General features: G+C 37.9%; 3 protein-coding genes across 4 annotated transcripts in view; 1 reads left to right on the top strand and 2 right to left on the bottom strand.

Moving 5' to 3' along the window:
• Positions 1-82,057: 82,057 nt before the first annotated feature.
• LOC120413110 (sialin-like) lies at positions 82,058-85,375 on the bottom strand. The gene is made up of 5 exons (XM_039573816.2): positions 85,274-85,375; positions 84,388-85,214; positions 83,919-84,333; positions 83,820-83,860; positions 82,058-82,243 (listed from the first exon to the last, which is right to left on the bottom strand). Exons 1-5 carry the CDS (start codon positions 85,305-85,307, stop codon positions 82,112-82,114), a joined length of 1,449 nt encoding a protein of 482 aa, XP_039429750.1. The 5' UTR covers positions 85,308-85,375; the 3' UTR covers positions 82,058-82,111.
• A 3,355-nt stretch (positions 85,376-88,730) lies between these two features.
• Positions 88,731-126,523, bottom strand: LOC120413113 (putative inorganic phosphate cotransporter). Of its 2 annotated transcripts, none has more exons than XM_039573819.2 (5): positions 126,079-126,523; positions 90,594-91,222; positions 90,147-90,531; positions 89,851-90,089; positions 88,731-89,787 (listed from the first exon to the last, which is right to left on the bottom strand). In XM_039573819.2, exons 1-5 carry the CDS (start codon positions 126,230-126,232, stop codon positions 89,578-89,580), a joined length of 1,617 nt encoding a protein of 538 aa, XP_039429753.1. In that variant the 5' UTR covers positions 126,233-126,523; the 3' UTR covers positions 88,731-89,577. The 2 variants fall into 2 exon arrangements, with proteins under 2 accessions (XP_039429753.1, XP_039429754.1); XM_039573820.2 differs by lacking the exon at positions 126,079-126,523 and adding an exon at positions 111,498-111,816.
• An 8,037-nt stretch (positions 126,524-134,560) lies between these two features.
• The window catches only part of LOC120413088 (WD repeat-containing protein 81), an 8,158-nt gene continuing 4,373 nt past the window's right edge, over positions 134,561-138,345 (top strand). The window contains exons 1-2 of the mRNA XM_039573794.2: positions 134,561-134,811; positions 136,179-138,345. The exon at positions 136,179-138,345 is cut by the window's right edge and continues 3,280 nt beyond it. Of these exons, the coding sequence (XP_039429728.1) occupies positions 134,593-134,811; positions 136,179-138,345 (2,386 nt within the window). The 5' untranslated portion in view covers positions 134,561-134,592. The remainder of the gene's footprint in view (positions 134,812-136,178) is intronic.

Raw genomic sequence — 138,345 nt, 5'->3', positions numbered from 1 at the left:
TTTATTTATAAAACTATAAACAAACGCTAAAATGCATTTTTATTGTTTTACAATCGATTTAAATCTAGAAGGTTTTTTTTTTAATTTTTCCTTCTCTTGCCAAATCCATTGTTAGAATAGAGCAATTCCAGCCCAAAACAGGAATTTTTTAGGTACTTTTTTCTCGACCTTCTCCGATTCCAATGAAACTTTGTAGACATGTCACCTACGCTTATATAAGCCATTTTTGTGAATATGGAGCCAGTTACACTCGATAATGATATTTGAGAAGGGCGTAAGTGTTTTAAATATTTTTGTATTTCGTAATTTAAATATTGCTTATATCTGTAAGCCCATACATCAAATTGAAATGTGGTCAAAGACAAGCTTATAGGAAATTGGACGAGCTTTCCGATAAAAATATTTTCGAGACTAAAAAATGAAGTCTGTCATATAGAAATTGCGAAAAACCATCAAAAACCCTATTTTTTCAACATTTTTATTTTTAAAACCGCTGTAACTTCACAAGGATTGGACTCAGGACAATGGTCAATATGGAGACTTTTATGTAAAATTGTCTGGAGAATCGACTCTCGTGTTCGGATTTTGAAAATTTTGATGTTTAGAGCACTTTTGAAAAAAACAGTTTCAGTAAATGATTTTTGTATTTTTTTAGGTGCGTTGCTCCATCCTGCATTTTCGTGAGTCTTTTTGTAACATCTTAGGCTATTTTCACAAAAATTTTGAGCGAAAAAAAATCGTGGGCTCACCCTAAAATTTGACTTTTAAACTTAAAAATCCAAAAATCTCATAAAAGTGGAGTGTTTTTTTCTTTCAGTGTATTTTTTCGGAAAGCCCGTCAAATTTCCTACAAGTTTGTCTTTGATCACTTTTTGATACGATGCAACGGCTTCGAGATACAGCAATATTTAAATTACGAAATACAAAAATATTTAAAACACTTACGCCCTTATCAAATATCATTATCGAGTGTAACTGGCTCCATATTCACAAAAATGGCTTATATAAGCGTAGGATAACATGTCTACAAAGTTTCATTGGAATCGGAGAGGGTCGGGTACAACCGATTACCTATTTGACATGGAATTGCTCAATATCCAATAACATCAAAATGAACTATAGTACAAATCATTGTTGAAAGGTACTCCAAAACTCTATGAGGTTATAAGAATTACGAAATTGTGAATTGATTATTTACTAATAAAAACTAATTGAATTGAATTGAACAATCGATTTAATAGTTTTTGGCCAGGAAAATTTAAATTTTTGGAAATTTTGGCTGCAGCCTTTGTTTGAAATTTAGATAATGCACAAATCTAATGTTTTGTTAACGAATTGAATTCAGCAGATTAACTGTTCTTGTTCGAATAAGAAATTCGAATCAATGTTTTTTTTTTTGATAAACGAAAGTTTGTTTAACGTCTATTATTCTTACAGATGTTTATTTTCCTGCGATAATCCTTCAGTTTTGATCCTTTATTATGAGGTATAACATTTAACCACCAGCTTAACAATGTTTCGTTACACAAACACAAATAACACATTAACTCCAACAACTTTTCACCAACCCTACACTAATCACTTGAACTGATATCCAAATCCAGCAACTATCCAAAATCCGCAACCGTATCCATCGTGGTTCACTCAAAACTAATTCACCGAGTAACGTCCCGAAAGCCTTCAAGTCCTGTTGACGAGCTTCGTTCCTGCTGGCATGGTATCCGTGCCAAAGTGGTGCAAAAGTTTGATTCACGATATCGGAATTTCACCCAACACAAACAACACAGCTTGGAAGAACATTGCTTCACATGCACCACCACCAGCAAAATCAGGATACAAAAACAAGTACACAGCTGAAATTATAAGTAATCAGGGGCGCCGACTAGTCCAAAATGTTGGGGGGTTTTCCGAAATCGATAGGTAAGAGTGGCGATTAGATGTTAAAGTTTCTTGTATATCACGAATTTTAATAATTTTATTACGATGTGATACGATTTTTTTTTCATCCGGAATCCATTTTTCTAAGAAAAAGATTGATAAATTATCGTGATTGAGAATGTTAATTGGGGGGAATTTTTTATATGTTTGGAAGGCAAATTCCTTTTCGTTGGCATATTTTCACTTATTTTCTAGCAGTAACATTAAATAATAAAAATAATCAGATATTTAAAAATTCAACAATACAAATATTCTAAAAATAAAAACAAAAGTAAAAAGCAAAAATTTAAAACATCATAAATTTAAAAATACAAATACATGTATTTAAGAATTTAAGAATTTAAGAATGTAAGAATTTAAGAATGTAAGAATGTAAGAATTTAAGAATTTAAGAATTTAAGAATTTAAGAATTTAAGAATTTAAGAATTTAAGAATTTAAGAATTTAAGAATTTAAGAATTTAAGAATTTAAGAATTTAAGAATTTAAGAATTTAAGAATTTAAGAATTTAAGAATTTAAGAATTTAAGAATTTAAGAAAACCAAAAACGTTTTAAAATGGATTCCCAATACTCAATAATGCTGATTTCCTGAAAATTTTCTGTTTTTAGTATTATTCTCTACTCCCTGATTTTTGGCATATTTTGAGCCTTTTTTGAAGGTGCAGTTAAAATTTCTTTAGCCTTTTTTTTAAATCGATCATAGCTTGTGTTTTTTAAAGATTATAATGTGGAATTGTCTCAGATTAGGTTTTAATTTGTCGGTTTCTCAGTAAAGCGGCGCGCTAGTTTTCAAAAATTTACCTTTTTTGAAACAATTGTATTTTTCGGCTAAAATTGGTTTATAACGGTTAACAAATGTATTCGAAATCTTTTCAAATCTTTTCTAAAATTACCCAAAAAATTATCGAATTTATCAGCATTTTTGTAAATGTCAAGCAGTCAACAAATGACCATTTTGAAATGTTTCAGTTTATATTCGCTAAATCCTGATCTACAATGGCAAATCGCAGAATGTTGCGTTTGAAAACTTGATGATTGTTTTCGCAAGAGTTTGCGTAAGTTTGATTGTAGATGAAGTGCTATGGAAAAAGTACATTGGTTTTGTTTTTGGAACAACATGTACAGATAGAAATCTTATGAGCAAATCCGTAAAATCTATGTTGACGACATCTCTCAAATCATTTACCGATGCCTCTGTGCTCTTGTACTAAGCTTACTGATTTTCCTATAGAGCACAGCGGTATAGATAAAACGTTGTCGATTTAGAAAAAAAATGCATCTAAATCCAGAAAATTGTAAACGATTTTGTTCAAAAAAATTCAGCGATTTCGGAAACAACAAATGTTTTTGAACTATTTTACGGATTCGCTTACAAGAATTCTATGCGTGTGTACAAGCAATGTTCCATTTACGTTTTAGATATTTTTTTTCAATTATTTTTGTGATTTTTTTATATTTGATATAAGAATATTTTTCTTCCAAAATTTCTGGGGGGGGCACAATGTATGGGCTGCCCCCCCAGCCAAATTTTAGGGGGGGCAAAAAGTACCGTGCCCCCCCAGAGTCGGCGCCCCTGTAAGTAATGCATTTTTTTTCTTTCTTTCTTTCAGAGCCACAGAAATAACCCAAAACACGCAGCACTCAATTGTGGCGGGAAAATTTCACTTCCTGTTTTGCGCACCCGAAAAATTCGAATAAATATTTGGATCATCGCAAATTAATCAATAATGTTGGGAACATAACGAATAGGTTCATAAAATTATTTGACTTGATCACATTCTAATTTATTTTTGTTTTGTTTAAATCCAAATCACAACAACTGGAAAATCGTTTACAATTGTAATTGAAAATATTAAAAATATAAGTCCTTTCTAAAAACCAAGTAAGAATTCATTCAGCAAGTTATGCTAGGGAACGGGAAGTTTCACAAAGAGAAATAAAACAGGATAAACAAAAATGTAATCGTTATGGTAACGTTTAGGCTGGAAAAGAAAACACTATGTTGGAGGACACACCATGCTATGCTGCAGGATCATTACAAATTATGTTGTTTCGCAAGGATTATTGATTTATGTTTCATGTTGTATCAGGCAGCTATTTGAAACACATCGAAATTGTTATCAGTTTTCAAATATCTTTTTGAACCGATTTCTTGAAATTTTATTTTTAAACATTTTTTTGGGGTTCCTGATTCCTGACGACCAACAAAGGCAATTTGCAAACTAACCACGTTAATACAAGTTTTATAGAATGAAAGATACATTTTTAGTTTTCATTTTATTTTATCTATGTACTTGTCTATGTATAAAAAAAAGGTTCTTACGCCAAAAAGTTACAACTTTGGCCACTCTGGAACCGATTCCGGAAAATCTGCAGATTGTATGGAAAAAGATACGTAAAATCGAATTTTGATCACAGGAGGCTGAATAAGCAAAAAAGTTAAAAACGTCAACAAACGAAAAAAGCAGAACGAAGTTTGTCGGATAAGGCTTGTTTTATATATGTTTAAGGTGAATGTGAATGTTTGTTTTAAATGAATTTTCAAACTCGCAAGATTGTTTGCTTTTGGCTTATTTACCGTCTGCCAAACAGAGATTTTTTTAAGATACGATGCTTAAAACTGCTTCAAAAAAACTAGAGTTGAGGAATACGTATATTCGCGATTACAGATTCTTGATCAACTTTAAGTGGATTAAAAAAAGCACCAGATTTGCAGCTGAATAACACAAACAACACATATTTGCAGCCATTTGAGGGTTAACTTTAGGTTAATAATAAGTATATTGAGAAATTTCTGCGTTATCGCGAATAGACCATTATTTCTTTTTTGGCTTACTCTCCAAGTTTTTTTTTTTCTAATTTAGATGCAATGTAAATGTAAATGTTCAAAAAGATAAAAATGAAATTGTGAAATTTTTAATTCAAATCAATAAGGCCGTTGCAAATATTTAACTAAGTTTATGTCGCCCCCCCCCTCTCCCCCCTTCAAAGTCGGCCTGAATAATCAGGGGGCAAATAAAATATTTTTACGAAAAACTGAAAAAAATCATGAAATTTAAAGTTTAATCTACCGAAAAGCAGTTAAACTACATTTTCCTGCATTTATAATTATATTTTCCATCGGGACTGGCAACACCAGCCAGCAACAGTCAAGTGTTCGGAGCTCTTCAAACTTTTCGTTTTTTTCGCCGTATTTTACCGTGATTACCCGCGAGTTTGCTGCTCCAGCATGCCAAGGGCCGGCCGTGGCCGTGGCAGTTCGAGTGCGGCCTCGAAAAACCCGAAGCTCATCTACCGGCAGAGTGCAGAAAGGTAAACACACCAACGCCGCATCGACCGCCATCGCGCACGGGAGCGTGCCCAGTGACGTCATCGATGAATCGCTATTACACGTGTCATACCGTCCACGTGAGTCCCCTGTACGGACGAGACAATCCACCCGGGCATCCGGGAGCACTTCCGGCCAGCAGCAGCAGCAGCAGTCCACAAGCACCACGACGACAACCACTTCCAACGGTCCCACCAGCAACGAATTTGAGATGCTGAGTGGAGAAGAAAACAACACCGCCAGTGACAGCAGCAGTACCAGGGGGGCGACATCTATATCTCACTACAGGCAGCTCGCCCGTAGCCAACACAAGATGTCAACTTCGGCACCAGAACAAAAGGGAAATGTCAACTTCGGCTCCAGCACAAAAGAACAGCTGTTCGTTACGGAACCAAAACAAAGCAACTGCGCACTGTAAAAAAAAAAGTACAAAAACTGCAGGCATAAAATGGAAATAAAGTAATTATTGTTTCTATGTAAAATTTTACCGCAATGTACGTTTAAAAGTTAGTGTATGTTTGTGAGGTGATTTTTATCAATTTTTTTGCAAAATAAACTACTAAAGTTGGGATTATTAAGCACACATCGGGCCGATGACCTCATTTAAAGTTGTACTTTTATCACATGAAACGTTTAACGTAACTACTATGTAATTTGACTTTTACTAAAGTAATTCTTATAACAGAAATTGAATTATTAAAAAAGAAATAATTTTGTTTTTACAGTGCGCAGTTTGCGAGCGTTATCAATCTTAATCACCCAAGATGGCTGCCGTTAGCATCCCCCTGAGCAGTACTGGCGACGACGATGATGATGATGAACTTGCGCGCAAGCAAGGAAAGCAGAAAAAGTGTAACTCTCCGAAGGAACGACGTCCACCTCCAATTTTTGTTTTGGATACGTTGGCTGACGATGTTGACGAGTTGCTTGAGGGACTCCAATATTGTCTCAAAATCAGCAAAACTTCTGTGCAAGTGATTACCCACAAGAAGCTGCATTTCGACTTGGTGGTGAAGAAGTTGAAGTTGCGAAACTTCAAATTCTTCACATTTGATCCTGCAGAGAAGGTCCCAGTGAAGATCGTCCTTCAGGGATATCCGGACCGCCCGATCTCCGACCTGGAAGAACACCTGTCGGGCATCAAGGTTAAGCCTCGAGAGGTTAAGGTGCTCTCGAAATCGACAACGGTGACAGGTACGTACACATTGTACCTCCTGTACTTCGATCGTGGGTCCGTCAAAATCCAGGACCTACGGCGGATCAAAGCACTGGACGGCTTCTTCGTGACGTGGCGATTCTACACGAAGAATCCGACCGACGCAGCGCAATGCCACCGCTGTCAAAAATTCGGACACGGTTCAAGAAACTGTAATCTTCCGCCCCGGTGCGTAAAGTGCGGTGAGACCCACTTCACCGAAAGGTGCAATCTTCCGCGGAAAGACCAGCTGGGGGAAAACGCCCAGCAGCACAAAGCGCGCGTCAAGTGCGCGAACTGTGGTGGAAACCACACGGCGAATTTCCGTGGCTGTGCCGCGCGGAAAAAGTACCTCGAGGAGCAGGACAAGAAGAAGAAAGCGCCAGCGTCCCGTCAACCTCCAAAGACCTCGAGCACGAACGCTGCAGCAGCTGGCGGCGGAGCGGTTCCATCGACCAACCCAGCGTTCCCTCCCGGTTGGGGAGGTTCGTACGCTAGAGTAGCCGCTTCTGGCGTCGGTACTCCCCCGGGACAAGCTGATGTTACCGGTGATGATCTCTTCACGCTTCCTGAGTTTTTCGCCCTTGCTGGAGAGATGCTCACGCGCTTTCGTGCCTGCCGAAACAAGGCAGAACAATTCCAAGCTCTCAGTGAGCTGATGATGAAGTATATCTACAACGGATAAGCTGTCTTGTGCAGCGAAGTTTTTCGACGTCAACAGACAAAACAAACTGTGATTTAGTTTTAAGCTTTTTCTATTTCTATCCTTTTCCTTAGCAAATCTCGAAGGTTTTTTTTTTATTTTTCCTTCTCTTGCCTAATCCATTGTTAAAATATCCAATTACATCTAAATGAATTATAGTGAAAACCATAGTTGAAAGGAACTCCAAAACTCTATTAGGTTATAAGAAACACGAAATTGTAAATTGATTATTTACTAATAAACACTAATTGAATTGAATTGAATAATTATATTTTGCATGTTTGAACTCCTTTAAAGACTTTTTAAATTTTCATGAAATATCAATGTACAGTCCCACGAAAAGTTATTTTTCGTGAAAAAAAAAATTCAGTCGATACATCGATATTTTGAAAACTAATGATTGGAAAGCATTTTAAAACACTTTTTTCATCCAAATGTTGAAACCTAGGCTTGTAATAAATTTTTTTATATTTTTTTATTTTTTTGCCCCCAACCCCCTCGACTTTGGTCAGAGCCGAGGGACATAAACTTCAAAAAATATTTGCAACGGCCTAATAATATTTTGGTTCATAATTTTTTTCTGGATTTTTTGTAGGGGGGAGTGGGGGCAAAAACTTGAATTAAAATTATCAATGGCCTCGTTTGAAACTGTGGAAGACACCAAATCAATCAGAAAATCCCTTCTCAAAATAAAGATTTCCGAACATCACAATTCCATTTTTATGACCAAGTGTCCAATGATTCAAAATGGTTTCATCTCAAATTAATAAAAACAAAATTAATAATTTCGAAATAATTGCAAAATGGTAATTGGAATTGAGAAAAAATAAAAACATTTTTTCGAATGATGAATCTCAGAAATTGATGGTTTAATAATCAATGCTAATTTTTTTTGATTTTTTTTAATCAAAAAAGCCTTACATTTTAAAACGGAAACAATTTAAGTCACAGAAAATCATTAAATTTAAAGTCCCGTTAATAAAATAAACAACAACAACATTAAATTTACATTATAATTGTCTTTCCCCTTTCTTAAAAAGCATTTAATGTAATATTTCGATTGGTGTATCGACCAGCTGCAAAATTGGCCTTTAACTTCGAATGTTTTATTGGAAAATTTGAAAAAAAATATTGTGCTCGGAAATTCACCGATTCAAATGTTATTTTTTTGAGATTTCACAAAATTTGGAAATTCAGACAAAAAACATATTTTTTACGAAATGGTAAATTTTAGGAAAGAGCAGGATGGACAGTTTGTTAATACTTTATCTTTGGTCCATGTGCATAGTTTTCTTTTATTGCTAAAACAAATTTTGTTAAGCAGTAATAGAAGTATAATTCCGGATTTGAGAAATTCTACGAACATTTCACAATTATGGATCAGGCATATCGCAAAAAAACTTATGGTGCGTTTAAGAAAAGTTCATAAAACACACTATTTTGTAGAAATTGATGAAATTTCAATGGTGAAATAGGGTACGGACAAATCAAGTCCTTAAAAAAATTAAATTATTCGCTCTACAGCATTGGTCCTTGATTGCGAGATTCCTACTCGAAACTAGGTGTCCGAAGGCTTGATTGTTGAGGCAATTGCACACCTCTTTTTACACCTTAGCTTCCATCCACCCCGGGATTCAAACTGACGACTTTTGGATTGTGTTTCCAACTGCCGATCAGCGACTCCACCGAGACAGGACCCAGGGAGACGACTCCTACACCTGGACTGAGCTAACGACCTAACCTTTTTTTTAGGTTAGTCCGGGGCCAACATTTACTTCCCGTCCGACGGAAGGCGTGATCAGACAAATCTCGTCTCGAAAAATGCCACCGGGACCTCCCAGGCCGACTGGGTAAGAGGCAACTACACTTGCCCCTACATCACGGGTCTCGGTAAAGCCCTTAATAATAGTTAAATAAAAAGAAAAAAGAACCAATACTTGATATTGTCAAACTAACACAAAAGTGTCCAACGTTTTGATGCCTCCGTGTTCTCTTATCGACGCTGTCGTGCAATCTTGTCGCACCCACCATTTCGACGTTCCGAGAAAAACGCGTTTTAATGTTTGACCTTGAATAAACAAAAACAAGAGCACGCAATGTAAACAATAACAAAAGCGTTTGTTTGGCTGACCATCCTGACCTGCAATCCCTTTGGCCAGTTGTCGCACTTACATCAATTTTCAGGGAGTGACAAGATAGCACGACATGATTGAAACTTCTTTTATATGTAACGTGACAACATTGCACCGAGTTTTTCCGGTTTTTATTGAATATCTCAGGATTGAAATCGAATTTTGGGGATCTGTGAGGCATTCTTAGCTGCACAACATGGCGTTCTTAACTCAATTTGGCCCAAAATGCACATGCGACAAGTTAGCACGATGGCGACATTTTGCTAACAAGATAGGAAATCCAGCAAGCTTAGTACAAGAGAGCACAGAGTAATTGTTTTGTGTCCCGAATTAGTAAGATGACAGTAAAAAAAACGCACATTGAAATTAAAATACCTGTATCTATTATTTTCAATTGTCAAAAAATCATGAGAACAAAATTTTACCTCATCCGCTCCACACAAAATATCAAAAATCTCCCAATCCTGTTGAGTATTGCCAGTTTTCTCTTCCGATCTTTTCTTCGACATCTTCTCTTTTGAAGAAATAACCTAACTCTTTCTATTAGCACCAATATATTTCAGTTCTAACTTCGGCTTCTTCTATCTACAACGACCACATCCAAATGACTGTCACATTTTCTAATCTCATAGCTTAAATCCAACTTCTTCACGGCCAAAAATAATACTGATTTATTCACTGATTGCAAACTTTTTTTTTGTTCACTCCGCCAAGGAATCGACCGCGCGCGCGTTTTCCACGCCAAGGACGCCGGACTGCGACTGAAATTTTACAACCTCCAAAAGACTGCATAAAGCATGGAGTTCAAACAACCCCTTTCTGAAAATCGTCTTCTTTTTTTCAAACAAACTTCCAGACCTTCCGTAGAGGGAGTTAATTCATTAACGTTGAACTTTGTCCAAGTCACCACCACGCGTGAATGCCACGAGTGTGGGAGTGTATGTTATTTGTGGTGGGGAAGTTCTGCACAACTTCAATACTTACCACTGCTGGGGAGTTTCGGTGGAGTTTTTCCCCGTTTGTGCTTCGAAGGACTTTTCCAAACAAACCAACCAAACGGAGGCCATCGCGCGGTGATGGGTTTGTTTACTTGTTCGAAGGGTGTTTCCACGGGGACTCGGTTTGGGCCCGCCGTAGATCGATCGTCCGAAGGTATTTTGGGAAAGTTGATTTTTGAAGACTGAATGGAAGATACCCTGGTTTAGTCCTAATCCTTATTTAATTAAAATTATGTTTCAATAAGGCCGTTGCAAAAAATTATCAAAGTTTATGTCGTCCCCGTCAAAATTGGTCCGAAAAATCGGGGGGCAAAAAAATGTTTTTTTTTCAAAAAATATTAAAATTTAAATGAAAATAGAAGTCAAATCAACTTAGAGCAATCTAAAAGGCCTTTTTCTGCATTGATATTCATAATTAGTATGATTGGGCTTGTTTAAAAATGTTTTGAACTTTTTTGAAATTACAATGTGGGACCATCCATAAACCACGTGGTTTGGCGATTGTCCACGCTCCATACAAAAAAGATTTTATTTGTATGGAAATTGTCCACGATGGGGGGGGGGGGGGTTTGAGATTTCCAAAAAAGTGTCCACGTGGTTTGTGGATGGTCCCTGTACAGCACCGCAAAAATTTTCGTCAATACTTAGAAATCTTGGATATTAATGATTGCAAAACAACTAGACAGGTGAATAATGCATTTTATAACACTTTTTCAATGAGCAATTCTCTATCAAAACCGGAAATGGATTTTTTTGTATTTTTTTATTTGGCTCAGACTTTGTGGGAGCATTTCCTATGACCAAAGAACCCTTTTTGTGTCATTGGTTCATCCATACAAGTCTCCATACAATTTTGGCTGCTCTCCATACAAAAATGGTACGTAAATATTCAAACAGCTGTAACTTTTGAGTGAATTTTCTGATCAATTCAATGTCTTCGGCAAAGTTGTAGGTACTGTTGAGGAAAAAATTGGTACACGGAATTTTTTTTGCAGATTTTTTAATAAACTTTGTTCCATAAAAACTCAATTTTCCAAAATACTATTTTTTTGATTTTCGAGGTTTTTTGATATGTTTTAGGGGACAATATTGATTTTTGGAAAAAATCGAAATTCCATGCAAAAACAAATTTGACGTATTTTTTATTTAAAATTGAATTTCTAATTGAAAAGAACTTTACAGATTTTTTGATAAAGCGTTCTGTTTTCAAGATATAGCCACTGAAAGTTTGATTTTAGCTAAATATTGGCAGTTTTTCGATTTTTAAACAAAGTGACCATGAGTGACCATTTCTTAAAATATTTTTTTTTGAAAAGTTCAGAAAATTTGCTATAAGATTGTCTAAGAGACATAGCAGATTGGACCTCTGGTTGCTGAGATACAGCCGTATTAAGAAAAAGAAACACTAAAAATGGAAGTTTTTTAAGTCTCACCAAAACAAACCACCATTTTCTCATGTCGATATCTCAGCAACTAATGGTCCGATTTTTAATGTTAAAACATGAAACATTCGTGAAATTTTCCGATCTCTTCGAAAAAAATATTTTGAAACAAATTAAATCAAGACTAGCATTTTAAATGGGCGTAATATTCAATGTTTGACCCTTTTAAAATGTTAGTCTTGATTTAAAGTATTTTTATCGAAATGATCGGAAAATTTCACGAATGTTTCATGTTTTAACATTGAAAATCGGACCATTAGTTGCTGAGATATCGACGTTAGATTGAAATCAATAAAATCATATAAGTTTTCTCATTTTTTTTTCGTAAATTTTCAAAAAGTTGGTGCCAAAAAGCTAAGAAATATATTTCTCCGCTTGAATTTGAGAATTTCCGGGAAATTCACAATTTTTTTTCGGGAAATCCTGGGAATTCCCGGGAACGTTCCTTTGCACGAAGTATTTTTATGAGTTTTGAGAAATTGTACAGAATTTTTATCAGACTGAGATTTTTTAAATTAAAATATCACAATAATTTCCTGAAAAATCCCCAAAACGAAGAACATCCTAAACGACACATTCATCAAACGTAGAATCAATGAAAAACGAAAAATAAAATTTGGTTTGTTTTAATGGGTTTCAGTGCTTTAAGAGTTTTACAGATTTTGTTTTCGACTACTGATCGGCAAAAGTCGTAACACATCAGAAAAAAAAATGTCCAGCAAAAGAGAAATTTAAGAATTTTAAAATCTTTTAGGCAAAATACAATTTAAAAGCTATTTAAAAATGTGGTATTGATAAATCTGGTAATGACAAAACATTGCAACATGATCAACAAATTAATTTCAACATGTCGATGCCTCTATGCTCTCTTGTACTAAGCTTGCTCGGTTTCTTATGTTGTTAGCATAAGAGAGCACAGAGGCATCAATGTATTGCTTATCTTTTTTAAAATTTTCATCACATTGTGCAACTTGTTCATCGTTATTATACTTTTCATTCATGAAGTTTTGAATAAGATTATTTTACATATTTTTTTTTGTCTGTTAAAAATCGTGTTATGAGTTTGCATGAGTTAATTGATTATTTCAAATTCCGCGGCATTTTAAGATTTTTACCAAATTCCACGATCAATGGCAAGATTTTATGGTTTGGTAGTTGAAAACCTTTTGTTTTAATGCAATTTAATGAAGATGAATAATTTATTTAATTTTCATGTATTCAAACCCTTGGAGCAGATAAGTAACCTTTCACTATAACAAATGAATTCTTAGTATTCTAATTATCCTATTTTTTTTTCCAAAAAAAATCATAATTTATTTTAAACAAATCAGGAACAGCGGTTTATAAGTTGAAGCTTTGTTAGCATTCATTAGTAAGCTGTTGATTTTTTTTTGTGTATTTTGTTTGCTGATTACTAAAAAGTCAGTATAGTGTTTCTAAACTTAAAATAAACAAATTATGAATTTAAGTTTAGGAATGATATACATTTGAGTTGTTTAAAAACTGTTTCTCAGGAAATCTTGAAATATGAATTGTTTGTAAATGTTTTTCCGTAAAAAATCAAATCATCGTTTTGGATTTTTAAAATAAAATGTATTTGTTAGAAGAATAATACTTCTGCAATTTGTAAACTAAACAAAACCCAAAATAAACGAGACGCGATTTGATTCAGATTCGACTTAAATAAAACAGCTTCAAAACTTATTTTGTGAGAATCAGAAAAAATACTGTACAAATAGGTTTACGATCAAATCTTGAGCAAAATGCACAACAACTACAATTTTTATCGCCTTTGGCAATTCATGCTACCTCCATGCAACATCGGTACCAGACATTCATGGAAATCTGCGTTGAAAAGGGAATAGTTAGGGGAAAAAACGTTCCCTTTATTTCTTCACAGTATGTAGAAACGGGGATAAAAAGCATGAAAAAGAAACCTTCCTTACAACTTGAAAAGAACAAAGCAGAAACAGTCTTCAAGCATGCATACAGAGTGGTGTTGCATCCACCAGGCAACATCAGCAGCAGCAGCATAAGTCCGTTTTATGTCCGTTTCGCCTTGATTTATCATCGTTTCCTCCACACTCCACACTGCCACTGACTGGTAGAAGCAACTCTCTCAAGGAAGGAGGATGCATTTGACCCGAGCCCTTGCATCGGCTCCAGTGCATTCTGCAGCCCTGTTCGAATGATACACTTTCGAAACACGCCCTATTTCAGACACTCGACCAACGCCCTGGGGCCCTTTTGGCCGCCCTTTCGATCAACAGTTGTTGAGCCCTTTGCATAATGGCTTGAAGTCGTTTTTCGTGCGCGCGCTTGGACTCCAAGAAGTCGGTCGAAGTTGCACTTTTGGCCGAACATGCGATGCTGTTCAAATGCGGGTGAATTCGGTTGTAGTGGTCATCCTGAGCGAAGGGACCTGCATCGAATGTGGTAAATGACCATTACTCGCGTTGCCTTCTTGGGACCCTTTGAAGGATTGAAGAAGAGAGTAACAGTGATGATTGTGCACCGGGCCTTGGATGCTATTGTGGGCAGGGCTTTTTAAGGTGTTGACCAGTGCCTTCGATTTTCACTGCTGAAAACGTTTAGTTTTTACATAAATTAGCATAAATTGACATTAAAAAAATCGGAAAATTGTTCAAAACCAGATTTAAAAAAAAATGGTAAATTTATATATTGGAGGGCTGTAAGTATGTAAGTTATGGTTTTAAAGTGGAATATCTTTCGACAATCAAAACGGATTTACAAACCTTAAAAAACGTTTTAAAGAAGAACTCATAGTTTTTGCTTATACACGTCGAATAAAGTCAAGATGATCGAAATCCATAATAAAATTGAGAGATTTTATGAATGATTTTAGAAAAAGAAAAAGAACGATTTTTTTGAGCATGAGCATGAGCATGAGAGACCACCCATGGTTGCCCCTCCGTTGCTGAACAGAACCGTAATATCCTTTCAGCACTACTGATCATAGGCTTCGACGATCTAGTGGTGTTTCCCTTATCAACAGCATGTATGAATGCGCCGAAAAGATAAAACACCATGATTGCTAAAACTAGATCAGTTGCGAATAGGTAACAGTCATTGGCCACCAACGGCGCCCGCCATGTCAGTTTGTAGATCTCGATTTTAAGGGACGGGAATGTTAGTTAGCGCAGGTTGCTACTAGGGCAGCTGATTTACTCTGTGCTTACACCCCACGAGCGCCAGGAACCTGAAAACTTGTTAGTAGGATAGGGTGTTTGGTCAGGATTCATCATAGAAGACGATGATGCGACCCAAAATCATAGTGTTTGTTGAAAGGTATTATATTTTATTCTCAAGGCAAACAATCGGATGCTGCGGATGAGACAGTTCCCGTTAAACTGTTGTTAAATTTTAAATGAAATGGTTTAATCTTAGACAGCCGGCTGTGGAAAGATAAAGCCAAATAATGTTTATTTATAGAATGAGATGTTAAACGCAATGTGCAATGATAGCGTAGTCTGATTTTTAATTATATAATAATTTAATTCATAAATTTGTTACGGAATAGACGCTACGAACTCAACCATCAAATGCCTTCCGATCTTCTTTCTGTTAGCTAGATGACGTATTGATTTTCGTTGCCTCTCGAGCTACGATGCTATGGAGAGGGCTTAACACACAAACAACCGACGTCGAGCCCTCCGAGCTACGGAGCTATGGGAAGGTCTTTTCAACACAAAAAAAAAGACTCGCGCACCACACAACGTTCTTGATGAATCAAAATATTTTTACGCGATAAAAAAAACGAACTCAACCGTCAAATTGCCTTCCAACCAGCGATGAAGAAAGGGCTTTAAGCACACAAGAACTCACCGATTAATATAAATAAATTCCAAGATCGATCTTGTTTTATAGCAACAGCGCAACTCACTCCTGATTTTCACGATCGCGAATACAGCACAAAAAGAACACCACAAAAATCCATCTCACAATCCTGATTTGTTTTTTTTTTCATTTTGCACACACACACTACCATCCGCTTGCACTGACGGAACATAATTGAATAATTTCCCCCATCCAGCGCGTCCCTTCACTCATCATTCTTGCAGGTACAATCCTGATTTTTTTCTTCACTTTGCACACAAACACAACCATCCGCTTGCGCTGACGGAACATTATTCCCACACAAAAGAGACGAAAATTATCACGAAAAAACAGGACTGCGCGTCCCCAGAAACAATGCACTTATGACGGCATTATTCAATTATACTGACCAATCACCCCATGCACACAAACAGCCACACAAAAGAGACAAAAATTATCACGAAAAAACAGGACTGCGCGTCCCCAGAAACACTGCACTTATGACGGCATTATTCAACTATACTGACCAATCACCCCATGCACACAAACAGCCACACAAAAGAGACGAAAATTATCAAGAAAAAACAGGACTGCGCGTCCCCAGAAACAATGCACTTATGACGGCATTATTCAATTATACTGACCAATCACCCCATGCACACAAACAGCCACACAAAAGAGACGAAAATTATCACGAAAAAACAGGACTGCGCGTCCCCAGAAACACTGCACTTATTAAAAAATCAAATGTTTCTTGTCTCTGAGACGAAAATATGTGTTCCTAGTAGAATTTTGCCTGCTGAATCCGAATCCGGGTCCACAATTGCTCCAAATGGTCCCAATTTTGAGCTACACCCATTTGAAATGTTAGTTTAGGTCAAAATTAGCTACTTTGTCGACTATTTTACAAAAGAACTATTGAATAAACAACAAAACCAATACATGTATCTTAAAGTTCACGTTTTCCCCTTTCTGAAACACCCCTGGTTTTTAAAATTTGATTGTTTCTTCGCATATTTATAGCCATTTTAAAATTATATTTTCAGTTGGTTCTCATTCAAGTTTTTCCAACTTGCATGCAAGCCAAATTCTATTTTTAAAATGGCTAAAAATATGCGTAGAAACAATCAAATTTTAAAAACCAGGGGTGTTTCAGAAAGGGGAAAACGTGAACTTTAAGATACATGTATTGGTTTAGTTGTTTATTCAATAGTTCTTTTGTAAAATAGTCAACAAAGTAGCTAATTTTGGCCTAAACTAACATTTTAAACGGGTGTATCCCAAAATTGGGACCATTTGGAGCAATTCTGGACCCGGATTCGGATTCAGCAGGCAAAATTCTACTAGGAACACATATACTCTTCTCAGAGACAAAATCTTGTTGGACTGTGTAATTGAAGCTTCGACATGTGTGTGTGTAGTGTGTGTGTACTACCAACCAAACGGGACCACGCGGCCGCTTCTTACAAATTGAGTTGTTTCCATGTATTTTTAGATCTACATTGTATACATGCAAATAACTCGCATAGGCATAGGTGTTAGCTCTGCCGAGCTTCGGTGACCCATTTCTACGCTGGCTAGCCGAGCGCGAGGTACTTCAGCTTTATCGACAAGCCCCGCCCTGAAGAACGTTTGCATCAATCGGATTCAAACGTTATTTAGAACTTCCGAACCTTTGTCAAATGGACAAGGACCCAGCGCGTATATAGTTGATAGTAACAGTATTCCTGATTCCAGCTATAGCTCACCAAGTCGCGCTGGCCTACCCAAGTAACATTTTTAAACCAACTAGCCACCACCAAGTTTTATTAAGGTTTTATTGTAGCATCTTGATTGCTTAATAGTTTTATTTGGGCATTCACCGCAACCAACAAGCAAGAGCTAATTAATAGGTTCTAACAAGGTTTTATGCCTCGGACATAAAACCGGGAGAAAATAAAAGCCGACTGGCTTTCAATAAGGTTTTATGAAAGTTTTAATAGAGGCTTGAAAACCAGATGGCAATGCCATGCCAAACGGTTTTATCGCATGCTTTGTTAAAACCAAGGGTGTTGTAGCTGTCAAGTGCCATTAGGCATGCAAAAAGCTCACTTAAAACCGAAACGAAACTAACGAAACTATTGGCACTACGCCCCCCGGGGCATGGCCTTCCTCTAACGTGGGATTTCTGCTCCAGCGCCTCTGACGAGACAGGAGAAACCGGGACCGACGTTTTACTTCACCATCCGATAGAAGCTCAGTGGATAAGGCGGGAATCGAACCCGCGTCTCATAGCATCATCGGGATCGGCAGCCGAAGCCGCTACCCCTGCGCCACGAGACCCACTCCAAACCATAAGCTCCTAATAGAGCATTTATCGCGGCCAAAAAGCAGTGCATAAATATGGCGCTAAACGCGTGCTCTGATTGAATATGATTGACCGCCATCTTGGCAGAAAAAAATTAAAAATCATAAATTTGATGAAAACACACAATTATGATGAATTTGTGACATCGTTAGCATAGCCACAGAAGTTCAAACATAATTTGAACATTTTTTGCAAAGATTTGCAACACAATATTTTTTAACATTAAAAACTATGATTACAAAATAATGATTTTTGATGAAGCGAGTTGATTTTTTTGGCTCTATCTCCCATACAATCATCAATAAAATTTTAACCGCAGCTGAATTTGAGCCACCAATTTCGAGAAATAAGGTTTGAAATTATTTCAATTACCTCCAATATCTATCATATCATCATCACCATTTTTGACAACCATCTCCATAATTTCATTTGGCAAGACGAAGACTCATTTTTTGCCAGAATAAAATCTTTTTGTCATAAGACGCATGAAGACGTATGAAATGTCATTTTCCCTAACTCCTAACAAGGTTTTAACAAAGGCTTTATCAAGGCTTTAAGGAGGTTGTTAGGATTTCGTTGTAAAGCCTTGAACTCCTATGTGGGTTTTATAAATAGGCCGTAACAACCTTTTGCGGAGGTCCTTTTGGGTTTTAAGTGAGGTTTATCGGGGTTCTGGGGAGGCTGTTACGACTTGGTGGTTTTAATGTTGGTTTTGGCTGATAGGTTTTATAGCGGTTGTGACAGCTTTGATAAAGCTTAAAATGTTACTTGGGTAGTGGTAAGCATTTTTGCTTACCGATCCAAAGGACGGGGGATTGAACCCCGACTCGAGCGACTTTGATTTTTCGTTCATGTTCAGAGTTTCAAGATTTATATTCCTATACTTTCTCGTTGGGAGGAGATGGGTATCGAACTCAGGACCATTCGCTTACAAAGCGAACACCGTAATCAGTCACCCACGGCCGCTCCTATTATTTTGATTGTCGACCTGACCCCTAAACTGTTCCAAAGCGATCTAGATTATTTAAATCCAAGATGGCGGCCAAAATGGCGGTGATCAAATGTTGGTGATAAAATAAGGCCGTTGCAAATATTTTTCAAAGTTTATGTTGCTCCCCCTCCTTAAAAAAATGGTCCGAAAAATAAGTGCGGAAAGTTTTTTTTTAAACGTCAAAATTTCAATGGGGATAGAGTAGTCAGTATTTGCAACGGCCTAATTGGCAATCAATTATTCAGAAGGACTTCAGAAATCGAGTCTGGACTGTATAGAAAATATGTATACGTAAAGATGAGTCTACGAGCCTTTACTGGAAAGTTCTTTTTTCGATTTGAGAAAATCAAAAAGTTCGATCTTAAACATTGATGAGACTTAAGGTGAAGCCGTTGATCATTTTCAAAGAAAATTGATCATCACTATAAAATATTCTGCATTAAATTCAATTTAACGAATTTCAGCACCAAAAGGAATCAGCGTGTGCCGGTTGTTGCCTTCTTGAAGCCACTGAAAGAATTTTTGATCTAAATCAATTGTGCTTCAAAATTTATATAATTTTGTGGCACAGTCATTGACGTCCTAGTTGGCAATCATTGATTAATGACGATTTCCATGACTTTGCAAGGAATGGGATAATCGTTACCAAAAGGAATCAGCATGTGTAGGGCACTATTCTTAACAACTTGTTGAAAGAATTTTGTCAAAATATTGAAAGCGACGCAAAATTTATATCTTTGAACGAAAAATCATGACAATGATGGAAGTCTTCACGTTAAGTTACTAGTATTAATATATTTCTGCAGGGATTCCGATTCTGTTATAGCACTTGATTTGAGGAGCTTTTTTTGCATTAGATTAAAGCATTGTCTAGCTTATCAACAAATCGTCGCCGTCGTGCTAACTTGTCGTACGTGCATTTTGGGCCAAATTGAGTTAAGAACGCCATTTTGTGCAGCTCACAATGCCTCACCTTTTGACCTTCACAGATCCCCAAAATTCGATTTCAATCCTGAGTTATTCAATAAAAACCAAAAAAGCTCCGCGGATTTTTGTCACTTTTCATATGAAAGAACCCAAGTAACCAAACAGCACTAAATCGTGTCACTGTTCAGCACTACGAGCGCTTTAAGAGCTGCGAGCAAAAGCTAATCAGTTTTCGTATCTGCACTAACAGCGCTTTTCCAGCAGATTTGCAGCTGAGTTTGGACTTTATATTTCTGATTTCCAGCTAGGCCCCTACTGTTGTTGTTCCAACCCTGCAAAATGTCAAAAAAAAATGGAGAGGCAAAAATGTTGTTGTCTCTTTTTCTCTCTTCTCTGCTTCTCTCAATTCTATTTTCGGGTTGTTTACTACTTTGCCGACTCAGCTGACCGAGTGGGGAAGTTGAATTATTTGCTTAAACTTGCGGTGTTGACGATTTGATGCTGGAAATTGATGTGGTCCTGGTGATTCCTGTGACTGTGTCCTCACGGCTAAATGGGGAATGAATTTCCCAGTATGATTTCAGACCTATAAAACTGTTTCGTTGTTGAGTTAGATGCTCCACCTCAATGCAGATTTCTCATGCTCTAAAATATAAACATTTATATTCCACTTAGCCACTACGAAGTTTCGGTTATATTGAGGAAAAACACTTTTTTGGCAGATTTAGGATAAATAATTTATTAAAGCTTTAAAGATACTAATTGCACAGCCCCCAGAACACACATGCCAGAGAGTTGGGGGACGTTCCTTGAGATGTTCCTTTTTGTCGTCGTTTTTTGTTACTATCTACAAGCTTACCGGGCAATGTCCATGCTATGTCCACTGGGTTTACGAAGCCGGATGATCCAGCTTTGACGAAATGAAATCTCTGCTTTCTTCCATTTCCGTAAATATTCGTCTGGTCGCGAAGGCCTCCGGAACAGTAGAAGCTGATACCTGAAGTTTTGTTCATCCTGAAACATGTTTCTTTCTTTAATTAGAATATACTTTAAAATGATGAAATGATGAAAAAGCTTACCAACAGATGAAAACAGCGAACAATTTCTTCACCCAAAGATATCTCTTCCAAGGTGTCTGCATTTTGCTCCTGGCTCGATTTATTTTGGTTGAATGGATGAAAGAGTGCTGTCTCTTTCGCTATTACACGAAACAATATCGTGTTGCCAGTTTGATGAAATATTGTGTTGCAGTGTTGCTAGTGGCAGCATCAAATGAGCTCTATTTCAGCTTCATTTAGAGCTTTGTTTTAGAGCTGATTTGTGTTGAGCTTAGCTGTTTTATGACTAATTTGCTTTTCTATGCTGTTAAGCAGCCAATTTATGATTTCTTTTAGTGCTGGGTGGTTACTTGGGAAGTTTCAATCTTGTCGTGCTATCTTGTCACTCCCTGAAAATTGATGTAAGTGCGACAATTGGCCAAAGGGATTTCAGGTCAGGATGCGTTTGACGCACGTACAAGTGAGACTACCGTAAACATTTGTAATTATAACTCGGGACTCCGGCAACTAACTTCAACCAAACTTCGGGACAATGCACAGAATAGTCAACCGCGACAATATAGCACGACAGCGTCGAAATGATACAAACCACGCGTGGATGATTGTAGCGGGGTGGCGCTTTCTATCTTGTCCTCACGTTTCACCGCGCTTCAAAAGAGTGCTCAAATCAACCAACCCCGTCAACCCGATGATGAGTACCGCCCAGGTCTTATGAATTCCTGATCGCAGGGGCATCGCATTGACGTCATTTTTGGTATCAACCGCCGTAATTCGCTTCAAAATTATAACACCCTGCCCCTGCCGGTAATTGACGGTGACGGTCTTTCGAAGTTCGCCTTAATGTTTGCTACATAAGGACGGGGAACATCGCCGCGGCAAAAGGCCCCACGCGCGCCGGACAGACCGAGTTCGAGGCCAGCAGTCTGCGCTCCTTGTAAAATAAAGTAAAAGTTCGAGTGAAATCCGACAGCGGAGACCCGCACACGATCGAAAGCAAAACCGCTCGAGAAGTGCTGCCCCCTCGGAGTGAACCCTGGGGTGAGTTGTCAATGATCTCATAATAGTAGTTTATGCAACAAGTTGCAAAAAGAGGATATTTTCAGCACGAGTCGTACATTTATCCAACGAGGTTCACCGAGTTGGATAAATACGACGAGTGCTAAAAAAAACAAGTTTTGCAACGAGTTCCATACAACATTTTTTGCAATTCCTAAAAACACCCATTGAGTGAAATTTTAAGTCAAATTTTCATGTACTTTGTCAATAAATTGTTTAAATCAAAAAAATGTTGAAAAGTGTTACTTTTCGAAACAAGTGCTGAAAAGTTCAACTTTTCAGCACCCATTTCAGTGCTGAAAAGTAGAACTTTTCAGCATTTATTTTGAAAAGTGTTGCTATTCGATTCTGTTATTTTTGGTACAGAAAAGTAGGCTATTTCGTCGTTCAAGAATGACAGGAAAAGTAAGTAGTTTCACGACAGAATTGCAAAAAAATAATTTGAAGTTTTAACAGCTTTCAATTTAAAAGTTTACAGATAGGGTAAGCTTAAATTTTGATAAGAAATTTTACAAAAATTTTGGTCATATTTCAAATTTCTGTTACAGTCCATCTTTTTCAATTTACCCCAACCTCTCACTGTACCACACTGATGAGCTGTTCGATGCGCGATGATAAGGCCACCCAACAAAAACTTCCTCCTCTTTTTGTATTAGTTGATCCACGTGATGCCAAGCCCCTCGTGATGATGGCGCGGTTTTAAAGTCGTGTATCGAGCGTTGTATGACTGCCTGGTTTGGCGTTTGTTCGGTTCGTGAAGAAAGAAACAAAAATCGTGTGGCGAACGAGAACTTAATTATCGCCGATTGCGGTGGATCGAAAAGTTTCAAAATGAGCGATTTTTTTGACATAGGACTATGTCTCTACTTACTATATTGGGGGGCCAGTTCAGAAATTCGATCCAAAGCGTCACATTTGAGCGTTCAAAAAAAGGGGACATTTCGAACGTTTATATCTTTTTTCCGTGTGAATTAATCCAGACGGTTGTACCACCAATCGAAAGGGGAAGACTTCAGCTATCGTTTAACTACATAGAAAGTTTGACTAAACATAGTTAAAGCACTTAAAACATGCAATCAAAATGAGTCATTTTTCAGTACAAATCGGACAGATGACCAATCAGAGCGAGCGTATGCATTCGAGGCCGCGCCCCTTTTGTGCCGTTCTCCGGCTGTGCCGCTATATAACCAGAAAATTTCGCAAAAGCAAGTCACTTTGGAACGAGCACTCGAACTGTGCACATCGGGCCGGCGCGGAGCAGCAGCAGCAGCAGCCAATAGAAGAAGAGGACCAGCAACCAGAAGGAAAAACCACCAGCAGCAGAAGGATGAAATTCTTACAAAGGCGCACCAAGCGGACCGGTGGAAGTTACCATGATGTGGCGGTTCTCATGAAACATGGCCATTTCGACAGTAGTGGCCACAACCTGGAGTGGCCGGTGATCTCAAAGCAGGTTCCCACGGGGCCTGGGGGGACATTTACAGAACCATACGAGTTGTGGCAATATGGGTATCAAAATTCATGGTTTTTGATACTGAACATAATAATGGCCATTTCGACAGTAGTGGCCACAACCTGGAGTTGCCGGTGATCTCAAAGCAGGTTCCCCCGGGGCCCAGAGGGCCTTTTATAGAACCATACGAGTTGTTGCAATATGGGTATCAAAATTCATGGTTTTTGATACTGAACATAATAATGGCCATTTCGACAGTAGTGGCCACAACCTGGAGTGGCCGGTGATCTCAAAGCAGGTTCCCACGGGGCCTTGGGGGACATTTACAGAACCATACGAGTTGTGGCAATATGGGTATCAAAATTCATGGTTTTTGATACTGAACATGAAAATTGACAGTTCGACAGCAGTGGCCACAACCTGGAGTGGCCGGTGCCCTCAAAGCAGGTTCCCCCAAGGCCCGGAGGGCCTTTTACAGAACCATACGAGTTGTGGCAATATGGGTATCAAAATTCATGGTTTTTGATACTGAACATAATAATGGCCATTTCGACAGTAGTGGCCACAACCTGGAGTTGCCGGTGATCTCAAAGCAGGTTCCCCCGGGGCCCAGAGGGACTTTTATAGAACCATACGAGTTGTTGCAATATGGGTATCAAAATTCATGGTTTTTGATACTGCACATAATAATGGCCATTTCGACAGTAGTGGCCACAACCTGGAGTTGCCGGTGATCTCAAAGCAGGTTCCCCCGGGGCCCAGAGGGCCTTTTATAGAACCATACGAGTTGTTGCAATATGGGTATCAAAATTCATGGTTTTTGATACTGAACATAATAATGGCCATTTCGACAGTAGTGGCCACAACCTGGAGTGGCCGGTGCCCTCAAAGCAGGTTTCCCCTAGCCCCGGAGGGCCTTTACAGAACCATACGAGTTGTGGCAATATGGGTATCAAAATTCATGATTTTTGATACTGAACATGATAATGGCCATTTCGATAGTGGTGGCCAAAACCTGGAGTGGCCGCTGCCCTCAAAGAAGGTTCCCCCGGGGCCTGGGGGGACATTTACAGAACCATACGAGTTGTTGCAATATGGGTATCAAAATTCATGGTTTTTGATACTGAACATAATAATGGCCATTTCGACAGTAGTGGCCACAACCTGGAGTGGCCGGTGCCCTCAAAGCAGGTTCCCCATAGGCCCGGAGGGCCTTTTACAGAACCATACGAGTTGTGGCAATATGGGTATCAAAATTCATGGTTTTTGATACTGAACATGAAAATTGACAGTTCGACAGCAGTGGCCACAACCTGGAGTGGCCGGTGATCTCAAAGCAGGTTCCCCCGGGGCCCAGAGGGCCTTTTACAGAACCATACGAGTTGTTGCAATATGGGTATCAAAATTCATGGTTTTTGATACTGCACATAATAATGGCCATTTCGACAGTAGTGGCCACAACCTGGAGTTGCCGGTGATCTCAAAGCAGGTTCCCCCGGGGCCCAGAGGGCCTTTTATAGAACCATACGAGTTGTTGCAATATGGGTATCAAAATTCATGGTTTTTGATACTGAACATAATAATGGCCATTTCGACAGTAGTGGCCACAACCTGGAGTGGCCGGTGATCTCAAAGCAGGTTCCCACGGGGCCTTGGGGGACATTTACAGAACCATACGAGTTGTGGCAATATGGGTATCAAAATTCATGGTTTTTGATACTGAACATGAAAATTGACAGTTCGACAGCAGTGGCCACAACCTGGAGTGGCCGGTGCCCTCAAAGCAGGTTCCCCCAAGGCCCGGAGGGCCTTTTACAGAACCATACGAGTTGTGGCAATATGGGTATCAAAATTCATGGTTTTTGATACTGAACATAATAATGGCCATTTCGACAGTAGTGGCCACAACCTGGAGTTGCCGGTGATCTCAAAGCAGGTTCCCCCGGGGCCCAGAGGACAAAATTCATGGTTTTTGATACTGAACATGAAAATTGACAGTTCGACAGCAGTGGCCACAACCTGGAGTGGCCGGTGCCCTCAAAGCAGGTTCCCCCAAGGCCCGGAGGGCCTTTTACAGAACCATACGAGTTGTGGCAATATGGGTATCAAAATTCATGGTTTTTGAACATGATAATGGCCATTTCGATAGTGGTGGCCAAAACCTGGAGTGGCCGCTGCTCTCAAAGCAGGTTCCCCCGGGGCCTGGGGGGACATTTACAGAACCATACGAGTTGTGGCAATATGGGTATCAAAATTCATGGTTTTTGATACTGAACATAATAATGGCCATTTCGACAGTAGTGGCCACAACCTGGAGTGGCCGGTGATCTCAAAGCAGGTTCCCACGGGGCCCAGAGGGCCTTTTATAGAACCATACGAGTTGTTGCAATATGGGTATCAAAATTCATGGTTTTTGATACTGAACATAATAATGGCCATTTCGACAGTAGTGGCCACAACCTGGAGTGGCCGGTGCCCTCAAAGCAGGTTCCCCCTAGGCCCGGAGGGCCTTTTACAGAACCATACGAGTTGTGGCAATATGGGTATCAAAATTCATGGTTTTTGATACTGAACATGATAATGGCCATTTCGATAGTGGTGGCCAAAACCTGGAGTGGCCGCTGCTCTCAAAGCAGGTTCCCCCGGGGCCTGGGGGGACATTTACAGAACCATACGAGTTGTGGCAATATGGGTATCAAAATTCATGGTTTTTGATACTGAACATGAAAATTGACAGTTTGACAGCAGTGGCCACAACCTGGAGTGGCCGGTGCCCTCAAAGCAGGTTCCCCCAAGGCCCGGAGGGCCTTTTACAGAACCATACGAGTTGTGGCAATATGGGTATCAAAATTCATGGTTTTTGATACTGAACATAATAATGGCCATTTCGACAGTAGTGGCCACAACCTGGAGTTGCCGGTGATCTCAAAGCAGGTTCCCCCGGGGCCCAGAGGGCCTTTTATAGAACCATACGAGTTGTTGCAATATGGGTATCAAAATTCATGGTTTTTGATACTGAACATAATAATGGCCATTTCGACAGTAGTGGCCACAACCTGGAGTGGCCGGTGATCTCAAAGCAGGTTCCCACGGGGCCTGGGGGGACATTTACAGAACCATACGAGTTGTGGCAATATGGGTATCAAAATTCATGGTTTTTGATACTGAACATGAAAATTGACAGTTTGACAGCAGTGGCCACAACCTGGAGTGGCCGGTGCCCTCAAAGCAGGTTCCCCCAAGGCCCGGAGGGCCTTTTACAGAACCATACGAGTTGTGGCAATATGGGTATCAAAATTCATGGTTTTTGATACTGAACATAATAATGGCCATTTCGACAGTAGTGGCCACAACCTGGAGTTGCCGGTGATCTCAAAGCAGGTTCCCCCGGGGCCCAGAGGGCCTTTTATAGAACCATACGAGTTGTTGCAATATGGGTATCAAAATTCATGGTTTTTGATACTGAACATAATAATGGCCATTTCGACAGTAGTGGCCACAACCTGGAGTGGCCGGTGATCTCAAAGCAGGTTCCCACGGGGCCTTGGGGGACATTTACAGAACCATACGAGTTGTGGCAATATGGGTATCAAAATTCATGGTTTTTGATACTGAACATGAAAATTGACAGTTCGACAGCAGTGGCCACAACCTGGAGTGGCCGGTGCCCTCAAAGCAGGTTCCCCCAAGGCCCGGAGGGCCTTTTACAGAACCATACGAGTTGTGGCAATATGGGTATCAAAATTCATGGTTTTTGATACTGAACATAATAATGGCCATTTCGACAGTAGTGGCCACAACCTGGAGTTGCCGGTGATCTCAAAGCAGGTTCCCCCGGGGCCCAGAGGGACTTTTATAGAACCATACGAGTTGTTGCAATATGGGTATCAAAATTCATGGTTTTTGATACTGCACATAATAATGGCCATTTCGACAGTAGTGGCCACAACCTGGAGTGGCCGGTGCCCTCAAAGCAGGTTTCCCCTAGCCCCGGAGGGCCTTTACAGAACCATACGAGTTGTGGCAATATGGGTATCAAAATTCATGGTTTTTGATACTGAACATGATAATGGCCATTTCGATAGTGGTGGCCAAAACCTGGAGTGGCCGCTGCTCTCAAAGCAGGTTCCCCCGGGGCCCGGAGGGCCTTTTACAGAACCATACGAGTTGTGGCAATATGGGTATCAAAATTCATGGTTTTTGATACTGAACATGATAATGGCCATTTCGACAGTGGTGGCCACAACCTGGAGTGGCCGCTGCCCTCAAAGAAGGTTCCCCCGGGGCCTGGGGGGACATTTACAGAACCATACGAGTTGTGGCAATATGGGTATCAAAATTCATGGTTTTTGATACTGAACATAATAATGGCCATTTCGACAGTAGTGGCCACAACCTGGAGTGGCCGGTGATCTCAAAGCAGGTTCCCACGGGGCCTTGGGGGACATTTACAGAACCATACGAGTTGTGGCAATATGGGTATCAAAATTCATGGTTTTTGATACTGAACATGAAAATTGACAGTTCGACAGCAGTGGCCACAACCTGGAGTGGCCGGTGCCCTCAAAGCAGGTTCCCCCAAGGCCCGGAGGGCCTTTTACAGAACCATACGAGTTGTGGCAATATGGGTATCAAAATTCATGGTTTTTGATACTGAACATAATAATGGCCATTTCGACAGTAGTGGCCACAACCTGGAGTTGCCGGTGATCTCAAAGCAGGTTCCCCCGGGGCCCAGAGGGCCTTTTATAGAACCATACGAGTTGTTGCAATATGGGTATCAAAATTCATGGTTTTTGATACTGAACATAATAATGGCCATTTCGACAGTAGTGGCCACAACCTGGAGTGGCCGGTGCCCTCAAAGCAGGTTTCCCCTAGCCCCGGAGGGCCTTTACAGAACCATACGAGTTGTGGCAATATGGGTATCAAAATTCATGGTTTTTGATACTGAACATGATAATGGCCATTTCGATAGTGGTGGCCAAAACCTGGAGTGGCCGCTGCTCTCAAAGCAGGTTCCCCCGGGGCCCGGAGGGCCTTTTACAGAACCATACGAGTTGTGGCAATATGGGTATCAAAATTCATGGTTTTTGATACTGAACATGATAATGGCCATTTCGACAGTGGTGGCCACAACCTGGAGTGGCCGCTGCCCTCAAAGAAGGTTCCCCCGGGGCCTGGGGGGACATTTACAGAACCATACGAGTTGTGGCAATATGGGTATCAAAATTCATGGTTTTTGATACTGAACATAATAATGGCCATTTCGACAGTAGTGGCCACAACCTGGAGTGGCCGGTGATCTCAAAGCAGGTTCCCACGGGGCCTTGGGGGACATTTACAGAACCATACGAGTTGTGGCAATATGGGTATCAAAATTCATGGTTTTTGATACTGAACATGAAAATTGACAGTTCGACAGCAGTGGCCACAACCTGGAGTGGCCGGTGCCCTCAAAGCAGGTTCCCCCAAGGCCCGGAGGGCCTTTTACAGAACCATACGAGTTGTGGCAATATGGGTATCAAAATTCATGGTTTTTGATACTGAACATAATAATGGCCATTTCGACAGTAGTGGCCACAACCTGGAGTTGCCGGTGATCTCAAAGCAGGTTCCCCCGGGGCCCAGAGGGCCTTTTATAGAACCATACGAGTTGTTGCAATATGGGTATCAAAATTCATGGTTTTTGATACTGAACATAATAATGGCCATTTCGACAGTAGTGGCCACAACCTGGAGTGGCCGGTGCCCTCAAAGCAGGTTTCCCCTAGCCCCGGAGGGCCTTTACAGAACCATACGAGTTGTGGCAATATGGGTATCAAAATTCATGGTTTTTGATACTGAACATGATAATGGCCATTTCGATAGTGGTGGCCAAAACCTGGAGTGGCCGCTGCTCTCAAAGCAGGTTCCCCCGGGGCCCGGAGGGCCTTTTACAGAACCATACGAGTTGTGGCAATATGGGTATCAAAATTCATGGTTTTTGATACTGAACATGATAATGGCCATTTCGACAGTGGTGGCCACAACCTGGAGTGGCCGCTGCCCTCAAAGAAGGTTCCCCCGGGGCCTGGGGGGACATTTACAGAACCATACGAGTTGTGGCAATATGGGTATCAAAATTCATGGTTTTTGATACTGAACATAATAATGGCCATTTCGACAGTAGTGGCCACAACCTGGAGTGGCCGGTGATCTCAAAGCAGGTTCCCACGGGGCCTTGGGGGACATTTACAGAACCATACGAGTTGTGGCAATATGGGTATCAAAATTCATGGTTTTTGATACTGAACATGATAATGGCCATTTCGATAGTGGTGGCCAAAACCTGGAGTGGCCGCTGCTCTCAAAGCAGGTTCCCCCGGGGCCCGGAGGGCCTTTTACAGAACCATACGAGTTGTGGCAATATGGGTATCAAAATTCATGGTTTTTGATACTGAACATGATAATGGCCATTTCGACAGTGGTGGCCACAACCTGGAGTGGCCGCTGCCCTCAAAGAAGGTTCCCCCGGGGCCTGGGGGGACATTTACAGAACCATACGAGTTGTGGCAATATGGGTATCAAAATTCATGGTTTTTGATACTGAACATAATAATGGCCATTTCGACAGTAGTGGCCACAACCTGGAGTGGCCGGTGCCCTCAAAGCAGGTTCCCCATAGGCCCGGAGGGCCTTTTACAGAACCATACGAGTTGTGGCAATATGGGTATCAAAATTCATGGTTTTTGATACTGAACATGAAAATTGACAGTTCGACAGCAGTGGCCACAACCTGGAGTTGCCGGTGATCTCAAAGCAGGTTCCCCCGGGGCCCAGAGGGCCTTTTATAGAACCATAGGAGTTGTTGCAATATGGGTATCAAAATTCATGGTTTTTGATACTGCACATAATAATGGCCATTTCGACAGTAGTGGCCACAACCTGGAGTTGCCGGTGATCTCAAAGCAGGTTCCCCCGGGGCCCAGAGGGCCTTTTATAGAACCATACGAGTTGTTGCAATATGGGTATCAAAATTCATGGTTTTTGATACTGAACATAATAATGGCCATTTCGACAGTAGTGGCCACAACCTGGAGTGGCCGGTGCCCTCAAAGCAGGTTTCCCCTAGCCCCGGAGGGCCTTTACAGAACCATACGAGTTGTGGCAATATGGGTATCAAAATTCATGGTTTTTGATACTGAACATGATAATGGCCATTTCGATAGTGGTGGCCAAAACCTGGAGTGGCCGCTGCTCTCAAAGCAGGTTCCCCCGGGGCCCGGAGGGCCTTTTACAGAACCATACGAGTTGTGGCAATATGGGTATCAAAATTCATGGTTTTTGATACTGAACATGATAATGGCCATTTCGACAGTGGTGGCCACAACCTGGAGTGGCCGCTGCCCTCAAAGAAGGTTCCCCCGGGGCCTGGGGGGACATTTACAGAACCATACGAGTTGTTGCAATATGGGTATCAAAATTCATGGTTTTTGATACTGAACATAATAATGGCCATTTCGACAGTAGTGGCCACAACCTGGAGTGGCCGGTGATCTCAAAGCAGGTTCCCACGGGGCCTTGGGGGACATTTACAGAACCATACGAGTTGTGGCAATATGGGTATCAAAATTCATGGTTTTTGATACTGAACATGAAAATTGACAGTTCGACAGCAGTGGCCACAACCTGGAGTGGCCGGTGCCCTCAAAGCAGGTTCCCCCAAGGCCCGGAGGGCCTTTTACAGAACCATACGAGTTGTGGCAATATGGGTATCAAAATTCATGGTTTTTGATACTGAACATAATAATGGCCATTTCGACAGTAGTGGCCACAACCTGGAGTTGCCGGTGATCTCAAAGCAGGTTCCCCCGGGGCCCAGAGGGCCTTTTATAGAACCATACGAGTTGTTGCAATATGGGTATCAAAATTCATGGTTTTTGATACTGAACATAATAATGGCCATTTCGACAGTAGTGGCCACAACCTGGAGTGGCCGGTGCCCTCAAAGCAGGTTTCCCCTAGCCCCGGAGGGCCTTTACAGAACCATACGAGTTGTGGCAATATGGGTATCAAAATTCATGGTTTTTGATACTGAACATGATAATGGCCATTTCGATAGTGGTGGCCAAAACCTGGAGTGGCCGCTGCTCTCAAAGCAGGTTCCCCCGGGGCCCGGAGGGCCTTTTACAGAACCATACGAGTTGTGGCAATATGGGTATCAAAATTCATGGTTTTTGATACTGAACATGATAATGGCCATTTCGACAGTGGTGGCCACAACCTGGAGTGGCCGCTGCCCTCAAAGAAGGTTCCCCCGGGGCCTGGGGGGACATTTACAGAACCATACGAGTTGTGGCAATATGGGTATCAAAATTCATGGTTTTTGATACTGAACATAATAATGGCCATTTCGACAGTAGTGGCCACAACCTGGAGTGGCCGGTGCCCTCAAAGCAGGTTCCCCATAGGCCCGGAGGGCCTTTTACAGAACCATACGAGTTGTGGCAATATGGGTATCAAAATTCATGGTTTTTGATACTGAACATGAAAATTGACAGTTCGACAGCAGTGGCCACAACCTGGAGTTGCCGGTGATCTCAAAGCAGGTTCCCCCGGGGCCCAGAGGGCCTTTTATAGAACCATAGGAGTTGTTGCAATATGGGTATCAAAATTCATGGTTTTTGATACTGCACATAATAATGGCCATTTCGACAGTAGTGGCCACAACCTGGAGTTGCCGGTGATCTCAAAGCAGGTTCCCCCGGGGCCCAGAGGGCCTTTTATAGAACCATACGAGTTGTTGCAATATGGGTATCAAAATTCATGGTTTTTGATACTGAACATAATAATGGCCATTTCGACAGTAGTGGCCACAACCTGGAGTGGCCGGTGCCCTCAAAGCAGGTTCCCCCTAGGCCCGGAGGGCCTTTTACAGAACCATACGAGTTGTGGCAATATGGGTATCAAAATTCATGGTTTTTGATACTGAACATGATAATGGCCATTTCGATAGTGGTGGCCAAAACCTGGAGTGGCCGCTGCTCTCAAAGAAGGTTCCCCCGGGGCCTGGGGGGACATTTACAGAACCATACGAGTTGTTGCAATATGGGTATCAAAATTCATGGTTTTTGATACTGAACATGAAAATTGACATTTCGACCGTAGTGGCCACAACCTGGAGTGGCCGATGCCCTCAAAGCCGGTTCCCGGGGCCCGGGGTAACATTAACCGAATTATACGAGTTGTGGCAATATGGGTATCAAAATTCATAGTTTTGATATTGATCCTGCAAATGGCCATTTCGACAGTAGTGACCACAACCTGGAGTTGCCGGTGCCCTCATGGAAGGTTCACCTTGGGGGAACATTTATGACAATTTTGCCGACAAATCCATGAAACAAAATAAAATAATCTTATTCCAGATTTCACTAGCAATCCAGCAAAGCAATCCAGCAAAAACTCATTCAAATTGTTTGGTCCTATGTCTTTCGGTTATGTCTCTGACATACCATCTTGAACTTTTTTTTTTTTTATTTTGGGTAATTTCGTTTAGATTTCTTACAAAAAAACTGTTTAGGATTTTGTTTCCAAATTTTGCAATTTTAATACTGCTTTGCTCTTAAAATAAATCTAATAAGTTTATTATATTATATTTTATCTAATAACGCCTAAATGCAGTTCATGATCGCCAATGACTTTAAAGCCTTTTCCTCCACATGGGGTGATATTACCAACCCACTGTTGAAGCGGTTAGACTTGGACGTAACGCGATGATGAGCCGCGCTAAACAAGGTTGAGGGGCGCCCCTCACAGTCAGTGGTGAAAGTGCGATTACTGCCGTTTTTGGTCTTCCGTGTATGCAGCTTTTTCTGCGGGAAACATACGCGAGGGAAGGTGAAACTTCTACGAGAAATGATGGGCCTTAACACCTACTGACGAACACTTGAATTGAAGCGTTGTTATCAGTGCTCTGTGTGTGGTTGTAAAGCTTGCCACTAGTTAATTTGTAAATATTCTTTTGCTTAGCAGTACATTCTGATTTCAGCGAATTGCAGACTGGATTTCGTCTAAGCCTAAGTTGTCTAGTGGTTTAGAAGTTGGGAATAGAACCATTGCCGGCCGCTCCAATCTCCACCGTGCACCAGGGACAAGGAAAAAAAAATGGAAGACGGGAATCGCAGATGCTCCACTTTTTTAAGGGGATATGGGAAAATTTCCACAATATCCTTAAAAAGTTTCGTTTCAGGTTGTACGGTTTTTGAGAAGGTATAAAGTGTAGCATTCGCCTCTAAGCAAGCTTTGCGACTAAGGTATATTATTTTATATGTTTGCGACAATATACATAATATTGTAAGCTTTTCATCTCAAAGCAAGCAATCGGATGCTGCTGTAGAGACTGTTTTAATTTAGCTGAAATTCTTTGAAAACAATCAACAATTATCTCTCAAAAATGAATAGAAATGAATATGCGACAATGTATGAGGAAAAGCAAAAAAATCAAAATTCTACCAAAATATGGATGTAAATTTATAAGACAAACAACTTTGTCGAAGACCGCAAAACGATCCGAGTAAACCCTGAAGAGTTATTAGCGATTTAAAAAAGACATTTATGTATGAAAAGATTTTTTCGCCAACATTAACTATCTATAGCGACCCGTAAACCTTAACCGATTTCTCTCAAAATATTCACAGTAACTTATTTTTGCCTAAGGAACCGAACCAGGGGGTATCCCTAAGGTCGATTTTTTTATTATCACCCTAATATGCATCCTACTTTCTGCAAAAACCTGATGAAATATTTGTTAGAATATGCTTGGAAAATTTAAATTCACCAATAAAATAAAAATTCACAATAATGTACAGAAACCAGATTTAACAACTTGTTAATGATGTTGATTTTAGAAAATTTTAGGAAAAACCCCACATTATTGAGCATCATGCAAGCATCACTAATACTGTAAAGAATATTTTATTATTTTCTTTAAATATCAGATAATTTATTATAATTGATAAAATCCGTTATTAATAGATAAAAATGTTTAATGTTCAAGTAAATATATAATATTTTAGCCACAATAAAACAAATAATTCACGTTGAAACTATCAAGTGTAAAAACGACGAAAATTTTACTGAACTTTTCACTTTTGATCTGAATTTTGGTAAATGAAGTTTAGATAATATTCTTTGATATCACTTAAAACTAGTTATACTGTCCAGAAAAAAATATTACAGTTTATTTCGGTTCAAGTAGGAAGCTAGCAAGTATACATAATAAAATTAATTAAAAATATAAAACTTGACTGATTGTGTTTGGAATAGCGAGGTAATTGCACATCGGTCAAAAAGGGGACAAACAAAATAAAAAAAGAATCAAATCTCATGCTTTAATTTTGAATCGGGTTTATATTTTTGTTTTACCTATTATTTCAAAATTATTTTTTTAAGTTAACCTTAGTGTGTCCCATTCTATTTCAAATTAAAAATAACAAAACAAACTTTCATTAGTTAACAGATGATCAGATCAAAAAAAAATTATGTAAAGCTTTAAACCCGCGGTATGCCGCGTTAAAAAAATTGGGCAATATTTTTTTTAGAGGAAAATTTTATGAAAAAAAAACAGACTACCTACAGACTTTTTGTCAAGCTTATACAGACACCGCCTTCGAGGAAAATGGCATCCTTCTACACGGCTTTTTCGTGGCGATCAGACCCGACCTTTTAAGGTTATGTAAATTCAGACCATTTTTAAAACTGCTTGTAATTTTAGATAGGAAAGCCAGATCTTGAAAATTCTTAATACACAAGAAAGGTCATTTCAAACCCTTTCTAAAAATATATAATATGGCCGGTTTTCATGCAAAAACCAAACTTTTTTGCAAATTTCGAAATTTATATGCAGCAGTTTTTTAAGCATTTCAATAGGGACTTATGGGACCCCAAGAGGAATCGAATGAGGCCAATACGGTCAAAATCGGTTCAGCCAGTGACGAGATATTCCTGTGACATTGGTTTGGTACACATGTCTACATACAACCAAACACACAGACATTTGCTCAGCTGGTGATTCTGGGTCGATATGTACAAATGAAGGTAGGTCTAGGAGGTCTAATCAAAAAGTTCATTTTCTGAGTGATTTTATAGCCTTTCCTCAGTAAGGTGAGGAAGGCAAAAATGAATCGAGAAAGCTTATACCGTCTAAAGTAATTTTTCAAAATGTCCTATGTGCTATGGGTTTCCTATGTTGATAGGATTTTTTGTAAAAGTAAGCGAGCCGGGTTAGGCTAAGCAGGCCTTGAAGGACAAACCTTTCACATAAAAGCTCCTTCTGGCACAAATTTTCTAACATCTCATTTGGAGCCAAGACTAACAGTTCAAGTGGACCAAACATTCAATATGACGCCCATTACAAAAGTTAGTCTTGATTCCAAAATTTTCAAAAAAAATCTAAAAAATCCTTGGAAAAATCATTTTTGCCTTTCTTACTAAAGAAAGGTATAGGTTTTACTTTAAGGCTGGACGTCATTTCCAGCTTCGTAAATATGTCGATTCAGCATGAATTTTAATCCGAAAAATCGTTAAAAAATCACACTGCATCGATTTTCGACGCTCTATCGATTCACCTTGACAGAACTCGTCTATCTCGAACCCTCGAATTTTGAGAAAATAAATTCCGTGGAGGTCGAGTGATGTTCGTATGTGGTAAAATTTTGCAAAATTTTGTGTCGCGCCGTTCTCAGCTCCCATATATTCGATTTCGATTCTTCTGAATGCAGATGAAAGCTAGTGTGCTGAACCTGGGCGAGTTGCCGCGCAAATTTCGAAATATCCATCTGTTCGCATGCGGCCAGACTTTTCAACAAAATACACAGTTTTCAAATGAAAATATGGTCAATTTTTTTCATTTTCATATCTTTTATTTATCTCAAAAATTGCATTTTTTGAGCTCTACAACCTCCCAAATTTTCATCCAGATTCATAATATGGTTCTGGAGTTAGAGCCGTTTGATTAACCTACCATAAGAAAAAAAATCCCTAAAAAAAGGTAAAAGCCCACCTGGTGACCTTCGCCAACATTTTTCATTTCTGATTTTATTCGAAATTTCTTCCTACATTCATAGTACAGACCATGAGTGAGCATCTGAAACAAATTCGACATCGATCGGCAATCCCGATCAATTTTTAGAACGATTTACTTTTTGCCTTTCTTACTAAAGAAAGGTATAGGTTTTACTTTAAGGCTGGACGTCATTTCCAGCTTCGTAAATATGTCGATTCAGCATGAATTTTAATCCGAAAAATCGCTAAAAAATCACACTGCATCGATTTTCGACGCTTCGTCGCCAATTCGACAAGTTGTCAAGTTGAGCTTCAAACACTGGCGCGAGAATGCTGGCGCATATATTTTGTGGCTCGAGATATACTCGTTTGTAGTAGCTTGTCTACCAATGTTTCCTACAACATGTAAGATATCGTAGCTTTTCGGTTTCTTTTGCCCTGTCCGTTTTTGCATAACTGTCCAATGTTTATGCAAAAACTTTTGTGACATAGGACATTCATCCGGCTACAATCAATTTGTTTCCCGTGCGCTCCTAAAATCGCCTGAATGTAGACATCAGTTTTTCGTGATTTTGTAAGTTTATTTCAATAGGAGCTTTCTAAGCTTTTTATCGTTTTCAAAGTTTTCAATGCTGGCGACGCCAATGGCTTTCTACCTAAGGTACTCGCGATTGTGTGTGTAGTGGTGCGGTTGTTAAACATAGCTATCTCTGACTCTGTCACTTACGTAGAAGCTGAAAGGCTAGCTTCCCTGCACAGTCCGGCACACGCGGTTCACTTGTACCTCGGTTTTGCTTGGCTTGGTGCGCTGGAACGATGAACCAAAATATTGCGCGTATTCCCGTAAAAGACACGCGACATACCAGCCTCGAAACGACGCGCCGCACTTTCGGCAAATGCGCGCTGTCAAATCCCATACTGCGCGTTTTGTTTTTGTTGTTCTTCTTCTTCGAATTGCATGGTATTGTTGCCGGGTATGTTTTTTATTGCACCAAAAGTGCAAAAAATCGCTGGCAACAGTGTCTGCGGCACATTCTGAAATGCGGCGCGGCATGTACCTTTGAATGAAACGGACAATACCAACACACAAAAGGGCTCGTACCGAAGCTAAAAAACCAAAACCGCGGTGTGCGTTATCACTGGCACATGGGAAGCTTGCTATGATCGCGTTTGTCATAAACGCTTGTTTGATTACAAACTTACAAACATATTGTACGATTGAAAATATTCTTTTGGTGAAAATTGCATTTTTTATTTCTTTTGAAAATCATATCATTTATAAGCCATTGCTTTCTTCATAAGACTTTCTTTTGTGCTGACGTTATAAATAAACAAAGTCGATGTTATGAATTGAAAAAAGTTCTACCATTGTTATATTCTTTAGTAAGAAAGGCTCTATCTCACCCCAGGTGGGATTAAATCGGGTTTTTTTACAAATGTTTAATTTTTTACAATTGAAAATTGGACCATTAGTTGCAGAGATAATGGCAATAGAAAATGTGGGAATGTTTGGATGAGACTTGAATTTCAATTTAGTTTCTTTTTCTTCTATTCGTTGTATTTTAGCAACAATGTCTCTTAGACAATACTATTGGAAATTTTCTGAACCTTTCGAAAAAAATATTTTCGGGAGTTCAGGACAATCCCAGATAATATTTGAAAAAATATAAAATAGAAAAACCGGAACTTTTCAGTAAGCATTCAACTTTGTGGCTACATTCTGAAAACGCTGGATTTTATGACTAAAATTTCAATTTTTCCAATTTTGTTTTTTTATCATAGTTTGGCGGCAAAATTTTGTCCATACTTATCGATGGCTCAAAAGTTGCGGTTTTGTCCCCTAAAACACATCAGAAAATTTCAATAATTTAAAAATAATAATTTTGGCAAATTGAATTTCTGTTGAAAATAAGCTAATTTAAAAATCGGTATTTTTTGCCGTGTACCTATTTTTTCTCATTAACACATACAATTTTGCCGAAAACACCAAATTGATCAAAAAAATTATTCAAAATTTACAGATTTTAGAGTATGTATGTACAATTTTTGTATGGACATTGAACCAAATCAAAAAATATAAATAAAATCCATTTCCGATTTTGGTGGAGAATTGCTCATTCCTTTGCACCCAAATCTATACCGTTTCCGGCTGCAAAGTATTGAAAACGTGTATTTTTTAATGTTGAAAAAATAATGGGGCCGTACAGCCTATCACGAAATATCAAAAAACGGTACTTGGAATCGTGTTAATAAACCAACATTACTACAAAATGCAGGAACGCGAGACCAAAATTAGTCACGTGTTCCAGGAAAACTCTAGGAAAAAAATTTAATTTTCCAGTCATGTTCCACCAACGCTCGGTAACTCTCCCTCCTCCCACTACACCAACACCTACATAAATAAATGAAATAAACTCAGAAAAAATCAACCCACCACCTCGCCCCTCGAAGATGCTGCCACTCTGGTACCGTTTCCTTGTGAATCAACCTGTTTTTCTACGAAACCAAACGCCCACGCATTTCCCCTTTAGAACAAGCACAGTTCAATTTCTCCCTCGGTTGTCGTTGAGTGATTTATGTTGCGCTGGGAGTTCCCGGCCGGTTGGGGGTGTGTCCTCTGAGCATGTATTTATGTTGGCGCTGTAAGCCGGAGCTGTCCCAATTTGCCCCTGCCAAGGCTGGGCTCCGGATAAATTAGGGTACGTATTTCGACACACACAAAAATGATTTCTTTCTTCGTTTGCTTTGCCGGTTGCATTGATTTTATTCACTTTTGGGTTGGTTTGCTTTGTTTGTTTCGTTGGATTTGTGCGATTCGTGGCGTGGCGGTCTTGTTTTCCTGCTGCGAATCTCTCTTCCCTGTTCGCGGCACACGTGTGTGTTATTTTCTTCGCTGGGGTTTAGGCGTGTAACTTTCCAGTTACTAAGTACCGTAGAGTTGGGTTTATTGAAAGATGTTTTTGTGCAACTCCATTGTGAAACTTCTTACAAAAGAACAAAAGAACAAAAGAACAAAAGAACAAAAGAACAAAAGAACAAAAGAACAAAAGAACAAAAGAACAAAAGAACAAAAGAACAAAAGAACAAAAGAACAAAAGAACAAAAGAACAAAAGAACAAAAGAACAAAAGAACAAAAGAACAAAAGAACAAAAGAACAAAAGAACAAAAGAACAAAAGAACAAAAGAACAAAAGAACAAAAGAACAAAAGAACAAAAGAACAAAAGAACAAAAGAACAAAAGAACAAAAGAACAAAAGAACAAAAGAACAAAAGAACAAAAGAACAAAAGAACAAAAGAACAAAAGAACAAAAGAACAAAAGAACAAAAGAACAAAAGAACAAAAGAACAAAAGAACAAAAGAACAAAAGAACAAAAGAACAAAAGAACAAAAGAACAAAAGAACAAAAGAACAAAAGAACAAAAGAACAAAAGAACAAAAGAACAAAAGAACAAAAGAACAAAAGAACAAAAGAACAAAAGAACAAAAGAACAAAAGAACAAAAGAACAAAAGAACAAAAGAACAAAAGAACAAAAGAACAAAAGAACAAAAGAACAAAAGAACAAAAGAACAAAAGAACAAAAGAACAAAAGAACAAAAGAACAAAAGAACAAAAGAACAAAAGAACAAAAGAACAAAAGAACAAAAGAACAAAAGAACAAAAGAACAAAAGAACAAAAGAACAAAAGAACAAAAGAACAAAAGAACAAAAGAACAAAAGAACAAAAGAACAAAAGAACAAAAGAACAAAAGAACAAAAGAACAAAAGAACAAAAGAACAAAAGAACAAAAGAACAAAAGAACAAAAGAACAAAAGAACAAAAGAACAAAAGAACAAAAGAACAAAAGAACAAAAGAACAAAAGAACAAAAGAACAAAAGAACAAAAGAACAAAAGAACAAAAGAACAAAAGAACAAAAGAACAAAAGAACAAAAGAACAAAAGAACAAAAGAACAAAAGAACAAAAGAACAAAAGAACAAAAGAACAAAAGAACAAAAGAACAAAAGAACAAAAGAACAAAAGAACAAAAGAACAAAAGAACAAAAGAACAAAAGAACAAAAGAACAAAAGAACAAAAGAACAAAAGAACAAAAGAACAAAAGAACAAAAGAACAAAAGAACAAAAGAACAAAAGACCAAAAGAACAAAAGAACAAAAGATCTTTGCTCCATTTTTTCCACATTCCGTTTTATTTTTTTTAATTTTTTTTATGTTTTAGGGGACAAAAAACCGCAACTTTTGAGCCAAATAAAAGCATGAACAAAAAATTTGACACCGAGTTATGATTTTAGAAAAAATGTGTTTTTGGGAAAAAATAGAAAGTTTACTCAAAAAAACTATTTGACTTCAATTTAAAATGTAAAATTAATTGTGCAATGCTAAAAAACGCCAAATTGATTGATAAATTGCACCGTTTTCATGATATAGCCACTTAAAAATTAATTTTAATGATAAATTCTCGCTTTTTATTTTTTTAAATAGTGTCCATGATCTTCAATGTTTCTTAGGCAATTTTACTGGAAATTTTTTGAACTATTCGAACTTTTCAGGAATGGATGAAAAGTTCGAATAGTTCAAGATTTTCCAATATCCAATGAAAATTGGACCTCTGGTTGATGAAATATGGCAAATAAAAGAAAAAGAAACAAGAAAATTGAAGTTTTGTAATACTCATCAAAACAATCCTACATTTTCTAATGGCAATATATTAGCAACTAATGGTCCATTTTTCAGTGTTAAAATATTAAATTAAAAATTAATTGAGAATTTTACAATTATTTCGACAATAAATATTTTGAAAATTTTGAAATCAAGACTAACATTTCAAATGGGCGTACTATTGAAAGCTTGACCTTTTTGAAATGATTTCAAAATTTAATCATGAAAATGGTAAAATTTGCTGAAATCTCCATATTAAATCCAGATTTCTTGCTAACTATTTTTTGACAGCTAAAAACCCGGCCTTGGTCACAATAAACATTTTTATTCGAGTTATTATTATTCCGGAATTTTCTCTAATCAATAAGTAAACGCTTTGCTCTGTGGATTTTTTAAACCTTGTTACGAAAATCAGAATATCTGTCTCCTTCTCACACCAAAATACGGTTTCTTCCCTAGCCAGTAGGTACACTCAGAAAAAAGTACTGGCAAAATCCATAAGAACGTCTTATGACCTTTCGACATCAGGATTTTATTCGGATGTCATAAGATTTTCTTATGGCTGGGAGGGGAAATTTGACAAAGCCGTCAATTAAGATTTCCATTGAGTTATCTTATGACATTCATAGATGGAATTGTGTACAGAATATATGGCAATGCTCATGGAGATTTTATTATTAAACATTGTTTTTTTAATACCCATTTTTTCTTATTTTTAATTGAATAAAAACAAAAATTTATTTAAATTTTAAACGTATATATTTTTAAATTATCGTAATATAACCAAAACTTCATTTCCTTCCGCTGCTCGTCGTCCCGTTGGTTTACGCAGCCTCCGGTTTAATCGTCTTTTGCTGGTGATTCGGCATGTTCTGCCGGATGGCCACCACCTTCGGCATGACCGCGTCAATCAAACTTAAACCTTCGACCGCTGCTGGGATCTGTCCTCACCGATGCTATTCTCCGGATCCTTCTGGAGGATGCTGGGGAGGGCCGCCGGCGGAACCAACGGCCATTGATATTACCTAAAATACCAAAACAAAATATTCAACTTTGAACCAAAACCCACGAAACACCCGCCACAGAACTTACCTGTGTTTTGGAGGTCGCGGTAAAACTCATAGCGGCGGCGGCAGCTTTGTGAAGTAGTTACCGGAACGAACTACGGGGCGATTTGGAGTAGCGAGCGTTTAAAATTGTCTGCTCGATCCGTCCTTTCGCCATCTTGAAATTTCAAAAAATTTCACACTAGCATCATACGCGAAAACCATTGAAATATTACAGATGAATTCCATAAGAATTACTTATGAAGTCCATCGTCTATCAACAGTGGACCAAATACATAAGTAAAGTTTAGTTATAACCATATGAATTTATAGTGACGGTCATAAGATTGTCTATGAAAATCGCGAGAGTCTAGTGGATACTCAAATCAGGCAGCACATAAGATGTAGTCTTATGAAAATCTTACATTATTTTTCCTCAGTGTAGATATGGCATCCACAACATTCCCACAACTTTAACTTGTTCGTTTCGTTCGTATTCTGACCTATTCTTTGCTCGTGCCGTCGCGTCGTCGTCACCGTCATCGTCGTCGTGGTTTGTGTGGCGGTCTCAAGTCCCTTGTCCGTTTTACGGTTCTTCCACGCACACGTCTTCTCCTCCGCCCCGATTCTGTCGCCCTGGCCAAAATGTTCGAAAAGACCGAACGGGTTAGAGTTTTAGGGCACATTCGCCCCCCTGCCATGACTTTTGGACGAATCTGTTCCGTTGAAAGTCCTTGCGCTAGTTTCAAGCCTTCAAGTGGTCATTTGCGGTGGGGGCTCAGAAATCCTTCTGAAATGGTCTCCCCAGAAAGCCCCCCTCTTAACTTTCCAAGGGGTCCATTAGGTCGGGTCTCGTCTCGGCTCTAACCCTTTTGTTTAGAGCTTACAATGCGTCCAAGAGCCAAGGAACTGCCAGAGGAGCATCTTCTTCGCGGCAGGCTTGGATGCTTTTTGGGCTGCCTTGGATTACCTTTATAACACCTGTGCTCCATGGCCTGCTGAGACACCGGTTAAAAGCCTCGAAAAGCCACCAATCTCAGCGAAAAAAAAACATGAAGTTGCCTCCTTGGATCAGTCCAACGCGAAAGCTTCAGGTAACAACGTACAATAATCGTTCAGGCGAAAATGGAGGTAACTTTTTGTTCAGCCTCTTAGCTCGGTAGGCTCACAAGAAGGCTTTTGAGGTCTCAACAGGACCCCTAAACGAGAGCCTACCTGCGCGCGCCTCCGACCCTGGCACCGATCGGAGGGCCAAAGAGCCTCACCTGAGATGTGTGTGGGGCGTCGTGGGCTTTGAGCCATGTTGAAAAAGGCTCCGCGGAGGTGCACTGTCAGCCAGTCAGGTGTGCAAGGTATGTGTTACCTGAGTGGGCTCGCTGGAGAGTTTGTTGGCGGTCGGTATGGAGTCCTGGTGGAATTAGGTAAATTTATCGTTCCAACAGCGCGATTGCAAAGTTTTTTCACATCTACAGACGTGTAACTTTACGCTACGCAGATTTGCGGTTTCGCGTGTGCTTTTGTAGTTTATATGGACATGATTTTTATTCTCGATGTTTCAAAACATGTACTAAGGATGATCTCAAATACAGCGCGAATTTGTTATTTCGTATTTCGCTACTTTGAAGGTTTGGACGTGTTGGTCAAAATTGAGTTGCCAAAGCAATGTTTACATTTTGACCCCTTTGCGCATCGATTTCGGAGCACGTGGTTTCATGTTTTTGACAGTTGTCAGTCGTTCCGATTAGCTAATTCGGATTCGAATTAGCAACAGTCAATCGCAATAGCAATAGAAAGTTATACTTTTTTCTCGTCTAAAACATATACAAAAACAAGATTTTTTATATGGAAATACATTTTTGGTGTGAAAAGCCTAATTAAAAAAAAGTTTTTTTGTGAATTCTTTTTTCCGGAAGTCCTAAGCAATATCTACAACTTTGCTCAGAAAATCCGTTCTCAAAATACACATTTTTGAATATTTTAATAGCTTCTTTGGATGGACAGCTAAAAAGTTCTCTAGATTTCAACAAATAACTAATAACAAATAACTAATAACAACTAATTCCACGATTTTTTAAATTTCAATTTTATTCTATAGGATGAAACGTTATCCATTCATTCAATATGTCATAGTCAGTAATTTTTCATCATTAGTTTTTCCATGCAAGTCTCCATACAATTCAATTTTGGAGGCACTTTTTTGGAAATCTCAACTCAACGGTACATTTTATTAAAAAAATGGAATGTAAAAATGATTTTTGAAAAAAAATGAGCTCAAATTAAAAACTATTTTTATGGAATTCGGGGTTGAGAAGGTGCATTAGAACATTCTCTACCAACTGGAGCTAAAATCTTGAGTTTGACAAAAGTGGATAATAGCCGTTTTTCCGTTGCCTTATTTTTGCTTTTCAAGCTTGATTATGACCCTTAACTAATCTACAGTGATTTAGAATTTTTAAATTCAAGATGGCGGACAAAATGGCGGTGATTAAAAACGGTATTTGGTCATAGTCTCGGCCCGAAACTTCAAAAAATTAACAAAAGCAGCGAACCGAAGATTGACAATTGCCAGGGCCCTGCATTTGGTAATTTAACATACAATAAACTATATAAATTTAACTTAATAGGGTCCTAAATTTTTATGTAAAGTACAACGGTAAAAAAACACGATTATAAACCATTTCTCATTACTTTTTTTCATTTTTTAATGCAAAAAATAAATTGACAATACAACATTTTTTAAATGGATTAGGCCGTTGACATATTTTTCAAAGTTTATGTCAGTGGATAATCAAAGCTTCGGACAATCGAGTCAGGACTGAATTGTATGACTCTGCCATTTGGTGTCATCTTTTTTCATAAAAATATTTTTTATTATTTCGTGATTAAAGTTGTATTATGGCTCAGAGGATCTTGTGTTTTTTTAAAGGACCTATAAACTATTGTCTTTCTTCATAGAGTTTTTTTTTTAAATGGTCCTATAAACAAAATTTTTACTTTTTGCTTTTTGGGTGTTTTTGAATACCCCTGACTCAAGGCGGTTCTAAAAACACCCAAAAAGCAAAAAAAAATAAAATTTTGTTTATAGGACCTTTCTAAAAAAAAACTCTAGATATGTTTATAGGACCATATGAAATGTTAGTGGGAGGGGAGTATCAGCGGCTTGGTGCCATCTTTCCTTATCCTGCCTTATTTAATATCAAGTGTGGATGCCCATCACGAACCGCATACAGCACCCTCATTATCAGTGACGCGCCAAAAAACATAAACACAAAACCAAAGTCAAAACACTCGCACCGAATTATGACAGCCTCGGCGAAGTGACTTCCACACGCAGATGCACTGAGAGACCCGACCACAAACAAAGAGCAGGCGGCGGAGCACGGTCTGTCAGTGCACTGACACTGTTGAAATTTGTTCGGCACTTTGGCAACATGGCACACTAAGACGGCGCCGCACACGGCAGGCACATGACGCGTGGTTGTGAAAGATTTAAAAAGACCTCGACAAGTGGAATTTAAGAGGTCTCGCTCACAGGCGGCCAGGAACGGGTGCAGGTGTGCGTGTGGGTGCGAGTATGAGTGAGAGGAGTGTTGGGGTGGAAGAGTGAGTAAAAGACATCGAAGAGGGGTTCGAAAAGAGCATAATAAACATATATTGTTGAAGAGTAAAATAATGTAAAATAATGATATTTGAAACAACAAATTGAAAATGTATGTATGCGAAAATAAATAATTAAAAAGTATAAAAATTTGAATTACGAGCCATGGTTTCAATATTTTAATGAAAAAAGTGTTTTAAAATGCATTATACACCTGTCCAGTTGTTTTGCCATCATTAGTTTCCAAAATATCTAAGTATTGATGATTTTTTTTTTGCGAAAAATAAAAATTTTGCGGTGCTGTACATTGGAATTTCATAAAAATTTAAAACATTTTTAAACATGCTAGATATGATTATCAATGCAGAAATAGTAGTTTATGCAACAAGTTGCAAAAAGAGGATTTTTTCAGCACGAGTCGTACATTTATCCAACGAGGTTCACCGAGTTGGATAAATACGACGAGTGCTGAAAAAATCAAGTTTTGCAACGAGTTCCATACAACATTTTTTGCAATTCCGAAAAACACCCATTGAGTGAAATTTTAAGTCAATTTTTCATGTATTTTGTCAATAAATCGTTTAAATAACAAAAATGTTAAAAAGTGTTACTTTTCAAAACAAGTGCTGAAAAGTTCAACTTTTCAGCACCCATTTCAGTGCTGAAAAGTAGAACTTTTCAGCATTTATTTTGAAAAGTGTTGCTATTCGATTCTGTTATTTTTGGTACAGAAAAGTAGGCTATTTCGTCGTTCAAGAATGACAGGAAAAGTAAGTAGTTTCACGACGGAATTGCAAAAAATGCATTTTAGATTGTTTTCAGTTGATTAGACTTCTATTTTCATGGAAATTTTGAAGTTTTTCGGAAAAAAATTTTTTTGCCCCCTTGATTTTTCAGACCAATTTTGAAGGGGGGCCGACATAAACTTTGAAAAATATTTGCAACGGCCTAAATTAAAACTATACATTCAAAAACCGTAATTTAAAGCTACCACCACGTATGATGTCTTCCTGTTAAGAGTCGATGACAAGTGAGGAGAAGGAACTATACGGTCATCATCTTTCATATTAGTGTGTTCCCTCTTAGCTGCAGAGAGACAACAGGCAGAGGGACTCACCATGAGACATCCCTCTGTCTCACGAGGCACTGCGAGAAAAGAACGTTAAATTTCATCGTTCCCCCTCTTCCTTCAGGCACAGCTGTGTGGTGGTCCCTTTCGAACTTGCTGCGGTGGTTCTTCACAGCCCTCGTTCTCTGGGATTCTTCGATTGCCGATCGTTTTGTCTCGTTTTCCACCGAAGAGGAGCGGTGTGAAACACAATCACAATCTCACTCGACAAAACTGTGAAAAGTAACAGAGCTGCAGCTCGGCTGAGGGGTGGTGGTGGTGGTGTTTTGGGTTTGGTAACTGCGAGTAACTTTTGCACTGAGGGAAGTTTGAGAAAAAGTACATTTTTTAAATAGTTGTTAAAAACTAAAAACTAAAAACTAAAAACTAAAAACTAAAAACTAAAAACTAAAAACTAAAAACTAAAAACTAAAAACTAAAAACTAAAAACTAAAAACTAAAAACTAAAAACTAAAAACTAAAAACTAAAAACTAAAAACTAAAAACTAAAAACTAAAAACTAAAAACTAAAAACTAAAAACTAAAAACTAAAAACTAAAAACTAAAAACTAAAAACTAAAAACTAAAAACTAAAAACTAAAAACTAAAAACTAAAAACTAAAAACTAAAAACTAAAAACTAAAAACTAAAAACTAAAAACTAAAAACTAAAAACTAAAAACTAAAAACTAAAAACTAAAAACTAAAAACTAAAAACTAAAAACTAAAAACTAAAAACTAAAAACTAAAAACTAAAAACTAAAAACTAAAAACTAAAAACTAAAAAAAATTAGAATTCTTGAATAGAGAGGAAATCCAAACATTTGACAACATATCCCCTTTCTACTCTGGGATTCGAACTGCTTTGGATTGCGAGTCAACGGAAGCAGGCTTGATCTGGAACCTCTTTTAAACCTATAGCAGGGAGATAACTCCTAAACCTTTCGACCTAACCTCTAACTTAGGCCAGGACTTTTCCATCCGACAGAAGTCGTGGTCAGACAAATCTCGCCTCGTTGAAAAATGTCAACCGGAGTCGATTGGGATTTAACCAAGGCCATCTGGGGTGAGAGGCAACCACGCTTACAACTACACCACCGTTTCTGGACCCTGGCTGTTAAATTCCGTAGAAATTGGGCATTGTCCGGGCTCCACTAAGCATAGAGCATAATCTAGATATGCACCCAAACCTTCTTTAAACTTCCAGTCCCATCAGTTAAAACAGGGATCGGCTCAAGGATTGACGGCCAAGTACTTTTCCATTAAAAACGTTACTTGATCCACCCTAATGTGGTTAAGGCCTTCTTCACATGGATATAGTTATATTTTTCATTTGATAGGGTGTCAGATCTTCAATCTTTTGGGGTGTTGGAGAGGTCTTCCGATTACCCACCGACGATGGGCCGGACAATAGATTCGGACAACATTGTCATCAAAATATCTGAGAATTAGCTCTGATAAGTGTTAAATCAACACTTAAGTGCTCATAACTTTTGATGGGGTTATCAGATCTTCAATGTTTTGGGCTCGTTGGAAAGGTATTTTGATTACGCATCCAACGATGGCTCGCATGGTAGATCCAAACAACGTTTTCATCAAAATATTTGAGATCCGGCCTCAAAAAATTGTATAAATAACGCTTAAGTGCTAATAACTTTTGATAGAGTGGTCAGATCTTCAATGTTTTGGAGTCGTCAGAAAGGTCTTTTAAAAATGTATAACATGACGGATTTTCTTACAAAAACCACCCTTTTTACAATCTTCCGGACTTTTGTGAAATCGTTTTGCCTTCCTCACCTTACTGAGGAAAGGCTATAAAATCACTCGGAAAATGAACTTTTTAATTAAACCTCCTAGACCTACTTTCATTTGTACATATCGACTCAGAATCACCAGCTGAGCAAATGTCTGTGTGTTTGGCTGTATGTAGACATGTGTACCAAATCAATGTCACTGGAATATCTCGATCTCGAATGATCCTAATGGCCTCATTCGATTCGTCTTGGGGTCCCATAAGGGCCTATTGAAATTTAGAAGATTTAATAAAGCACATCAAAAGTTATGCTTAAAAAACTGCTGCATATAAACTTCACAATTTGCAAAAAGGGTGGTTTTTGCATGAAAACCTGCCATATTATATATTTTCAGAAAGGTTTTGAAATGACCTTTCTTGTGGATTAAGAATTTTCAAGATCTGACTTACCTATCTAAAATTACAAGCGGTTTTAGAAATGGTCTGAATTTGCATAACCTCAATCTATTTCTCCATAGGTTTTTGCCTTCCTCACTGATCGCCACGAAGAAGCCGTGTAGAGGGATGCCATTTTCCTCAAAGGCGGTTTCTGTATAATCTAGACAAAAATCTGTAGCCAGTCTGTTTTTTTTTACTCATCACTTATTTTATTAGGACCTCTTAGGTGCTGCGATCACGTTAGGGGAGATCCATAAACCATGTGGGCACTTTAGGGGGTTGGAATCACTCTAAAAATGAGAGGAAGGCACCAACCACCTTAAGGTGGATTAAGAAACGTTTTTTTAAGCATAACTTTCAAAGTACTTTACAAAACTTCAGAATATTAACTAGGGTCTTGTGGGAACTTAAGACGAATCGAATGAGACCAGAACGGTCCAAATCGGTTCAGCCAGTCCGGAGATAATCGAGTGCATTTTTTCGGTGCACGGACTTACAGACATACACACGCACAGACATTTGCTCAGAATTTGATTCTGAGTCGATATGTAACGTGAAGGTGGGTCTAGGAGGTCGAATTAAGAAGTTCATTTTCCTAAGTAAGGTGGGGAAGGCAACAATCAATTTAAAATTTAAAAATGTAGCTAAATGATTCCGTCAATATCATCTTAGATTAAAATTGATTTTCCCTGCGTGTAACTTTGCACGCAATCCGTACCGCAATGAGATGAAAAGATCCCGTGTATCATGGCGATCCCTCTCCATCACCCGCACGAGACGAGACAGAAGCAAGCCAAAACGAACAAAATCTTTCTCCTTCTCATCCCTCGTGAGCCAACTGATGCCGATGATACGGCTGATCTCACTCGCTCTTCCGTCCCAAAAAAAAAAACACATCTTTCGCCTCATCTCTCATCTCTCTGGCATGGATTCCTGGTGGCCACTTCACTCTTGGATGCTGTTTGGCTTCATCTCGTGCTCCACTGAACTAGTTCGTGACAGGCCACCACTAGAGAGATGAGCAGCACACATCTCTGAAGGGTTCTGCGGATGCTGCTGATCCGAAATTTCACCCATTGGAGAGGATGCTGCGAAAATCCCTTTTGCTGCTGTTGCATTTGGTTTTTCCTCAGCCAAATCCCTTGCGGATGTAACCTGAATCCCGAACCCCTCTTGCTATAGCAAGCGCCGAGTCTAATCCTCATCCACTGAGCGTTTCTGGTAGGGTTTCAAATGCAGCCGACGCCGTCGCACCATGGCTTGCTACGAGCAGTTCCCTAGCACGGGACTTGCTTGGGTTTGCCGCGGAGACTTCATCTTCTTTACTTCAAAAGATTACAACGTTGTAAGCTAACAGGCACCCAGCGACCGGCAAGAGGTAGTCCGGTCGAGCTGGGGTTTACTTTCTCTTTCCCTCTCACCCTCTGACAACTTTGTTCCGAGCTCTTACTTTGCATTTTGTGCTGTGTGTGTGTCTGCGGCTGTACCTTTACAGTTACCCATTACTGCACTGAGTGTGTTGCATTGTACTGCCGTCGTCATCAGGGCCCTCGTTCGGCTTCATGCGGCTCTGATGCCAAGTGTAAGGTTTCTTACACATTCTGTGAAGGGGAAGCGCCGTTGTTTACCAACACCAGTACCTCCATCACCACCTGATTGTAAACTTTGTACTTGCAGTGTGATACCCAGCGTGTCGCGTGTTACGCGGCTCGCGGTGCATTGTTGCAGGGAACAAGGTACCGTAAACCGGGGTGACTTTGATAGGATTTCAATTTGTGTTTGGAATATTTTCCAACAGGTAAGGTTTTTCTTATTATTTTTAAAACATGTACTGGGGTAGGACACACAAAGTCCATGCAGTATTTTGGAAAAAAAAATTCATTAGCGTTTAGAAAAATAGTTACGTTAAAAATTCTTAGTTTAAATTCCGGGGTGACTTTGATAGTCATAGTTTTTCTTGTTAAAATCATATTTAAGATGTTCAAACTTCATTTGTACGTTAAATGTACCATCACTAAAGTAGCTGAGAAGTAGTATTTAAGAAAAAATCAATGTTTATATTTAGTTAACTAAGTGTTATGCTTTAAAGCAAAATACATATAAATTTTAGGTAAAATTGTTAAAAAGTCGGAGTTTTGCCTGAAATTTGTTAAAACTAGTTTTGTTTATAAAATTATCGATTTATATTGCATTTTATACTGAATTCGAAGCACGAATCAAAAGTTTTCACATTTTACATGAAATTTGTTCAACTGAAATTACCTATAAATTTAGAGAGTTTTTATAATTGTGTTTCAAAAACACATATTATTAATTTTTTCAAACTTTTTTAACCTTCTCCTAGTGGAAAATTGTCCAAAGAATCCGAAAATTCATTCCGTTTTCCGATTAAAAATCATGTTCATTGAGAAAATCATGACACTTTGAGAAGTTTAAAATAATAACATGCATCAACATTTTCTTAACTATAGTTAACTAACTTTTTAAACTTTTCAAAATTTTTTGAAAAGTTCTTCATGAGGTTTTTTGAACACTTCTCTACCACGGTCAGTTTGTTTCTAAACCATTCCTTACGTATTTTAATTGTACTCTTCATTTTGCGGAAAAATCGCAAACCCCGGCTATCAAAGTCACCCAGTTTTACGGTACTCGATGTTGATGGAATGCGGTGAAATTATATAGACTGATGTGTTCTAAAGCATTTCAAACCTATTTTTAGAAAAAAATAGCTTTTTTTTGTAAAGTGAAAATCACGAAACAGATACATACGGATTGGCTTCAACTCATATTGAAATTGCGCAGAAGAAATATTCTGCTTTTCATGGCTTGGTTTTAAAAACTTTACTTTTCTTGCAATATGATAGAAAATTTTAATTTTTAATTCCACACACGCACATCACTTGATCTCCAAAGGAAAAAAATGACGAAAGCTGTCTTTTTCAATCCATAGAGCGTCAAAAATAGATGCAGTGTGAATTTTTAACGGATTTTCCTACGACATTTTCATGGTGAATAAAATACTTAAAAAACTAAAATACTTAAATACTAAAATACTAAAATACTATAATACTAAAATATTAAAATACTAAAATACTAAAATACTAAAATACTAAAATACTAAAATACTAAAATACTAAAATACTAAAATACTAAAATACTAAAATACTAAAATACAAAAATACTAAAATACTAAAATACTAAAATACTAAAATACTAAAATACTTAAATACTAAAATACTAAAATACTAAAATACTAAAATACTAAAATACTAAAATACTCAAATACTAAAATACTAAAATACTAAAATACTAAAATACTAAAATACTAAAATACTAAAATACTAAAATACTAAAAAACTAAAAAACTAAAATACTAAAATACTAAAATACTAAAATACTAAAATACTAAAATACTAAAATACTAAAATACTAAAATACTAAAATACTAAAATACTAAAATACTAAAATACTAAAATACTAAAATACTAAAAAACTGGAATACTAACGCAGGAAAATTAATTTAAAATGTTTGTTTGCTGTTGATTTCACGTCTTTTTCTTTTAAAATTCATTTTTTTTTCAAGTATGCAGAAAAAAATCCCTTGATTTTCTTTATAAACCATGAACAATCTTTGTTACGGCCTATGTTTAAAAAATATTTAATTGAAAACTTATTAATTTCAAATTCCAACCGTATTTTCGAAATTTTGAAACAAAACGTATTACAACATGCTTTATACATCATAAGCATTACACTGCCCACCATTGAAAAAACGGCTAATATCCACTTTTGGCAAAAACGAGATATTAGCACCAGGTGGTAGAGGATGTTCCAACGCATCTTCTGGAACTTGAATATTACTGAAATAGTGTTAAGACTTGGCTGCCGATGCGAAAAACCAAACGGCTAATATGCCACTCTTATGGGAAATTGCCTTGACAGAGATTTTGTGACAAACACTAAAACGCGTTTTTCTCGGAATGCTTGATTTGGCATAATAGCCGAATTTTCAATTATGGGCAGTACAATTGTGCTAGTATTAAAAATGTAAAAATATCAATTATTTTTGGAAATACTTTTTTTCTTGAAATATAAAAATGTAAATAATTAAAAAATTGTTATTTGTTCAAAACTTAATTAGGGTGATACAAATCTTATTTTAAATTTTTGTCTCCCCCCTCCCTCCCCTTCAAAGTTTGTCTGAAAAATCGAGGGCAAAAAAAAATATTTTCTCTAAAATCTTTAATGGAAATTGAGGTGCAATCAGCTGAAATCAATTTAAAATGCATTCCCCTGCCTATAGAATCATTTTTAGCATGTTTGGGTTGATTTAAAAATCTTTTGATTTTTTTTAACTGTCGATTTTTAGTATCTCAAAATGTTTTTTATTTCGCTAAAATTTTAAGACCAAAAACTGCCTTAATTTAAGCCTACAGGGCAATAGTTAACGGTGTAAAAAGTTTGTTATAGAAAAATCGTAAAATAATGAGAAAAACTGCGATTGGCCAAATAGAGTTAATACATTTGACATATAGCCCACGAAATAGCCTTAGTTTTGACCTTAGGGAGTAAGGAAGTTAGAGGCAGTTGTTAAAAAGATATTGGGATTTTTAAAATATTTATTTTTAACAGTAATTTGCAAAAGCTATGAGAAAAAATGAAACCAATCGCAAATGTTTATGGAACGTTTTGAATGCTTCAAAAAGACATTTCAAATGGAACAAAAAGATTTTGATTGCATCAAGTTGTACGAAAATGCGAGCAATGCTAAGTTTTTATTAAGTTTTGGAACCTCAAACTGCAATGCCCTTTTTTTCCTTTGTCGAAGAGGGCATATATTTGGCATGAGTTCATTTCATGTAAGACAAACAAACGCTGAAAGTTTCATCCAAAACGGAGCACCTCGATACGTGTCGATACGATCTGCGACTGGTGAAAAACTTGATCTTAACATTCCAGCTTTTTTGTATCATTTAAAATCAGGCCATTTTAGTATTTCAGACAAAAATGAAAAGGTGAGTAGTTTTTCTACAAAGCTAAAGCAAAATTGAAGTTTTCAAACAAAAAAATAACTAGAATTTTTTTTTTCGATCCTACAAGAATGTTAGTGGTAGCAAACAAAACCAATTCCATGAATTCTCGTTTCGTACAAGACTGTGAAAATCCTGGAAAACTCAGTTCTGTCTTTCCACGAACAACTTTTCTTTTGTACTCGCCAGCACGAAAGACAGAGAAAGGTCGCCCTCGCTAGAGAAAGGCAAACCCCAGCAGGAGAAAATTCGGCACTGTCCATTTTCCGCCCACCACGTGGAGGAGGGGTGGGAAAACCTCCGACCGAGCGAGCACATTTTTCGGGGTAGTGTGAGAACGCCTGGTGGACCGTTTTTTTCGGGTGCTTTCTCCGAGCGCCGTCACAATCGGCGAGGAAAATCTGGGTCACGGGAGGTCATTTTTCCGGGAAAATCTCCGTTGTTTTGTGGCGGGCAGCACCAGTTGTACCTTCCGCTGACCATGCGATCCTAATCGATACAACTAAAATTTTCGCAGCGGACACTTTTTTCCGTTTTTGTATTTTAATTGCACGCGATAAAAATAGAGTTGGGTTTGCCGGGTGGAGGTGCGATCCGCGAAGGGGGTTCATAAAAAAAATACTTTTTTACATTTTACATTAAAATGGTACCCAAAAGTCCTAAATGCTACATAATGATTTTACGACTGACCCTAACATTTGACTTTTGCGGGATATTTAAATTTAAAACTCGCGAAATAGGCCTCGAAATGGGATTTTTGCTGTTTTTATTCCGCGATTTTTTATCGGTCGTTAAATAAGTTTCATGACTTCAAGTAGGCCTCCACCGGTACCAGCTGTTAGTGTCACAGCACATACTCTTGGAACCTACAACAGAAAATACCTTCAGACAATCCACCTAAAAGGGCAACGAAAACTATGGAATACTAAAAACAACCAAACAACCAAACAACCAAAAAAGCAAAAAAGCAAAAAAGCAAAAAAGCAAAAAAGCAAAAAAGCAAAAAAGCAAAAAAGCAAAAAAGCAAAAAAGCAAAAAAGCAAAAAAGCAAAAAAGCAAAAAAGCAAAAAAGCAAAAAAGCAAAAAAGCAAAAAAGCAAAAAAGCAAAAAAGCAAAAAATCAAAAAAGCAAAAAAGCAAAAAAGCTAAAAAAGCAAAAAAGCAAAAAAGCAAAAAAGCAAAAAAGCAAAAAAGCAAAAAAGCAAAAAAGCAAAAAAGCAAAAAAGCAAAAAAGCAAAAAAGCAAAAAAGCAAAAAAGCAAAAAAGCAAAAAAGCAAAAAAGCAAAAAAGCAAAAAAGCAAAAAAGCAAAAAAGCAAAAAAGCAAAAAAGGAAAAAAGCAAAAAAGCAAAAAAGCAAAAAAGCAAAAAAGCAAAAAAGCAAAAAAGCAAAAAAGCAAAAAAGCAAAAAAGCAAAAAAGCAAAAAAGCAAAAAAGCAAAAAAGCAAAAAGGCAAAAAAGCAAAAAAGCAAAAAAGCAAAAAAGCAAAAAAGCAAAAAAGCAAAAAAGCAAAAAAGCAAAAAAGCAAAAAAGCAAAAAAGCAAAAAAGCAAAAAAGCAAAAAAGCAAAAAAGCAAAAAAGCAAAAAAGCAAAAAAGCAAAAAAGCAAAAAAGCAAAAAAGCAAAAAAGCAAAAAAGCAAAAAAGCAAAAAAAAGCAAAAAAGCAAAAAAGCAAAAAAGCAAAAAAGCAAAAAAGCAAAAAGCAAAAAAGCAAAAAAGCAAAAAAGCAAAAAAGCGAAAAAGCAAAAAAGCAAAAAAGCAAAAAAGCAAAAAAGCAAAAAGCATAAAGCAAAGAGCAAAATACAACTTCTACAACAGGACGAATATTTCTCTTCGTCAGATTGTTATGCAGCAAACGACTGCAATACTTTTTCAAGTAGAAAGTCACCAAAGGATATCTGGTTGCGTGTAACCGATCTGGTTTCACCCCCCTCGACGTCACCGTTGACTGTCGACGGTCGGTTCATAAAAATAGATTCCGTCGTATCGTGTGTCGGGACGCACATGCGCATATGGCACCCCTCGTCAAGTGCGCTGCGGCACGATATCTAAATATAAACTACCCCTGCACGACGACCAACACAGCAAAAGGACACTTGTTGCTTCCCTTAAACTCGTGACCGGGAAAACTCCGACGCCGGCCTGGTTTCGTGAGTGCTGCCTCCTACCGATCCTGGCCGGTTGGTGCCCCGTAACGGAAAGCTACTGACGTCGCGATGCCGGAAAATCGTGGAAAACGCTCGCGTCGTGTGGAAATTTTCGTGAAAAATCCTCCACTGTGGCTAGATTTTCACGAAAAGTGGTTCCGGACGACGACGGTTCGTGCCCCGGAGACCGTCTTCACCGGCGGCCGGACCAGGATCGAATTTTCCACGATTCCTTCGGGACGGGGCGAGCATGCCCGGCAGGAGTACGCAAATCGTGCCGGGAAAACTAGACCATTTTCCACCCACACAACAGTTGGCGCTAGTCACGTTTGCTCGTGCGTCGTGAGGAAAAACGCGGCAACTTTCCACCGATTTTCCCGATTCGGCAGACTACCTTTTTCAAGCATCGTCTTCGCATACAAATTTCTCACCATTCGGGTTCTTTTTTTATGTGTGTGTATGACGCGTTGCGACGTGGCACGTGTCTAACGGTTTAGGAAAAACACAGCAGGACGAGCATAGAAAAATATGTTAATTTTATGTTTAGTGCACAACGGCGAGACCGATGCATGCAGTGAGGGAAACATATGGGTTGCAGTTGGGTTACGGTTCGTCGTTGATCCTTTTTCAACTGCATGCTCATACTAGTTTTGCTGCTATTATGGAATCCTTGGAAACAAGAGCTAGAAAAACCATGTATAGTTTGAACTGACAGTTTTGTCTCTTTTTTGTTACGGAATTCAATGAAATAAAATTGCATGCTTAACAAAAAAAAATACGTATCTTGGAAGTAATAACAAGATGAACCATTTCTCAGCAAACATAGTTATTGAATTACAGACTTTCTGTCTGACGTAAAACTATTGTATCAAACACTTAAATAAATTCATTCCATTACGAAAAGGAAATTATGACATGGTGTTTAGAATGCCGGCAGTCAGGAAAATCTTCCAAATATTATGGGAATTATATTTAACCAAAAAAAAAAAAAAAGAATCAAGAAAAGTCGAAAATTTTTACAAAAACGGTTATTTTGAATTTGATTAAATGATTTCCAAATTTCTAGAAAAGTGGAAATCCATGCAAGATTAACAGAACACTGGTGTAGTTAAAATCAAACTCATATCTGGCGTTAGTTAAAGTATTTCTGTGAAAACAGATATAAACAGAAAATATGCTTTGTAATGCGTCGTCATTTTTATGCAAAGATAAATAAAAGCAGTGTTATACATGAGTGATACAAATAATCTATCATTTGATGATTCCTGTACCAAAATATCAGAAAGTATAGCGACCGTCGCGATAGCTTGCGAGTTCTCTACACTTATCTCGTGTTTGTCAGAAAAAGCATTCTCTTTCTATCACTCCGTCTCTTTCCCTCATTCACACACACTCGCCAAAGATTCTTTTGATTTCTCAGAAATTGGTGTATTTTGGTTGTTGGCAATTTTAAGTCTATTAACACGATTATATTTTTTTTTAAAGGCGAGATTTTTTATCAATACAAAATATGTTCCATTTTTACCTTTTAAAACGTTTTCATCGATGGTTGACCACATTCAATATTTTTTTTATGTTTCCCAGATTTAGAGTTTAATGAGACATATCTCTTATTTGTCCGCTTTGTGCGTAATTTTACCAAAATATTACGTAAAAAGTGAAATTCAACAAAAACAGAAAGTGACGAAAAAATTCGAAGACATTTTTTTTTCAAATTTCTGTGTAGATTCTCTATTTTGCACTAAGCAGATCTTTCTCCTTAGAGCATCATAAACATTTTAGAAGCTTAAGCACTCATTTTACGTTGACTGCCAAGGACTTTTGATTTAAATAGGGGAATTCTCGTATGTTTGGCAGGTTAAGCGCTCGCTCCTAACTCCATCCAATTGGCTGATTTTCACTATTTAAACAACTAATTTTGCACAACTTTTGATAGAAACTTGCTGACTCACTTCTTTTTGAGCTATTTATTACTCGACTTTAGTTGAAAACGTTTTTAAAGAGCTGTAAACGAATGTCAAAGTTCTGACCTGCTAACATTAGAGGCACGCTGGAATTAGATGCTGTTCCCCTACTGCTTAAAAAAACTTATTGTATTATTACTTCTGGGAACGGTGACAGTCTTTTTTTGTCAAAATAATTGTGTTATTTACATTACCAGGCAAATTTTCAACCTTCTAAAATTCAACTTTTTTGTACTTTGTACACCCGAAATACAGGATCGAGAGGATAGTTCTTCTAAAATTGCTTTATTTTTTTCGACTCTACCAAGAGTATCATTAAACTTGTTCGAAATTTGACTCATAAAATGTTTGGCGTTGATTTTTATAAGTGAAAAAAAGTTAAAAACTTATTTTTTTTTAATCAACACATGTAATTTTACTGAAGCTGTAATTTTTTAAACGCAAAACATTAAACGCAAACTCCCATTAGAACTATTTCTACACTACAATATGATAGGCTTAGTGATTTTTCACGCCCAAAAATATGAAATTAAAAAAAAACTTTTCCCAATAACTTATACAAACTTATTTTTTTCAATTTATTTTTGTAGATACATTGGTAGATACATAAAATTTACCCTAATGGCCAAATTTTCAAATCAAAAGGAATATTAATTAAATTCAAAGTCCAACTGTTATTGCAGGGAATGAAAATAATATTAGATTATGTAAGTAATCAGAATTTTTTAGACTTTTCTAATAGTTGCTGACTCTAACGGCTTTTCCTGCAATATTGATTCTACTAAATATTATTTTTAAATAGAATGTTTGCTATTATTTGATCTATAAAAATAATTCATTGATTCGAATAAACCCGAGCAATCTTTGCTTGAAAAACTTAAAATTATAAAACAAACATAGAAATGTAGGTATGTGCATAAAACTTAACAAACAAACCAGGCAATTGCTCTAAAAAATGAAGTGCGTACCTTTGCACCATATGTGGGGCAAAGGTGCGCACTTTGCGTGCAAAGGCAAAGTCAGTTAATTTTTGTGTAAAAGTTTACTTTTCATCATGTTTCAATTGGGGGTTGTTTTCTATCCTAAATGAAGATAATTTTATGGTATTGTAACTTATTTAAACTAAGTAGTAGGGTTAAAAACCTTGGCAGAAATACTATTTTTAGTGATTGTGTATCAATACCATCAGAAATAAAAGTGATCTAATGTGTTTGATTTTTTTTTCATTCAAAAATGTATGGAATTTTTAGTGCGCACCGTTGCCCCGCAAATTCCTTTTTAAGAAAAAAATTGATAAAAGATAAGTAGAAGAGGAATTTCAAAAAAATCTTTAAGGGTTAGCAAGGTTATTGACTAGGCTAAACACAAGTGAAATGGTCTCAAAGATTTCGTGAACCTGAAGTTTTGTAAACCTTATTTTGTAAATTTCAAATATTAGATCAAAATGGGCAAAAAGTGTCTTTTCCCAATAACTTTCACAATCTTAATTTTTTTCACTTTATTTTTGTAAATACATAAAATTGACCCTAAATCAAGTCGAAACCCCATATATAAGCTTTTCAGGTTGAAATTATGTATTTAAAAGGCTGGTGCGCACCTTTGGCCCGTGCGCACTTTTGCCCCGTATTGCTCTAAAGGTATTCATAACATTCGTTATCTTTTAAATGTTGTAACAATTTTGTTTGAATCTATGTTTTTGTTTCAATACTTCAAATAGTTTATATTACACTTTCAAATAGTTTGTTGGTAAAATGTTTGGCGAATTTTGTTATTTTCAGGTATTGGTTTGAGAAAAAGTCAAATTTCACGAGTTTTCACGGAAATTTTCAAATTTCAGAAATTTCACGCTGTCTACGAAATCGTGAAAATTCACTTACCCTAAATATGAATGTTGGAAGGTTGAAAATTAAATAGTTGATTATTACCTTTTTTTGTATAATTTTACATTAACTAATATTTAAAAAAAATGAAATACATTAGAAACTGATGGAAACTTTACTACATCCTGAACATATTTTTTGTTTTTTTCTGCATCCAAATCTGTCAGCATTCCCAATTGCATCATTTATTACCAGCACCGTCGAACGGCGAGATTAGGTCAAACATGAAAATGTCTTTTATTACATGTTCTCTAGGTGAGCTTCTGAAAGGTTCCTGATGTGGCCAGAACTAATAAAATCTAATATAACCTGTATCTCTAGCAAATACAAAAAAATAGATTCATTGAGGAACTCGCCTCATCTAAAATGTCACGCACTGAAAAAATAAAGATTTTTGACATGGTTCCGGAAAATCCAAAACATCCCCGCCGACAACAGACCACCATATCCTCATTTTTGTCTGGATTTTTTTTTTACATGCGTTTTTAATAAGAAGAACAATAAAATTCTTAAAAACTCCTTAAATCTACTAAAATATGAAAATTCTACACCCCAAATTTGAGCCGATTTGGTCCAAGAAGTGATGATAAATCAGATAGTCAGATCTTAGTTAGTTATTGACATAATGCGACCACATTAAAATTAAAAAAATATATAGAAATGTAAGCTCATATTAGCACTTAAAATTTTGACCGATTAACTTGTTTACTTTACTTTTCTTCATGTGCTTTATAAAATTTTAATTAATGCAAATTTTGTTATACACTTTCATTTAGTTTTTCCTTTGAAACAAACATCAAAACAACCGCGCATGCGTTTCGTCATTCCCATCGCCCGGGAATGCAGAACAGTACTTGAATCGTCCAACTTATTTTTCCGCGGGAAAGTTCCCCTTCAATTGGAAAACTCGATTTTTACCTTTATCATCGCAGGTCCTTCCACTCGCGCGCTAGAAATTTCCATTTCTTGTTGAAAACCGGCGAAAAACATTGGAAAATCCGCGCCATCCATGTCCCACCTACTACGATGCATCCTGCGACTGCTGACTCATGCTGACTTGGTGCGTTGCATTTCGCGCGGAGGTTTTCAAATTCCTTGCCCAAAGTCCGGACCCAAGGAGGCCGGCCGGGTGTGCCCAAGATGTCCTTCTTGGTGGGAAAAAAATATTTCTAAAGGGCACGTTTTTTTAAACTCCTGGAACGGAACATTCCACCGGAAACGGTGGGAGGGACTCCGGAGTGTCCTCGGTGAATTCCATTTTTGGAATACTTATGTACTAGAGTGGCATGCTGCGTCGCCAGAACTGCGGATATCCTGAATTCTTTGGCTTGTACGCAAAAAGGTTGCAAGTTATTTTTTTGTTGTTTTTGCTTTTGCAGATGCGCCCTTTTGACACCTCTTTCGATGTGGGCGTGTGCATCAAGATAATACAAAGATTTTCTCCTCTTTTGTTATTGAGTAAATCGAATAGGTAGCCGAACCAGGGCTGCATGCAGCCGGCGAGGTGCAACTGCAGTTCGAGTGCATTGAGTTGCAGCAGAGAGCCCTACAACAGAAACAGAAGGAACGGAAATTCATCGAGAGGAGGGAAAAATCTCAGTACCCAAGTGGGTGTTTGTGTGTGTGTGTGTCGGCAAATAAAGGATCAATTTTCAAAACAAAAAAAAATCATCTCATCTCAGTGTTGTGTGGGAGGAGAAAGAAAAATGCAGAAAATCTGTACTCCCCGCTGCGAAAAGACTGTGTGTGTCACAATATGGGGAGGGATCGAATTATCAGGGAGGCAGCACGGGCAGTAGGTGTGGAAGACGGCTTGGGTTTGACTTTAAATTTGTATACAGGCGAAAGTCATGACAGACGGACAGACAGCCTGAAAAAAAGTCACCAGAATTTAAACCATATGCTAATAGGGGTGCAGCAAGAAGACGTCTTGTGTGCAGCGGGAAATTTGGGCGGTACTGGCGGTGTTTTTTGAGTGTAACTGAAATAAAAATTCCGAGATAATGTCCAGACTCGATTATCCGAAGCCTCGATTATCAGAAGTTCGTATGTTTGTATGGGACTCCGGAACATTTTTCAATATTTCATCTCCGCCATTTCGGCCGCCATCTTGAATTAAACAAATTAAAATAACTTTAGCGTAGTTTAGGAGTCAAACTTAAGCTTAACAATAACAAATTTTACAAAAAAAATTGTTTTTCTTCATTCGATTATCCGAAATGACATTTTTCTGAGGCCTTCGGATAATCGAGTCTGGACTGTATTCTGCTTTTGGCTTGGTTTAAAAACATACATAAACAAATCATATTATTTTCTAGCAAAATGAGAGAAAATTATTAGAAAAATGCGCATTTTGAAATTTATAAAAAACTTTTAAATAGAACTTGAAAAATATATGCATGATGACTCTCTTTTCTCTCAAGTTAAACCAACGAACAATATTGAGAGAAGCTTTTAAATAACTTCATAATGACTGAAAATTGATATTTCATACGAATTCAGTGGAAATTACAGGCCAAAATAACAAAACATATCAAATTTCGTCCAAAAAACTCTTTAAAGTGTTCCAACTATGCTATCTTCAAACATTTAATTCATTTAATTAAAAATTTTACTTGATTTAAAACAATTTACACTGCAATTTTCTTGCAAAAATATATGTTTTGAGTTTGACAAGAAAATTATAATTTAATCCAGAAAACAACGATTGTATTGATTTATTTAATTAACTTAATACAGTATGTAAAAAAAGTATTTACACCCCTTGGGCACAATGCACATTTTGTGATGAAATATGTAAACAATTTAAAGTTTGACAGAAACCTAGTACTACGTTTTGTTCAGAAACTCATGCCGAACATTTTGCTACAAAAAGCTCATGAATAGATGATTTCTATAAAAAGTTATATAACAAATACTATTACAAAAATAAAAAAAAAGGTGCAAAAAAAGTTTGTACACCTTTCGAAAAATTAACAAAAATAAAGTTATTTGTTGACAAATCACCATGAATCCAGTCTCTCAACTCCAAATAGGCATCCTTGACTAATTAAAAAATAATTTGGATTGAATATAAAGTTTACTAACTACTTAGTATAAAAGTTTATAAAACTCTAGAAATTCTATATAAAACTTATCTAAACTTAATTTTGCCAACTTTCAATTTAACTAAATGTCAATATATTACCATAGAATTCCTAAATAAATATTTTGCAGTGGGTTTAACAGCATTTTGGGGGTTTTTGTATCGATAGAATAGATTTTTCGTTGGAATTTCGTACCAACCCGGAATTACATCGTCGGAAAATCCGCCGGCATCCGAACCGGTCCACGATTCACAAGTCAACCTAAGTGGCATCGGAAAGGGCATAAAATTTCCGATCTTTTGATACCCAAACATCTAGGTTTTCTTTAAAACTCACGTTTTTAAATACTTAGGTAAAAACCGTTACTTAATTCACCCTTAGGTGGTTGGTGCCTTCCTCACATTTAAAAGGTAATGCTATCCAAAATAGACACAAAAGGGCTGAACTTTCAGTGTTCTATCAACATGACTCATTATTCATACCATCAGATTGGGCCCCCAAAAAGTGTATAAATATCACTTAAGTGCTTATAACTTCTGATAGGGTTGTCAGATCTTCAATGTCTTGTACGTGTTGGAAAGGTCTTTTGATTACCTATCCAACGACTGGTCGCATGATAGATCTGGACAACGTTTTCATCAAAATATCTCAGATTCGGCCTACAAAAAGTGCATAAATAACACTTAAGTGCTCATAACTTTTGATAGGGTTGTCAGATCTTCAATGTTTTGGACGCGTTGGAAAGGTCTTTCAAATACCTTTCTGAAAATGTACAGTATGTAAAAAAAGTATTTACACCCCTTGGGCACTATGCACATTTTGTGATGAAACATGTAAAAAATTTAAAGTTTGACAGGAACCTAGTACTACGTTTTGTTCAGAAACTCATGCCAAACATTTTGCAACAAAAAGCTCATGAAAAGATGATTTCTATAAAAAGTTATATAACAAATACTATTACAAAAAAAAGGTGCAAAAAAAGTTTGTACACCTTTCGAAAAATTAACATAAATAATGTTATTTGTTGACAAATCACCATAAATCCAGTCTCCCAACTCCAAATAGACATCCTTGACCGATTAAAAAAATAATTTGGATTGAATTTAAAGTTTACTAACTACTTAGTATAAAAGTTTATATAACACTGGAAATTCTATATAAAACTTATCTAAACTTAATTTTGCAAACTTTTAATTCAAATAAATGTCAATATATTACCATAGAATTGCTAAATAAACATTTTGGAGTGGGTATAACACCGTTTTGGGGGTATTTGTATCGATAGAATAGATTTTTCGTTGGAATTTCGTACCAACCCGGAATTACGTCGTCGGAAAATCCGCCGGCATCTGAACCGGTCCACGATTCACAAGTCAATCTATGTGGCATCAGAAAGGGCATAAAATTTCCGATCTTTTGATACCCATACATCCAGGTTTTCTATAAAACCCACGTTTTTAAATACCTAAGCAAAAACGTTGTTATGGTTTCGTTTGAGCAACCTGCCAAAAATGTATGGAATTTCGTAATTTTTGTTCTCGTGGATCAAACTTACTTTTTGCCCAGGTATTTAAAAACGTAGGTTTTATAGAAAACCTAGATGTATGGGTATCAAAAGATCGGAAATTTTATGCCCTTTCCGATTCCACATAGGTTGACTTGTGAATCGTGGACCAGTTCGGATGCCGGCGGATTTTCCTACGACGTAATTCCGGGTTGGTACGAAATTCCAACGAAAAATCTATTCTATCGATACAAATACCCCCAAAACGGTGTTATACCCACTCTAAAATGTTTATTTAGCAATTCTATGGTAATATATTGACATTTAGTTGAATTAAAAGTTTGCAAAATTAAGTTTAGATAAGTTTTATATAGAATTTCCAGAGTTATATAAACTTTTATACTAAGTAGTTAGTAAACTTTATATTCAATCCAAATTATTTTTTTAATCAGTCAAGGATGCCTATTTGGAGTTGGGAGACTGGATTTATGGTGATTTGTAAACAAATAACATTATTTATGTTAATTTTTCGAAAGGTGTACAAACTTTTTTTGCACCTTTTTTATTTTCGTAATAGTATTTGTTATATAACTTTTTATAGAAATCATCTTTTCATGAGCTTTTTATAGCAAAATGTTTGGCATGAGTTTCTGAACAAATCGTAGTACTAGGTTCCTGTCAAACTTTAAATTTTTTACATGTTTCATCACAAAATGTGCATAGTGCCCAAGGGGTGTAAATACTTTTTTTACATACTGTATAACATGACGGGGTTTCTTACAAAAACCACCCTTTTTACAATTTTCCGAACATTAGTCATAATCGTTTTTTTAGCATAACTTTTGAAGTACTTAAATAAACTGCATCATTTTTAATAGCGACTTATGGGACCCCAAAACGGATCGAATGAGGCCAAAACGGACAAAATCGGTTCAGCCAATGTCGAGATAATCGAGTGACAATTTTTTGATCAACATCCCACCACACACACAGACATTTGCTCAGAATTTAATTCTGAGTCGATAGGTATACATGAAGGTGGGTCTAGGAGGTCTAATTGAGAAGTTAATTTTTCGAGTGATGTTATAGCCTTTCCTCATTGAGGTGAGGAAGGCAAAACGTTGTTGTGGTTTCGTTTGAGCAACCTGCTAAAAATGTATGGAATTTCGTAATTTTTGTTATCGTGGAACAAACTTAATATTTGCCCAGGTATTTAAAAACGTGGGTTTTACAGAAAACCTAGATGTTTGGGTATCAAAAAATTGGAAATTTTATGCCCTTTCCGATGCCACTTAGGTTGACTTGTGAATCGTGGACCGGTTCGGATGCCGGCGGATTTCCCGACGACGTAATTCCGGGTTGGTACGAAATTGCAACGATAAATCTATTCTATCGATACAAATACCCCCAAAACGGTGTTATACCCACTCCAAAATGTTTATTTAGCAATGTTATGGTAATATATTGACATTTAGTTAAATTAAAAGTTTTCAAAATTAAGTTAAGATAAGTTTTATATAGAATTTCCAGAGTTATATAAACTTTTATACTAAGTAGTTAGTAAACTTTATATTCAATCCAAATTATTTTTTTAATCAGTCAAGGATGCCTATTTGGAGTTGAGAGACTGGATTCATGGTGATTTCTCAACAAATAACTTTATTTATGTTAATTTTTCGAAAGGTGTACAAACTTTTTTTGCACCTTTTTTGATTTTTGTAGTAGTATTTGTTATATAACTTTTTATAGAAATCATCTTTTCATGCGCTTTTTGTAGCAAAATGTTTGCAAATGTCTGAACAAAACGTAGTACTAGGTTTCTGTCAAACTTTAAATTGTTTACATGTTTCATCACAAAATGTGCATAGTGCACAAGGGGTGTAAATAATTTTTTTACATACTGTATATAATTTCTTTTGCGACGGTGTTCAACAATTTCAGATGGATTTTTGGAATGCGGTCATTTACATTATGGTGTACTTAATCCGAAATCAATTTTTATAAAACCATCTGAAATCACATACTATCTTTAATTCACATTTTATTTCATTTCAGTTAGTTGTCAAATTGTTTAATAAATATACCTTACTCAAAAAATATCAAGAATTACTTTATTTGGGTTCTCTATACCATCAATAAATGCATATATGTCCCATGTGCAGTTTGAGTGTAATACTCGGACCAAATCACTTCAAGCGGAACAATGCAAATGGGCCAAACCGATTTGTAAACAAGTAGCCTATCCTACTTATGTGTAAAGTGAACATTCTTTAACGCAGAATATACTGCTTGTTTACAAATCAATATTCATCTATTACATTGTTTTAAAAAATTAATAAAACACAAATGTGTACTTCTTGGCAGATAAGTATTTTTTCAGTAATATTGGTCTCATTCGATCCATCAATCATTTCAATCATAAGTCCTCATTAAAAATTATGAAGCTGAATTAAGCACTTAAAAAGTTACGCAAAAAATCGAGATTGTCCGGAAGATTTAATAAGGGTGGTTTTTGAAAGAAAACCTTTCATGTTAAAAACAAATTTATTACCTCAAGAGATTGAAGATCTGGCAACCCTCTCAAAACCTATGAGTACTTAAGTGTAAATTAAAGACTTCTTTGGAGTTGGATCTTAGATATTATGATGAAAATGATGTTGGGATCTATAATGCAACCAATCGTTAAGGGATAGCACAAGATATTCCGTAATAATAGTCCAATAGGGTGAATCTGCGTTTGTAAACAAGCCGTCTATCCCTTTTGCTCAAGTGACAATTCACGTCAAGTAAGAGGGGGATAGACTGCTTGTTTACAAACGCAGATTCGCCGCCCTATTGAACTGTTACTACGGTATTGAAGATCTGCAAACCTAGGTATCTAAAGTTATGAGCACTTAAGTGTTATTTTTACACTTTTCTGAAGTAGGATCTCAGATATTTTAGTACAAATGATATCTGAAACTGTGATGTGACCCATCGTTGGATGGATAATCGAAATACCTTCCGATAAGCCTGAAAATTGAAGATTTGGCAACCTTATCAAAATGTTTGTGAGTGAAACAAAATAGGCAAAACATTGAAAGGGTGGATGTTGCAATTTTAGATGAATTTCCTACATAAATATGCTGAAGGCATCAACCATAACATAATGAATTAATTAACGTTTTTTCGAGAAAAAATTTTTAATTTTGAAATATCATACTCTTGGGCAAATCAGAACAGCTCTCTTAGCAAACAAATGCTGTCCCGATTCATTCCCGTTTACTTTTTATTAGAATAAACCACTTCATACACATTCATAGGATTTCATACAAGTTTCTCCGTTAGTTGAAAATGTTTACAAACTATTTGTTAATCAATGTTGATGTATAGTCCTGGTGTAAGGTATGAACATTGCAGTAAAATGACACGCTTTAAAAATTAATCAAAATCTAATTTATTTCAAAGTTCACATGAAATTGGGGCCGGCCTTGGTTGTAGTTAGTCGTCTCCCCTATATAAGGACATACAACACACCAAACCAAGTCAGCTCCGGTGGAATCGCTGGCAGCGGTTGGACTCGTGATCCAAGGTCGTCAGATCGAACCCTGGGGTGGAAGGATCCTTGGAGTAGAAAGAGGTTTGTGTACTCTTCCCATTCAAGCCTTTAAACTCCTTGATTCGAGCAGAAACTTGCAATAGAGACCACAAAATAATTGGGGGTCGTTAAAGTGGATGGTTTGTTATGGAGTAGGGAGTTGAAACAGCCGTCAGCCAAAAAACTCACAATAAATCACTCTTAAAAATCGCATGTGACTGTTTTAATAGTAACAGTATTTTCTGAAGAAGTAATGAAATCATGATATAATTGTAATTTTAATAATATGAGTAATTTGGAGATATACGAAAACAAAATTGTAATCCACATAAAAATGGAACTCCTCTGTACAAAACTAATTTGTTCTCTGCAGTCTCGCTGAACAATTTCTACTCATTGAGCTCCACCCATCGCTTGCTCAACACCCACCGAGCTCAAATAACCACTCTTCCATGTCAAACCAAAAACAAAAACCTCAATCACTCACATACTGAAAAGCACAGACCGAAAATCCATCACCCTCTCGCCGAAGCTGCTCGCCTGTTCCCGCCAGAAGTCAGGTGGGACTGCCTCAATTCAATCATTTCCGAGTCCCGCACACGCCCACATATTTTAATCACTCAAAAACTCGCAGCAAGCCGAAAAAGCAGGCAAGTGGCTCTTTGTGTTCGTGTGCTCGTCGCGTGCCGACCGACGTCATCATCGTCATCGCAGCAGGCAGCAGACACAGCAGAAAATCCCTCCCCTCGATCCTCCTCCGATTCCACCGACGGAACTCTCATGCAGACACACTCACTCAATGGGGTCGGCCTTCAGACCGTTCAACACCCCTTCTTCGTGCGAGAGGGGCTTTGCTTATCAGCTGCAAACGGCCGGCAAGGGCACTGTGAAAAAAAATCCGTGTAAATTGGAAATGGTTTGTACTTTTGATTTTCTAATAATTTAAGTTTTATCGGAATAGTGTCTCATTCTCACTTCTCAAATCATAATTTTAAAAACTATTTCAGTTATTTTCTTGAATTAAGTTTTTTCGAGATTTTTTTTTTTTGCTGGCAAAGCCCTAGGAAATCGGACCCAAGTTGATTCAATCTATATCGACTTTGCAAAAGCGTTAGATCAGCGGCCACATAAGATTATCCTCAGTAAACTGGCTAAGTTTGGTCTGCCTGACTGGTTATTGACGTGGTTATCTTCTTACCTGGAGAACCGGAAGGCATACGTCAAACATGGTCGCTCTTGTTCCAAGCATTTCTCGGTTACATCAGGAGTCCCCCAGGGTAGCCATCTAGATCCGATTCTATTTAACCTGTTAATAAACGACGTGTGCGGAGTCCTCATGTCAGAGAATGTTATGATGATTTGAAGTTTTATCGAGAAGTTTACTACGCAGAACTTCAAGATGACCTAAGTGCAATGTGGTGCAGCGCAAACGGAATGCAGATCAACGCAAGCAAACGCAAGGTTCTGTCGTTTTATCGTGGAAACTCTCCCATCCTCTATAGTTACCTATCCGAGGGGAAGGAGCTGGAAGGAGTCGACAAGAAGCTGACTTTCAAGGAACAACACTCGGCGAAAGTAGTGAAGGCAAAGACCACATTGGGATTTATTTCTTGGATTTTCAAGCGATTAAGTATTTGTCCTTCACTCTAGTCCGCAGCATACTAGAGTATGGCGACCAAATTTGGTCCCTCAGATTGATTGGAGATGCAAACTTGTACGAAAGAGTGCAAAGAACCTTAACGAGGAATGCCTGTGTCAAATTTACTAACGGAATGTCCAGGCTTAGTTTTAAAAATAGAATTAAGTGTTTAGATTAAGTTCAGTCTGTAGATATTTTTTGTATTAATGACGGTGTGACCAAATAAATAAATAAATAAATAATAAGGCAAAATAGGAGACTATATGATTTTGTACTTTTTGTTTATTTCAGTGTAAATGCAGGGTAATGTATTTTAAACTTATTTCATCTGATTGCACTTTAATTTCCATTGTAATTTTGAAGTTTCTTGAAAAAAAAAAAAATGTTTTGCTCCCTGATATACCGGGTTGATTTTTTTTTTGTGACAAAACTTTTTTAAATAATTGTATTTGTGCATACACTTCAATTTTTACAAATTTGACATCGTAGAGTTACAGGATTTTCTTAAAGGATTTCTTTCCGTGTTGAGAAAGGATTTTCTGTTCGATTTGGTGAGTTTGGTAATGTTGTAGGTTATAATTGGACCATTGCTCATTTTATTTAACCCATAAATGATTTAAAAAAATGGCAATCGAAAAGTACTCTACAGATTGTTTGATAAAGTGCACAATTTTCTAGATATAGACACATAAAGTTTAATTTTAGCTGAAAAAATCCAGCTTCTCGATTTTTTTTATCAAGTAATGTCCATTCGAAGAGTTGAGTTACATTAAATTTAATAAATAAATTATATATGTAAATCAAATTTTCTTAGCTTTTTTTACGAAATGCACTGATTTTAATGTGAAATTTGTGAAATGTTATTTTCTGTAATTTTAAAATATTTCATTTCTCTGTAAAAATATTATTAAAACGCTGTAAAAACTTCCTAAATATTGTAACTTAGTTGATCAGACTGCTGGTTGCATCGATAAAGTCTCCTAACGTTGAAATGTTGTGAAAAATTAGTTTTTTCTCAATGTCATCGCATTAGCCCTCTTTTTTAAACTCACGATTTCTCGGAAACTATGTCTTTACTATAAAAACATTAAACTTTTATTAAGTTTACTGTAGTTTTCTATAAAAAAAAAACAATTTCGATTTTGTTAATCAATAGTATTTTTTTAATTGGCAAAAACCCTTTAAAAAAGCAGGAAATTTCATTTTTGACTTTGCAAATCTAGTCAATAATTTTTGCTGTATCTACTCAATCAGCAGTCTGATCAACAAGCAATCAACAGTAAAAGATGTAGAAATATTGTTTCAACTTTTCTCAAACATTTTCGTAGGAGTGATTTTCATTCTTAAATAAGTTTTTTTGCATAAAATTTACCATTTTTCTTATAGGTTTAAAAAAATACACAAAGGAGGAACTCAAATACACGGATTATCAACAAAAAAGGAATTTTTTGGGAAAATTTGAGAGAAATGAACATGTTTCTTCAAGTTCTCTCTAAAAGGCCCATTTGAATTTAAACATTTTCAATTTTTTCTCTCATTTTGCAAGAAAGATATGCAGATTTTCTTAGATAAGAAAATAAAAGTATTGAAAAGTCAAGTCAATTTCAATCTCAATATTTTTATCAGTGCCTTTCCCCATTTCCGAAATTGCCGGGTGGAGTTTCACGGCTGCTAGCTCGTGTTTGTTCTGTACCTACACAATTGCACCCATTTATCGCTGCTGCTCTGCACCGCCTCTTCCACCGGCGAACGACGACCCAACGACGAACGGCAGCCGAGCGCACCAGCTTCGGACGCTGCGCTCCTGTTCGAAACGGCGTGGTTACCTAAGGACGGACTGCCCGAATTTTGCCTTTGTCGGGCGTCGGGCGGACCTTGTCTCTCAACTCTCACTCTCATTCGCGCTCTCCGCCTCCACCGGTCGGCATGAGATAGGATTTTTTAAATTTTCTTGATTAAATTGTAACCTGATGCACAAAATGTTTGAAATTTCAATAAAATCAAAAAAATTGCAATTTCCAAATAAACTAAGCTAAATTTAGAGTAAATTTAGTAAAATTAATCCACACTTCAGAGTGGATGGAGATGGTTTCCGGATGAAAGTGGAAATGATGGGTGTGTTTTACCCCTCGCGAGGGAGAAATTTGAGAATTTCAGGCGTGAGTTACGGGGAGGAACATCACAAACAGTAACTGTGTGTCAGTTGATCGGTGAAAGTATTGTACGTAGGGGAAATATACTCATTTTAATCACACTAAGCCGTTCGACCAATTCTCATCACTTTTGCCGTTTTCCGCTATTAAATCAACATTTTCAGATGTATCAACAATGGAGAGTTGCTTGCTCACTTTTATTTGAGCTATTTATTACTTTGGAACAGTCAAAAACACTTTATGAAAGCTGCAATTCATGTTCAAAGTGCTGATAGGCCGATAATAGAAATAGGCTGAAAAAGGGTATAGTTCCCCTACATGCCTTTGAATTAGTACAAATTGCTTTGATGTTAAATTCGTTGTTTGAAAGAAAAGCGTATGAGATGTGTTTTTACTTAGCGCTATAATCAAATACAATTTCATAAGCAGTGCTGTCTTCGAATTATTTGTAATCGAATGAAAATATTAGGATTTTTTTTTGTAATTGACCCAAATATTCTGCTTTTAATGACTTGATTCAAAGACATGCTCAAAGCCAAATGTTATTTTTTTACGCAAACTGATAGAAAATGTCAGATTTCATTGAAAAATAATAAAATTAAAGAGAATTTGTTTTCTTTTTTCTTTTGCTTTTTAGTTTTTAATCCTGACTGGTGGTTTCAAAAACACCCAAAATGCATTAAAAATAAAGTTTTGATTATTGCATCCTTTAAAAATTGTAGAATTTGACTCTCATTGCTCTGTTTTGGTTTTGGTTTTAGTTTTAGTTTTAGTTTTAGTTTTAGTTTTAGTTTTAGTTTTAGTTTCTAGTTTCTAGTTTCTAGTTTCTAGTTTCTAGTTTCTAGTTTCTAGTTTCTAGTTTCTAGTTTCTAGTTTCTAGTTTCTAGTTTCTAGTTTCTAGTTTCTAGTTTCTAGTTTCTAGTTTCTAGTTTCTAGTTTCTAGTTTCTAGTTTCTAGTTTCTAGTTTCTAGTTTCTAGTTTCTAGTTTCTAGTTTCTAGTTTCTAGTTTCTAGTTTCTAGTTTCTAGTTTCTAGTTTCTAGTTTCTAGTTTCTAGTTTCTAGTTTCTAGTTTCTAGTTTCTAGTTTCTAGTGTCTAGTTTCTAGTTTCTAGTTTCTAGTTTCTAGTTTCTAGTTTCTAGTTTCTAGTTTCTAGTTTCTAGTTTATAGTTTTTAGTTTTTAGTTTCTAGTTTCTAGTTTCTAGTGTCTAGTTTCTAGTTTCTAGTTTCTAGTTTCTAGTTTCTAGTTTCTAGTTTCTAGTTTCTAGTTTCTAGTTTCTAGTTTCTAGTTTCTAGTTTCTAGTTTCTAGTTTCTAGTTTCTAGTTTCTAGTTTCTAGTTTCTAGTTTCTAGTTTCTAGTTTCTAGTTTCTAGTTTCTAGTTTCTAGTTTCTAGTTTCTAGTTTCTAGTTTCTAGTTTCTAGTTTCTAGTTTCTAGTTTCTAGTTTCTAGTTTCTAGTTTCTAGTTTCTAGTTTCTAGTTTCTAGTTTCTAGTTTCTAGTTTCTAGTTTCTAGTTTCTAGTTTCTATTTTCTAGTTTCTAGTTTCTAGTTTCTAGTTTCTAGTTTCTAGTTTCTAGTTTCTAGTTTCTAGTTTCTAGTTTCTAGTTTCTAGTTTCTAGTTTCTAGTTTCTAGTTTCTAGTTTCTAGTTTCTAGTTTCTAGTTTCTAGTTTCTAGTTTCTAGTTTCTAGTTTCTAGTTTCTAGTTTCTAGTTTCTAGTTTCTAGTTTCTAGTTTCTAGTTTCTAGTTTCTAGTTTCTAGTTTCTAGTTTCTAGTTTCTAGTTTCTAGTTTCTAGTTTCTAGTTTCTAGTTTCTAGTTTCTAGTTTCTAGTTTCTAGTTTCTAGTTTCTAGTTTCTAGTTTCTAGTTTCTAGTTTCTAGTTTCTAGTTTCTAGTTTCTAGTTTCTAGTTTCTAGTTTCTAGTTTCTAGTTTCTAGTTTCTAGTTTCTAGTTTCTAGTTTCTAGTTTCTAGTTTCTAGTTTCTAGTTTCTAGTTTCTAGTTTCTAGTTTCTAGTTTCTAGTTTCTAGTTTCTAGTTTCTAGTTTCTAGTTTCTAGTTTCTAGGTTCTAGTTTTAGTTTTAGTTTTGGTTTTGGTTTTGGTTTTGGTTTTGGTTTTGGTTTTGGTTTTGGTTTTGGTTTTGGTTTTGAGACGAGGTATCATGACCAGCGTAAAAAAAATCATTGATTTTTAAGATGCCAGAATTTCAAAAACATACATGTACAAGAACAATCTCAAGCATTTTTGAATTTGGTTTTTCGTAAATAGATGAATACCGTTCGAAAAAAGACTCTGCTTATAAATGTTTCTTACGTTCTTTTGAAAAATAATCCTAGAAATGGAATTTGACCTTTTTGAATCCAAAAATCAAGTTAACCTTCAGAATTTAATAAGCTTTTGAACTAATTCATATCTCCCTGTTAGATTTTCGTCTGCAAGATTTTTGCTGATTTTTTATTGGCTAGATTTTTTTCATTTTTGCGATGGCTACCATGTTTATCTTAAAAATAAATAAATATTTAAGTAAAGACGGATTTTTATACTCCAAAAAAAACTTTTAAGGAATAAAGGGGGCATTCGTCAAAACACGGGTTTCAAATTAATTAAATTCTGAAGATATGAAAACTCTTATTTCAATATAAATAAATCAGGGATACTTTTCTTTTTTTTTTTGGTACCGAATGTAAAAAAAATCTTGTAATTTTTTAGACAAGATAGGGGAAATATACCCATTTTAATCACACTAAGCCGTTTGACCAATTCTCATCACTTTTGCCGTTTCTGCTATTAAATCAACATTTTCAGATGTATCAACAATGAAGAGTTGCTTGCTCACTTTTATTTGTACTATTTTTTACTTTGGAACAGTCAAAAACACTTTATTTAAGCTGTTATTCATGATCAAAGTGCTGATAGGCCGATAATAGAAATAGGCTGAGAAAGGGTATAGTTCCCCTACTGTCTCCAATTCTTCATCATCAGCTGTTTTTGCGGGTGCCAGCATGCTCGAGACCACAGAAGAAAGAAGGTGTCACTCATATCACAAACTAACACAAACCTAACACCCCCTCAATTTGGCAAGAACAACCCACTGACTCTGCTGGTTGTGGCCACGTGGCACGGCCACCATCACTCGACTCAACTCGGTCTGTCAAAGGCGCAAAAGCTGTGCTTCTTCTCTAACTTTTGGCGAATCACTTTCGCCGTTACTGGTTTCCTGTTAGAAACACACCATGCGTCATTTTGACTGACGTAACAGCGACAGCTGTCAGTCACTCACCACAATGTCACACGTCACGTGGCACGCCCTCTGGCCAGGTTTACGCGATTGTCAGGCAGTGCTTTTTCCCAGATGAAGAGGGAGGGGATTGAGTGTGATGAAGATGTCATCATTGGAGATTTGAATAATCGACAGATCATCACTCATCGTTTTGGAAAAGGGGGAAAAGCCTCCAAAACGGAAAGATGTACCTTTTCAGGCCGAGTATTTAGTTTTCAACCCTGTTATCACATCATCAGTATTGTTAGCGAAAAAAAGCCTCCGTAGAACATACATACAATTTGAAAGGTTACCACAAAATGTATTTGACTTTGTTGAATGATCTAAATTTTTACCAGGGCTGTGGAGTCGGAGTCGGAGTCGGAGCCGGAGTCGGTGGAGTCGGGTATTTTTGGGGACCTGGAGTCGGAGTCGGAGTCGGAGTCGTCAAAACTCGAATAGCTGGAGTCGGAGTCGGAGTCGGAGTCGGCTAAATTGTATGAGCTGGAGTCGGAGTCGGAGCCGGAGTCGTAAATTTCTGATAGACCCGGAGTCGGAGCTGGAGTCGGAGTTGTCTAAAAATTTAATATAATTTATGAACTTATTTATTGTTTAATATTTGTTATAATTCAGGTTGATTCCCATTTTTTTTATATTTTAAATTTATTTATTGAATCGCGTGCACTGCGTTGACATTTTTTTTTATTTATTTTTTTTCTGGTTCAAGATATTTATCAGATGCCATGATGTCTTCGAAGCATTTTTTTTAAGATTGGAAATGATTAGAATGAAAATCTGTTAATCTTCTCTTGTCAATGTTTGTATACACTCTATTATAGTGTCATAACTCATAAAATAGTAAACAATTGTGGCTTGTAGTCAAAAAATTAAAACATATCTAAATGATTCTTTACTGTCTCTTTTCTTGTATTTATATATTCTTTCAATTAAAATTTGACCAAATTTTATCAAACTCTTTCTTAAAAAATATAAACACCGTCATCTTTTTGTCCGATAGCGAATGTCTTGGAGGTTTTATGTAGATAATTTTTTTGAATAGGATAAATAAAAGTTCACTATCAGTACTTAACGAAAATAATTATGTTTTTAAAACATTTGTAAAATTGATAGTACACTTAACCCCCGGTGGTTAGTCACTTTTTCGTTTGACACTTTTTTAGTCAAACTAAAAAGTAACGAACTGTCACTTTTTACACGGCGCTCACGCAAACTATCAAAACAAACGTTTGATAGTGTGTGTGAACTCCTTGTAAAAGGGGTGTCAAACTAAAAAGTGACCCCGTTCGTTTGACAACAGTTGGTGTCAAACCATCGGGGTTTGACACTAAAACCCCTTTTAAACGGAGTTCACAAACACAACCAAACTTTTGTTTTGATAGTGTTCGTGAGCATCGTGTAAAAAGTGACATTTCGTTACTTTTTAGTTTGACTTTGACCAACCAACAGGGTACAAACTGAAAAAGTGTCAAACGAAAAAAACTCTACCAATAAATGCTCATTTTGAATGTAAATAAAAATAAAAATAAATCAAAGTAACGTGCTGAAAACATTTGAAACTGACAAAAAATATCGAAAATAAGTTGCAACTAATTTTTAATTGATCATTGTTTTTTTAGCTATATCGAATACCTCAATGTTAACAATTTCTCTAAAAAACTGTGTGTTGATCCTTAAATAATATCGTTGAACAAGTCTTTTTTGTAAACTTTAAATTGGGGTGATATGTTTGACATAATTTTAATTTATTTTTTTAAATATTAGAATTGATTTATATGTTTCAAGTGTTTACTGGGCTTGATCACACAATGTCCATGTACGTCTTCTCAAATAAATTCAAAAGAGCTTTAAAAAATAGTTACTTTAAAAATTGTCTATTTCAAAACCTATCTTTAATAGTTACTGTGTTTCTTTAAAATTTCGATTTTTTTTTATTTTACATGTCAAATCAATCATGAAGGCTAGCTTTCTTTTAATATTTCATTAAAAAAGTAAAATTAAACATTAATAAAGCTTGCTTATAAACATAATAAAATGAATGTAAAATTAAAGTAGTTTAATAAAAAGTTCCAATTTTTCAAACAACATAATCAAAATTAACTTAGAAAACTGTTGTGCTGAAAATGCGTTTAAATCTGAAGATATTTTTTATTTTTGTTTCAATAACGCTGAAAACATGTAACATAGAATAACGAACACTTATCTACCAAGCTTAGTATGGTTCCATACCATTCTCTTTGAATATTTAATTCGTATTTATCATTTTGCAAAACACCCTGAAAATGAATGTCACCCTGGTTTACAGTATTCACGCAAGTGTGAACTGAAATGTAAGTGATGTGTTTAATTCAATTTTTTAAAATATTTTAAATAAAGATTAGGTGTCGAGTCGGAGTTGGAGCCGGAGTCAACAATTTGTGAAAAGCTGGAGTCGGAGTCGGAGTCGGAGTCGGCTAGAGTTGGTAGGCCGGAGTCGGAGTCGGAGCCGGAGTCAACAATTTGTGGAAAGCCGGAGCCGGAGTCGGAGTCGGAGTCGGCTTAACTCAGAAAGCCGGAGTCGGAGTCGGAGTCGGAGTCGCTTGTAATATGACCCGACTCCGCAGCCCTGATTTTTACTACTAATCACTGTTATTTTCACGGCGACGAAATATTCGTTTGTTTCAATAAACCGTCAGTGGGGGTGACATTGGGTCTTGGGGGTGAGATTGGGTCAAAGTGATTTTTTACGGATTTTGCCATTTCGTCGCCATCGTGCTAACTTGTCGTACGTGCATTTTGGGCCAAATTGAGTTAAGAACGCCATTTTGTGCAGCTCACAATGCCTCACTTTTTGACTTTCACAGATCCCCAAAATTCGATTTCAATCCTGAGATATTCACCAAAAACCGAAAAAACTCCGTGCATTTTTGTCACTTTACATATGAAAGTAGTTTCAATCTTGTCGTGCTATCTTGTCACTCCCTGAAAATTGATGTAAGTGTGACAATTGGCCAAAGGGATTTCAGGTCAGGATGCGTTTGACGCACGTACAAGTGAGACTACTGTAAACATTTGTAATTATAACTTGGGACTCCAGCAACCAAATACAACCAAACTTAGGGACAATGCACAGAATGGTCAGCCAAACAAAACGTGTTTGTTATTGTTTACATTGCGTGCTCTACTTTTCGTTTATTCAAGGTCAAACATTAAAACGCGTTTTTCTCGGATCGTCGTAATGGCGGGTGCGAAAAGATGGCACGACGACGTCGATTTCTAAAGTATTTCTCAATGAAACTAAATTCTGTTAAAAGGGTTGTGCAAGGGACATCTTAAGATGACTTCGCTGAAAAAATCTCGTTCCTGGAACAAAACCTGTTATATTGGCAGCTGTTTAAAGTTGATGTACGTTTTTGGCCAAAAATGACCTCTCGAAAAATCATTTTCCTAATATTTTTGTTGGAATTGCTCGAAAACTACCCAAATGTTTGAAAATCTCCACTTCAGACATTGTAGCATGTCAACACGATTCCCTCGAACAAGAAAAACTGTTGGATGACTTGTTTTAACCATATCGTTGTATTTGAGAATCATTTTAGTTTCATTTGACCAAATGTCACCCCCTCTAAGGTGTATCGTTTCTTGACGTATAGTCACCCCCACTGACTGTACTGTTCCTGTTCGCAAAAATGTCCACGAGATATGCATTTGTAGAGATTTTAGGCAGTTTGGCCATTTTAAAAAAATGATTCAAAAAGAAAAATAAATAGCAAGATCTGGTTTTTGAGGATCTCCTGAATAGCTTTCAACTTTTAAATGGCGAAATCTCAACAACTATTGTTTCAATTTTCAATGTCAAAAAATTAAACTTACAGTAAAATTATCTGATCTTCCTGATTAGTTTCAAATCAAGACTAAAGAAGCCATTACACTACCGCAAACAAACAAACAAACTCGCACTTTTTCGTGTTTGACAGTTTGCCAAACTCGCAAACAAGGCAAAATGTATGCAGGCTGACGTTTGTACAAACAAATCCAGGCAAACAAACAAAGCAAGCAAACTGGCAAACTGTCAAAAAGTGCGAGTTTGTTTGTTTGATTGCCGTAGTGTAATAGCTCCCTAACATTTAAAAGGAATTACAAAGCAATCTTATAATAAATTTTAACTGTTATAGTCAACTTTATTTTTCTCAGGTAAAATTTCTCCTATTTTTTACATTGAACACTAGTTGCTGTTTATCGTCTTCCATGATCTTTTCCCAAAATTGGAAATACTCAAGAATAATAATTACCTTTGCTGGACCATAGCTCAAAACCTGTATTTTTGAACATTTAAAACATATCTGGAGTTTTTTTTTTTTTAAAGGTTCTATAAACATATGAAACCTATAGCTTAAAAGATCTGGACATAAAAAAAAATAAAAAAAGTGATTTTGACCGGAGTCGGAGTCAATTAATTCAGATATTTTACAAGAACTGGAGTAGGAATTGTAGTCTGTAAAAAAGCTGAAGTAGGAATCGAAGTCAAGTTGTGAAAAAAGTTCCTCAAAGCTGCAAAGATTTGCTCTTAAAAATTATCACAACTGAAAGATTTTTTAAAAGAAAATATAACAAAAAAATCTTTTGATTTTTTTGTTATCTCCCGCAGTAGGGGAACTATACCCTTTCTCAGCCTATTTCTATTATCGGCCTATCAGCACTTTGATCATGAATTACAGCTTTCATAAAGTGTTTTTGATTGTTCCAAATTAATAAATAGCTCAAATGAAAGTGAGCAAGCAACTCCCCATTTTTGATACATCTGAAAATGTTGATTTAATAGCGGAAAACGGCAAAAGTGATGAGAATTGGTCGAACGGCTTAGAGTGATTAAAATGGGTATATTTCCCCTATAAAACAAAATCTAGCAAATTTATGCTTTTAATTTCGGCACGTGTCGTACATTTCTCAAACGAGGTTTACTGGGTTGCATAAATTCGACGATGGCTGAAAAAATCAAGTTTTGCAACAAGCTGCTTACAACATTTTTTGCAGTTCTGAAAAACACTTTTTGAATGGAATTTTATGTTAAGCATCCATGTAAGGTTTTGGGTGACTCACCACACTTAACCTTCGGACACCTAGAAATGAGCAGAATCTTGCAACAGAGACCACAAAAGACCCGGGGGTCGTTAAAGTCGATTGCTTTGCTTTTTTGTGTTAAGTAAATTCACCGTTCAAAACTAAAAAAAATAATGAAAAGTTTTCGATACTAGTGCTGAAAAGTTCAACTTTTCAACACCCATTTCAGTGCTGAAAAGTTCTACTAATTTTCCATTCTGTTAATTTTGGTAGAGAAAAGAAGATCGTTTCGTCGCTCGAGAATGACAGGAAAACTAAATTGTTTCACGACGAAATTGAAAAAAAAGTTAAGCGTTCTTTCTTGAGGCAACATGAATCAAATCAAACATTCAATTTCACAGTAGCAAAAAAAAAGTGATGCTTCCAAAATTGCAACGACGAAACCCTCAGCATTTCCTGTCGCTCTGTTACCGTGTCATGTTTCTTCCAACCGATCCAATATAAATAAGTTGCCGTGCGCCATGATAGTGTAGTGCTACAACAAAGTGGGCAATACAAAAAATATAAGCCATCCCAGCCCGAATTGTGCAGCACACGTTCTCTTTTTCTGTCTCGCTGCAGCGCAGGGGTGCATGGATTGGAGCGTTTTTCTGCTCGGAATTCTCTGCTAAAAATGTAATCTTAATTTAAAAAGCCTGGAAATTTGTAATTTTTATATTATTAAAACTTTTAAATTTATATATTCTGTGTAGAAAATTTAAAGAAACTCAGAACTTAAACTTAAAAAAAATACAACAAAATTTTAAACAAATGAGACAAAAACCATCCAATTTGCACTTTCAAAGAGAATTCCCCTCCGACTGCGACAACGAAACGAGCAAAGAACGAAACGTCGTGCAGCACAGTGCGGCCGTTAGATTCTCGTCAGAACTTGGTATTGGCTCCTGTTAGCGCAGTCACATGAACATTTCCCATGTGGCCTCGTTTGCAGTTTCAAATTCCAACAGGACTTCGACCGAAACGACCCGGTCGTTCCCTTCCCGGCCTGAGAGGTTATAAATACCGTGTAACGATGGTGTTATTTTGTTTTTAGTTTTTAGTTTTTAGTTTTTAGTTTTTAGTTTTTAGTTTTTAGTTTTTAGTTTTTAGTTTTTAGTTTTTAGTTTTTAGTTTTAGTTTTTAGTTTTTAGTTTTTAGTTTTTAGTTTTTAGTTTTCGCAATTTGCTCCTGTTTACAGAACTCAATTTGTCAAAAAATCGCTGTTTCCCACGAAACATTCCAACTGCAGACCTGCAGAAACGTTCTCTCTCAATTCCGAATAGAAAACGAAAAAACACGACCGAATGGAAACACAATTGAACAAGTCACATGGCGCCTGAGAAATTCGCACTAAGAGCCGATGAGTTTCGGCAGGGGCATCACGAAACTGCTTTTGACTGTTTGGTTGTTGCTGCTGGTGCAGATGTGTTTTGTCACACACAGAGAGAAATTTTTAAATCTCACAACAGAAAAAAAAACTTGCGACGACTCACGCCGGGGTGTGCTTTATGTGAAATTTAAACACAACGAACGAACAGGAACGCATCAAACGTTGGCCGAGGGGAGAGGAATTCGAATTCACTTTGTTGCTTCTTTTTTTGGAATGTCGTTTTTTTTATTCGATTTCAGCTGGTGCTGAATGGGATCGAGATTGGTGATGAGCATTCAGGCGCATTTGGTTTATTTGTTAGTTGAAACATGTCATGTGGTTTGATTTTCATTCTTTTTTCTGTCTTCAGGTACTGCTAACTTCTTCACTGTTCCAAGGTTGGATTTCAGCCGATCCAAAAAGGACAAAAACGACGTTGGTCGCGTTCAGCACCCAGAAGGCGAGCCAAAAGACATTGCGCCATTCGCTGACTGTTTGCTGGAAAGAAAACAAAATCAGAGTTTCTGTATTACCGATGTGGTGTTTAATATTCCTGGATTGTATACATTATATATCGTCTTGATTTCAACTTTTAATGCACGGGAAGTAATTTTCACCCTATTTCTTTAGAAACCTTCTGCCTTTTCGTAGAAATGATAAAATTGGACGCTTCCGGTTGCAATAGATCAAGAATGGTCTATTTTTTCAATTTTCAGAAAGTGGAACAATTCTATACTATTTCAGGAGATATTCAGGATTTCGTTGGGGTAACTCGGCCCTCCTATGTGTAAAACTTGAAGGCATCACCCTATTACGTTATCGTGCAAAAATTATTGTCATGGACATCTAGATCAGCTTGGTGCATCGATTGAGGTTGGAAGTGGTTCTGGTGCCCTGAAGGACTTAACCATGTCAATTATTTTTGTACGATAACGTATTAGGGTGTTCAAGTTTTACAGTGGACTCTCTCGTTGTCGATATTGAAGGGACTGTCGAGAGCGGGAGTTATCAAATTAAAGAACGGAAAATCAAAGCAATCTCTATGAAGGGACTGAAAAATTTCTTGACAGCTGAAGCAATATTGATATCGAGAAGATCGACAGCCAGAGAGTAGTAATAATATAACGCTCCCTAAGGTCTAGAATACGCTATAAGCAAGCGTAACGACCATTGGACCAGATCGCAAAATTAAGTGGAAAATTGATTTTCCGAAAAATTGTGAAGTTTTGGAGTTTTGGTGTCTTCAGAAAAGTTGTTGCAAATAGAAAAGGGCAGCTTTTGGTTTGGTTGAAAATTAGGGTGGTTCACGATTAGGGTAATAATGAAAAAAATAAATTTTCAAGATTTTTCTGGTATTTTTTTTGTCTACAAAAAAGTTGTTGGGCTTGCCAATCAATTTTGTCGAAAATATCAACATATGTTTTAATGAGTCCAACCATGATAAAAACCAACGCAGGAAAATGCATTTTAAATAGTTTTCACATAGTAATAGTAGCAGTTATTTTAGAAAGTTTTTTCTGCTCTCGCTTAATCGACTGAAATTTATGGAATTTATTTCATCCAATTGATTGTATTTGAATTTATTTGTAGTTGTAAGGATCTCCAAAACTCTGCATTCTGTCATAAGTTAAGCAAATTGTATTTGATTAGTATAACAAATAAACATGAATTGAATTGGAATAAATAGTTTTCAGTTGATTGCACATCTATTTGCATTTGAAAATTTAAAGCTTTTTAAAAAAAATGTTTGCCCCGCGATTGTTCGGGCCGACATAAACTTGGAAAAATATTTGCAACGGCCTTACAACCATATTGGCCTTTTATCTTGGATAGCATAAGAATGTTACGCAGTAAATCTCTTCGATTAAATTTTATATTTTGAAAAATAATGTTTTATGAAAATATTAAAAATTACCTTAATAATGAGATTCATGACAATAAGTAAGAGATTATAAGAATGCTAGACTGAAAAAAAAAATTAAAAAAAATATCCGTGCCACTTGGACACTTTAGAGTGGGGAGTAGGTTGGCGATTGTCCACGCTCCGTACAAAAATAACATGGGATTTACTTACATTTGGGGTGAGCACTCCAGCAAGATAAGGTACAACAATACCTGTAAAGAAAAAAGTTCTCAGAAACAACTATGACTGCATGTTTCGCTCCAACTCAACCCGTTATCGCTCCAATTCCGTTAACCATCGCCATCAACACCCCAGCCAAGTTCGGACTAAGGTCGTTCACGTTAACCTTCAACCCCGGATAGAATCCACCCATGAAGGTAACGCTCAGCGCAAAGTAGACCACCACCAGCAGTTTGTTGCAGTCGGCGTAGGACGCGGCCACAATAAAGATGGCCGGCGGAAGTGATCCAACCGTGGTCCAGAACTTTCGCGCGTTTGACCTGGTTACGCAGTTCTTTTTGATTTGTATGTCACAAATCCAACCACTTAGCACCGAGAAAATCCACATGCACAGAAACGGAAAGTAGCTGATCAATCCGTTATCTTCCACGGATACGCCAAGGATGCTCTTCATGTACTTGGGCAGATCCGTCGCCAGCAGGTAGAAGCCCCAATCGTGACCAACCTGGAACAATGATAATCATATTCCTATGTTAAGTTTGAACTTTAAAGACCTCACCTGGCCAATGATCAACGCCCATAACGGCACACTTTTACAGATTTGTGACCACGGGATGCCACTCGTTCGCTCGACCTTTTTAGCATCGGCAAACTGCACTAGCAGCCGGCCTTTCTCCTCCTCCGAGATGAAAGGATTGGTCTCGGGACTCGCATATCCCAGCACCAGCCAGAACAGATACCATACGATCGCTAGGGAGCCCCAAACGTAGAACACTAACCGCCAGCTGTGCAGCTTCGAGATGATCAACCCCGTTCCGATGCCTCCGACGAGCGATCCAATCTGACCTCCGCTGTAGATGAACGATCCGAGCATTCCTCGCTTGTCCGGTGGAATCCAATGGCCAATGATGGCACTTAACACGGGGAAGGTGGCCCCCTCACCGACCCCCTCAATGGCCCGGGTGGCCATCAGCAGTGGCGCTCCTCCGATATCAATGGCCAGCGGAGTCAACAGGGTCAACACGGCCGTAATCAGCACGCTTAGTCCGAGCAACAGCCGCGGGTACTTGTCCGCGATGAAGGCACTCGCAAAGTGGGACGCCACGTAGCCCCAGAAGAACGCCGACAGGATCAACCCTTGGGTGGTTTCGTCCCAAGCGTACCGCGAAAACTCCGGGGAGGATCCTCGTGCCATAAAGGCCTTCCCGTCCAGGTCTACTCCACAGGGCGAAAGTTTTATCAATGTACCATTAGCCGTGACGTTGACGACCTTCGGGAGAACCATCTCGGTGATGGCCAGATTCAGGCAGACCCGCATCGTGTACTGGTTGACGATGGACAGAAAGCATAGCAGGGCCGTCAGGTTCTGCTGGGAGATGCAGCAAACTGGGGGACCATAGACGGTCAGTGGGCAAGCGGACACAGGTTGAACTCACGGAACTTACCTGCCTGGCAGCATCTCTGCAACGACGAAGGCATGCTCTGGATTTTTTGCGTGACAGCGTCCCTCTGTCATTGAGGGTCACCTCGGTTACTTTGATGAAAAATGCAACAACAAAAATTTCACCTGAAATCAAGTTCAGAGTTTCCATAGGAAAAGTTCTTTTAATGGATGATATTTACATATTTACTTTGTCCGATGTCCAATCGTTCTATATATTTCAAAAGAAGTCATTTTTCATCATCAATTGCGAAAAGATGGTAGAATCGTGTTGTCAGGTGGTAGACTCTAAAATCTAAAATTCAGGACCAAAAATATCTCCGAAATAATAGTTTTAATCTGAAAAATAAATTACCCATTGCGCAAGATAACAATTTTTAAATATGTTTGATGACTAAAATGCAATTATTTGAGCTATGGCCAATTGAAAATTCCATAATTTTCGAAAATTTAGAAAAAATTATTTTATTTTTTTTTATTTCTGCAATGGATGCTCAGTTACAACCTCTAGAATAAAAAAAATATTTAAAAAAATAGGTCTTCTCTACATCACCAAAAAATTGTTGATTTTTAAAAACATTTTTCTGTAACTATGCGTCTGATTTTTCAGATTAAAAACAAAATAATTTTTCCTAAATTTTATGATGATTTAGATTTTAGGCCGTTGCAAATATTTTTTGAAGTTTATGTCCCTCGGCTCTGACCAAAGTCGAGGAGAGGGGGGGGGGGGGGCAAAAAAATAAAAAAAACACATAAAAATTGAAATTACAAGCCTACGTTTCAACATTTGGATGAAAAAAGTGTTTTAAAATGCATTTTACAGGCGTACAGTTGCTTTCCAATCACTAGTTTTGAAAATATCGAGGTACTGACGGAATTTTTTTTTTCGCAAAGAAAAAACTTTTCATGGGACTGTACATTGGTATTTCATGAAAATTTAAAATGTTTTCAAAGGAGTTCAAACATGCTAAATATGATTATAAACGCGGGAAAATGCATTTTAACTGGTTTTCAGTTGATTAAACTTTAATTTTCATTAAAATTTAGAAGTTTTTCGAAAAAAAAAAATTTTTTTTGTCCCCTGATTATTCAGGCCAACTTTGAAGGGGGGGGGACATAAACTTTGAAAAATATTTGCAATGACCTTAGAAGACTTTAAAAATACCTTTTATGAATTACAAAGTATTCAAGATCATTCTAAAATTTTGGTAATTTTGGTTCCTGATATCGAATCAAGAGATTTTTGTGTAATATTGAGCCATCATGAAAAAAGAATTTTTCATCTGAAAAATTAAAAAATAGTTTAAAAATCGCTGCCATTATTCGTTTCTTAACTACTAAAAATCGAAAGGTATTTCATTTTATGGGAAACCTAAAATATTTCTTTTTATTATAGACGACAATATCTGGTTTATTTCTATATTTTACAGAATCCTCTCTAGCACAAGTGTACCTACATGCCAAAACCAACCACTAAAGGGAATTTTTTTTTTGCAAAATTGTTCGAACTTTTTGAAAAAAACCTTTTGAAAGCACACAGTTGAGTTTTAGAAGTTCAAATTTTGAAACACTGTTAAAAACTATTGCTCTTTCATATAACTTTGTTGTATAATTCAAATAACTCGTGAAGAATACTTGCGAAACCTTATGTTTAAGATACTAAAATGTCTGTAACAAAAATCTGGGTGCAAAAGCTCTGGTTGATGTGCACCGTTAACGGTGCATTTTTTACCTTTTCTACAACTGTGTACAACATTAGTACACTCTAAAAGTAACCCTGTAAAGTAACAACAAAACACGTAATTTTAAAATGAAATTTTCTGTTTAAAATTGATGAAATGACCGCTCTGGATTAAAGTAGATTTAAAAAGCAAGATAAATTTCCCATAAAGTGACTCTAAAATAAAATATTGTCGGTTTTTGATAGTTGAGTAACAAAAATGGCGATGATTTAAAACTATTTTCTTTTTTTTTTTTTTTTAGATGAAAAACACGTTTTTCGGATAATTGAGCACTCCATCAAACCGGGCGCCCAGTTTTGCACAAAAGTTTCTTTGGCACTAAATTTCCACCTCTTCACGGTTTCTAGCTACAAATCACTGAAAAACGTGTTTTAGTTCAAATCCATTAAAATGAAGGGGTCGTACCGATATCGAAAAATGGACCTGGAATTCGTGATCAAGGACCAAAATAACCTCACAGAGCAGAGTTTCATGGACATTCTTTTACGGAACCCTCTTGGTCTAGGCAACTTTTTCCGATTTCATGTGAGTTAGCGGATAATGACCCCACAGTAATCAATTTTAAGAAAAAAAAATCAGCAATTATTCCTCTTTTCTCAAAGTGCTTATGAGAGCCTATTTCTGTTTTTTCAAAGACTGAGAAAATTTCCTTCAAAATTGTTTAAAAACAATGAAGATTGTTTTTTTCCTGAGATATAATCACTCAAATCTAAAGAAAATATATTTTGAAACTTTGAATTTGAAAGGGCGTAAAATTAATTTATTGTTCAAAACAATGAAAAAAAAACACATAAAAACTCATACTGTATAAGTATTTAAAATGAGGTCATAGCTAATTTTATTTCAAATTTTTATCCCCCCCCCCCCACCGTCTACAAAATGTCGGAATTTAATTTCCTCAAAAAATCTGAAGAAAAAATAACGCCTAAAATTGATTTTCATAGAAAAATAGAATGGACGTTGGATTTGGGCTTTAGAATGGTTTTAGACCAACTATAAGGCAAGGGTCTTATAAAAGACGTCAAATAACATCACCAAACCGAAAACGACGTTTGAATTCATTGTTTTTTTTTTCGAATTATGAGCAAAAATTAAAATTTCTAGCAATTTAGATTGTTTGAAAAAGTTTATTCAATGTTTAGAATGTTACCAGGAGCTATTACGGAGGTAATAAAACAACAACGGAGCCTTCAAATCATTTAGAGGCTTGGTGGTGGAAGTGTTATATTAAAATCCCCTTGGGGGCAGAACGGACCACCTTTTTTTCTGCCTTATAAAAACAATCAATTATTTCACTCCTGGTAGCTTCACAAAACACTTTTAATGCAACATTAGTTGATTTTTTAATTGTTTTGATGCTTATTTGAAAAAAGTAATGTCTTATTTCGACATATTTACACTATTTTCAAAAATGCTTGACATCCTTCAACGTTGTATTAGACAAAATGACTTGTTTTCTAAGGTGGCCCATTCTGCCCCGCAGGGTGGTACACCAGAATGACTTTCTTCCTAAACAAGGGCAAACAAACTTTGGAAAAAAAATGGGCAGTAGAGGATTAATGAAAAAAAAAAACAAATTGCTCTTGATTCTAAGCACAAAAAATCAGATAACTTTTCAAACAAATGTTTCATGAACATCGTAGACGGGTATGTTGACAAAGTACATTATTTTGCATTTGTGGATTTTTCATTCTAATCTCATCTAAAACACCAGCAATATACAATCACAATTACGTTTATTTATGAATAACATCTTTACACTTATTTAAAATACATGTAGAATAGAGGCAGGGAAACAAAACATTCAGTTCAATGCCATTTGTTTGAAAGTGGAATGCGGGTTCTGGTTCACCTGTTTTGATTGTTTCACTTTTGTTTCATTTATGATTTGATAAGTTCCCACTAAAATTGGGTTATTTTATTTAGCAAACGGCACTTTAACAACTTATTGTCGTTTACAGCTTAAACATAAAAACGGATAAATATAAATATTTGCAAATTACGAAACTTCAAGTGCACTTATCACTGGCCTCCTTGGATATGCTTCCCTTGAGAAAAAAAAAACTTCCTTCAGCTCCACTATGGCACCGTCACAGAAATCGTTCCTCACAAGCCTACTGCGCCGCCATGGCCACCTGTGTTTGGGTGCACTTTAAATCTTGCTTAAAAAAACCAACTCTCCTTAACCTCCCGTCTCTCTGCATTCACGACGATTGCGCAAAGAATTTATATGTGCACGTTTCTTGACATCTCGCGAAACATTTTACGCACCGTCCTCAATGCCATCCAGCTTTTCGCGCGCCAGGTTGACTGACTTGTTATCACCTCGACATTTCGATTAAATGCTGCTCAAAAGGAGGGTGATGGTGATGGACCACTTCCGGTCCTTAAATTCGTAATACTTGGCCTTGAGCTTCTTCTTCTATTGCAAATATAATATCTGTTTAAACTCTAATAGTAACTACTTCCACAAAAGGAAGCAAGGTAGGTTCCCCGTTGGCACCAGGCCAACCGGCCTCGGAACTGGCCAACGTAAATAACTTAGCATAAACCGCACACAGGCGCTTCACTGGGACGCCTTGATGGCCGCCGGCACCGCCTTCTCACTGTAGGTGTCCTGCTGCTTGAGGTCACCCGACTCCACGGACTTGTTCATCAGGTGGGGTGTATTCCACGGTTGGACCTCGCCGGAGGCCCACATCACGTACGCCAGGTTGGTCACGTGGAAGACGGCGAACGCGATCCAGAACACCAGGCGCCACTCCTCGATCGAGTGCTGAAAACGAGGCATTTAAGGTTAGAGTTTGACATAACCTAGAGGAAAGAAGAAGATCCTTACGTTTGGCGTCATAATTCCGACCACGTACGGCACGATGATCCCGGTGATGGCACCGATTCCGTTCGTGACGGCCATCAGGCTGCCCGCGTAGTTAGGGCTCAGATCGAGCGGGTTGACCTTCATGCCCGGGTAGAAGGTGCCCATGAAGCCCATGGCGAGGGTGAAGAGTGCCACCACCAGGGCACGGTCGCAGCCGGCGTACGAGGCGCCCACGATGAAGAAGGCCGGACCGGCAGAGGCTGTGAAAAGGGTTGGGAATGTTAGTATTTGGGATTGACTAAGTACTGAATACTAACCAATCGTGGTGAACAATTTTCTTCCAAAGGTGATCGTCATCCGGCCGGTCGAGATCAGCCAATCACTCAACACTCCCGTCGACAGAGCCACGATCCACATCAGCAGGTACGGCAGCGACGAGTACAGCCCGTTGTCCTTGATCGAGAAGCGCAGCACATCGCTCATGTACTTGGGCAGATCGGTGACCATGATGAAGAAGCCCCAATCGTGACCGATCTGGGCACAAACCAGCCCGATCATCGGGACACTGGTCAGGATGTGACGCCACGGAGTCGGCGGGAGGGTCTTGTCTCGGGACAGGACTCCCATCTCTTGCTTGAGGTACGCCTTCTCCTTGTCGCTGATGAAGGGGTGCGACTCCGGGTCACTGTAGCAGAGCAGGGTCTGTTGAAATGGGATGAAGTTAGTGATCTTGATCTTCAAACTGTTTTCTCTTGAACACTTACAAACAGCACGAACCAGAAAATTCCAAGTCCTCCGAAGAAGTAAAACACCGACGACCATCCTTCAATGTTGTGCAGCAACAGCCCGGACACGAGGTTCCCCACGATCGTGCCAACCAGACCACCTCCAAAGACCAGCGATCCGAGCTTGCTACGTTCCTTCAACGGAATCCACGAAGCCAGCAGAGCACTCAACGCCGGAAACGTCGTTCCCTCGCCCAGTCCCATCATGACCCGAATCACGATCAGTGCCGTCGAACCGCCCAAATTCACAGCCCACGGCGTGATCAACGTGAAGAACGCCGTCGACAAAATTCCCAAGCTGAGCGTCCACTTGCCGCCGAACTTTTCCGCCAAAATCCCCCCGGGCAAGTGCGTCAACACGTAACCCCAGTAAAACGAGGACAGGATCACGCCCTGCAGCTCCTGGTCCCAGTTGAACTCGCCGCCGGTGAAGTCATCCGGGTTGGCGTCGTCGTCGATCGGGCAGACGCCCTCGTCGTGGTCGATGCTGCCCGTCTTGTTGACCATCTCGGTGATGGCGATCGACAGGCAGATTCGCATCGTGTACGCATTGAGGATCGCCAGGAAGCCGAAGATCGCCAGCACCACCCGCTGCGGGATGATGAAAACTAAGGGGAGAGAAGAAAGAAAGAAGGTTAGTAACTGTTTAAAAGCGCATAAAAAAATCAACAACGGTGATACAATCTTTACGAGACCTAGGAAGTAATAAATTAACTTTATAGTCCTCATGCATAATTTCGCACCCATTTCGCGTCGTTCAGCGCCAATATCAACCAATTGGAACAGGTGTATTGATCCCATCATAAAGAAACAGCAGCGCAAAAAAGATCAACGTTCTCAACGCACTGCTGCAACCTTTCATCAATAAAGAATCCCATCAAAATTGCAGATAAGCCCCTGTCCGAAACCACTTTTGACGGTGATGAACCCCCTTAAGCTGAACTCAACAACCGTGAAGGTCTTGCGAACCCCCCTCAAGAAGTGTGTGCGGAGTTGTTTAGATCGGATATACAATCGCGTGAACTTGAAACGGTAGCACAGGTTGTGGAGAGCAAAAATACTGCCATCAATGAGTTCAAGTTCCACACAAAAAAAAAACGCATAAAAACGCGCGCGATTATTGTTCCTGTTACACGGCATTGCAATGCCACCTGATGCGATGGTTGATTCGCGCATAATAAGAACCAGAAATGAGGGTGATTCAGTTGTGCGGAACACTTTTAGTGCCCAATTTCAAATTAGTATTGCAAATAGTATCCAAAAGTCCTACGTGTGACACATTAGGGTGTAATATGATTGCATAGAAAAAAAATAATTTGTCCAAAATTAGTGGGCACAGTAATTTTTCAGTTCCTTTAGGGGCCCTGAACAACTCCCCAAAGTTTGGGAACGATTGGTTTAGTCATCACTTTGCGCAACGTGATTTATTTTTTTAATGGAAATTTGTATGAGAAAACCCATTTTTTAAGATTTTAATATTTATAAAATTAACCTTTCCAGAAGTGAGTATGGTGCTAGCTCGCTCCTAAAAAAAAGATGCTGCGTCCTCAAAACTGGTCCAAAACGTGTTTTTGCTCGAAAATCACGTTTTAGACGAGTTTTAAGGACGCTGCATATTTTTTTTATGCAAGCTAGCACCATAGAGCTTTATGACGTTTCGTGTACCCACACTTGCGCACCATTTGATTTTGCTGGCCGGACAAAATTTAACCTCACTTTTTTTCGTGTACGTACACGCAATACATGCGCACGTAAATAACTCTATACTCTCATTCCAGAGTTTGGGAAGTTGTTTAGGGCCACACTGAACTGAAAAATTGCTTTGCCGGGAAATCGATTTTGTTACTACACCCTAATAACACATCCAAACCCTATTTCCTGTCACTTTTTGAGTTTTTAATGCAAATTAATGGAAAATTATCAAAACTGCATTCTAAAATAGATTTTAAATTCAAAATACCATTTATTCAGCAGGAAACGGCAAAATTGTGATCAGTTAGCGCTCTTCTTCCGAGCTGTACAGACGTTTTTTCTGCTACCGCGTCAAGGAAGCCAATCGCAAACTATACCTCAAAACCTTTTTTTTTTTTACGCACGCCGAGTAAGTTCGCGACCGCGGCATTCGATTTCGCCATGGCGAAACGGGAAAACACTTTCCGGATCGACTACTCGAACATTCCGCGAAAACCGAGTGGAAACGAGCTGCACGAGTTCCTTTACAAGGAAATTGGTCTGAAAGAAGAAGACGTCCTACGACTGCAGTGTAGCCGAAGCTTGGGATGTGCCTTTGTCAAGGTCAAAAGCCTTGAACTTGCTCAACAAACTGTTGAGCAGCACGACAACATGCACGAGATTGAAGTCGACGACAAGTCATATCGACTACGCTTCATGATGGAGGATGGAACGAAGGAGGTGAAGCTCTACGATCTATCCGAAGGCACCTCCGAGGACAAAATCATCGAGTTCCTGAAGCAGTATGGTGAAGTCCTCTCGATCCGTGAACAAATGTGGGGCGATCAAGCACGCTACAAAGTCTCCACTGGGATACGGATTGTGAGGATGATGGTCCAAAAGAACATCGATTCTTTCGTGACAATCGACGGAGAAAAAACTGCCGTTTCCTACTATGGTCAGCGGCAAACATGCAAACATTGTCTTGAAACTGTCCACAACGGTATCACCTGCGTGCAGAACAAACAACTCCAGGTGCAAAAATCGTATGCTGATGCGGCTAAGCAGCCTGGCCTCAAGAAATCTGCACCGAAACCTTCTAAACAAAAGGCTAAGACAAAGGGCACTGGAGACTCTCCACTGGTCTTTAAATCGGTAGCACAAACATCTTCAAACTCGACCCCATTGAACACCAACACCACCTCAACAGTCACTCCAAATTCACAGCCTGTGTCTCAGCCTGGAGGCTGTGGAATGCAACCTCCACAGCAGCCGCTGAGCGTCACAAAGCTGGGCTCGGGATTAGGAGGAAACACAAGAGAAAAACGCACGGATGGCAATGATACGGACGGCTCGACAAACTCGAGCTCCAGCAGGCGCTCGCTGCGAAATATCAACAAAAAGAAGAAATACAACGACACGAATGACCTGGACGATTTGCTGGGGGAGAACTAAATCCTCTTCACTAGTTACATTATTGCCACAATAAACATCAACACGATAACGAACACAACAAAGATTGACGCACTTAACACATTTATACACATGGTGCATGCAGACATTATTTGTCTCCAAGAAGTGGAAAACGAAGAACTAACACTACCAGGGTACAATATTGTGTTCAACGTTGATCACAGTCGACGAGGAACCGCCATCGCACTCAAAGATTTCATCAAGTTCACACATGTAGAGAAGAGCCTGGATAGTCGCATGATCACACTACGCGTGCTGAATACAACGATCGCAAACGTATACGCACCGTCCGGTACGGCAATGAGAGCAGAGAGGGAGAGATTTTTTAACACTACTTTAGCCTACTACTTGCGGCACAACACAGAACATACGGTCCTTACAGGGGATTTTAACTGTGTGTTGAGGCCGTGCGATGCAACAGGCCACAACCATAGTCCAGCTCTACAAGCAACGATTCAACAACTCCAACTACACGATGTGTGGCAGCTACTACGAAGCAGAGACACAGGATTTACATATATTACTCACAACTCTTCTTCGAGACTTGATCGAGTGTATGTGAGTACTGGTTTACGCGAACAGCTGAGGGATGTAAACACACATGTCTGCTCTTTCACAAACCATAAAGCTGTGACCGTTAGATTGTGCCTCCCAAACCTCGGTCGAGAACAAGGTCGCGGGTATTGGTCATTACGCCCTCACCTGCTGACCGATGCCAATGTAGAGGAATTCCAGGTGCGTTGGCAATTCTGGACGAGACGACGACGTGATTTCACCTCATGGATGTCTTGGTGGGTGGGCTTCGCCAAACCACAAATCAAGAAATTCTTCAGGTGGAAATCAAAGGAAGTCTATGACAACTTTTACCTGGATCACCAACGGCTCTACGCGAGGCTGAAAGAGGCCTACGATACTTACTACCTGGATGCTGCAGTGCTGCCAACCATCAACAGAATAAAAGGTGAAATGCTTTCCCTCCAGCGAAGGCACACACAAATGTTTGTGAGAATCAACGAAACTTACATCGCCGGGGAAGCTATCTCCACTTTCCAACTTGGGGAGAAAAAACGGAAGAGGACCATCATCACGAAAATTGAAGAAGACCACGGCAGAACTGTTGAAGATTCGGAGGAAATTGAGCAGCGCCTGTTGCAATATTTCTCCGATCTCTACACCGAACGCGAAACAGCCGAACCTGCAGGAGAGGAATCTTTTCTCTGTCCCAGGGTTGTAGCTGAGGGCGACGTACTCAACGAGAGAACAACCAGTGAGATAAGTACCAATGAAATTCTACAAGCGATAAAAACAAGTGCTGCCAGAAAGTCCCCAGGACCGGATGGCATTCCTAAAGAGTTTTATGCCCGAACCTTTAGCATAATCCACCGGGAATTAAACCTTATCCTCAATGAAGCTCTTTCTGAAAATTTTCCTGCTGAGTTCGTTGATGGAGTAATTGTTCTCGTCAAGAAAAAAGGACCTGGCAACACTGTCCATTCGTATCGCCCAATCTCACTTTTAAACTTCGACTACAAATTGCTCTCTCGAATTCTGAAAACCCGGCTGGATGAAGTGATGGTTGAGCATCGGATTCTCACACATGCTCAGAAATGCTCAAATGCTGATCGGAACATTTTCCAAGCAACGTTGGCGCTAAAGGACAAGATCGCTGATCTCATCTCAAGGCGTGAGCGTGGCAAGCTAGTCTCCTTTGACCTGGACCATGCTTTTGACAGGGTCTCTCGAGCATTCCTACACCGTAACATGCTGGCCATTGGGATCAATCCTCGACTAGTCAGTCTGCTGGCTAGGATATCATCGCTCTCGTCTTCTCGGCTCTTGGTGAATGGCCATCTCTCGGCACCATTCCCGATACAACAATCTGTGCGACAAGGAGATCCAATCTCAATGCATCTTTTTGTGCTATATCTCCACCCTCTCTTGCGCAAGCTCGAAGAAGTGTGTGGAGAGGATCTGATCGTGGCATACGCTGACGATGTTAGTGTAGTGGCAACGTCAACAGAGAAAATCAACGCGCTGGAGAGATTGTTCTTCAGCTTTGAACAGTTCTCTGGAGCAAAACTTAACCGTGAGAAAACAGTATCAATCAACGTTGGGCTCATTGACGAAAACGCGCTTCAAGTTCCGTGGCTGCAAACAATGGACCGAGTGAAGGTACTCGGCGTTACTTTTGTGAACTCAATTCGACTGATGATCACCTTGAATTGGGACGATTTGATCAACCGATTCGCTCGACAAGTTTGGCTACAATCACTGCGCTCACTCACTGTACACCAAAAAGTGATTCTACTCAACACATTTATGACTTCGAAGATATGGTACCTTTCCTCGATTTTGCCACCGTACTCTGTCCACACGTCGAAGATCACTGCAACGATGGGATCCTTTCTCTGGCGGAGGATGCCAGCTCGAATACCGATGGAACAGCTAGCTCGAGACCGCCACCTGGGAGGATTGAAACTACAACTTCCTGCCAAAAAATGCAAAGCATTGCTGCTTAACCGCCACGTGACTGAAACTGAGTCAATGCCGTTCTACAGATCATTCACGACACCTGCCAATCCACCTGGGCCAGCTCCACCGACGAGCTTGCCATGTCTGAAGTCGATTTTGGAAAACTATCAAAGGCTTCCACCTCTGATTCAACAAAACCCATCTGCTGACGAGATTCATCGTTTCTACGTGAACCAAACTGCTCTGCCGAGAGTGGAAAGGAATCACCCAAGGACTGATTGGCGAAAAGTGTGGCAGAACATCTCGAATCGACAACTCACTGCAGCACAACGTTCACACTTGTCTCTTCTAGTAAACGAGAAGATCGAGCATCGAAAATTGATGTTCACCATTCGACGAGCAGACGGAGAGGACTGCACCTACTGCAACGCAGCAGTAGAAACACTTCAGCATAAATTCTGCGACTGTCCGCGAGTAGAAGGAGCGTGGAGACATCTTCAACAGCGAACCAGAACAATTCTACAAGGATGGCGACGGCTCTCCTTTGAAGACTTAATCAGACCAGAACTGAATGGTGTTAACAGAACAGCGAAAATTAGCATTTTGAAGTTGTTTACTAGTTATGTCTCCTTTATTGAACTTTGCAATAATGATGTAGATATTAACGCACTCGAATTCTACCTAGATTCTGAAGTATAACAAATTATGTTGTAATTAGTTTTTACTCTCAAAACCAAACAAATAAATATTTTACGTAAAAAAAAAAAAAAAAAAAATAACGGGGCAAATGATAAATTAAATTACAAATGATAAATTGTTAAACAATAGAATGGATTGGTACGACCCTCTCCATTTTCCTGAACTGAGACACGTTTTTCAATGATCTTTAGCTTGTAACCGTGAAGGGATAAAAATTTGGTGTCAAACGGACTATCATGTAACATTGGACGCTTGGATTACTCAAAATATTGAAAAAAAAAATTCTCCTTGAAACCCGAGCAGACGGACATAACTTGTGAATAACATTTTTGATATTGGAAATCACTAGGCTAATAACATTTAATGTTATTTATAACAAGATTTGTTATTCGTCGTTATGATTTTTTGTTATTGGATTGTTATTGTGACAACAGAATAATAACATTTTAAGTTGCATTAAATTGGCCCTTTGAACATTTTTTGAGGCTCGTGTAATTGTTGTATAGGGAAGTTTTTTTTCTAGTTGAAATGTTCATTGAATTTAGCATGATTTAAAACAACCATTTTATGCAGTAACAAATCGAATGGATATTTTGAAGATGTACATGGTTTGATGATGAAACTTTGTCAATGCATTCCTCAAGTAAAAAAACAATGTTCAAGAAACAACAAATTAACCCAATTTTAGATGTAAAATTAAATCTGCAATTAAAGTTACAAAATTATTCACAAAATTCACCATTTTGAAATTAAACCTTTGGTTTAATTGTTAAGCTATCAAAATCAAACATTAAAAAATAATTGATGAACTCTGAAAAATAACCCCCCCCCCCCTTTCATAGTCGGCCCCGAAAATCAGGGAACAAAAATTTTTTTTCCAAAAACTCCCAAATTTTAATGAAAATAGAAGTTTTTTTTAAAGTGAAAACCTTTTTATGTGCATTTTACTGCGTTTATAGCCATATATAGCATTAGGATGGCTCGAGATGGTCGATTTTTCAGAACATATTTTTTTGGTTGCTTTTAGGCCCCTAAACAACACCCCAAAATTTGGGAGCGGTTAGTTGCGTCCACATAGATATATTGAACACTAATGATTGCAAAACAACTGGACTTGTGTAATAGTTGCAAAATGAGGATTTTTTTAGCACGAGCCGTACATTTATCCAACGAAGTTCACCGAGTTGGATAAATACGAAGAGTGCTGAAAAAATCAAGTTTTGCAACGAGTTCCATACAACAATTTTTGCAATTCCGAAAAACACCCATTGAGTTAAATTTAAAGTCAAATTTTCATGTATAAATCGTTTAAATAAAAAAAAATGTTGAAAAGTGTTACTTTTCGAAACAAGTGCTGAAAAGTTCAACTATTTAGCACCCATTTCAGTTTGAAAAGTGTTGCTATTCGATTCTGTTATTTTTGGTACAGTAAAGTAGGCTATTTCGTCGTTCAAGAATGACAGGAAAAGTAAGTAGTTTCACAACGGCATTGCAAAAAATGCATTTTAAAACATTTTTTCATACAAATGTAAAAACCTTGGTTTGTAAATTCCATGGGAACCGTGGTGTAGGCACAGAGTAACCCAGAGTGACCAGTCAGAAGAAATGTCATTTCATTTTTTGGCTCCATAAGGTTTGCTGGTAGCAGGCGTGCGATGTACCTGCGATGTACCACCAAGTTGAACCAAAAATCAAGAGGCAGTGGGAACTCTGTCTTACTCTGTGGTGTAGGGGTAAGCGTGATTGCCTCTCACCCAGTCAGCCTGGGTTCGATCCCAGACGGTCCCGGTGGCATTTTTCGAGACGAGATTTGTCTGATCACGCCTTCCGTCGGACAGGGAAGTAAATGTTGGCCCCGGTCTAACCTAGAGGTTAGGTCGATAGCTCAGTCCAGGTGTAGGAGTCGTCTCCCTGGGTCCTGCCTCGGTGGAGTCGCTGGTAGGCAGTTGGACTAACGATCCAAAGGTCGTCAGTTCGAATCCCGGGGTGGATGGAAGCTAAGGTGTAAAAAGAGGTTTGCAATTGTCTCAACAATCAAGCCTTCGGACACCTAGCTTCGAGTAGGAATCTCGCAATTGAGAACGCCAAGGCAAAGCTGTAGAGCGAATAATTTGATTTTTGAATTTGATTTTTTTATTGCTTTGCAGAAATGTTTGTCAACATGTTTTTTACTTCAGTTTTTTATGTAAAATCAAATTTGCAATCGAAAAGAACCTAACAGATTTTTTTTTTATAAAGTCCACCGTTTTCAAGATATAGCCACCTAAAGTTTAATTTTTACTAAAAAAGAGATCGGTGGGTCGTTAAAGTGGATAGTTTGTTTTTTTCTTGTTTGTTACCAAATTGGGCTTCCAATTTCACACAAGAGTCCATTTGCACCAAATTTCTATCTCATCACGGTTTAGAGCTACTCAAAAACGTGTCTTAATATAAATTCAGAAAAATTAAATGGGTTGTACCGCCCCGCCATCACGAGAAAAATTTACCTCGGATCCACTTTCAGGGATCAAAATTACCCCTTACTCCTCCCAATAAAACTTTCAAAAAATAATAGATGCAAATTAAATGAGTACTCAGAATATCAACCAACTTTTTAATATATAATCTGAGTGACAATCTTTAAATCGATACAAGTTTGCCTAACATTTTGTTATTACTTTGATAACACTACAATCATCCACATTGCACTACAGTTTGTACACCCCCTAATATCGTCATGTTCTGCGTGTTATCTTCCAAAAATAACGTAACACGCCGGGGTTTCGTGCCCAGAATGATTCATTACTATGCACATTCCCGTTTTCCCCTAGTCAAAATAAACCGTTACACACGCGGGGAGGGTGGTTTTGCTAAATTGCACACGCCACTTTTGATAATCGCTCCTCCAGCTGTGTTGAGATGCATTTCCACTATCATCGCTCAATGATTGGGGAATTGTTTGTCAGTCAGCGCGGTGTCACGCGCCGCTGCCCTTACAATGGTGGTAGGAGGTAGGTTCCAACAGGTGCCGGGGCAGGTTCCCATCAATCATTTGACCACAATCGGTACTAATCCCTGCGAGATTACATTTGCCTGTGGCTTAGATTGTCATAAATTTATCAATTTCCCTGCTGCTGCTGCTGCTACTATAAATGGTGGGGGAGATTGGCAACACTGTCGATCGCTTGATAAAGTGGCCAATTCAGTGTGTTTTATGTGCCATAAAACACAATTCCAAACAAACAAAAGAGGGGTTTCAATCAGTTTGATAACGCATTTATTGGTGTAAGACAACTAATAGATTCGAGCTTCAAAACCAGTGCTATTGTCAAGGTGGGAGCTACTACTGATAGTAGTGCCTAATATTGTTAGTTGGGACCACCAGCTGATAACCAGATGATATAAGTTGTCAATTAGGTAGTAAATTTGTAAAAAGTTTAATTGCCAATTTATCATTTGGACTCGAAATTTTATAGTGACTCATTTTCGTCATTGATGTGAATCCCGATAACACAGGTTAACGACCGTCTGTGGAGGTACCGTTGACATAACATTTTTTTTTGTATTATCTCCAACCAAAATAGTATAAGGTTCCAATTCCTAATTGTATGGTTTTTTTTTTGGATTCTTACTTAATTAAAATAATAGAATTGTTGAATGCTAAATATCCCGGAAATTTTTAAAATAAAATTTTGAGGGAATTCAATCGAAGTTTCATAATTCTATGTATTATTTTACAAACAATTCAACAAACTTAAATAATAAAATGAAAAGATTTAACGAACATACACAGCGATTCCACGTCAAACCAGCAGGATCCAGATCAACAGTGCTCCGATTTGGCTCTACGACCCTTATGTATTTGTTTGGCGATTAGGATGGTCTAGAGCGTCCAAATTCCCGGGGATGCAAAATTCCCGGGAAATGGGATATTTTCAACCAATTTCCCGGGAAATGTGAAAATCATCGAAAATTATTCAGATCCCGCTTCTGATTAATATTTTGCAACAAAATTGTACAGAGCAGCTACTTTAATGATCCAAATGAGTGTGAGGATCAATTAATGGCCTAACTGTTTGTAAAAAATCATACAACTTTAAGAAAGTATACAAATTCTAATTGTCTTATTGTCTTTGAAATCGTTAGAAGTAAAACAAATATCATATTATTATTATCATATTTTTGTTGCATTATTTTTTTAAATTAAGGTGTTTGGAAATTTAGCAAGATACATGTCCCACAACAAAAAAAAAATGCTTTTAAATTTGTCTATGTGACCAATTCGAGAGAATGTGCTTATGAATAACATTGACGGATAAAGTTCAATTAAAGAAATGCATAAATTATGTTTTTCAAGGCAAATAACTTTTCCCAGAAAAACTTGTAATAGTTTCAGCTTATGAATAAAAAGATTACCATTGAATTTAGCTCAAGTATCTAACTTCTCGTGCTTTTTCAATTCAAACACTATTTCATGAAATCACAACTCAATGTTTTCAAATATTTGTAGCTAGTTTTTAAACATGTTTGCATTTTTGGGCACCTTTCATATGATACGAAGTTGTTTTTTATGATTTTTTAAGGTTTCGTTTATGGTATAGTTTTTGTAACAAGGTACTCAGGCTAATACATGACTTAGCTGAAAAGTGGTTTAAATTAAACAATACATGTTTTTCATAATTAACTCTCATACGCCCCCGCCCTTACAGACTGTAATTTTTCGAATACTAATAAACAAATTCTTCTTGCACAACCCTCTTTGAAAAAAAATCAATTCAATTTTCATCCAATTTGGTCACGGTAAACAAAAACGTTTAAAAATATCTCAATTTTAATCTCGGCTAGAAGGGGTTAAAATCTTATTTTCGAATGATTATTCGAAAAATTTGTAAAAAAAAGGTTACCAAAATAATTTTGTTGACCAACAAATAAGCAAGATCTATTCCCAGTTGTGAATGCTTCAGAAATAAATATTATCTGAATCAAACCTTGACATGCAATTTACAGACAAGCTGATTAGTTTGATATGAACAGTAAATTGAATGGAATAAAATAAAATAAGGTTCTCTCATTGATTTTTCTTGTTTATTTTCAAACTATTGGTGCCAAAAAGTTAGAAACATACATACTTCCACTTGAATTTCGGGAATACAAATTTCCCGGGAAACGGGAAATATTTTTTTTTTTTTCGGAAAATCCCGGGAATTCTTTCCTGGGGCGGGAAATTTGACGCTCTAAGATGGTCCTATCCGAAATAGGGAGGTCCAAAAACTTGCGTATTTTGATTTTTTTTCAAAAACAACATTTTTCAAAAAATCTTATCTCAGGAATCTTTGTACCCATTTTAGCTAACAACGATTTAAAAGATAGATGGTAAAATTAGCTTTCATTTAAAATTTGGGGTTGTCATTTCTCGTTTTCAACTGTGAAACAACGTAAGAAGTATTTTCATGGAAAATTTAGTGTTCTTTTCGAATCTGAATAAAAACAACTTTTTTAGAGACGAGAGAAAGATTCAAATTGAATATTTGACTAAAACTTCAAGTTCATAAAAAAACATATTTTTTTCTCATTTTGTAAGAAAAGTGAACTTTTTGCTTTTGGTATGATGTTTAACCTGGTCGTGAAAAGCTGACTATTAAAAAAATCCAACTGTAAACAATCAAAATTCTAACATGGAGAATGACTGATTGAAAAGCACTATCGTTAAACGTACTAAATGCGCATACAGATAACCATGAGGAAAATCACTAGCGTTTGTGGGAAAACTTTCTCAGCATCTATGTAAACGAGTTATAAGCATCAATTGTTGTGAAATAACTATCTCGCGCAGGGGTGACTGATTAAATCTTCTAAACAATAAACTTTTCCACTCAATTCAAATTAAAGTAGTTAACTTTTTTTCTAATTTGATGACATCACAAGAACCAAATCACAAAACAATACACTCATAAATTCGAAAAAATTATCACCGCTCAAAAATTTCAACTCGAAGCCATTAAAACGTGCTAAATGGTTCTCTTAATGCCTCCGGCTTACCATATCGGAAACTGAAACGCTTCAAATAAGTCAACAGAACGTCAACGTCCGGCTCGTTTAGCGATTCAAACAAACAAAAAACAGCACTCGAAACCTTTCCACACCTCCTCTTCAGATAAACCAGGTCAATGTTTCTATGCCATGATTCGACGACGCCAACCCTGGAATTCCCCTTATCTCGTCCTCATCCTTCAAAGGAGTTCTTTACAACCGAATCAAGAAGACAATCACTACTCAAGAAGCCACCTGTCGAGTATTCTTTAAATTGATAACACCCTCTGTCTGGACTGATTGAGACTTATCAATGATCGGTGGTACTTATCAACACAAATGTCGCGCCTTACTATTGAGGGTTAGACGCGCTAATTGGAACCTGTGTTATCGGAATTTTACCACCCGCCGACAATACTTGAACTTGTTTGCACGACTTATCAGCAGCTTTAAACTGGGGTGGGCTTATTTGCTTTTTAAAAATTGTTTGCAAATCTTTGAAAACTTTTTTATTTTTTTTACTAAAATTACTCAAATTAATATCAAAAAAAGTGTAAAACATTGACGAAAGAAGGAAAAAATAACTTTATAAATAAATTTAAACGTAAAACAAACAAAAGGTGTCAATGACATTAATTTCTAGACAAATTGACTGTTTTCATTATCGATCGCTACACAAGTATCTCGGTTATTTGCACGAGAGGTACAAATATTTACGCATCGCAAACCGCCAGCCCGGTGCGTTACTTTCCCGTCAACCAATGGGGGTTACCTCATCGGCCGGTGAAACGTTCCGGAATCCCGTTGGTAGTGAGGTTTGTGGTGATGATGGTACCCTTGATAAATATTGACGGATTCCGGGTTTGGAACGTGGAATGATGTATTGTGTGACGAAAAAATGGTTTCCAATTTTGGAATCTTTCTTTTGATTCAAATTTATGGTCTATACAAGCCAGAGAACACATGACGCCATTTTGATTTTTATTTGTGCTAAAATTTAGTGCTCATTTAGTGCTCTTTAGTGCCCTATTACTCAGCTTAAGTGCCCTCATAGTTTCCATACAAACCATCATACAAAGTTCAAAAGTCATTTTCAGCCCAATACTTGCACTAAGCCGAAGGCACATAATTATTCCAGTTTGAAAATATGTTGAATTATGTTGAAATTTCAAGAAAAAATCCTTTTTTTAGCCCGATTCTTGTGCTTAGAATTATAAGAAAAAAAAATTTCCACCATATCAACAACTGAAAATGTAATTGACCCAGTTTTAAAAAAATGTCCAATCAATTTCTGTCAATATCAGTTCAATAGGTTATCCTTTGGGTTTTATTTTCCTGAGCATTAAATCTGAGGTATGAGGCACTGAATGAGCACTTAATTTTAGCACGAAAAAATATTCAAAATGGCGACATGTGAAATCTGACTTTTGAACTTTGTATGGCGATTTATATGGAAACTACGAGGGCACTAAATCTGAGGTTAAGAGCACTAAATAGCACTGAATGAGCACTAAATGTTTGCACGAAAAAAAAAACAAAATGGCGTCATGCGTAATCTGGCTTGAATAGACTCAAATTCATTGCATATTGTTAAATTGATATACGATATAAAAATCGAATATTAACGTTTAAGTTAGTAGTAACGACTTTCAAAACAAGCGATAGTAGTTTATGCAACATGTTGCTATAGGAACATTTTTTTTGCAAAAATGAAGTTTTGCAACGTGTTGAAAACAATATTTTTAGCACTTCTGGGAAAAACGGCAATAGTAGTTTATGCAACAAGTTGCAAAAATAGAATTTTTCAGCACGAGTCGTACATTTATCCAACGAGGTTCACCGAGTGACCTTTCGAAATAAGTGCTGAAAAGTAGAACTTTTCAGCATTTATTTTGAAAAGTGTTACTATTCGATTCTGTTATTTTTTGTACAGCAAAGTAGGCTATTTCGTCGTTCAAGAATGACAGGAAAAGTAAGTAGTTTCACGACGGAATTGCAAAAAAAAAAATATGTCAGCATTCAGATGGATGCTGAAACGAACTTTCAGAACTGTTATTTTTGGTGATAAAAGTAGGCCAATAAATGACAGGAAAAGTAAGCAAGATTTTCAAAAGCTACTTTTTATGAATGCAATAATTTTGAAGACAATTTTTTATAAACCAATCACTGAATTTGAAATTTGGTTTGAGATTGTTACCAAATTTATGCTCGAAAACCGGTGCCGCAATTGTCACAGCAAATATCAACACGTTCCACTTTCTCACCCTTGAAAAATTGAATTGAATCGAGCAACACCGGCTTACACGCACATGCAAATTAATCATAATTCGATATGGAAAAAAATAACAAAGCAAAAACTCAGTTATTTTTAGTTTCGTTCACCACATCACATAAAGTAGTTGCGTTCACGTGCTGCCACTAATTTCACCCTACAACAGTTTCGTTTCGTTTTTTGCACACCTGCGCTGGTCACTCGGCAAATCAAAACAAAAACCAAAACAATGCCAAACCTCCACCACTAACCGAAACCTTGCCGGACCGGAAATCAGAACTAGATATGAAAAAAAACGCCGACACCGTGGAGAGAAACCGCGCGGTGTCGATCACAGTGTTAGCGGCATCGATTCCAGGTATTGGACGACGACGGATCGCCAAAAAACACCCCCGCGAGTCGGCCACATAAAAATGAAAGTTTGCATTGAATGTTGTGCCATTGTTTGGGTGGGTGACATGGGGGGTTGACGAATTTCTTAATGTGATTGCTTTAGCAAGCTAAACTCTTTTCTGGCAATTATGTTATGTTTCTGGTATTTCCAAGTTAAACTTTTTTACTTTTAGCTTTTCTATAGTTGTTGCCCAAAAATATTACGATAGTAAGGCCGGGACCGTGGTGTAGGGGTAAGCGTGATTGCCTCTCCCCCAGTCGGCCTGGGATCGATCCCAGACGGTCCCGGTGGCATTTTTCGAGACAAGATTTGTCTGATCACGCCTTCCGTCGGACGGGAAGTAAATGTTGGCCCCGGACTAACCTAAAAAAAGGTTAGGTCGTTAGCTCAGTCCAGGTGTAGGAGTCGTCTCCCTGGGTCCCTGTCTCGGTGGAGTCGCTGGTAGGCAGTTGGACTAACAATCCAAAGGTCGTCAGTTCGAATCCCGGGGTGGATGGAAACTAAGGTGTAAAAAGAGGTTTGCAATTGCCTCAACAATCAAGCCTTCGAACACCTAGTTTCGAGTAGGAATCTCGCAATCGAGAACACCAAGAGATCGAATAATTTGATTTTGTAGGTTTGATTACAATAGAGAACAAAACTAGTTTTGAGTTTATTCTTTAGTTTCATCAAAGCCTTTTTCATTTACTTCAAATTTTCATTATGTTCTTTGGGGTGCACTGGCAACCTTTGAGTCAGCAAGTTCATAGTCTTCCGAGCTCAACCAAATTTTCGATTTTCTCGGCGTGAGTTAACTATTTATCCGCGAATGGGTCCCCCCGCGGGGCAGAAACCCTTCCCGAATCGACGTAACCCGTTCATTCAACCGGGTCAATCGCGAAGTGCCTCCCCGGGACGAATCACGAAACCAACGGATACTACCAGACGCATCTGGTCTCCGTCTGTTTTCCTAAGCTGCAGGACGAACGTACCTGAACCAACGAAGCTCCATCCTAACTATGGTGTAAGAAGCCCCATTCAAACTCGTGCTAAGACGGCCCAAGGTAGCACCCAGCAGAAGGCAGGTTCGTCCGGAGAATTCTCCGGTGGAAATTCAGCATCATTAACTTCTGCCGTCCTAACCTCAAACACGTTCAGTGTTTTGAGCGATGACGATGACGGTGATGCAGAAGAAGGCAACGACGACGGCGAAAGTCAACACGATCAAAACAACGCAGTCACCGTGGACGAAGCGAAAGTGAAGAACAAAAAAACAAGTGCCAATTGTGATTCCCGACTACCCCGCAGCAGCAGTCAACAATCTATTGTCTCGTGCTGGATGTGAGTTTGAGATGCTGATCTTGAAAAACAGCATTCGGATTAGAACACTTAACGGCCCGATGTACACAAAAGTATTGTCGGTGCTGAAAAATGGCAATGTTCCGTATTACTCATACGATTCGCGGGAGAAGACCCCAGTGAAAATTGTTCTTGCCGGATATATTCCAGTGAACCCATCGCAGCTGGCGGATGTCCTTGCTGAGTACAATGTCAACCCTCAGGAGATACGAGTGATCTCAAGTAAGGAAACAGTCACAGGTGAACACGTCCTTTACCTGCTAGTGTTCGATCGTGGGTCGGTAAAGCTCCAGGACCTTCGTCAGATTAAATCATTGGACGGATTCGTGGTCAGCTGGAGGTACTTTACCAGACGACCGTCCGACGCAGCGCAGTGTCACCGATGCCAACGCTTCGGTCATGGTTCCCGCAATTGCACACTGACCCCCAAGTGTGTGAAATGCGGGGAAACTCATCTTACGGAAGATTGTTCGCTGCCCCGGAAATCAAGCCTGGGGGATAATAACGCCGAGCAAACAAAAGCCAGAGTCAAGTGTGCAAACTGCGGAAAGAACCACACAGCAAATTTCCGAGGATGCTCCGTCCGAAAATCTTACCTCGAGATTGTGGAAAAGCAGCGGAAGACGACATCAAATCGATTTTCAACAACTACGACTTCGACAGCTCAACAACCAGCAGGCCAGCGTTCAGCACACCCACCTGGGTGGGGACGGACCTACGCCAGCGTCGCTGCTTCAGCCAGCGGAGCTGATCCGACCCAAAATGCAACAGCTGATGGTGCCAACCTCTTCACTCTTACTGAGTTCCTGGCGCTGGCGCGAGAAATGTTCACCCGTTTCCGTGCTTGCCAGAATAAAGAACAGCAATTTTTAGCCCTTGGGGAGCTGATGATTAAGTACATAGGAGCAAATTAAATTTTGATTACGTCCTTAGATGCTAGGAGCGACCTGGCTAGTTTTTGCATTAGTTATAAGTTTTCCTCCAACTATCCCATTTCTTTCGCAATAACAGTAGGTTTTTTGCTAGTTTTTTCCTGCTTCCGTTAACCCTTTTTCATACTTAAAAAAACATCCTTCGATGCAAATGAGCTTAAAATTAGATGTAAGGAATCCCATAACACTAAAAATTGTAAACAAGATACATCTTTTGTAATCTGATAAGTACAAATAATAAACACTGAATTGAATTGAATTGAAAAATTATGTTCTTTGCATAGAAGTCTTGTTTAATTTTTATAAACAAAGACATGTTTAAAAACTAAAAATGTCTTAGTAGTCATCAAAAATCACTCTTTACGGTTATTTGGAATGATATTTTCTCCGGAACCCGCCCATTAATTTACATTTTAAAACTATCACAGTAGCTATGGCTCGTCCTTACATACAATTTTGGAAATTTTACATCAAATCTGGTAAACCTTTGTCTCAAAGCACTTTCAAAAACACTTAAAAAAGCAAGAAAAAATGTTTATTGGACCTTTTCAAAAGAAGAACACTAAAAATATTATTTATTATTACTTTATATTTCAGAATTTTCGAGTAGCTATATTTTAAACAAATCTATTTGTCTAAACAAACTTTTGCCAGCTAAAAAGTAAATAGTTATACTCCATTTCTTATTGTTAAATACAAGAATTTTCTATATTTCCCAGCAATTTCAATATTTGAGAAATATAAAAACTATTAATAATTTTTCAGCACCAGAGGATTGCATTGTTAAAACGGAAAAAAAGTTTTTACCATTTTTATCAATAAACTACTGCCCAACTCCTAACATATATTTTTTGTGATTCCGTCGTGAAACTTCTTAATTTTCCTGTCATTCTCGAGCGTTGAAATGGACTACCACAAATAACAGAATGGAAAATTTATACGAGTGCTGGAAAGTTCTACTTTTCAGTACTGAAATGGGTGCTGAAAAGTAAAATTTATCAGATTTTTTTTGTTTCGAAAGGTGAATTTACTTAACGCATGGATTTTTGTTATAAAATTCTATTTAAAAAGTGTTTTTCGGAATTGCAAAACTTGATTTTTGATACTATTTTGCAAATCCATTGTGAAAGTAATAACTTTTCATGTCAGTTTTCAAAGACAAAATGGCCTACCTTTTCTTCAACAAAACTAGCAAAATCAAAAAGAAATGACAAATTGAACAGTAACAATAACTTGTATTGAAAAGACATGCTTTTTAATATCATATTGATTTGAACGCAGTGGCAGTGCGTGGCCGAATGGTTACGCTGTCCGCTTTGTAAGCGGATGATTCTGGGTTCGATTCCCATCTGCTCCAACCTTCCATCGGATGAGGAAGTAAAATGTCGGTCCCGGCCTTGGTTGTTAGGCCGTTAAGTCATTTCAGGCGTAGGAGTCGTCTCCATGCCATAAGTACAAACAACACACCAAACCAAGCCTACTCCGGTGGAAACGCTGGCGGCGGTTGGACTCGCAATCCAAAGGTCGTCAGTTCAAACACTGGGGTGGAAGGTTCCTTGGAGTAGAAAGAGGTTTGGGTGCTCTCCCCATTCAAGCCTTCGGACTCCTAGGTTCGAGCAGAAACTTGCAATAGAGACCACAAAAGACCCGGGGGTCGTTAATGTGGATGGTTTGATTGATTGATTTGAACGGTGATGAAAGTTAAGTTCATTTGTGAATTTGTCTGCATTAAATAAAGGTTTGACAAATAAAAATATAAATCAATTGTAACAAGTTTTGAAAACTTTTATTATTAACTCAGAGTTTCTTATCATATACATCCATTCCGAAAAAAAATGTTTTGTTTGTTTCTAAAGTATTTCAATCACATTTCGTTATTTCGCAGCTCAAACTGATACAATTGTTCAATTTTCAATTTTCGTTAGCCATAACAGTAGTGAATGTCGAATCTTGCTGATATTCTAGGTTTAACTAGTCTTTGAATACGTGTTTGATGCCCAACCACCCCCAGACAGTTTATGAAAAACAAAAAAAACCTGACGATGAACGAGTCCGTTATTTATCCCTTGATAAAGATTTTAAATAAATCGAAACGTCGGACAAATAACAATTCAACCGTTTTTGATCTTTGTCACACGACTGCCAAGCCGATTAAAAGGACAATTTTTACAGATCTTTTGTTTTAAACCGTGGTGACCGAGCCACGTAGCCCAGTGGTAACGCTTCCGCCTCGTAAGCGGTAGATCGGGGTTCAAACTCCGGCTCGAACCAACACAACTGGTGATCTTTTCCCTTCTGGATTTGATTGCTTAGTAAAGGGAAGGTAGTGTATCATCACAAACTGGACCTTATCAAGACCTTCGAAAGACAACCTATGGAATGTTAACATTAACCTTAACATCTTAACATTAAGGTGAATAGTAAACTGTCACTGAATCCGCTTTGTAAATGCCGGCCCCGATACTCTTCACAGGTGTTCCCCTCAGGAACAGGGAAAGATTAACTTTTTTACTTACTTATGTTTTAAATTTGCATCTTTTTGGCCTTACAATGGCTGTTATTTTTTACCCTTAAGTCAAAATTGACTAGTCAACAAAAAAAATGTTGTTTTAAGAGCTCTAAAAGTGCCCCGAACATCACTTTTCTCTCAAACTCAACCCAGAGATGCTACGTTCAAAAAACTGATTTTTGTAGGTTAGCTTAGATGCTTTCTCTAAATTTGGTCGTAGAAGACGTAGATTGCGTGATAAAAATTTAAGTTTCTTCGACAAAGTTGCTTGGATTGGCAAGCCAAACAACTTTTTAGAAGACAGCAAAATTCCCAAAAATATTCCTGAAAAAGTTTTTCAAAATCACCCTAATCGTGAACCACCCTTATTTTCAACCAATCCAAAATTTACCTCTTACTATTGGCAACAACTCTTCTAAAGAAATCAAAGCTCAAAAACTTCACAATTTTTCGGAAAATCTATTTTCCATTTAATTTTGCGAACTGGATTACGGACAAAACACATCGTCAAAACTTGAATATTTTGAAAACTTATAATTGCAAAACAATTACACTGATAAACAAAAAAAATAATGCATTTTAAAACACCTTTTCATTAATCGTTGACACCATGGTTTGAAATTTGAATTTGTATACTTTGATATTTGTTTTATCCTCCCTCGACTTTGGTCAGAGGGACATAAACTTCTAACACTATTTGCAACGGCATTATTCAGAATGTTCTAAAACTCGATGACAAAACTTTGAATTTCTCCCGGTAAGGATTTTTTTTAAATTCAAAATTGACATTGGGTTAACATCAGCAAACTAAACCTACGCTGTTATTTTACTTTAGATCTAAGTTATTTCCTTTTGAATCCGAATCCAAATAACATATTTTTTTATCAGAATTAGAAGTGCCAACCATCACATAAAGAAAGCTTTCCCGCAGGCAACAAAATAGCTAAATCCACAAAACTCGCCCACCCCGTAATCACAGCACAACAACCGTAACGAACCGATCATTAGGCTAGTGATGAAGGTAATTTTCATATCGTCACGTCCATCACCAACGCCGCCGTCCACCGGGGTAGCCCACGTGGGCATCACATCTCAGCCGCGCGAATTTACTCACATTTTGACACTGTCAACTGCCAGCCGCTCAACATGGTGACGCCGGTGTTTCGACCTGGTGTCTTAAATCTAATTTGGTTCTGAAACTCCAACGATCTTGAGGTGGTCACCGACCTCCTGGAACAGTTCCTCCCCAATCGGGGATGGCAGGACCTCTATCAGAGATCACCACGTGTTCACACTCAAAGTCACAAACCCCACAGAATTTTCCGAACAACCGCGGACCGAGTTCTTCGCGTTTCGAGCACGACCCGTTTGGAGTTTCGCGAATGTGTCCGTCCAACCGTCAGGCGAGACGTTTGCGCAGGAATTAAACCGCAACCGATAGCCTTCTGGCGCATTTATACGATTCGGCACCTGCGTCCGAACTCTGGTCTGCTTGTCTGTGTTTTGGGGCTCGAACGGAGAGCAAGAGCGACTACCTCAACTCAGTCTAGTCAGGGCAGGTGAGAGGAAAACGGAAACGAAGCCAGCAACTACTCGAGCTGATAGTAGCAAAGCGAGAGTGAGAGTAAGTCAGTTGATCGCGACGCTGGCTGTTGCTTAGCTTTGGGAGAGCGTCGCGACGCTGCTGCTAGAGAGAATGGCGAGTTGTTGTTGAAGTGGGTTTTTTATCAGTAGAGTTGAGCTTAGTGTTGAATGGCTTGGTATGCTAGAGTTGGGGATTCCAACAGTTTTTTGTCACACCTCTTCGGCGCTCTTTGAAGGTGCGAGCTCGTGCGTGAAATGTGAAGGAAAACGAATTATGCGAATATTGGCAAATTTGAAGGTGTGAGGGAAATATCGACGTTGTCGTGCTATCTTGTCGCACGTCGCGTTTTGACGCTCCGATAAAAACGCGTTTTAATAAGTGACCTTGAATAAACAAAAACAAGAGCATGCAATGTAAACAATTACAAAGACGTTTTGTTTGGTTGATCATTCTGTAAATTTACCTTAAGTCCCGAGTTATAATTAAAATAGTTTACGGTAGTCGGGCAAGTACGTGCGTCAAACGCGTTCTAACCTGAAATCTCACTGGCCAGTTGTAACACTTACAGCAATTTTCAGGGTGTGACAAGATAGCACGACAAGATTGAAACTTTTATAATATGAAGAGTGACAACAATGCACGAAGTTTTTTTATTCAACATCTCAGGATTGAAATCGAATTTTGGGGATTTGTGAAGGCCAAAAGGTAAGCTGCACAAAATAGTGTGTTTAACACCATTTGGCTTGAAATGCACGTGCGACAAGATAGCATGACTACGACGATTAGATCTCCAATAAAATTATTTTGAACCAAAATTACTGAATTTGTAGCTTTCTTTGAAATTCCCCTCAATTGCAACATATGCCCGAACACAAATTTGAGCAATACAGTCCAGACTCGATTATCCAAAGTTTTAATTATCCGAAAGTTTGTATAGAACTTTATTTTTGTATTTTCTTATTTTTAACATTAGATTCAAACTCTGCGACCCTATTTTAGTCAAGTTTGAATGGTTGATTGCTTTAAAAGTTACTAAATGCATTATTTTAATAAATATCTTGGAACATAAAAAAAATTTAATTACTTTAGAGTAGTTTAGGGGTCATCTTGAAACTCAACAAACAAAAATAAGACAACGATTTTTTTTCTGAAGTGAATTTTTTTCGAGACCTTCGGATAATCAAGTCTGTACTGTACCTTATTTCATTGAAGAGCTATGTTTTACCTTATATTTATGTTCCCAATTTATATATTCAATCATCTGTCGTATTACACCATTACATTTTTAAACATTTTCGAAGAAATCAGATTGTTGAGAACAGTTTGTTGAACAAGTTCGGTAAAAAAAAGTATTGATTGATAGTTTTGATTTAATATAAGCAGAGATATGCCCAATTTATTTTATTTAAAAAATGACTTTCTCCAATTCGTTTGGATTTTAATGTAGTAAGATATCAGGTAATTGGAATGATGATAATATTTTGTTGTTTCATGAAAATAATATCCAATTTTAACGAAAATTTCTTGTAACAATTTTTTAAGAAACATGGGTAATTCTCTACCAACTCACACGAAATCGGGAAAAGTTTTTGAAAAAGTTATTTTGAAAAAGTTACTTTTTGCGTTTCTCTTTGTTTCGTCGTCCGTGTCTGTCGCGTGTGACCATGAACGGCCATGATCGATGACGACCAACTTTTTCAAAACTTTTTTTCGTAAAATCGCGATAACTCGTGATGTTTATAAGCAAACCCCTTATGTCTATGTATCATTTTTTTTGTAATTGTCTGCTCTACAACTTTGTAGAACATTATTACACTCTAAAAATAAACCTGCAAAGTTAGAAAAAACACGAAATTTAAAATGAAAAATTTTGTTCTAAATGAAAAAATGACCCTTCTGGGTCAATGTAGATTCGAAAAGTACATTAACGAAGTTGACTTTATAGCTGTCGGCCACCATTGGTAGTACCAACCACTAGTGTCTTCCTTTTTATCTACAAGGACTTCGCCGCCCTGGGCTCCTAAGTGTATGAAAGTATGGCACGGAGCGACGGCGCCGAATACCCATATTTACACAAAGAATTTTAGAGCACCCGCCGCGGGATTCGAACCGGCGACCTCTGGATTGGAGTCCAGTGCGCGGTCCGATTGATCCACACGGGTGGGACACGAAAAGTATATTAAATTTCCCATAAAATGACATGTTCCAAAAAATTTTACAGTCGAGTAACGGAAAATGGGAGAATTTTTAAAACTTTTTTAGTGTTTTTTCGATGAAAAATACGTTTTTTCGGAATTCTGAGTACGCCATCAAATTGGGCGTCTAATTTTACATAAAAGTCCCTTTGACACCAAATTTCTATCTCATCACCGTTTCAGGCTGCAAATGATTGAAAAATACCTCTTTTTTCGCATGTTCAAAAATGGAAGGATCGTACCGCCCCTCCGTCACGAGATATCAAAAAACGGACCTCGGATTCGTGATCAGGGACAATAGTTACCCCTTAGGACAAAGTTTCACGCAAATCGAAGAGGGGTCGGGGCAACTGCTGTGTGAGTTGGCGGAGAATTACCCACATTATAAAATTTTGATAAAAAGTATGATTTAAAGTGGAATAAGGAGCAAATGGGACACACTAAATATTTACGCAAACTCTTGCGAAAATAATCATTAAGTTGATCGAGGTGTCAGTCGAGTATCGACCATAGATTGCTGCGATCCCTGTCTGACATCGAAAAAATAGCGTAAACAGGGGCAAAAGTGACAGACGCATCATTCTGCGATTGCAGATCAGGCTTAATATCCAGCAGAAATATGAAACATTATGCTTAATCCTGGGGTATTCAAAATGTTACTTATTTTATTAATAAGACCTGATTGATCTGGTGTGAAAATACTCCAACCAGGTCGTAGACTATCCGGCAATTGTTGATGAAATTTTTATATCGAATTATCCACTAAATTTATATCATTACTTTTTTTAGTATGGATAGTAAACTTTTGATGTATCCGAAACATAATCTGGATTTGATTATCCAAATTCCAAAAATATTCCTTTTTCTTCGTTTCACTTCATGCCAATTTTTCAACTCCCCTATATCTTCCAGAATCAAAGTTAGCAACATTCTTCAAATACTCGAAACCACCTTCACCCCAAGCGTGGACTTATCGTCAAGTGAGTGCTGATAATCCCCCACCCTCGAGAAATCCAAACCTCCTCCTCGCCGTTATCAACAACACCTCCGTCAGACTTGTTTAAGAGCCCTCTCGATTATCTACTATCTGGGAGACCGGCTTGGGACAAACCCCCGCCAATTGTGCCACAAATGCAACCGAAAAAAGTGCTTCTGCCTTAATTGCAGCCCGAAAATCGGCCATTATCGGCAGTTTGGAGTTTATTTTTTGCGGTATCATATTGGGTGGACACTTTTTTTTAGGGGGCAGGATTGTATGTTATCAAATCAATAGCCGTATCAATGACCAACGCACAGTCGTCCAACAACAGCACCAGGGGTATCAATTATTACGAGAGATGTGATCTGTCGTTTGAATTGTGTTATGACCGGGGTTGAATTTGTTTTGTTATCTGGGTGATTCAAATAAACCTTTGTTTCCGTGATCACTCCTTGGGGTAATGCTCTTGTCAGTGTCGGATGTGGCCTTCAGTTGAAGTGAGATAACTACCTTTTGAAAATGGAGGGGGTTAATGTGCCAAAACCGTGCAGGTTAAGGTTAGGTATCTGCGGGCATTGCAATCTAACGTTCAACTTGAATCCAGCAAATCTGTATGCTACGTCTGAAACCAACTAAACACGCACGTGACTTAACTAGTTTAAACTGCCAGCTCAGTCTACGAAGGAGTACCGCGTTGGAGGTGTCTTGCACCCAACTTACCGGTTCACTATCGCTGTTGAAAAAAAAAACAGCGTTTCGGTTTCTATAGTAGAACCACTTGCTACTAGAAGTTACTAGCGGCACCTCGGTGGAGTTACCCATCGACACATTTCTTTCAGGGTCAACACGTCGTCGTCGTAGAACTACTCAGCTGTGCAATTATGCACGACGTACAGCAGGTAGGTAGTTTGCAGAAAAAAAGAACCAAGAATCGACCGAGGTTCGAACCGGCGAAAACTAGTAAACTAGACGGATAGTGGTCAGACGGCGGCTAATGTACCCTTCTAGCTTAAGATCACGTACAGGTGCTAAGTGGAGGCGTGCGTCGTAGTCCGTGTTGCTGAAGTATAAGTTGCGCGTACAGCAGAGGAAATAGTGGTTTCGTGTTGCGCGAAGGAACTGACCGGTGACTAGGAACGTGCATTAGATTTCTTGACATAGCTTAAACTTTTCGAGTTGGACTTTGCTGAGCATAAAGTGAACTCGTAATGTTTTAGAGATTTTTGTGGAATTGGACAAAGAGTGAGTTGACGTCTGGGTTGTTTGGGTTAGACTTAGAAAACTTAAATTTTTGCTTTATCTCATCAACCAGAGCTCTACAGAGGTTCAATCTTCAATGTCTCTTAGACAATTTAACAAATTTTCTAAACTCTTAAAAAAATATTTTCAGAAACGGTCACTTATGATAGCTTTTTTTAAAATCGAAAAAATGCAAATATTTTTCTGAAATTAAACTTGCGGTGGCAATACAGCAGAGGTGACCAAAGTATGGCCCGCGGGCCAAACGTGGCCCGCGAGGTAGTTTTTTGTGGCCCGCGGACCCTTTTTGCAAGATCATGTAAAGTGGCCCTTTGACTAGTCTGCAATATGATTTTATAATTCTTAAAAATTTAGCTTATATTTATTTGTGAACAACTTTATTTAATGATCATATTAAAGAAATGGTTTATTCACACTTTGTTCCCGACTATACGATACAAATAATTTGTTGAAAAATCTATCTTAATGAAAGTTTAAATGTGATTGAAATTTCGTTTTACTTAAGAAGAAAACTGTAAAAATAGCCAAAACATAGGTTTTCCATACATATTAACACTGGAACGCCCAACGCATGTCCAACTTACACGGACGCCCAAGCCTCCCAAAAAAGGTGAAACGGTAACTTCAACTCGCTGGTTCTCGGGCATTACTCAACCAATCGGGACGATTCTTGTTTCCAGTGATTTGTAAGAATGTCTAGATGATCCTAAAATTTTACAGAACTTGATTTAAACAAATCTGTAATTTCTGCGACCGAAAACATCGTTCCACCTTTTTTAAAACGACTGCCTCCGCGGAATTTTTGGCGCATTTTTTTTAACACGCAAAAAAAAAAGTTGGAACGATGTTTTTGATCGCAAAAATTATAGAATTGATCAAATTAAGTTCTGCAAAGTTCTGTAATCATCTAGACATCCTAACAAATCACTGGAAAGAAGAATCATCTTGATTGGTTGAGTTATGCCCGAGAACCATTCAGTTGAAGTTACCGTTCCAACTTTTTTGGAGCCTTGGGCGTTGGAATGTTAAAAAGTACAATGCACATTTTTTCTGGGCTGAGCCTTAAACTTATTTTGCACTTAGAAACTTTTCACCTCGGGATTCGAACTTAAGACATTTGGGTTATTAATCTAACTTACTAATTCAGGCATACGAAGATTTATTGAAATTTTAAGGAAATTGATGGAATAATGATTGAAAAATGCTTTTGCAATGATTTAACATATTTTTTGCACTTTAAAATATAATTCCACAATTTTGTGTATACCACTTTATTTGTTTTGAAATAATAACTGAAATTTTAGGGAAAATACAAGTGCATTCAATTGAATACCTTTTTCATTTTTATTATATTCGAGAAATAATGATCGTCTTCAGCCACAAAATGATCAACCACCCCACGACCTTTACCAGTCCGTGGCATATAAACTTCCATCAAAAACATTTGCAGCAGCCTAACCTGATTCCAATGTTTGTTGAGGCATGCAAATTGCAATGAACAGCGCATGTTTTTTTATGTTTTGTGGATTTTAATAAATTTGAATCAACTGATTAAAAGCTTTTTGAACAAAACTGTTGGCAAAGTGTAACTTTTTATTTTCTAATATTAAACAAGTAGCCTTTAAATGACGAAAATGTAAAAAAGTACATGGAATTATTTGAAATCTTCAGCTGATCAAAGTATTTCAGCCTTATAGATTGTAAAAACATAATTCATTTTTAATTAAAAAAAAATTCACAGTTGGCCCGCAAGCTCATGTGAGCTTTGAATTTGGCTTACCATTCAAAAACTTTGAGCACCCCTGCTATACAGTATGTAAAAAATGAATTTATGCATTTATTTATGCAATGAAACTATGCACATTTTGTGATGAAACATATAAACAATTTAATGTTTGACCGAAACCTAGTACTACGTTTTGTTCAGAAACTCATGCCGAACATTTTGCTACAAAAAGCTCATGAAAAGATGAAGTTATATAACAAATACTATTACAGAAATCAAAAAAGGTGCAAAAAAAGTTTGTACACCTTTCGAAAAATGAACATAAATAAAGTTATTTGTTGACAAATTACCATAAATCCAGTCTCCCAACTCCAAATAGGCATCCTTGACTGATTAAAAAATAATTTGGATTGAATATAAAGTTTACTAATTACTTAGTATAAAAGTTTATATAACTCTGGAAATTCTATATAAAACTTATCTAAACTTAATTTTGCAAACTTTCAATTTAACTAAATGTCAGTATGTGCCCAAGGGGTGTAAATACTTTTTTTATATACTGTATCTTGGAAACGTGGAACTTTAACAATCAATCTGTAAAGTACTTTTCGATTGCAAATTCAAATTTACATAAAAAATGAAATAAAATAATTTGACCTGTACGTAAAATTTCGATTTTTTCCAGAAGCCACTGTTTTTTTTTTTTCAAAAAATCATAAATCGGCGGCAAAATTTTGACCATACTTCTCTATGGCTCAAAAGTTGCGGATTTTAATCCCCTAAAATATATCAAAAAATCTGAAAAATCAAAAAATACATATTTTGGGAAATTGAGTTTTTGTGAAAAAATTTTTAATTAAAAATCAGCAAGATTTTTTCCGTGTACCCATTTTTTCTTAACAGTCCTCTTCAACACCCACAACGAAGATACCAAATTGATCAGCAAATTCCTTCAAAAGCTACAGATCTTCGAATACTTACTTACCATTTTTGTATGGACAGTTGCCAAAATTGTATGGAGACTTGTATGGGTGAACCAATGACACATAAAGGCTTCTTTGGTCATAGAAAAACAAAAAACAAAAATGATCGAACACAGACATTTTAATTTTGCACAGACATTAACAGATTCAAGAAACTTTCAGAATTGGCAGAAAGACTTATTAACAACACAGAAAAAAAATGATAGCAATAAATATTCATCAGGGAATGATGACAGATTTTGTGTCAAAAAGTGTGTGATATTGCATCAGGAACTGGTGAATTTTCATCAAATTTTGGTGAATTTTCATCTAGTTCACATTTTTACACATTTCTTATGTAATACAAACTAAACCCAACAAACTTCGTTTGTTTTTTTTCCGTTTCTTTAAGTTTTTAGCTTGTTTGCTTAACACCTAAACTCCCAAGCTCGAGAAAAAGGGGAAATTTGTATGGAAATTCCCATTTTTTCTCGAGCTTGGGAGTTTAGGTGTTAATCAGCCTCCTGTGATCAAAATTTAATTTTACATAACTTTTCCTATACAATCATCGATATTGCAAAAAACAACAACAACAACACCTAGCACGAACAACAACAATACGGTCTTTCTGCATCTTACGACAACTTACAAAAAAAAATGCCAAAATGATCATCATAACCATTTAAAATATCAACCCAATTGATGTCATGGAAAGAGTATGCGGAATTGCAGGTTGGAAATACCCAAACAAACATTACATTACCTCACCCTGGCATGGATTTGTTTAGTGACCAAATGATTCTCTTTTGGAAAGTAAGGTCACCTCTCACCAAACAGGTACTTATTGCAAATTTATTTTATTGACATACAAAATTTTGCGTCTCGTATAAAAATCATTTCTATTAAATGCAGTTGAAGCACAACGCGTGTCCCAAAGAGACGTGTTAATTCATGTCTCCGAAATGCGCTCATCATTCACCAACTGTCAGTAAAAGCGTCAATACAAGTGTGACATTTGTCTTTTAAGTTTACTCGCAATATTTAACAACTTTTCAAGATCATCGCAAAAGCTATCAGGACGCTGCCTTAGCTTGAAGTGTTCAAATTAATAAAAATGTTTCTGAACAACAACTAAAAAATTGAAGGCAATAGTTATTTTACTGTAAATTTTTTGTTGAGTTCTATTAAATGGACAAAATTCGCTAACCAAGGGTTATTCAAAAGGAATTTGTAGGCGTTCGTTGGCGCAGTTTGACAAAAAAGCGCCAAACCTTGCGGGCATTTTTCCTCGCATAAATATTGAACTTGACGGTTTGTTTTGGTTCGCAAAAATTTCTTTGCGACGTTCGCGTGTCAACTACTTAAAAATGGTCATAAAAACCCGAGCTCTGTCTGCTACTCGCGTGTGACTTTGGGGGAGCTTTTTAATGCCAATGACGTTTTGGTTGAACGGTGGATCGAGCTGAGCCAAGCAAGGGGGAGGGGTGTTTATGGTGGTGATGCGAACTTGTCGAAGAGTCTAGAGATTCCTGATCTTTTGCAGAGTAGTAAAAACTGTGCGAGCATGAGTGAGGGGGTTAAAGAATGTGGTTTATGGAGAACGTATCAGCCTCGGAGTGGGTCAATGAAGGAGTAGTTTAACCTCCTTGATGTGTATTTTGTTTCCTATACGAAATAAAAATATATTAATAAATTTTTTAATACAGTCCAGACTCGATTATGCGAATCGAGTCTGGACTGAACTTATGTTGGGATTCAAAATTGTTGTGAAAGTTCTTGAGCAGTTCTCTACGAAATCTGTCTTTTTTCTTTAATCTTAATTTTTGTATTTTTTATTCCGGCTAAAATTTTTTTGGTGCCTTCGGTATGCCCAAAGAAGCCATTTTGCATCATTAGTTTGTCCATATAATTTTCCATACAAATTTGGCAGCTGTCCATACAAAAATGATTTATGAAAATTCGAACATCTGTTTCTTTTGTAGAATTTTTTTTTATCGATTTGGTGTCTTCAGCAAAGTTGTAGGTATGGATAATGACTACACTGAAAACAAATTATGCACGGTAAAAAAATGTTGGTGATTTTTAATTTAACTTTTTGTCACTAAAACTTGATTTGCATTAAAACACTATTTTTTTTCTGATATGTTTTAGGTTACATCAAATGTCAACTTTTCAGAAATTTACAGATTGGGCATAAAATCTTTGACCGAGTTATGTATTTTTGAATCAATACTGATTTTTTTTTTAAATCGAAATATCGGTCGCAAAAATTTTTCAACTTCATTTTTCGATGAAAAATCAAATTTTCAATCAGAAAGTACTTTAGTAAAATTTTGATAAAGTGCACCATTTTTAAGTAATTGAAATTTTCTGGAAACTTTTTTGAAAATAGTAACAGTTATTCATTTTTTTTTAAAAAGTGCCATGTTTGCCCAATCTTGAAAAAAATATTTTTGAAAAGCTGAGAAAATTCTCTACATTTTGCATTTTGGAACATTGTTGATACAACCCTTAGTTCCTGAGATATTGCCATGCAAAGATTTAAAAACAGGAAAATTGATGTTTTCTAAGTCTCACCCAAACAACCCACCATTTTCTAATGTCGATACCTCAGCAACTATTGGTCCGATTTTCAATGATAAAATATGAAACATTCGTGAAATTTTCCAATCTTTTCCAAAAAAAATATTTTCATTTTTTTTAAATCAAGACTAACATTTCTAAGGGCGTAATATTGAATGTTTGACCTAGCTTTTCAAATTTATTTTTTCAAGAGTGGGCAAACATGGGCACTAATTTAAAAAAAAAGAATAACTGCTACTATTTTTTAAAAAAAGCCACCTGAAAATGGCTATGACTTAAAAACGGTGCACTTTATAAAATACTACTTTTTGATTGCAAATTTGGTTTTACATCGAAAAATAATGTTAAAATTTTTTGCTACCAAGATTTCGATTTTTTGAAAAAAATCAGTATTGAATCAAAAATTCATAACTCGGTCAAAGATTGTTTTGCTCAACCTGGTAATTTCTTAAACATATCAGAATATAAAAAATAGTGTTTTTTTGCAAATCAAGTTTTAGAGACAAAAAGTGAAATTAAAAATCATTAAAAAAATTTACCGCGTATCATTTTTTGCCAGTGTTTTACTTACAATTTTGCCGAAAACACCAAATCGATCAAAAACTCAATCCAAAGATACGGATTTTCGTATTTTCATAAATCATTTTTGTATGGACAGCTGCCAAATTTGTATGGAAAATTATATGGACAAACTAATGATGCAAAATGGCTCTTTGGGCAAACCGAAGGCACCAAAAAAGTTTATGCCGGATTAAAAAATACAAAAAAACGAATAACCGAAATCTCAGAGAATTGCTCACTTTTGGAGTTCACAATAACCCAGAGAGGTTATTTTTTCATCAAGAACAAAAATTTTCATTTTAAATTACTTGTTGACAAATAACAAAAAATGGCATAGTACTGTTGAATTAAAGACATTTTGCAATCAATCACCGATTTCACTCACGCCACGCTCGACACCAATAGCTGTGACAATGTTCCCAATACAAATGAAATGGAAATCCGTTTGTCGCGTGCTCCAAACAACAAACAAACCGCTGCCGCCACGTGGAAGTGGCGGCCAACAAACAAAACACCACTTCACAAACGGCCAGACAGACAGTCAGCAGACAGATTCGCATAATAAATGAAAATTAATTTCATTTTCCTCGTAGTCCTCACAGCTGCTGCTGCTGTGTCGAGTGGCTCAGAGGAACCCACTTCAAAGCGGCCCGGAAAATCCTTTGAACTTTGCACTTCAAAGGCCGTTCCGTAACAGGACGTCAAACGGTCCAGGAGGATGATTCCGAGATGCTGCAAGTTTTTGGGGGGAAAAGTTTTTGGAAAGTGCGAAGGTGGATTCGTTTTTGAATTGTTTAACATAAGCTTGAATGAAAGTTTCAAAATTATCTTGGAATTTGTTAAACAAGGACGGCTCTTGATTTTTTTTTTATAGAACTTGTCAAGCAAACGTAAATCCTCTCCACCGGAACCAAAACACACATCCAACTTGTGGGGGTGTCTCCGGTGGCATTGATATCGGTCATGCACCACTCGCAACAGGAATAGAAGCAAACCAAAAAAACACATTAACAAAACAGTCAAACGCCACGACCGCAAGGATTCGCGTGCCGAGCGGAATGCATAAAATTTTCTAAAACCTCGCAAGCCAGTCAGTCTTACAATCGCGATCCAGTGTGGGAGAACATCGCGATTGACCGCGATGCCGCGAATAGATAATGAATCATGACAAAGTGTGGTGATAAGTTTAGTGCAGAATGAACTGTTTGGGAAATGATGGGCAGAAACATTGATGAAAATTACCTACGGCAAATTCACGATTGAGCTCTTATCTTGTGTGTGAATGTGTGTGCAATCAAAGTGATGGTATCTCAAAATATAAATTTTGATCAACAGTGCATTAAATTTATTCTTGTAGACCAGTATATGGCAAAAATGAGTGTGCTTACTCAAGGCAGATCTGTTGCTGGTAAGTTTATGGCATACACAGTTATTTTGGAGCTTTAATCGAGCAACAAACTCTCCATAGGCGGAAGATAGGAGACTGACAAGAATAGGTATATTTCCTCTGCTTTTCGCTGATCCCACATATTGCATGCTATTTTTGCTTGTATGCAACAGCGACGAACCGCCCTAATTCTCCATACAAATTTGGAGAAAAACCATTCGCTCCTGTCTTAATAGTTTTGAAAAATTTAAAGTGCACGTGTTTCTGAGAACCCCAAACATGCTTCTCCTCGAATTGAGCTTAAGCAAAAATTTTGTTGGTCGATGTAAAAATGGATCCTGATGATTCGATTTCTGACAATCGACTTAAGACTTACCATGTTTTTTTTGCAATGGAAATTTCCAGTTTGGTCAATAATCATTTTTCTGTTTCCTATTTTTGGGAAATTTTTGAAGGGAAGTCTCCTTCGAAACGATTGAAATACAAATTGCAATACCCTAATAGTAGTTTATGCAACAAGTTGCAAAAATAGGATTTTTTCAGCACGAGTCGTAAATTTATCCAACGAGGTTCACCGAGTTGAATAAATACGCAGAGTGCTGAAAAAATCAAGTTTTGCTACGAGTTCCATACAACATTTTTTGCAATTCCGAAAAACACCCATTGAGTGAAATTTTAAGTCAAATTGTCATGTATTTTGTCAATAAATCGTTTAAATCAAAAAAATGTTGAAAAGTGTTACTTTTCGAAACAAACCAATTTGAGTGCTGAAAAGTAGAACTGTTCAGCATTTATTTTGAAAAGTGTTGCTATTCGATTCTGTTATTTTTGGTACAGATAGGCTATTTCGTCGTTCAAGAATGACAGGTAAAGTAAGTAGTTTCACGACGGAATTGCAAAAAGGTTATTTATCATATCGGTGACGGTGGAGCGTTACGACCCCCTTCATTTTTCATTTTTCATGATCTTTGCTACGTTTTCCAGTGATTTGTAGCTCAAAACCGTGATGAGATTGAAATCGGGTGTCAAAGGGACTTCTGTGTAAAATTGGACGCCCGATTGCGTATTTAAAGTTCCAAAAAACCGTACTTTTCATTAAAAAAAAGTTAAAAATAGTTTTAAAAACGCTGCCATTTCCCGTTACTCTCTGTCAAAAATCGTGAGACAAGTCATTTTATGGGGATTGAATCTTATTGAATCTGCAGTAACCTACAAACTTATTTTTTTTACCGAATTCGGTAGTTGAAAAATTGGTAAAGTTTACATCGGTAAACCATCTGTCAAAATTAACAATATTTTACCGAATATCGGTTACATGATTAACAATAATGAATTTTAAATCTAATTGTGCAGAGAGGTCATTTTTTCATTTAAAACAAAAAAAAATCATTTTAAAATTACGTGTTTTTCAAAACACTGCCGGGTTACATTATTGAGTGAAATAATAATGCTCTAGAAAGTTGTAGAGCAGACAAAACAAAAAAAGATATGTAAACATAAGGGGCATGTACTTTTCACGAGTTTTCAGGATATTACAAAAACGGGTTTTTTGAAATTGTGATTATTTTGAACATTTTTTACCGCAGTGTAATTTTAAGGAGAAGCCTCACCGCCAAACTGCAGGTGTGGGCAGGCAAGTACGCACTTCCGAATCGAAATCGTGTCGCGCAGGCCGTTGGCATTTTTATGAACTCGTCGTCGTCGCCGTCCACATAAACAACCGTGCCATAACTCATCCAACACATTTGAGTGACTATCAAAAGGAAGATAAACAGTTTGTTTTATCGCCGCCGATTTGCTGAGCAGAATTTCAAGATCAAACGTTTGCGGAATATTGAGAGGTTATCGAACAGTTCGAGCGGGGTGCACTGAGTAGTGGAAGTTGTTAGAAGCCGGGCAATTAGAGGAAGACACGTCGCAGCATTACGGGAAATTACAGTTGACTCACGAGCCTGCGCGCATGCTTTATGGCAGAGCGCCGCCATTATGGCATCACGTGACAGAACAACCACACTACAACAAAACGGGGTTATTGATATTCTCTCAGCATAAACAAATACAACGCGGACGTTCATTGACTCGAAATCTTGCGGAGTTCTTCTTGCCTACGGCGATCGACCGGCAAATCTTATTTAATTTATGTATCAATTAGAGTCTCGTCGGACAACCGTTTCGCAAGTCAAAGCCGCTGTTAAAATATAGGAGGTATGGAAAATTTAATATGTTTCTACGAATCAGTCAAATACAGTGTGTCATTGAGAGAATAAACCAGTAAGTTCTGATAATTGATATCAGGACGAAGGATTCAGGGTAATATCCATATTTTGAGCATACTAAGCTGATCAAAATCTATGCTATAAAAACTTCAAAATGAGTTAAAACATGTTTCACTTTAAACTGAAAACAGACTCAAACTCGGGACCGCCTACCCAGCCGTATTACACATGTTCCCCTTACCTTTCGACAGTCGATCGCACCACTCACTACGCTTCTTCCCGGTACCATCACCGTACAAAGTCCAATCCGACGGCCCCGGAAGCGGTGACGGTTCGATACTTCCGTACGTGCCCTTCGCCAACAGGGGCTCACTCTCATCTTGGTTCTGGATCATCACTTCACTCTCTACTCTACTTGGCCCACTACCGGATCGAAAGGTGCACCAGCTGCAACTAATTGCTCTTATATCTAGAACGTAACTTTCTACGCGATCACACCCGGCTCGTGATAGACTTTACTTATAGATAAACTGACGCTAGTTGATAGCAGTGATTATTTTTAGATTGTATCTCGAGCCCGGCACTACGACGAAGTTTCTCATGTTTTCTGCGTTACCATTCCATCAGCGAAGTAAATATTACAACTATCACACAGTGATTTGTAGAAAACAATGTTGCACTGCTAACCTGGTTTAAGTGAAACGCGATACTCCGAGGGTGACAACAGCTCGGTTGGTACTGCAACTGTAGAAACACTGATCGATTAAAGCTCAACACGAGTGATCGTTTGAACAAAAGTTCTGGACAATGAGATAAGCGTGACCCGATTAGAACTTTCTTTTTGGTCACAAAAATGAACTTGATAACGACAGCGAGTCACAAGTCACAAAGAAAGAATGTTATTCTGATTATTGCGTTGAGTGGAACATTACCAACAAAATCGCTGTTTACATCATTTTCAACCTTGTTATATGTTCACATCGGAGCCATAAATACAGGTAGCTTTAACGTTCAACGCTGAGAGATAAGGAAGAAGGAAAGTGAGTTATCGTTCGCCCTTAAAAATTATTTTCGCATTTGCTGACGATTGTATGACGATTTCTAGAATAGGATTTCTAGAATACAAAAAAAGTTAAATTTTAATAAACGCTTTCGCTATACCTTTCAAATTAAACATTTTAAAAATTTAATATAATTAACCTTTTACTTAGCTCACTTTTATCACAAAATTTCGAGCATTATTTTATCACATATTTTGTCTGTGAATATATTTTTAACATTTTTGATGAAAGGCTTTATATACGATTAAAATTATAAAAAAAACGAAGTTGACTTTATAGCTGTCGGCCACCATTGCTAGTACCACCCACTAGTGTCTTCCTTTTTATCTACAAGGACTTCGCCGCCCTGAGCTCCTAAGTGTATGAAAGTATGGCACGGAGCGACGGCGCCGAATACCCATATTTACACAAAGAATTTTAGAGCGCCCGCCGCGGGATTGGAACCGGTGACCTCTGGATTGGAGTCCAGTGCGCGGTCCGATTGATCCACACGGGCGGAACTATAAAATTATGCTGCTGTGAAAAATTTCCAAAATATCCATGAACTTATGTTTCTATTCCAATCGGTGGTCCCAAAGTCTAAATTTGTAAAAAAAACTAATAGTTCCAATTTAATAATAAAAAAGTTTATGTTTACAATGTATTCCAAATACCGTCATCAGGGGTGACATTGGGTCTTGAGGGTGAGATTGGGCCATACAAAAATGCAAGAAAAAAACAATACATCCCTTATATTGAATAATAAGTTTATGGAAGTATGGGTGTTGGAGGCTGTTGCAAAAAGATATTTAGGTTTAAAAAAAATCCATTTTTAACAGTAATTTGCAAAAGCTATGAGAATAAGTTTTTTTTTCTAAATTGTATTTTTAGCAATATTTTTATTCCTTTGATGTTTGGAAAAATCCTGAAGGGTAGAAGATAATAAAAATAAAATAATAAAAAAATCCCAAAGTTAATGTTCTTTGACTGGAAACAGTTAGTTGTAAGAGGACCAACCATATTTTATCCATCCAATTTGAGCCAAATCAGTTAAGGTTTAAGGGTCGCTTTTGGTAGTTGAAGTTTGTATGGGAAAGTTTGCAAAAATGTATGGGAAAAGGCGAACATTTTTAAATTCTACCAAAAGGTTTCGTTAAATGTGTCGGAACATTGTCAAGTGTGAGATTCTCAAGTAAAATGGTTATGATGTACAACTTTGTCCAAGACCACAAAACGATCCGAGTTAACCCTGACGAGTTATTAGCGATTTTAAGAAGAGCGACCCTTAACCGATGTGTGTGTGGTCCAATCCAATACCCGCTAACCGGTAGCGAAATTATGGGAAAGCATAATTTGTATCAGACTGTGTACATGCCGAATGCTGATACAGCTTATCTCAGTCCCGGGTATTAGGTGGTGATAGCCCTCGCGCTGCTTCCAACGACCCATTTCAGAATGACAGAGCTCCTTGCGGTCCAATTCCGAGGTCGCTGGGCATTGTTCGGCCCCGCCTAAACATAGAAGCAAGCATCTGAAGGAAACTCGATCTATATTTAGACTTCCAATCCCCTCATGCAAATCAGGGATCAGCGCGTATTTAATAATATGAGAAGAAGAGATAACATGTTTCAACACTACGGATCAATTCACTGCTAGAGTGTAAACCTTCTGATGGCCGACTGCTTGGCGTCCCAGACCACCACCAATCCAAAGGTGTGAGTTTGAATCCCACCTGATTCATTTTAGTTTTTATTCATATTCAAATTCCTGATTCCAAATTTCAAAGGTACCGACCGGGATTTGATCCCTTAACCTTCTGCTTGGGAGACAGAAGCCGTAACCATTAAGCCACGGAGCCGGTTGAAAGGGACGTGGTTCTCTGTATGGCTTTTTGCGAGATGAGAGCAGAGGACAACAATCATCTCAACGTTTCCACTTTACCCGGGCGAACGGCCGGCAGTTCCAGTTCACGATGATTTCCCTTCATATGTTAAAAACCACTAATGATTTTGGCACATATTCCGTTTGTCAGCGTTTCCTGTCATTACTGGCGGGAAAAATCTACGTGGAATCAGCTGTGCAGACCTCATGTGTGACAGGAATGCAGGTTGAGCGACTCCCACGGGCAAGAGCGACCCTTAACCGATTTGGCTCAAAATTGGCAGAGTTACTTAAGGAATTGAGTCAGAAGGTATCCCCGATGATGATTTTTTTTTATTGTCTCCCTATTGTACAAGTTGTTTGCAATGAAATATCTTATTTTCAGCTATTTGTTTTGCCCTTCGGTTTGAAAATTTTTAAGAATGAAAATCTATAAATAAAATTTGCATTTCTCTAATACAAATAAAAAAAACGTTACTTAATCCACCTTTAGGTGGTTGGTGCCTTCCTCTCATTTATAGAGTGATTACAATCCCCTAAAGTGTCCACATGGTTTATAGATCTCCCCTAACGTGATCGCAGCACCAAAAAGGTCCTAAAAAAAATAAGTGAAGAGTAAAAAAAACAGACTTCATACAGACTTTTTGTCAAGATTATACAGACACCGCCTTTCAGGAAAATGGCATCCCTCTACAAGGCTTTTTTCGTGGCGATCAGACGGGACCATTTGAGGTTATGTAAATTCAGACCATTTTTTAAACTGCTTGTAATTTTAGATAGGTAAGTCAGATCTTGAAAATTCTTAATCCACAAGAAAGGTCTTCTTATATGCTTTCTAAAAATATACAACATGTGAGGGTTTCATGCAAAAACCACCCTTTTTACCATAATTTTAATTTAATGTGAAACAGTTTTTTAAACATAACTTTTTAAATACATGATAAAACTGCATGAATTTAAATAGCAACTTAGGGGACGTTAAGACGGATCGATTAAAACCATTCCGGCCAAAATCGGTTGAGCCTGTGACAAGATATTCCAGTGACATTGATTTGGTACACATGTCTACATACAGCCAAACACACAGACATTTGCTCAGCTGGTGATTCTGAGTCGATATGTACAAATGAAGGTAGGTCTAGGAGGTCTAACTAAAAAGTTCGTTTTTCGAGTGATTTTATAGCCTTTCCTCAGTAAAGTGAGGAAGGCAAAACCTAATATGGAAAGGCCAATGCAAATATTGTTCAAATATTATGTCCTTAGACTGGCTAAAACGAGATGCCTCTTCAAAAAGCAATATAAAAAAAAATCAAGCATTAACGCAAAATATGTTTGAGCAACAACAAAAAATATGTACTGTACAAATTTCACCAATATTCTAAACAAGTTCAAAAATGCCAATAACGATTACTTCAGTTATTTAAGTTAACCAAAGAGTTGACCACGGGTCCCCCACAGACCGTTATTATGAAAAAAAAATTTCCACCCAAACCAATGATTGGACATGGTTCCTGGGACCATTCTGCACCTCTGGGCCGAGTTTCAAAATATTTGCCGGTAGAAATTTCGAATACGATCAGTTTTAGTGTTTTAAGTAGAAATTAAGGGGAAATCGCATGTAAAATGCGTAGGAAAAGATCAAAGTTTCAATGTTTCAACTACAAAACATTACTGGTCATGGTTTTAAATTGTACTAACATGTAGCAAAAAGATATAAAAACGATTTACAGCACTGACTTAGCCGGATTAAGCCTAAGTCAAGTGACTTAAGTATATTATTTACAAGTTTATACCTTAATATTAAAAAAAAGTCCTACATCAAGAAATTTTAAGTCAAGGAAAACTAGATTGCACAAAAATAACTTAAAATGGGGTGACTTTGAGCCAAGGGGTGACATTGTACCAAATTTTACGATTTTATAATATCCAGATGGCTAAACAACAAGCTCGATAAGCTTGAATTGCAAATGGAAATCGTTGCAATTTTTTTTATGATTATGTTGTCCTCTGCCATAAAAAGTTCGATAAGTACGAAAAACAAAAAAAATAGATAAAGCTTTAGTTTCATAAGCCTTACCGTTTGACCCCGACAAGAGTTTTAGGACACATGTCACATTGAAAACTTACGTCGCCTGTACATATTTGACTAGATCGGGTTCGGTGGTGGAGTGTTAAACGTGGTTGCCTCTCACCCCAGTTGGGCTGGTATTGTTGTAGAGCGAACAATTTGATTTGATTTGATATTTAACTGTACTATTTTCATGTTTTCATAAGATATGCCAAGCTTGTTAAAAGATTGATTGTGTTTTCAGATTGGGCAGAAGTAGGTTTTGTTTTGATGAATACATTATAAGTGAAAGTTCTTGATGATCAATAATATGTTCTATTGAATTCTAACTATGAGTGTATCAACATTAATTTAATCAATTATAGAATGTTATTTTTTTATGACGATAACTTCAATGTTGGAAAACAATTGGTTGGTTTGAAATATCAATCCTGTGGGAAGTTGTGTCATTAAACTTTTACTAATTATAATCATTACACAGGACAAATGATAGCTGAAGTACTCTCCGCATTTCATTCGTAAGGTTGAAATTTGTAAACGGTTTAAAACAAAAAAGAACAATTTTATTCTAATTGCAATGTCACAAACTTGCCACGTCATAGAAATTTGTTGCCCTAATATTTTGATTGTTTTATTTGATTTCAGTAGGCATTGATTCAGAACTAGCGGGTGACGATTCTCGAGATTTTCAATTTCCCGGGAATCGAAAGTTGAATTTGGCCATTTCCCGGGAATTACCGGGACCCGGGAGTTTTTTCTCTATGCCAATAGTGGCAATAATTTACAAGGAAATGTAATAATATTGTTTCTTTTCAATCAATTAAGTTACATTAAATTCATACTTATTCTATGAAACGTTAACTTCAGTATCCTCTTTATCTGAGGAACTAGGGGAAATATACCCATTTTAATCACTCTAAGCCATTCGACCAATTCTCATCACTTTTGCCGTTTTCCGCTATTAAATCAACATTTTCAGATGTATCATCAATGGAGAGTTGCTTGCTCACTTTTATTTGAGCTATTTATTACTTTGGAACAGTCAAAAACACTTTATGAAAGCTGTAATTCATGATCAAAGTGCTGATAGGCCGATAATAGAAATAGGCTGAAAAAGGGTATAGTTCCCCTATATCAACCTTTTGATTTTTTTTTTCTGATACTGAAAATACAAGATCGTTTCTTGTGCTTTTTGGGACTCAAAATTTTAGTTCAAAATTTTAACGAATCTTTATTCGCACTGAGTGATTTTTCAAAAGTTTCACAAGCTTGTTGCATGAACTTTTTGTGAAGTAAAAAAATAGCTTATATATAATTTTCCAGTATCGGGGTATTTGCAATATGATAAACAACGACTCAAAACAACAATTCAAACTTGTTTTTTTTTCCTTTTTAAAGTCAACTGTAAATGTTCATTGAAGAAATATTAACAGTTATAAGGAAAATCCGAATGTTCACAATTGGTGGATCTCAACTTTACAAAGATTGTGAACGTGAAACACAAAATGACTTATTGACATCTAAAAAGGAAATTACCTTGATACAGCGATACATTTTGAGGTCCAATTTTTTTGGCTTCTCTCAATCAGTTATTGGAATTTTTGACAAGTTAAATTTTAAACTTCCTGAATAAGAAGATCAGAGAAGCATTGGTTTTTTCAAACTTGGACATCGAACATTGAACTACCAATGTTCTAAACAATTTAGAATAATAATTTTGTGATTAGTTTATATAATTTTGCTTCGATATTTATAGGTATAAAATTTCCCGGGAGTCTCGACTAAATTTCCCGGGAATCGAGAGGTCCAAAAATGGTCGATTTCCCGGGAAATTTTTCCCGGGTCCTAGGAACCATGTCCAATCATTGGTTTGGGTGGAATTTTGTTTTTTTTTTTTCATAATAACGGTCTGGGGGGACCCGTATTGACAGACCCGTAGTATTGTTAACAATGATAAAGCTTATTTTTATCAGCACAATGACACTTTGTACGACCACATAGGATTTACAATGTATTTTTAAATAATTTTGGTAAATTAACTTCACGGCCTTTCTTGGCAGAAAGTATCTAGTTTACATAATAATCATTATAGGGCAATGCTATTGGACCATAATTACTAGAGTGTAACAAAAATGACTTTTTGGCGGGCATTCAAGGGTTTGTTCCGGTGGGCATACTAAGCCCAAATCCAAAATATGAGCTCGATTGGACGTAACAGGAGCTGGCGCTCCGCCCTTACGTCCAATCAAGCTCATATTTTGGATTTGGGCTTAGTATGCCCACCGGAACAAACCCTTGAATGCCCGCCAAAAAGACAATTTTGTTACATCCTAATAATTACTTTCCAAAATTTTATGATTTTCAAGAGTTTTATTTTGATCTAAAATGTTGCTAAAATAAAAAAAAAATACTTGAAAATCAGCAAAAACAACATAGTCAAGCAGGTAAAAACGACCTTCGTTTCTCTGAGGTTGACATTGCGGTGTAGTGTTTTACTTTTTTTTTTTTTTGTAAGTCGCATTCTACTTCCAGATTTTATATAAATAGTTACACTTTTCTATTTGAATTTTGATATTTTTAACTATGAGTATTTTTAAAGCCTTTTTACTTAACAGCAGTGTTTTAAATGAGTGATAGAAAAAAAAACTATCTTTTGATGCACCAAAATATCAGAGAGTATAGCGACCGCCACAATTGCTTGTGAGTTCTCTTCTTTTATATCGTGTTTGCCAGCAAAAGCATTCTCTTTCTATCACTTCTTCTCTTCACAATTCTGGGTGCTGAGAATCTCACGGTGGAATAAAAGACAGTAAAAGTTGAGAGATGAAATCTCAGCCGTGATGATTGCAGTCGCTGGGAACTGAAAGTTTTTACAACACAACTTAACAGCAAATATTCGATCATTTTTGAAAATATTATATTCATATTTTTTAAAACAATTCTCACTATACCACAAGTGAGAAATTCTACCCGAAATCATCATCATTTGTGAAATTTTCTGATCCCATTGAAAAAATATTTTGAAAATGTTGAATCAAGACTAACATTTCAAAAGAACCAAATCTTCTGATCTGACAACATTGTTAGAGGATTTGGCTGAATATTAAATCAAAATGGTTTATTTAAAAAAAGGCCAAAGACGAAAACACCGAGCGCATCCTGCTCACGTCAGTTATTGTTATTAACATTTGTTTTCTCGGTAAAGTAGGCAAAACGGAATCAATCACTAACAGTTCAAACTGCTTAACATTTACTCACAATAATGCATAACATTTTCCCGCCACCTCACTTTGGTCGATGAGCCCCGATCAGCTGTTCGCGTTCGTTACACCATCGGTGTGCGTGAGGGCAGCGTAAACAAACTTTACACTTCCACACACATGCACGCACTCCATGAAACGTCAAATTTGTGCAATACTTTTTTCTTTCTGTCAGCAAAATTTTCTGCAACCAGTGCAAAAATCGTGTTTTTCCTTAATTTAAGTGATTTTTCGTTTCGAAAGTGTCGCCCCTCGGTTGTTGCTTTGCATTCCGTGCCCGACGTGGTGCTCGTTCGGTTCCACGTGGTCAGCTGCGGGAACTACGATGAATTCTTTCTAGCGGGCTTTCACCCCGTCCGACTGTCCTCGATTCGCCACCACTAGAAAGAAGCCACATTTTCTCTTTTTTTGTTATCGGTGCGTTTCTTTGTGGGATCGCCAAACAAGTCTGACTTTGAACCTTTTTTTCCGTAGAAACATCCGCTGCTCAACAATCGCAAAAGAAAATGGAAGCAATAATCCAGGACCTCAACATTCCGAAGCGTCACATCCGGGAGACGCGATGCCAGCGCCGATTCCAGCTGCTGGCCCACAAACAGTGGCTGCGTGGGATTTCACAGGGTGCCAAACCCGGGGCGGACTTTCCGCTGTACAACTTCCAGCAGTCGGCGCTGGAGTGGCCCAAGGGAGGCCCGAGTAGTGCCTGGTCGCGGGTCTACGTTAGCGTAAGTTGTGGCACGAGCATCAATCGTTCAGCAGGTTGATGTTGATTCCAGCAACGCCAACAAAGATGGTTTCGTAACATAAAAGAGTTCGGTTTTATTTAGCGTCTTTGTTGGAGCACTTTATGTTTATTTTGATTGCCATTTCTGCAGGGGGACGAGTATGTTTATGTTTTCAGATGGAGAAATTGGTGTTACCAATACTAGCAGAGCAGAAAACACGTGCTTTTTCATCGAACTAATACATGGGCACGGTTTGTTTAGATGTCGAATTGGTGTCGAAAACTTTAGGAGAGTGCAGTTGAGTTTTGATTTCGAGATGTTCTGGAAGCACGAAAAGTTCTTAACGGAACGTGGACATCGAAACGAGTGGCACGATTATTAACAAGTCCTACCAGTTGCTTGCTGTTGCAGGTGACATTGACATTGTGGCAAGACGGTGAAAGATGTCTACACCCGACTGAAGCTACAAGCAAGACGTGTAGGACTAGGCATGAATACGATGAAGACGAAGTACATGAGAGGTTCGAAGGACGTCGGATCCCCAAGTCTCACACCTCTAGCTGTGGATGATGATGAGTTGGTTGAGGTGAGCGAGTTTGTGTACTTGGGATCGCTGGTAACCGCCGACAACGACACCAGCAAATAGATCCGGACTCGTATTTTTGCTGGGAATCGTACCTACTTTGGATTACGGAAGACCCTCACTTCGGATCGAGTGCAACGCCGCACGAAGCTGACGATGTACAGAACACTGATTAGATCGGTAGTCCTCTATGGCCACGCGACCTGGACGAGCATGGTCACGATTTCCTGGACAAACTGACTTGACTTTTATGGGCTACCTTGGATTGTGTGACGCTGTAAATTGTGGATTGCCTGTTTCTCTAATGAAGGTTCAGCTGGGGCATGTTTATTAATTTCTGGTTCCTCCATACCCTCAGTGGCGTGATGGGAGCAAGGGCGTCTATGCAAAGTGTCCCTACACCCGCTAATAATTTCTGGCGCTTGGGGAGGGAGGAGGGAAACCATTTTGATAGATGCGCCGTTGTATTTGTAGCACTAAAATTTGGGCTTTATGTGACGTATCGTGTGCAAGTACTAAGACAATTTAGGGTTATGACAAGGTAACAGCTTATACATTGTGCTATTCAACTTCGGATCTAAGAGAGATGTTCAAAGAAGGGAAAGGGACGATTTCATCAAGTCAGTTCAATTCGATCATTTTTATATTATTGCACGAATCCTGAGTCATTGAAAGAGGTTTACAAATGGTTCAGAGTTGCCGAACTTATACTTTTTATTTACTAACTCAACGCTTTTTTAAACACACCTTCTCAAAGAATCACTTACTAAATCCCCTTCCACAGGTCTACAAGAAGCACCCGAGCAAGGTGATCCCACTGCCACGGAACAAATTCCTTACGAATCTCACGACGGCTAGCAGCGCCAGCAGCGGCACCGATGCAGTCCCAACGGACAACGAAGATCCGCTGCACTACTCGCAGCTGCTGCAGTACGTCGCCCAAACCAACCACAAGAATCTCTGGAAGGCCGCCTACCGGAAGTACGCCGGATCTCGGCCCCAAGGCCCGGCGGGCTCTGCAATCGCCGGTGGGAACCACCACTCGCTCACGAGCGCGCAGGTCGGAAGTTTCGACAGTGGGGGATCGTCCGGAGGCGTCGGAGCGCCATCAATCACCGTAACCAACAGTACAAAGAAGCAACAGGAGAGCAACAACATATCAGCGGCCCTGCTGCCGTACGATTACGTCCTGCGGGAGGCCCTGTCCCGGGCTTACGGATGCCGGATCGTACGGGTGGACGAGGAGCTGGGCAGCGCACCGGATTACGGCGGGTTGGGAGTGCAGGGACACGCCAACCTGTATCCGGTGCTGGTCGCAATCGAAACCAACATGAATCTGTTTGTTATTTTTGATCCGTTTATCGAGAACAATCTGCTGGATTGTGTCACGTACAGTCCGGCGGTTCTGGAGAAATCCCACAATAAACCACTGTTCCTCATCTATCAGCTGCTGAATCTGATGAAGTCGCTGCACGATCGGGGGCTGAACATGGGCAACATTGGTTTAGGAGACATTTACTTGACGGAGAATCTTTGGCTGCGGGTCATTCCCAACTTGGAGGCAAATCTGCTCGAGTTCGACGATGAGATCCAACGGCACCTGGACGAGCAAAGTTCCCGTCGGAACGTTCTCGCAAGGGACACCAAAGTCCGTTTGATGCGAGGATTGGATTTGAAGTACTCCCTTAAGGATTACTGCGAAGCGTGGTGTCACGGACAGTTGTCCAACTTTGATTACCTCACGATACTGAACAATCTCGCCGGAAGGCGAATTGGTTGTCCTGAACATCACCACATTATGCCGTGGATAACCGATTTCTCCACCCGAAACGGACAAATCTGGCGAGACTTGAAAAAGTCCAAGTACCGACTCAACAAGGGTGACATCCAGCTAGATCTGACATTCCAAGCGGCGTCCGGAACGGACGGAACCGTTCCTCACCACGTTTCGGATGTCCTTTCCGAAATCACCTACTACGTGTACATGGCTCGTCGAACCCCCAAACCGGTTCTCTGCAAGTACATCCGCCCGATCTGGGTCCCAGCCGAATATCCCGTGTCGATCCAACGCCTCCAGGAGTGGACCCCAGACGAGTGCATCCCGGAGTTCTTCACCGACCCATCCGTGTTCAAAAGTATCCACGAAGACCTGCCCGACCTCGAAGTCCCCATCTGGGCTACTTGTCCGGAAGACTTCGTCGCAAAACACCGCGAAGCGCTGGAAAGCCAAGTCGTGTCGGAAAAGCTGCACCACTGGATCGATCTCACCTTCGGCTACAAGCTGACCGGATCATCAGCTGTAAAGTCGAAGAACGTATGCCTCTCGCTCGTCGACAAGCACCAGAATCTCTGCCAGCGCGGCGTCGTCCAGCTGTTCACCAACCCACATCCCACGAAGCAGTTCTCCACCGTCTGGAACGGAAAGACTCCTCCGAGACTTCACACCAATCAGGAAGTCCGCAGACGGTTGACCCGCAGCTCGGAAGATCTCTCACAGCCGGGCGGCAGTGGCGGTTCCGAGACGGGATTCTACCCAGAGTACGCATCGTCACCGCGGGATGCACGCTACTCCTCGCAGAACCTGCGCAGCGCAAGCAGTTTCAAGGCGGAATCGATGGAACGCTCAACCAGCTACCACATGAGCGTGCAAGCAGCGTCCAGCAAGCCCCCAGCCGTGCTTGTCCTTCCCCGAAACTACAACCCGGTGGCGCAACTGAATGCCGTTGAGAACTTGGGGATATTTGTCAGCAAGACATTCCAATCGTCGATGGCTTTAGCGGAGAGTGCGGTTAAGGACAAGCCACTGGATGAAGAGCTGGAGGTGTGGGGAAGCTACGAGCGAGAAGCTAGTTTTGAGAGCAACTCCTTCACGAACAGACTGTTTTCGGAAACGTACGAGGCCTCGCTGCTGAAGGATCGCAAAATGATGCAGAACTTGAAGTCTCAGAACC

This window comes from Culex pipiens, chromosome 2 (genome assembly GCF_016801865.2).
Source record: "Culex pipiens pallens isolate TS chromosome 2, TS_CPP_V2, whole genome shotgun sequence".
NCBI classification, from domain to species: Eukaryota; Metazoa; Arthropoda; class Insecta; order Diptera; family Culicidae; genus Culex; species Culex pipiens.
The sequence above is the reverse complement of the archived record's forward strand: the minus strand, read 5'-3'. Positions and strand labels throughout refer to the sequence as shown.

Bases quoted from the DNA above. Each gene is read 5' to 3' on its own strand.
- LOC120413110 (XM_039573816.2), bottom strand. From the start codon at position 85,307: ATGCCTTCGTCGTTGCAGAGATGCTGCCAGGCAG. The intron at 84,334-84,387 runs GTGAGGTCTTTA...TCATTGTTCCAG, and splicing joins GGGCGTTGATCATTGGCCAG to GTTGGTCACGATTGGGGCTT. The intron at 82,244-83,819 runs GTAAGTAAATCC...TTTTCTTTCCAG, and splicing joins CTGGAGTGCTCACCCCAAAT to CAAACAGTCAGCGAATGGCG.
- LOC120413113 (XM_039573819.2), bottom strand. From the start codon at position 126,232: ATGATCCAGAACCAAGATGAGAGTGAGCCCCTGTTGGCGAAGGGCACG. The intron at 90,532-90,593 runs GTAAGTGTTCAA...CCATTTCAACAG, and splicing joins TTTTCTGGTTCGTGCTGTTT to ACCCTGCTCTGCTACAGTGA. The intron at 90,090-90,146 runs GTTAGTATTCAG...CCCTTTTCACAG, and splicing joins AAAATTGTTCACCACGATTG to CCTCTGCCGGTCCGGCCTTC.